This window comes from Platichthys flesus, chromosome 11, assembly GCF_949316205.1.
Source record: "Platichthys flesus chromosome 11, fPlaFle2.1, whole genome shotgun sequence".
In the NCBI taxonomy this organism is placed as follows: Eukaryota; Metazoa; Chordata; class Actinopteri; order Pleuronectiformes; family Pleuronectidae; genus Platichthys; species Platichthys flesus.
This window is the reverse complement of record NC_084955.1, coordinates 3,679,786-3,820,037: the sequence shown is the minus strand read 5'-3', so window position 1 is coordinate 3,820,037 and position 140,252 is coordinate 3,679,786. Positions and strand designations below refer to the sequence as shown.

The following is a 140,252-nucleotide window of genomic DNA, read 5'->3' as shown; positions in this document are numbered from 1 at the left end:
ATGTGTGTGTGAGTGGTCATCCAGACTTGAAAAGCACTATATGAATACAGACCTTTTACCATTTACCATTGAAGTGGATAAATATGTAGGTGAGGGACAACAAGTTGTGGCCGGAAGCCTTCTGGTTTCTGTTTCTAGTTTCAAAAATCATGTTTTAGCTGGCTTTGGTTTGATCGGAGGTAAACTGTCCATGTGGAGAGCAACCTATTGACCAAAATGCACAATGGCGATCTGCTATTTCATTTATCTGCACACGTATGAAGATAAATAGAAGATAGCACAGATTAGCCAAAATGTTGTCTGGACGTTCAACACGTACAAAATGTATCGTTGTCTGTGTTCTCCACAGAGAATGTTGTTATAATAGAAACTAGTCTGACTGAAAACATCTGGCAAACGCACGATGGAGTCTTGGCCTGGAAGTCCACTGTTTATACCAGAAGCCCAAAAATATTGGCCATTGCCTTCAACTAAATATTCATCCGTTTTAGCAGGGTGCATCTATATATCCGTTCAAGCATTTTTTTATTTAAGTTGTGCAGCTAAAATTCGTATTTTCAACTTTATAGACATAAGTTTAGCCACACAACATTTCACACTACATTATTGGTAACAATATCTTTGTGTCCAACTACGGTGCATCATGGCACCACTATTACCAGTACTATTACCAGTAATAGTGGTGCTCATTGTCTATAGTTTGAGCCTTTGCTTACCAGAATCTTTTCTGCTGGTTTTTATTGACCCATGCAACATCTATTTTGCGCCACTTCCACATTCGAGAGTAAAGTTACAACATAATCAGCACAGAGACTCTAATAAATTTTAATGCAGGCCAGATTTATAGTAATTATTTAATAAAAGAGTAAAAGCTAAATGGTTGTTCAATGTCAAAATTAAATAAAATATTTCAGGATTTCCATGTCATGAAAACAGACACCATACTGTATATTTTTCTTACGAAGGATATGTCAGCAACATGATTTATCAGTAAAGCTCTTGTGTAGTCTTGTATGAGAGAACAAATAGAAAAAAAAAACTGTTGACATCAAACAGCACCTCAGCTGCTGACAGCATCTTATATAAATCTGCTGCTTTGGTCCAAAACTTTTTGTCCTCAGTCGATTAATTTGCACTTTCCCTGAGTAGCTGCATCCGCTCCGTCTGCACAGAGATTTATGCCTGAGAGAAGGGAAGACAGAAAGAGAAACACTCTCTGATTTCAACCTTCTCTTTTTTCTTTCTTCCTTTCTTCTTCCTCTTCTTAGACCGACCGACCTCTTCTGCAGCCTCCGACCGCCTCCCATAACAGCACTGACCTAAGAAAACATACAAACATGACACTGAGCCTATGATAAACACCAGGTCTGTATTTGGGAGGAGAGGAAATCAACTCCAGTTCAGGATGTGACCACTACCTCTGCCCAGATCAATCATACTCCAGCAGACCTGCATGTGGGGGGCAACCATATCAGCACCAGTGGGGGTGGCCGGCACATTGGAACGCACATACAAACAAAACCCCAAGTATACAAGTCTCTGTGCAGCACAATGCACTCATGGACACAGTACACACAAAGTTAACAAGTCTCCCAGGCAGCCAGGTAAAGAATGAGCCCGCTGCAACTGGATTCCAAGGCCGCGGTGCTGGGTTTACACTTTCAACTCCCCCTTCCTTATCTCCCAGATTAGCCCGATAAGAGAATTATGAAGCCAGACGGACATCTAAAGCTTCCTGGGGGGTCAACGCCGTGATGAGAGACAGCCCGGGAGGGGAGACCGCCGCCTCTGAAACGCTTAACCCTCCCACAACATACATGCACACACATATGTGCGCTCATATGCACAGACCTCCACCCTGGGGCCCTATACTTATTCCTTTTGCTCCATCATCCCTTCTCTCCTTTATCAGGAAGAGAAGGAGCGGGAAACAAAAGAGGTGGGAAGTAGAGGAAGGGGGCGAGTACAGATAGCCTTGCTTCTGTGACTTCCTTCCTGTGCATTCCTGGTTTTGTGACCCTCTTTCAAGGACAAAGAGCTGAAACACACGCTCCTTCTTTGCAAAATTTAGGGGAAAGGGGTAAAAAAAAAAATTTGACCGTGAATAATGGTGTTCAGGAAATCACCTGGTCACAGGAGCGAGTCAGCACCGTGCAGGTACAAACATCTTGAGATATTTGCAACTCTGAGTGTAAAATATAGTTGTTGTACAACAGGGAGGTAGAAAAGTAACAGCCCAATAGCATGACAAATTTTTTAACAGTTTTCTTTTTACAACATGAATGTTTACAACAAAATAACTCTCCAATGCCTTTCAACAGCCAATATGTCAGACGTTAGGATGTCCAAGGTTCCACCAAGGATAGTTCTTCAATGTGGCTCGGCTTTCCTGCTGCATTACCATTCAGTGATACAGAAAACCTTGAGAAAGAAAAAAAGTTCAAAACTGCATGTGCAATCACTGTTAACAGGTTAAAATATCAGGTTCTGCTCTATGTATGTGTATGTGCGTATGTTCTCTTACTACATATAATTTGCAATTAAAGTTGAAGTACTAAAAGGGATTGAAGGGTAAGTTGTGGTTGTAGCAAAAAACTAAGCTGGTGCATTGTTGTAGTGAAAGTAGTTAAATTCATTTGACCATAATGTCAGTATCTATCCAGTTAAACGTTGACAAAATTATTTTTTTGTGTTGGATGAAAAGTAGGAAAGACTGGAACTGTAAAGAATGAAATGTGATTAAATTGAATGTTCACAAGTCTGTGGGTTGTCAATGCTTGAAGTTTGGAAGACAACATCAATGCAGAGTGAATTGCGATTGGTTAGTTCATAAGCAATTACAAGTTATTTTTTATAGCAAACTAAAACGTATCAAAGATTCCTTGTCTTCAAAGTAGACATTTTAACTAAGGGTTGGTATTCCTGGAGAAGGGGAGGAAGCAGGCTACACTTGGAAAATATGCAACTGATACATCCGACCCCTCTAGTCGAAGCTAAGCATCCAACACATATGACCATGCATTTTTTTTTTTAAATACTTTATTTATTGATGCTATTAGAAGATGAGGAGAGGAAGAGGTGAATAGGATTTCAACAAATAAGATGAAAACTGTTTCAGAACCAGATAACCCTAACACTAACCCCCATCTACTTTTTCCTTATGAAGCCTCAAATTCCTCCTGACCACACCCTAACCCGGGTGCATGTAAAGAAGTGTTTTCTCTACCACACAGCACTAAAACTCATCTCCTGCAGGCTTAACTGTTGGCAGTAGGAATGAGTAGGAACCTCACCCATCACACATCCTCCCTTTTGGCGAACACCTACTTGCTGCCAGACCCTAAGACTTTGAAAGAGGCTTTAAAGGGACAACATGTTCGTTCCCACCCATACCCTGACTAACCCTAACCTTGTTTCCCCCTGCACCTCACAACCAGCAAGTCTCGGCGTCCTTCCATCCCATGATTCATCCTCCGGCTCTGTCATCTGTGACGGTGACGCACCCTGTTTTGCCCGGGGCAATATTAAACCACTCACAGAGATTGCAGCTGCACCTACACCTCCATCATCGGAGCCCCGGCTCTGGTGTCATCTTTACCTATTGACTGGGCAGAGGTACCCCCCTGGTACCTTCACTCAAAACTTCTTTGCACTTGTGCCCTCACCCCTATAGGCCAGACCAGCCAACCTCTCATGCCCTGTTAATTTAATCCAAATACTTCCTATAGCAGCCTGTTAATGTCAAAGTAGATTTCCTCTGCGTTCTCTGTGACCCAGAAAAGAGCACCACCCTGCCACTTTGCCAGCAACCTTCCTCGGTTTAGTGTTTCTCAACAAACGGCAAATATGCTTCAAAACCAATAAACCTACCTCTTATTAGGCTGTTATTCAAGTATTCCCTCCCCTCTCAGCCGAATGCAGACACGCACGCATGCACGTAACTGTATGCACACATTTATACGAACAACTAGACAGTCACACACCTTTCGTCAGCCACAGACATATTAGAAATTGTAATGAGCAGCAGAAGATTAAAGAGCTGTGTTGTCTTGGGTGTTATAGTACACGTCTCGCTTTACTGCGAGGACCAGAGGTCAAGAAGAGGAACACGGAGGGAGGATATTGAAAACTTTTCTTGATTAAAGGCCTCTGGAATATCTAACCTTTGACTGCACACTGTTCTGACAGGCATATGCTGCCTGGCCCGGGTCTTCTCAGCTTGGTTGTGACTTCCAATAGCACCTGGAAGGAAAAGAGGACTTACATTGACATCTGGGGACAAACTGGTAAAAACAGCAGCCAGCTTGGCAGCAGTGGTTATTGCTTGGCCCATGTAACAGTGGAGAATGACATTGGCATCTAATGGCTGCTGTATTTCTGTATGGAAATAACAGGCACACATTGAACATTACCTTCTCCTCCATATTTTCCAGTTGACACTCAGGTGTTTTTAATCAGAATGCAGTCAAGTGTTTTTAAAGTCTGATTAATAGGAAGAGCAGCACAAAATAATTGCATTGCATAGATAATAACAAAAAGCGAACACATTAACTTTTTAATGTTAGATCTCAGGCTTTTAGCTGACCAAGGAGTGAAAAACAAACAATATCCACAAACTTTATGGTGCACATCTCCACTTTTTCCTCTCATTCAGTACAGCCACTGTGTCCTGATGTCCTCTGACCCCACAACCTATAAACCCCCCCACCCACGCAGCGGTCTGCTTATCAAACCTCGGTCAGCTCTGTCATCAATCTCTCAGTTAAAATCTCCTTGTTTCTGCCAGTTGTTTCCTCGACTGCCAGCTTGTTTGCTGAGACCCTGCAATAGCTCCCCCCTTTCCTGCCAGGTTGGTCGGAGGCCAATAAAACTGTCGTGGTCAGTCATAAGAAACCCTGGGAGAGTGGGAGAAAGGGGAGCTGGGGGGTTGAACGAAGGTGGGGAGGGGTAGCCTGGTCACTGCTCAAAGCAGGCTCAGCTGGGCCTGACTGGCTCGGCTCAGGGGAGGGTTTCGCTTGTTGGACCTCCAAAAAACTTGGAGGATAATGAATGGCATTTAAAGGAGACAGTTAAACACAACTATTGCATAAAGTTAATTACAGAATATATGGGGGTTCGATTGAATGGATCTCTGGGGTGTGATCAGGAGGATAAGCTGCAGGCCAGTCGTAGAGAGTTGTCCGATGAGCAGCAATGACTCACGCACATTCCTTAAACTGGGACCTGGTCTTTGTAAAGGACTTCAGTCACTGGGGATGATTCATCCTGGGCCGCCATGGAAGCACATGTCGAGAGCGAACGTTGGTTACTACCATACTCGAGTCTGAAAACAGCCAGCGATTAAAAGCTGTTATAGGCAAGATTTGTTGGCTAATTACAATAGTGATATTCTACACTTGTTCCTCAACATAGGTTCAAGGCGTTAGGGTCTTTCTTCAATACGTTTTCCAGTAAGTATATTTTTCCAATTGCCACTATAGAGAGACAATGAAATACTGCAGCTATATGTTTCAATGCAATACAGACTCAGTCAAATCCCTTGGCTTATACTGAAGAAAAACTGTTAGTCACAATTATCAGTTTCCTCTAAAAAAAAATGTTGCACCTTTTGTAACACATGGAGCAAACAGGCAAATATGTTTGATCGAAAAATCACAAGTCTTAACTTACAAACAATTAGGGAAAGGATTTTGTACTAAATGTAGATTTTGGTGCCTGAGCTCCGTACTGAAATAGTAACACTGCTAACAGGCAACATAAAGATGCATGTGCCTAGTAAACATTACACTAACTCGGGTGGCAACACACTCTCTACACGGTCCTGGCAACAATTAACGTTAACTTAGAGTTTGCAAGTAGCTACCTCAAACTCGATTCGACAGAACAGCAAAATGCCCAAATTTAAATGGTTGAAAGTGTGGCTGTATCTAACGAAAAGTATTATCCTGTAATATTGTTTGTGTCAATTTGGCAATTTCTAATGCTGCTTATTATTATTATGAGTTTAAATCTAAATGAATGAGTAAATTAGTTTTTCCTTATTGCAGGTGGTCAAAAGCATGTTTCCCCTCCTTCCTTTCCTTGATGGAAAAGACTGCTACATGGATGTCCGTCACTTTATCACAGTATCATAAGCATCTTGTTAGCCCATGATGGACTGTGGATAACAATGGTGTAGAGGTTTGCATGTGTGTGTGTGGGGGGGGGGGGGGGATTTAGAGGGTTCTGTTACGTTTCAGACAGAGGCCTTTGTTACTGCTTGTGAGTGTTGGGGTGCAGCCGCGCATGCAATCAGTCTGTGTTCCTTTATAATTTTCAATAACTCGTTTTTTTGCCTCTTAAAACTCAGCGCCAACTCACCAACACAATCACACATTCTCCCACACACACACATAAACATTCAGACACATCTACCAAAAAAAAATGATTTAAGCCAGTTCTTCATGACATGACATGTGTTTCTGATGTTGCTCTGACAGTCCCTTTACATGAGATTTTCATGTTTTATATCAGAGTAAAAGGGACAGAAAGTCTAATCTGTGTGTATCATGTTATAGAGTACAAATCGCATTGAGGGAAAAGGCCAGAAAGAGAAGAATGAAAGGTTTGGGGGGGAGTAGGTGCAGAAGCGGTGGTGTATAAATCTTCATGGGGTTTGCAGGGAAGGAAACTCTAATGCTGAGGAACAAGAAGCACATGTAGCGAGCAAGCTACCAGGAAATTGGTATAGTCTTGTATGATTTTATAGGGATCTTGGGCATGCCCGTCACATTAATTAGGATGTGGAGTGCGGAGGTATTTTTTACAGGAAACTAAGTATAGAACCCCTGCTGTCTGCCTCAGGGCTCCGGCTCCTGAGTCAAAAAAAAAACCTTAGAAGACTCTGTAACCAAAGTAAAGCAGGATAATGCAGGTCATATGCACACAAACACGCTGACACACACCAAGTGGCATGAAGGCACGCATAAGCAGACACACTGTATTCACATATGAAGGAAAGGTTACATGTTGAGGACAAACAAATGAGAAAAAGTTTTTGCAGAGGTCTGAGTGCAGGTACTTAGTTAATGTGGACTTTTAGCTTGATTATGGTTTTACCGCTTTTGATTTTAGGAGTGATGTTTGGCAACATCTCCTCCTTTGTAACAAAAGAAAACCTTAAATTAGATGAAGGCTACATCCATACTATTACATTTTTAATTGAAAACTCTGCTGGACCCGTTTCGGCTCCTGTCACATGACCCTCCTCTTAAGCAAAAACTAGCAGCATCAGCCTGAGCTACCAGTGTAGAAGACAACATGGATGAGAAATCACGTTGTTGACCCTGTTGTATTTGCTAACAACTGTTGTGCTGTTAAATTCTGCCTTTTAAAATGATACAATTGTTTTCAGTCGTAGGTGATAAACAATCTTTCAAGCAATCTGCAAAAATTCCATGAACATGATCCCTGCCAGCTAAATATGGTTTGTAAAGCCGAAAAACTTGCATTCTTACCTCAGAGAAGCATTCCTGCTTCGGTCCACATTTCTTCTGTGAAATGTGCACACTCACACACACACTCATGTGTTGTGAGTGTGTGTGTGTGTATGTATGTGTGTATGTGTGTGTGTTTGTATGTGTGTGTGTTTGTATGTGTGGGTGAATGTTAACTGCTCATTTGCAAACTCCTCTCCTTTCTGCCCACCCAGGTAGTTCTTCAAAAGTACACGGCGGTAACTTCATCCTCTGTCTACTTAAATATGGCACTGCTGAAAGGCCTGTGTTCAGTCCCCAAACTTAATGGAGACCACAAGAACCCCCAAAAAGTTAAGGAACAATGCCACAAAGCGAAGTCAACATCACACACCAGTAGGAATGTGTGAATCTCTCTGTGTACACTGCTGAAAAATCTTTTAATTCTGTGTTTTATTTCTGTAACCATAGTCTTTACTATTAAATTTTTTCATGAAATCAACCCCATTTTTTGCTACTATTTATTTCCACTGGCCAATTAATGAATTTTCATTCCTTAATTAGTTTTCGCCAGTATAGTAGCTTTCATTGTTAGCGGTGGAGCCGGCCATTCCATGTAGGTAATCCAGCGTTACTGTTTGTAATTTTATCTTGCTGGTATCAGCCTGAACTGTTCAGCTCTGTTCATTCTCTCTACAATATAACATTTCCTTCTGCTGAAAAAGTGTTCAAATGGCAAAATATGTATATTTATTGTGATGCAGCGATAAAACAAAATAATTCATTGTTATTGTGAATAAGGTTATTATTGACACCTCCAATTTATTAGCAAGGAAACCAACTTTTTGGTCCTTTGTTGCATGAGACAAAAAACATGTGTTGTGTGCAGCATAAAATCAGTCAATTACAAAGATCATTTGCCTTAATTAAATCAATGTGAGTTTGTTTGAGGGCAGTGTAATTAAATAACCCCGGCGACCATTTGCTGTTTTTTCAAACCACAAACGAAAAAACATAAAAACAAGTACAAATATCTAGCATTATTTGTAACAGAAGTTTTCTGTTCTAGCCTTATTTAAACTACTAATTATTTAAAGTTTATGGTTCAGAAATGAAAGCTGTAATTCTGCTTACTTATAAAGCAATTGATACAAAACAAACATTTTGAATGTTGTTGCAATGAAGAAGATCAGGACCCGTCATGTGTCTTTCTGTGTCAGTCCGAAGTGGTGCAATTAAAAAAATCAAACCATCATAATGCTCTGGCTGCGATTTAGACCTGGGGTTGGATCCAGTTGCCGTCTACTGCTGTTGTTTATTAGATGACGTGGAAGAGCTCGGTCTGCCCTATTGGCTGCTACTGGGTGCTAGTCGCCTGTTTATTACATTTTTATTAATATCTAATATATTTTGTGTCCCACTGAGCTCTACACTGCACCACACAGAAAGACAGTCTGAATTTGTGGAATTAGTAGTTATGTACAGGTGGTAAGAGGTAAAAATAATAATAATTCGCCTGGATTTCTGCTCATTTTTTTACTTTTTTGTTGTGCTTCAAAAACAATTATCCCTTTTGGGATGAAATTATCAAACTTACATAATTTGCAATCAGTGACACGTCTGCATTTTTCTCTTATTCCTGAACCTTTGTGGTCCCGCACAGAGAAACCAGAGGGAAGATCTGCCGTTGCTGAGGAGGAAGAGTCATCGGAGTGTGTAGCACAGTGTCAGGACAAGCTGTGTCTAAACGTCTCTATGTATGTTTAGACAATCTAATGCACAAGTTCAAAGGTGAAGGGGAAAAGGGCTTTTAATGTTTCCGGGTTTATTTATTCAGCCTAGTGTCTGGCTAAGAACTAACTCCCACCCGCCCCATCCCTCACCAACCCTCCCCACCCTGCCTCAGTCCAGGCCCTCCTACGGAGGTTCCCACCTCAAATGACATCGCAAAGCCTGCACTGTGATTGGTGAAGAGCACAATGTGGTCTATGTGAAGGGGGCGCGCTGTAACTTCTATCCACATGTTTTCCAAGGCGAGTTAAGTACACACAGTAGTATATAAGGGCAATAAATCAGCAAACAGTCGACCACAACAGTCCCACTCATTTCTGTGGAGGGGGGGGCTCTGTTATCGATTTCAAATAGCTCATGTAATTTTCTTTACAAGCGCAGATCTCAACTGTTTTAATGATAAGTTAAGAGAACAGAAGTGAAATCTAAATTATGTGTGGAAACTTGTGGCATCTGTGTTGCATGTGCACTAAAAACTAAATCTGTGTTGCTCTCATTCCGAGCAGATGTTCCAAAAATGTGAATGTGCGCACGCACAAACACACACAAACATTAGCGCACACACACACACACACACACAAACACGCACACACACACACTATAAAATTTGCTCTAGGTAGGCAGGCACAATATGCCAAACTTTAACTGTTGTTCCTGTGAGCACAGTCAATCATAAAGAGTTGAGCCATTTTATGTGGCCAACTTGCTGTTAGTGGATGGTGTTGGCACTTCGGCCAGAGACTCGTAAAATTGACATGTCTGTAAATTCATGCATTTATTGACACAGATGAATGGATGCAAAGTCTGTCTCTGCTATTTCATTCTGTTATGTTCTCTACATTCTCAACCATTTTGAGGGTTTTCCCCCGGTTTAAAGGAAGTAATTTTCTTTCTTTCCTTAGTTCTTTCTTTATTTCATTCCTTCTTTCTTTCCTTCTTTCGTCCTTTCCTTCTTTCTTTCTTTCTTTTTTTTCAAGAGTTAAGTTTAAAAAAAAGTAGAATTTCATAGTCCAGACTAAACAGAAAACAGAAAGTTTACAGTTCACAGATGCACTCATGTTCAGTTTGGGTCCAGGAACTCAAGCCAGAGAGTCATGGCTGACTGTATATTATGGCTATCAGGGGGGCTCTCGTCTTCAGACAAGGACAAACCATTACATTATGCAGTGGAGAGAATATTTTTGAAGGGACAAAAAACATAGCGCTGCTCCGTTCTGTGTGGAATCTCCACGTTTGTGTAGGTCTGTTATCTGGTTTCTTCCCACAGTCCAGACACATGTTGCTTAGGTGCACTCAGTAGGTGTAAGTCTGTGAGTGTTTCATTGAATTGTTTTCATTCATCCCGTCTTTTGCCTGGCATAGTAATAGGCTGGGCAAGGAAATAGATAGATTGAAAATAAGATATAAATCAGTCGTAGAACATTGTGTATCTGCTGTATATTCAAGTTCCAAAATATCGAACAAAAAGCCTGTGGAGCAAATGTTGTGCTTGGGGTTCTTTGTGGTTCTGTCTTTAACAGCTAAAAAACTAACTAAACCTTGAATCGTATAATTTTTTTTCTCCAAATTTTATGGTAATTGTTTACAGCAGCAATGATTTGAAGGTCATGACATGTTTCAAAAATCAATAAAGGAAACAGCGTGCATTACATCTGTTCAGAGTCAGAGAAACCTCAGTTGTAGAACATGGTTAAACAGGATGGGTTTTCATATGTTCTATATCAGTGACGGGTGTAGAAAGTATTTTTATGCTGCACTTACCCTCCCTTAAACTCACAAAAGTCTATAAAGTTTTGCTATTGGAGTCATGGCAGACGTCTATCTATCTATCTATCTATCTATCTATCTATCTATCTATCTATCTATCTATCTATCTATCTATCTATCTATCTATCTATCTATCTATCTATCTATCTATCTATCTATCTATCTATCTTTCTATCTTTCTATCTATCTATCTATCATATATTAACATCTGTTTTTTGCAATGGGAGTGGATCCAATCAGCATTCCACTCCCAGGTTTTTATCTGCAACGCTGACACTGCATTTTCTCCGGCTAGACGTGATGAACTTCAGGCGTTGGCGTGTTTTACATCTTGGGACCAACATACAACAACAATTTTTCTTCATATCTGGCAAGATGCAACATTGCCAACATTTCCGAGACATTGGTTTTCGTGCAAGTAGGTTTTTGGCACGTTTGAGACATCAAGTATGACTCACCAGGAAGAAAACAACAGAAAGGCAAACTCCTCCACTGGCTACTCGTGTTTAAAAAAAACTGCATATACCCATGTTGGTACTAATTTTGGTGTAAAAAAGGGATTTAAGGCCTTTCCAAAGAAAGTGGCGTCGCTTTTGTTTTGTTTACTCAGCTGTCCAGGAACACAGCAAAGACCTTCAGCTTTCTGATCCGCCAGTGATCCATCGGTGATCCAACAGCTACAGGATGCACTGTACATCTGTACATTATGGGTTAAATATGCCATGAATTATGGATAGGGTTTTCCTCCAGTATAATCTTTTCATGTCCCAAATTTCTTGGCATTGAGGGAAGGAACAGCCTTTGTTGATGAGTTATGGTTATTTAGTCATTTTGCTTCGTTAGATGCATCAACATTTTTTTAACTAATGTCAACAAAAGCAAACCGGCTTCAGGCTTGACAGCAAACTAACTCTGCTTTCCCAGTCTTATTTTTTCAATTTAACCCTCAACCTCCCTGTGCTAACGAGATGTGCCAGTCACCGCACACCCTGCTGGCTGCAGAGAGCATTGCCTCTGTGGGGCAGATGAGGAGCAGGCCTTTGCCGATCAGCCTGGCTGGAAATCAGGAATGCCCTCCTTTCTCCACCTCCTCATCCTCTGCCAACTCCTCCTCCTCCTTCCTTTGCTAATGGCTCATACCAAACTCACCAGGAGATCTGTGACCGCACCATCCTCAAACCATGAGAAGACTGCCACCAACTTCCCTAGGGGAGGAGGATTACGAGCACAAATGCTTTGCATCTGTGTCTTTTCTATCTGTGCATGCCAGAGTCTTATTTCTACATATGCTACATGTAATGGGAGGCGGCCTCATGTCCCCAGAGGATAAAGTTTCAAGCAGGGAGCATCAGTAAGAAAAGACTCTCAGTCAGTTTATCAATGTCTCTTATCACTGCTGAAGATTTCTTTCATAAGCTATTGATTACAGCCTGTGGGAAGCCAGCGGTGCACTTTAAATCTAGTCATGGACAAGTGAATGTCATGAAACTGTTTCCATCGATACTCATGCTTGTTAAGAGATTTTATTCAACAAAAATGCTGAAAAGATGTTTCACTACTGTTCTGGTATTTTTATTATTTTATTTTTATGAGATCATAATTTGTTCCCCTCTCTTTCCGTTTTATTTCTTTGCCTGAGTTTACATTCTCTTTACTGCCCCTTCTCCGGAGTTCAGCTGGAAGTGCTCTGTTTTCTCCACAAGAATTTTACGACTCTCTAACAGAGTGTTGAGACACAAAACACTTAAGCGGCGCTGGAAAAGACGGCGGGACAGGACGGACAAACACGGACACAAAACCTTGGAGGAATGAGGAGGGAGATGGAGACCGACAGGACGAGAGTTGGAGAGAGAAAGATAGAAAGCCAACATATTTCAGCGTGATGACCAGGCATTTATTTTCCCCATTTAAAGCAATTTCCAAATCTCACAGGAAGTGTATGTTTGGCTGTCAGAGGACATGTGGTGTTGAATGTACCTGCTCTGCCCAGTTCTGCTCTGATTTGACGGTGATGAGCTGCGTCTCACATGCTTTACGGTTCACAGCAGCCCTGCAGCATCTGTTCAATGTCTGTCCGAGGGTGGATATGCATTTATAGAGCCAATAAGTGCACAAGTGACAGGGGTGGGTGGAATAGTTCGCCCCAGATTAATCAGATTCACTGCAATAACCCTGCAATCCTAGAAGTCTGAGCAGAAACCCTAGGATCTTAATTTAGACTTGTCTAACCCCTCTGAAGTAGACAAAGAGGTAATTTGCAAAAGCATCTGGATCCGGTGGCGAAGCGGGCCAAGCGTTATAAGAGTACATTCCCATCCGCAGCCCCACTACCAAAACCCCCTCCACCCAGTTCCCTTTCCCCTCCAACCACCACCCTCGTCTGTTTATCATAGGATCTCCAACACACAATCAAACATGAAAGGATGAGTGCTCGCAAAAGCCTTTTTAGATTTTGTTGAAATGTGACATCTCTGGAAACATTTAGCCTGTCATAGCTGCTGCTGCTCTTCAAAGAGTGCCGAGAGGAATAGATTAATGTTGCTTCTGTAACAAACCTTCTTCCTGTCTGTCCTGTTTTATAACTGAACACTCTGGCTCCCTATATCTACTGTAACGATACGCAGAGATTACTGACAGTATAAATTATTTTAAGATGTGAATGTGTATAAACGTGGCAATGATTTCTGACTAATAAAGACATTTGAGCCCAATTTTAATGTCTTTATCTCATTATGCAATCTGGATTTAAACAAATTTTTATGTCTTTGAGTTATACTGACGAAATAGGGAGGTGTCTGAATGCAAAGGAGGGTACTGTGCATTATACGGAACACAATGCGGTATGAAGTCAGTAGAAATACACCAGAGGGCATAGATAGACGTTTTCTCAGCACAAACTGAAATGAAAACATCGTTGAACATTGTCTGAGATCAAAGGCAATGCGAATAATGCTAGATGGCTACTGTAGCTAAGTAACTATACAGTCAATATATTGGCTGCAGTCTTCAGGTTAGGTTGAAACATACTTTGCAGACTGTCTGAAGACAGCTTTAGATCATATTATGGTATAAGATTCAAGAAATTGCAAAAAAGAAATGCTGAGTGTTACTCTGCCCAATTAACAAACTGGGCTTCATGAGTAAAATGAGTAACAATGTTTTGAGCAAGGCACTGACAAGATGGAGAACTGGTGTTGCAGCTGTCCCTATTTGACCTGTCAGGATATAAGGTAAACTTAAGAGACTTCCCTTGTTTTATACACTTTTGGGCAAACTGGTCTATGGGCTGAGTACTTTACACATTACATTTCAAATCATAGATTGCCTCTGTAACATTGCTCCTCTTTCACATGGTTTGATTCCACTGTGAATGCTGGTGAATGTGGGTCTGGGGAGCTGTGTTGCATCAAACACTTTAAGCTGCTGTGGATAGCCACAACTGTTGGGGCACTTTCACCTCATTAGGGAGAGATACTGTCCCACCTGGAGTCTCTCCCCCATACCCAATCAATGGCAATAAATAAAAGAGCTAAGAGGTTCCAAGCCTATCCAGTTTGAACCTCAGCTTTGTTCATGCCTCATTCATCTGAGGCCAGGGCTGGACTTGTAGGCGCAGAGTCCACAGAGGTCCAGCAGAGGACTGGAGATGGCAGGGTTCAGAAGGTCGCAGGTGCTTTGTCACTTTTGAGAGAGGACCATAGAAATCAGCTGAACAGACTTTTCCGTTTTGAGCAACAATTTCTCATTAATATTATTATATATACTATTAAGAACCTTCTTTCAGATGAAAAGTAAAACTGTAGCGTAGAGTGACCATGTCAGAAGGAGATGACAATTTATCTAAACGTGGAGATAAATAGTGAGAGCTTTTTTCTTTTTTATCAATCAGCACATTATGCACTACTAGTGGTTATATATTAAGTGAATGTTATATATTCATATAATCATATATGTTTTTATAAATACATATAATATATTTAGTTGTTATATATAAAATGGCTCTCACCATCTTTTAAGGTCACTTGACCTGGTGACGTTTTGCAGTGCTATATGAAGCCAGACAAAAGTTTTAACCAGCAGTTGTGTTAGGACCAGCATGCATCACGTTAAGTCAGCGCTGCACAAGTCGAACGCACTGATTGACAGTATATGGAGATGGATAAGTCTGCAAAGTAGCGATAGTGGATACTTTACTCGTTAGTCTCAGCTGTCAGTCATGATCCTGTTGTTTCAACATTAAATAACGAATTCACACCAAACTTACCAGAAAAAACATGAACATAGACCATGGACATAAATCAGTGCTATAAGAACTATCTGAGATTATTCAACTTGCAATTTAGTTTGATCCAGCTCTAATCCATTAATATGAAGAAGGTGAGATTTATAACCAGGTGGCGATGGAGAAAATTTGGCTTCACTTTTGGATTTCATCCATCTCTATGTAGAAATCTCTGAAACACATGGTTGTCCTAGTTCTTCTCATTCTGTTGAGAATTTTAGTTATTTTTCGAATGTTTTAGAATACATAAATATGGCACCTTTACTTGAAATCTCCCAGAAATATATAGATTTTTATGAAGATAATAATATTTAAAGAAAGGTCAATTTCACTGAATAGCCCTATTGTGTTTTTTTATTTTGGTTTTTCTTTCGCTGTCTTATGGTCGGATAGAGGTCAGAGGAAAGTATCTCTATAGCTCCTCAGACAGCATTAACAAACTATAGGAGGCAAAGTGTTTTACTAGTACAGACGGACTATAAGACAGACGAGAAAAGAAAGACCGAAATAGAGAGACAAGAGCGGGTCAGACAGGGGGAGAGGAATGCTGTTTACTTATTGCACTCATCCATAAGAGGGCTCCATCTCAACAGTCAGTTGGCCGGACTCTGCCTTGAGTTCAGCACCGCATCCAGCCAACAGCAACCCCCCCCCCACCCCCCTATTCTCCTCCCCCAAACCCCCGACCCTAAACTGCCACCACTTTACGAACACAAAAAGATGCAGCACGGCACTTTCCTTTTCACCCTAGCATGCAACACCCCCCCCCCACACACACTCACCAACCCATCGACACACACTACGGACACACACACACACACACACACACCCCTGGCCTCCCCCCTTCCCACCTTTGTATCAGTTGAAAGGCATATGGTTACAGCCATCCGATTCCTCCTGGCTGAAAGTGCCTTTCACTTTACCGCAGTTCACAAAGAGGTCAGACTGCGGCAAACAGAAATATTGTGTGAGAGCGCACTTTTTTTTGTAGCTGAGCTAAGAGATGTTAGAATAGCAGTGGTAGAGAGAGTCCCTGATAAAGTTACATCTGGTCAAACAAACCTCACTCGTTCCTCATGCCAGAGCGGGACAATTTATGTTGCAGTGAATAAAGAGCAGCATATGAGAGAATTGACAGAACCTAACCTCAGTCAGCGAAACATCGTTCATTCAAGCCCATATCCATGCACCAACTTTTCAAAAGCAGGTTTCCTGATGAAGTTCAAACAGCTGCAGAAGAAGCTTTGCTGTTTGGATTCAAAATGATCAGTGAAGTCGAGCTGCAACGGGTTCAGGAAGAAGACAACGGGGGTGGGCTGTCTGAGGTGAACGCCACAATGAGAAAATCAATCAACGGCAAACGGCAGGCAGGTAGGGTTGATAGGAGCGAGGTGTCCGAAATGATGAGGCAGTGTCTCAGTCACATGCCCCTGGGTCCCTGGGCTATCTAGTCTCTCTCCCTTTCTTTGTGCTACTCTAGTAAATGATTAATAATGAGGGTTCCTCTGTTGACCTTGTTTGTTAAGAGACTTGTACCTGACAACTTTCCACAGTTTGTTCACCAAAGGAAAGCCATTTCTGACACAGATAAGGACCTGCTCCAATTTCTGAACATCTCCCTGCGCCACTTAACAACTCATAAAAAAGTTGAGCCCTTTGAAGCTTTGCGAACGCTACCCCAGTCTCCCTATTGTTAACCTAATAAATGTAGCTGTGAGTTTCAGGGTAAATTTTCAGTTTGCAGCCCTGTAATTAGACTGACTATTCAGGCACCAATTTATGACCATTAGTTTTCTTGGCATAAAAGCTAGTGAGCTGAAGATTTGATTTCCAAATGAGGACTCTGGGGAACCACACCAAAACAGCCTCTGGAAAGAAACCACACAGCCAAACAGTGGTTCAGCACTTCAAACACTTCACTTCAAGCTAAAAGAGATTAATTCTGAAAAGCTAACTGCTGTTTGCTTTGCCCTTTATGATGGTTCCTTTTAGTAGGATAACATTTGGTGAGAAAGTGTCAGACTTGGTTTAACTCGAGGCCGGCTGCTTCCCTAAGGACCAGGGAGTCTTCGAGGAGGTCTTCCCCTAGAAACCTCCCTCCAAACCCACCAGCCCACCCCACCCCTGAGGAACGGACTGACGACTGGCCTGGAAGTGTGCCTTGTTCCACAGGGCCATCAAACATTTATTCATCTCATAAGTTGCTGCCAAAAGCCTCACTTGCAGCCTTGGGCACAGCAGAAAGCTGGGTGAAGCGATGGCAGGTCAGACTCTATGTTATGTCAGTAATAAAAAACCAAGATAATGCAGTGAATTTAAATGTATTTCTGTTTTGGTGTGTGGAAACACTAGCAAGTGTGTGTGTTTGTGTATTAGGGAATGCTGTGGTGAGGGTTTTTTACCCCTGAACGCAAGACTGCCTCGCACCATAAATCCATCCCTCATTGGGATGACAAAATGAAAATGGCCCCATCATAAAACATCTGTAATGGCTCCATCTACCACCAACACATAATGGGGCAATTACCAAGACGGGGGCTGGGACGGTATAAAGCCTTTAGCTCTCTTTGGTACACCACACAATGCTTTGGTGTGTGCGTTTGTGTCTCACATGTATGCAGTGTCTGTGCGTACGCACATGTTTGTGACTCCTCTCAGCTTAGGACATCACATATGTGAAGACCTTGAGAGAGTGAACAATGTGACAAAGAGCTCTCATCATTAGTTGATTGACCCTGTTCCCAGAGAAACCATTCTGTCAATTCCACAAATTGACAGACCTGCACATCTAATCTGAAATTGCATTATTGATGCCTGATCTTTTGCACGGCCCCGGCCTGGGTGCTGCGTCTTCCACACCTCGTAATCAAGCATAATTGAGGTTAACTGTACGGCACCGCTGAAACGCTAGACAGGTAGGCCGCAGCCTCTCATGATTAATGTAGTGTGTTAGTGTTCTGGGCTCTGACCTTTTGAGATAGGCCAGGCACCATTTTTAAGTGAAAGCTCTGCCTCTGCCGAGTTGTAGAGTTGTCCATCAAGTCCTCCTGCAACCCGCCACCCTCCTCCTTCCACCTACCACCACCCCCACTCTTCCAAAGTCAGATCCTTGTCTTGCTGCCTCATTGCCCCTGACCCATGTTTGTTTGCCTACATGTCTCGTTTTACATTGCAGAACCAAAACCCCTTGCTTTTACCACCCAGGTCTTTTTCTAATTCGGGTGTGTCTTGTGTAGAGAAAAAGTTAATGGTCATTGATTGAGCATGGATGATGAGAGAAAGAGTTGTTCTCTGATGTTCTGGATTTTTCCTACATTTTTAGTCGTGAAACATATTCCAGTCTACTCTTGAGCAGCTTTGGAGTCTAATTCTTGTCTTTTCCTTTGACATTACGAGTCAAAGCATGGATTTAAGACCTAATTTGTCCTTTAACTGGGCAACTGTCCAGACCAGTGAATGCCATTGTCCGGCCACAATTGGTCAACGGCCCTCCCTCTCCTCTCCACAAGCTGCGGCGGATGTGAATTGGCAGCGAGGTCATGTCCTTGCCTTGCTCCCAAACATGAGCATTGTCAGAGTTAACTGAGTAAATTTACTTTTGACTCTAGCTCATTCAGACCCTCGCACAAACACACAGATACACTCGAAAAAAACATATAACGATGGACTGCAAGAATACAAAAAGGACATTCTTCCTTAGTGCAGAGGTTTGCAGGAGAATTTGAAGGTGTGCTTGTTAATCAGGGATGGCAAGGACCCGGGTCCAGTAAATGGATGAGGAGGGGGTGAAAGGGCACTCTCAGACATTCCTTTAGAAAATAAACAGAAGAAAAACAGGCTTCTATGAACAGGTATTCCTGAGCAGATATATGAAGTTGACTTCAGTCTATTGTTTTTTTCCGAGTTTCTAAATGAATTTGCTTCTGAGATACAAAAACCGTGAATGATTCTCTGGGGCAAAAAAATTTGTAGCTGTGTTCGCTACCTACGTCGGAATAAGCCAATCATCCTCACGTTTCAAAGTGCACTTGGGAGTGAGTTTAATGCAATTAGCTGGTTATCTGTGGTGAAGTGGAGGTGTCTGCTGTCCTCCTGTTACCTAATGGTCCGACAGGAGGGAGGGATGGCTCTGTCAGGCCACAGAGGAAGAAGCAGAGGAATCGACAGGCAGATGCCCCCTCAGAGGAAAACACCCTGCTCTTTTGTTACACTACCTCTGCTCTGTCTGAGGTTTATTATCCGTCTGTGCATCGACACTAGCACCAAGTGAAACCCCCGTTTTTAGAAATCGTGCATTTCGTTTGGCAAGTGATTTAAATAGGTTCTCCTTTTTGTGCTTTCCCTTGACGGACTTCAAGTAAATGAATTCCGGGGGCGAGAGAAAAAGGTAGTGACCTCTGGCATTAAGGCACAAGCAAGTGTATTTAATGTTTGGGGCCGCCCCTGCCTTTGTTTTGAAGCCAGTCGTTCAATGAAAGGCAGCAGTAGGGGTCACTTCAGGCATCTGCTGCTCTCCTGCACCGATCATCTGTCCATCTGTGTGTGCTGCTGCCCTTCTGTCCACTGATAACACACTCACAGACACAAAAATACATACAGCAACACACACTCTCTGTATAACGTTGCATGCAAATTCACTCATTGCATGCTTTATATTCTGGACAAGTGTTTTTACTCTGTGTCTGCTTCAGCGTTGAGAAGCACCACCTTGCCCTGGCCCGTACTCTTGGCTGCAGAAAGGTGTCAAGCTTTATTGTGGAGGGAATCACAATATCTGCAATGCATAACGGTGGGAACTCAAAGAAACCAGAGAAGGTGGGAACCCCTCAAGAGGCAAAACAAAATCTGTGAGCCGAGAAAGGCTCATTGACAAATGGATAATAAGTTCTTGCTGGATTTTATCAGTATAGGCTCGCAGTTTAAAAGTCAGACCTTGGCAGTGACCAGCCTCCCCCCTTTTCTTTCCCCCTCTCTACGTTTAAATTGCATCCATTCAACAGCTCAAAGCACGAGACCTAATTCCTCAAGATACATTTTCTAATGCTCTGTAACAAATTTCTGCTTTCTCAGAAGTCTCTGCTGTCTGAAAGATCAGTGTAATTTATGCCTTTCCTGTCACTGATGAGGACACTGCCGATAACAGAGAGGTTAAGTATGAAGAACATTTATGTCTTCATGCAAGTAAGAAGTTTTGGGGGTTTTTTATCTTGGAGACGCTCCCGGGCTTTCCACTCACAGAATCACGTTGTAGATCTTCATTTTTTCAGCCTTTTCGAATCTCTGAAGAGGAGCCTCCACACACAGATGTGGGGTGTCAAGACTATTTGTGTTATACATTCTCCACATTTCTGATGAAAAGGACCCGTCTCTTTGCCATTTTCAGTTTGCTTAGACTAATATATTAGGACCAAGTTTCAAATAAACACAACTCGTTTTTTTTCTCTCTCCTGGTCTCTCTGCCTCGGTGTGGACTGGAGGGACAATAAGGTGGTTGTGATGAAGAAGTTTATTGGAACATTTAACTTAAGAATGAGGGATTGGAGCTGGTAAACAAAGCATTCCTTTCCCTTTCATCACCGTTTAACTGTTCCCTTAACAGTCAGTCTCACCTCTAGGCCTGTGCCCACCAGACCGGGGGAACTTGTCAAATAAATATAAATCAAAAAGTACAGCTTTATCTCACGAGGTACCGTTCGTTCGCTCTTCTAATCCGTAATCAGCTGCAAAGCCCTCATCTCTGGCACTGAATAAAGACTTAGGCTGGTGTCACAGTATCTCCAAAGGTGCACTTGTGAGCAGGCTATAGCGCGGCTTGTATAGTAGCACCCCAGCGATGGTGTTCCAGACGTATAGCCTGGAGGGCCATTTGGTTATACTCAAGGGAATGGTTGTTGTGTCAGTCATTTGCAGCGACTGCTAAAGAGTGCACTTAGCATCCTCTGTTTCCCCCTAGCAAACATGTGGGGAGTGACATGATACTGTACAAGAGCCTGGACAACATATAACATTTCAAAGCAATTTCCTAATAGTTTCCAGGCCAAGGTCGATCACCTATATGGAAGCAATCCCTTCTTTCAAACTTCTTCTTTTTTTCATCCACAGATTGGGAAACATTAAAGTGTTAAGTAAACTTGACCCAGAAGGGGCTAATTCATTGGGAAATAGCTGGGGTCCGTACATTACGTGCCATATCAGTGACAGTCAGTCGGTGGGTTTACTCCTGCTGGGATGGTCACCATATGTTTATAAAGATTTTAGTGGTGCAGTCCTGAGCAGGCCAGTCACCTTATAGTGACATGCGTTGTCTATATGATCAGAGACTGTTTACATAGAGGGAGAACTAACAGATAAGCTTGAATACCTGAAGCCAAAGGTGTATGTGCTTCATTTGCACTGTATATTGTACATACAAATCAAATTGAAGTTTAGAAAGTCTCTTTAAATACAGTTGGCTGTTATTGCCAAAATATAGTCTCCTATTTTTCCTTTATTTTCTTCATTCTACATCATTTTACACCAACAGGCCATGTGTTATCTGTGGGTGTAATTTCTCTACATCTAATTCAAGGTAAAGAGGAAAACATTTTGTTAATGACCACTTGTTTCCTTTAATAAAAAAAAAAAAAATGAGATCATTATTTCAGTCAGAAAGAAACGCCATACAAATGTTCCATTAGATTTTTATGTTTTTCAGAGAAATCACATGACACTTGAAAAAATAATCATCAGAAGTTCCAGGCTGGTGCGCTTTGTTTTGAATTTTATTTGTACAGTAATGGTGTGGAATATTATATAGGTAAATAAATGATCTTATATATCATTGTAAAAGCTCTTTACACTCTAACTGAATGCACCTCAAAACTCAGATCCTATATGTAATTATGAGGTAGACATTAATTATGGTATTTTCCACCCTCTGCAAAAAAAACGAATACACCTTAAATTACTCTTATCAATGTAAGAAATATATGATTATCATGAAACTCTGTACATCACAAATAATAAAATAATATAGAATAGAAATTATACCGATTTGAGTGCATTTTGTATATTTACAAAGAAATGGCGTTTTCTCACTTCTTCATTCGTTACACTTTGTAAAGTTTTCCACTGTACAAATATTTACAGCTCAAAAAATAATAATGAACAGCAGTGCATTGAAAGCTAATGTGCATTTAAATATCGTCTCGTTTGCGAGTCTCTGTTTTTTCCATATCTTCGTAATCGGAGAGGACAAACTTTCTTGCTGACCGCGTGTCCTTGGCGCAGTCAGTTGTGGAAGTGCATTGCGTAAAGATGCAGACTATTGAGCAAAAAGTTCGCCTCAGTAATTTTGAGTTCTTTCTTTTATTCGTTCTTTTTTCCTTGCTTCCTTCCTTCCTTTTTTTTTTACAACTGGGCCCCACTCAGGCACAAGTCCGGTTTTGTGTCCTTCTCTGTGCTCAAAAAGGCGCACGACGCATCTCCAAGCGCCTCCACACGGGTCTCCAGTATAAGGTAAAAAAAAAGAAATCTCTTGAAGGCATCACCATCTCTCATCAGACCAGTGTGTGTGTATGTGAGTGTGCGTGTTGTAGATTAGACATTCATTGATATCTTTATTATTTAACTTATTTTTATTCTCTCATTCATTTATTTGGAGAACAGGCACTAGTTGCTCGGGTCTGCAATGGCTGACTCCAGCTGGACACTGGCAATTACAGCCTGCTGGATGCACATACCCAAAAGAATCCGGCCTGGCAGGCGGGATCACACGGCAGAGCTGCAACAAAGCGCTTACAGGCAAAGCCCACTGTCCTCTGGCCTCGGCACGAACAGGTGCAGCACGGGCTTCCATCCCGCCTTCAGTCACATCACACACCATGTTCCCAGACCCTGTGCCACATGGACACGTCTCGCTCTTGGGAAACAAAAGCCTGTTTGATGCGTGATAACTAGGTTTGGGTGGATGGGAGTACACTGTATGTACGTAACACTTTTTTAAGGCAGAGAGTGTGAATTAATGTGGCTGTTACTGCGTCTGAATAAATAGCAGATATTCGCCTCTTGTGCGCATCCCTTTTGAATAAAATACAAAGGCGCGTCATGCGTCAAAGCATTCCAGACCTGCAGTGAGGACTTTACATCTTCAACCTGGGACCCCTCGAGACGTATCTTTCCTCTGTCTTTTTTTAATGTTCGAACAAAATAATGGCCACTACCTGCACCCGCACTGCTCCACCACCATGTCCTCGTACTGTTTGTACACCACGTTGTTGCCTGAGTCTATGTACAGGATGCTGATGGGGCTGAGTTTGGTGGGGACGCAGCAGCTGGGCGGGGTACTGTTGGGGTCCATGGAGTTCATGAGCGTCTGTATGATGGCGTGGTTGGTGGGCTCTAGGTGCGACCGGAGCGGGAAGTCGCACACCCCCTCGCAGTGGTACGCCTCGTAATCCAGGGGCGCGATGATCCAGTCGTCCCAGCCCAGCTCCTTGAAATTCACGTGCAGCCCCTTTTTGCTGCAGCGGGATCTCGACTTCTTCCCGTGCCTCTTCCCGTGCCGGTTGCTCAGCGCGGTCCTGCGCCGACGCCGAGGCCCATCTCCTCTTACGCCCCTCGGCGGCGCCCCCTCCTTCCCTGCGGCCCTCACCGCCGCCGCCTCATCCTTCTCGCCCACCGACCTCCGCGACTTGATCTTCTCCTTCATCTCGTTGAACAGGTTCTCCCTCTTCTTGGAGCGGGTGTAGGCCACCAGAATGGCCTTCTCCTGCTGGGACCGGCTGCTCCTGTCCAGCCCCAGCTGCCTCAGGTCCACCTCTGTGTCGGATTTGCTGAGAGTTACCCTGAGCTGGAGGCAAAGCTGGTTTGCTTGCTGGTAGTGATGGTGATGATGGTGGTGGGGATGATGATGAGGGTGGTGATAATGATGCTGGTGCGCTTTAAACGTTTCCCACACGTCCAAAACCTCCCAGCCGGCTTTGGTGGAGTCGACCGGGTCCAGGGACCGGGAGTCCAGCAGCTTGTCCGAGCGGCAGGGGTAGACCTGGACATCGTAGAGGCCCGTCGTCTGCAGGGAGGCCTGCAAATCCCCGGGCGCCCTCCTGAATATCCTTAATTCCGCCCCGACCAGCTCCTCTTGGTCTGAAAGGGTTGAGACATCAAACAGATACTTTTGTCTTCTCAGAGGAGAGTGCAAAAGATCGTCTGCAGGGATAAAAGAAAGAAATAATTGCAGTCAGATTCACTTAGGGTGTACAGTGTTCAGAGGGATGGAGGGAGGAGGAGGAGGAGGGGGGGTACACACATTCTCCCACAGAGGCCTTCCACCCACTCCCATCCCCCCAGCCGCCGCCCCCCGTTCTCTCTCTCTCTCTCTCTCTCTCTCTCTCTCTCTCTCTCTCTCTCTCTCTCTCTCTCTCTCTCTCTCTCTCTCTCTCTCTCTCTCTCTCTTGTTTTTCAAATGTCCACCCGGAACCTGCCTGAAACAAACCGCAGCTGACATGTCCCTCGGTTTGGATGAGAATGAAAAAAAAAAAAAACAGTAAACTAGCAGTTACCACCAGGTTTACTGCTGGTGAGAAATGTTGGTCATCCCACCTTATGAACCCATGATGACCCCTTTCCTTCTCCCTGGTCCACTTTGATTGGTTTCCACTCGATAAAAATTGTTTTTTTATACCGACAACAGGAATGATGAGGGTTCCTTTTACAAAAACCTTCTTTGAGGCTTCATCCATCAAATTCCCTGCAATATATATATATATATATATTTTATCATAAATATAACTTGAATTCCTGTCATGACGCAAAGCAAACCAACTTGTATGACAATTATATAATCTCACACATGTGGATCTTTTACCCATCTGTCACATGGTCAGAGGTTTCCTTTTTGACACTGCAGCAACAGTAATCTAATAAATCCATGGCGATATTTTAATTCCACGCCACTTTTAATCAAATCCAGTGTGTTTTAATGAAAAGAGCCCTGCTTTCATTTTACTTGCTGACAGATTGATTCTTAATTTCCACCACTTTGGCAGAGTGGAAGTCAACTTTTTCCTCCTCTGCGGCCTCACTAAGTCTTAAATCTCAGCAGCAGAGATGTGGTTACTTTTCTTTTTCTTTTTTTGAGAGACAGAGTAGTGAGGCACAGAGAGATTTAAAAAAAGAAAAGACACAAAGCAGAGGTATACTGTACACTCAACTGAACAATGCACAATTAATGCATTATTCCCTGCCGGAGAGCCAGTAGGCCTGCAAAGATTTCATTAAGGCGAACCAATGAGGCTTGGAATATAACGCTGAGAGACAATGCACGATTAGCGTCAATCACACATGTTTTAACACAGAGTAGAATGCTCTATGTTCAACTTTATCACGAATATCAGGCTGCAATTCACAGTATTGTAATGTTTGGATGCAAATGAGCTTTGTTCTTTTACTGCGTAAAAAGGCCTTAAAATAGAAAAAAAAATCGTGAACAAAACAAAATAATTCTGTGTATAAGGGTGATATTTTTCTTTTGTTTTTGTGGTTTTCCTTTTTTTGAAGATATTCCCAAAAACTATCGTCAGTAGTATGAGTGCAGGCATATTTAACAAGAAAAGTACATTTCATTCATGAAAATTCAAGAGAAAAGGATATTTACATTAGAAACAAGTAATGTATTTCCCTATAAATGTGACAAATTCTACTTATTGTTAAAAGAATTGAATTTTTAAAATTGAATTGAATTGCTGATTGTCAAGGAGGATTTTTGATGTTTCTTTAAAAATAAAAGCACATTGTCAAGGTAGATTGTCTCTATTTCCGGCTGAAAATGTCTTACCTTTTATTTGTCAATAAAAAGTGACATGTTTGTATGTAAACTTCGCTGTTATAAGACTTTTAAAAACTTGTTAAAATCTCTTGAGGTTATATTTTGCGTCTCGTCAGTTTCCCTCCGTGAACCCTGCCCAGTCAAACAGTAAAAACAGAATGAAACTTGTGCTCGTTGTAGAAACTTTCCGCGTATGGTCCACATTAGGTTTCTTTTTTTAAGACCTCAAACAAATCGAATACATGTTCACCAAATAATTAACAGTTCTCAATTCCCATCTTCCTCATTAAAACACTTCCCCTCTTATATTTCACCCCATCCTGCCAACGACAACATTCCCCTCAAGTGCGCCTGCACGGAGCGAGCTCACTGTGGATTATTACCGCGAGACACGATCCGTGTTGACAGTTAAAAATGTACAAAGTTCTTCTTAATTTCAATATTATGTAAAAGGCCTTTTTCCATTACACTGCCATGCTCCACAGCGGATAATTGGTGGAGAACACAATTAACCTTTTTTTTGTTGTCTGGTTAATAAAGAAGCATCCTGTGCACTTTGGTTTGACCTTGTTGGTTGTGTTTGAAGAAACGCAAAACATGTTTTTGTCATCCATGCTTCTGTTTAGAGGAGGGGGAGAGAGACACACACACAGAGAGAAAGAGAGGGAGAGAGCTTCAACATCTGCGCTTTAATGAGTTAACCCAAGTGCCAAAAGTAATTTCGGGATTCGGGTTATTCTTTTTTTCTGATCTCGCCTTTTTTGACCTCCAGGAAACACCCCGCTTTGTTTTATAAGCAAATTTAATTCACCTACAGTGTGAAAGCACAATGAAGCCGTAGATCACAGATGAGAGCATCTAGCCGTGCGTAAAAAGACGCAAAACCTGTGGCTTTACGCGCCAAACGTAGCCACCCCTGTGTGTATTTCTTTCCTGACGGACGCGACTTAAATTATAGGAAAACTCCCAGCTGAGATTCATTCAGCAGGTCAATGCAGTGCAACCCTAAAGGGATGCTGAGAGGAATCCCGAGAGAGAGCGAAGGCGCTTGAGCTGATGAGACAACGGGAATAAAAAGTATTGTCCGTAATTAAAGTGGCGGTCGCAAAGGGAGGTTTCGCATAAACAATAATAATAAGAACAATAAATTATAATAAGAACAAAAATAATAATAAGAAGAAGAACAATAATAATAATAATAATTGGTATGATGAACCACTTCACAGCAGAGGAGGTGTTCGCGGATTTTGTTTCATCACTCCGTCTTTTGCTGGTGATGTGCCCATCGTGGCCCGGTCGGGCCATTATGGTAGAATAGACAGTGTTTGATATGTTATGACATGAACACTCAATTAGATCACCGAGTTCAAATACTCCAATCAGCCGTTCGATGCCAAGCAGCTCTCAGAGGGTCCAGCTCGGGGTCAGAGCCAGTGACACATCACATCAAAATCACAGGAGAGAGTGAGGCGTATTTCAAATCGGATCTGTTCACACTGCAAGAAATGGCCGCACGGATGAGGCAGTTTTTTTTAAAGTCTTTCTTTTTATGCTGGAAACGAGTAAATGTGTGAGGGAATGTCACGTGGGTTGTTTTCAGCACAGCTCAGATTATAATTTTTCTTAAATTACACTTTATCGAATTTGCATCTTTAGGGAAAGGGCTGATGTGCGCCGGAGGTTTGCGGCTGCATCTCTAGAATCGTTGGCCTATAACAGCAGGTTCCAGCCAACCAGCCGCACTCTGGACTAAACCACTTTTTGCCATGGTCACTTTTTGCAGCGCGCAGTCATGCGTCCGAGCGCCTCGAAGTGTTTGAGACAGGAGGGGACTCAAACAAAGATAGCTTTTATTTCTCCTGCAAAGATTAACTCGGCTTGTGTCCCCCTGTGTGTGCCGAACGTGTTTGTGTTTATTAGATTGTGTTTGTCCTCGCAGGCCGGTCAAACCGCCTGGTTACACACGTTAACTGACCCAAACACCTGCTTCTCACACCGAGCGGCTCTGCCCCATGGCCCCCACAGCTCCCTTTGTCAGCACAGGCTGGATACACTGGGAACCACAACTCAAAAGATTTAACGGAGTGTCGGACCTGGCATTCAACTCCGTTTCATAGTTTTAAAATGCACTGGCTTATTTCAGTGTTTGAATTTAGCGACAAATACAAGAACCGAGAAGGAAACAAGCAGCAAGTGCTTTAATAACCAGGGGAAAAAAACGTTCCTCCCCATTCACGTGGAGTTTGGGTGAACATCATGCTGCAGCCTGTGCAGATTTACAGCCTTCATTAAGCGAGCCTCAAATAGTGTTTTACTGTCGTGTTACCCGGGGGTTCATTTAAGCGTAATATAACTTATTCCGAGAAAAATATTATATGATCCGGCGACGGTGCGGCAAACAGCCCGGTGAAACCTGAACCGTTGCACACAGCTTACTCTGCAGCATCCAAAATTCAGCGATCACAACTTACGATATATGATTTATTGATGTGTTGTGCTCGTAAAAGTGTGTTTGCATATTTATTTTTTCTGATTTAAAGCGTGCGTAAAAGTATCCGCTGCGATCCTAAAGCACTTTTGCCGTTTTACGCGTCACTGTTGTCTGCGAGCATTTCTAACAATATCTAAGAGGATAATACTTGGTCAGTCAGATGAGGGGAAAATAAATGTGCTACAGAATTATGCAAGACTGAGCTGATGGAGGTGAAGCAGCGGACAGAAACCAACCTGTTCCTCTGTCCACAAAACTTGTTATGGTGTTGGCGGATTTCGAGGAGCGGAAAAAGCTTGCGTTTAGTCCGAGCTTCTCTGCAGCCGAGTATGTCCTGTATATGGAGAGCATGTATTCATGCGGCACAATAGAGTCCTTTGGGTCTTCTTTGTGGAGCTCCACGATAGGATGCGACGACGCGAAGATGTCTTTTAAGAATTTGGATGACCTCTGTCCGTCCTGATGAAGGATCCTCGCTCCCCTGTTCCTCCTCGGCGCAGAGGGAGAGATGATAGCAGCCGATTGGAAACACGGTATATTCCCAAGGAAAGCAAGGAGCAGGCCCAGATATAGCGTTACCACTCGTGATGCGTCCATGGCTGGAAGAGTGAGCGGGAGATGTTGGGGGAAACTCTTCTTTCTCGTCCCCCTTCTTGGTGAGGTTGGATACGGGGGAAGCCGCCGGGAGCCGGAGATGATGTTGCGCCTTCAGCGTCGGAGAGCTGCTACTTTTGCGCTCTCTGGTCGCACCAGAAGAAGTGCGTTTTGCGCTCTGAACTCCGCACAACAGCGGAGACTGTTGGGCCGAGAGAGAAACACGCCCACATGGTCGCTCAGTGCGCGGCTCCCCCAAACAATCCCATGTCACAGACCTGCAAACAAGACGCGCACTCGATCCAGCGAACCGCCACTGCAGGATGAAGATATGAGAGGACATGTGGAATTTGCAGAGATGTTGCTGTTGATGTTTTCTTTCAGCAGCCAGTTTCTGACATGTCCACATTATCCACAGAAGTTGACTTTATGGATGTCACTACATTTATTATGATATTAATTCCTGAATTAAGTTACAATGAAACTGCTCTATGGTCAATTTAGCTCACTCTAACTTTACCATGTTGATGTTGGTGCCTTTCTACACAGGTCCCTAGGTGTCTATGTGTGTGGGGGGGTGGGGGGGGGGTGGGGGGGGACTACATAAGAGTTGTTATGCTCCTTATCAGAGTATCTGACAGCCTGAATTCTTCCAAGGACGATTTGGATCAGATTAGATTAGATTTTACGCACAGACACACCGCACTACACAAGGTGACCATAAAGTTGTAATTTTTTGAAGCAACATGATGGATTTGGAAGCTTTATTTCACACTCTGTAAGGTGAAGGTTTCAGTGGATGACACTTAAATTCAGTTTTGGCAAAGAGACTATTAGGAGAGGGTAACGTGGTTCAGTAAACTGGGGTCAGAGGTCTGGCCTTGAAATTCAACCTTAGAGGTGTGAACACAGCAAAGGTTCAACATAGTCAGGATGTGGTCTTGGTCAAAAGTGTCAGACCCACTTCTAAATAGCACTACTGACCTCAAGTGGCCGCCGCTATTTATTACAACGTGATGTCTTGCCATATATATATATAAAAAACGAAGACACATGCTGCGTTCAAGTCATCAGGGAAAATCTGATTTCATGGCTGTGTTTAAAAGCTCCCACTGAGCAGTATGAGCCAGTGCTTCAACCCTTGTCCAACGTCATAACAGATTTTTGAAATGGCCCATAAGTCCAAAGGAGGGATGTAAGCAGTTATAAATGTAGACACTTAAAGCTTGGGTTGTAAATTCTAAACGGAGGCAATAAATGGTATTGTACTCAACGGCACAATAAATTACAGTGCAATATAGTTTGGTGCTGGTCCGACCCAACAGGTTGAGGCAGATGGTCTACTCTAGTTAATTCGTTTTTTCTCTCCACAGTCACCAACATTTGTCTTCGACTTTACCATGTAAAGTGAGTTGAGATAATGCGTATTGTGATTTAGCATTATACAAATAAAATACAATTGAATAGTACAATATAATACAAAGGGGTATACTGTGTCAATACGTCGTTGCTCCAGCAGAGGGCGTCAGTGACAAGAGAAAAAACTGCTGCTCATGGGTCACATGCTGTTTGAGTCAGTTCCACCCGGTGTCTGCTGCTGCCTCACAGCCCCGTTTGACGCACTTGGAAATGAGGAGCATGTTCGAGGCGAGGAGAGAGCAAACATTACGCACCGAGATTTCGTAGAGGCGCATGACGCTGCGGTTTAAATGTGATTGTCAGTCTATCTTCTGCTTTTGAATCTGATCGATCAGGCGATCTCTTCAGTTAAAAACTGTGTTGGTAGGTTGCTTTCATAAAGAATCTGTAAATGCTACAGTGAGAAACTGAAATTTAAAGGGATTATGAATCTAAACAAATATCTACATACACCTGAATATGGCCAAGAGCAGCGACCTGGACGTCCCCTGATTTCAGCACCATGGAGAGCCATCTCTGCAGTGACCAGAGCCATTTGACAGACATGGCTTGTTAACTGCATGCACACGCTCATAGTGTCAGACCCACATGTCATAGTGTTTACTGTAGGTGCCATGAATCTGTTATGGAAGCGTGACGCAGCATGGATTTGGATAGATGGACTAAAATGAAACAAATTTAGTCTGGGGATGAGCACCCAATTCGTATGTGTTATACGTGTGTCTATGAATAATAAAGCATGTGTCATGTGTTGAAAGTCGATATGGCCATGCAGCACATCATACCTTGACATTCACATACATGAAGAACATTTTCCGGATTTTCACAGTTGGTGTTTCCGAACGTGTCCAGGCGATATAGGCTGCCCGTCATGTCTGCAGCTTATATCCTGATGGAGATAGCTGGGGTGGGGGGGTGGGATCCGTGGTTAAGTAATGCCTCACGCGTTATGTAACCGACTTGGGCTGGTCGTCATAGTGTGTGTGTGCTTTCGGCGGTCTCGCCTTTTGCCATGTCATGTGTGCGTGTGTCCTCAGCCAGCACGCAGCTCACACACACATACACCCACAATGTGTGCGTGTGTCCTCAGCCAGCACGCAGCTCACACACACATACACCCACCCACACAAACACACACAAACACACACACACACCCCTCCTCCATCCTCCACCAGCAGCAGAGGCTGAGCAGAGCGGAGACTGGCACAGGCGGAGGAGCATCAGCAGCGGAGCGACCCTTTGTGCTTCACCCATAAACGCGCATCCTTCTGAGAGGACTCACCATCTTGTCATCCAGGTAAACATTTTATTTATTTCATAAAGACAATATTAACAATAATACTTCAAGCTTTGGGGTTAAATAATTAAAAATAACTATACTCACAGGAGGAGAGCAGGTGTCTGACGAAGAGCTGTTTACAAGTTGAGGAACGACTCTTTTTAAACGCACGTCATCAATGATTTGGATGGTGCTGGGTGAAATCTGGCCACATCTGGCTCCAAGTGGATGTTTACATCGCTGCTGGTTAAACCCTGTATCTACTATGTCTTTATTCTAGAGGCATCTCTTTGTTTCAGAAAAGAACAAAAACTATCACGTTGCCAGTATTACTGCGGGGGAGTCAGAGGAAATAAAATCCCTCTGCTGGATACAAACCCAGAAAATAAGCTGTTTGATACTCAATGGAAATGGTTTTGAAGTGAGATGGTAAACAAAGGGAGGGATGTAAACATGTGGACATCTTAGGTCCCAGAACAGCAGATGAATTTAATGACTAAAATTAGTTGACAACAATTGATGAGACATTCAGGCATTTATGTATTTAATCTTCTAATTTAATTTAATCATAATCATCAAGTTAATTTTTATTTAAGTGGTTCATACCCCATCTAGAGCAGAAACAACAAGAAAGACTTATGCCTAATCACCCTAGAATGATTCCTGGAAGTGAAAGAGATTATCCATGCAGTAATGACATCATGCAGTGATGATGCACTTTGTTTGAGGGCCAGTGAGCTCAGAGCAAGTGCTGTGATTGGCGTGCTGCTCAGAAAAGAAGGACATTGTTCTATTTTCGGAGGGTTATTATTATCTGCATGGGTTTCATAGGCCTGCCTCCTCATATGAAATTAGAACAAAAAGGCTGAGAGCATCCTGGAGTTAAATATGAAAACAGATTAAAGAGCCGCACATTAGTCCATGTGCATGATCAACGTTAGAGAGCACTGTGGGATGGATTAAGGGAATCCATGCTGTTTCAAAAGTTGACCATCTGGATAAGAGGAATAGTTCAACTGGAGGCCTGATGACTTGTTGACCAGTCATGTGCACATTCTCTCAGTCTCCCACTGACAGCGCTTTTTCCCCACTGCTTTTGTTTTCTGAATCTATGCTCCCACTAGGCTCATGTATGTTTGAATGGCTTTTCACAGGGACTGTGGATCACAGGCAGTTTATAATGCCCAGGAGACCCGGAAAATCTGTGATTGCAGCTTAGATAATGGTTAGCCGGTTGCTCAGTAGGGAGCCAATCAACATTGTCTAGAGTAAAGTGGATAAGCACATTCATGATGCTGCTTTAAAGGGTCTACAGCTCAGGACAATTAAACTAATAGCCCGCACTATGGTTGCTTGCCTCCACCAACCAGTTCAGGTCTTTATTACATAAAAAAATGTATTCCAGATCCATATAAGTTTCATGTGACAAGCTCCTTAGAGACCATTGGTCCAGCACTAGAGCAAATAACAGGAGATGATTCCGAAATGCATTTGAGGCATTTGTCTGTAGGATGCTACATTTCTATACAGATTGTACAACTCGTCACGTTCCAGGTTTTACAATCCTCCACGGCTACTTGTGGCTAAATTAATTTATTAATTTCACTTCCTGCTTTGTCATTATTATTGTATGTTATTTATTTAACTATTTCTCTCCCATTCATCCCCATTAGCTTCTACATCTTTTTTTCCGCACAATATTAATGTATATCAATCATCATGGATTTATCATACCTTTTTTTTTATGATTAACACTTCGGTTCAACAGTTATTTGATAAATCCATAATAACAGCCCGGGCAACGGTAGAAAAATAAAGAGTAACTTTAGCATAATAATGCATAAAATTACATTAAATGAAACAGAGAAAATAAATTGATGAATAAATATAGGATTCATTTTGGCTTTATGGCATTATACCCTTGCTGCTACCATTAGATTGTACTATTTGAAAGAAAATGATTTTCCAAGAAGAAAATGATTATAAAGTGCCAAATATACCACAGCCCTAAAAGAAACGACTGAAATGTAAGTCAGTAGTGCTTGGATAAGTACACAGATGTTCCTGTAGGCCACACGTGCCTGCACAGGGACAGAACGCTCAGTCGCTCCGAGAAAAAGACTCACACATCACATCACATCACCTCGGCACACTCTCTCTCGCATATTCTCTCAGTAATGGACAGAATCTCAGCAGCAAGCTATACTCCAGAGTTTCACATAATTGGTTCCACCTTGCTGGAGTTATCCGTACAGCGCCTCCTCCCAATGGTTGCTAAGACTGTTGCTACGGTACAGCTTTTGATGCCTATATAATCTGATTTAGCCAAAGCCAGTGCACCAGGCAGCTCTGCATTGCTACAGTAAAGTGATGCTGTTGGAATGCATCAGCTCTAAATAAAAACCGAAACAGTAAGAAAGGTGGTGCAGACCACCTGGAGCTCAGATCTAATTTGGACTCTGAAAACAGGAGGTGGAGCTTGATTCCTCTCTGTTCTATTTTTACAAACCTCTGTGGTCCTGTGCTCCTCTGTTGTTTGAATGAAGAGGATTTTTGCAAAAGTTGGAACTGCTAAAACAGGGATGTGGCTTACTTTAGGTCATGAATTGGGGATTTAATTAAAATAATTTTAAAATTGACGATCTGGAGGGGAATCTAGGTCATCAAGTTTGAGACTGACGTGTTTAAAAAAAATCTGGATGAAGCTACAGGGAAGACCGACGACAGCAGTGCACAGGCCTTACGGTCAATTACATCATTCCTGAGGTAAAAAAAATAGAAACACACATTATGCTCTTATGCAACTGAACCTCTTGGCGATGACGCTTGGAGGCAATCAGCAGGAGAAGGGAAGTGAAGTGATTGTATCAAGTTTATTCAAGCATGAGAGGGAATCTGCATTATTTAGCATTAAGGCATCAATAAGAAATGTCTCTTTCTTGTTTAGATGTGGGAATGAAAATGTAAGTTTGAAAAGTTGATTTAGGATTGCTCCCTTTCTCACTGACAGAAGCACTCTGTAGCTTTTGGGAGGCAAAGTTTTGACTGGAGGTTTACATTAACAGAGGGAAGTTAAGACACCACTCTTCTATTACTGTGCTTCATATCTGATTGTCTCAATCAGGAATGACTTTAATGAAAATCCAAAGTATGAAAACAATATTTCTGATCTGTCCTCTTCAGAGCTGTGTCTCAGCAGACTTTGGGTCATTTAAAAAATATCTTTTCATACTGAAGATTTAATTTTGTCAACTGTTTTTAGTCACGGTAGCAGCATGTCTACTGTGGTAATTTCAGTCTGGAGGTCAGTACGTCACTTTAGTCCAGACTGAAGGATTTCAATAGCAGGGACGGACACAGGGGGCCACTGATCCTCTAACCCTTTTTATATATATATACATATATTCAATGATGTGTTGCTTTGTTCAAAACTATAGACAGTGTAACGGTAAGCAAGGAATGACTTGAATGTGCACATTACTGAATCAGAATGCGGATCATATCATTGCCCCCTCTGTGTAAATTGTGGCTTCTTTATGGTCCCTGATTTAGAAAAATCCTAGATCAACTACTGCTCCTCTAGCCCCACCATGAGGTCAGCATTTGTATCTCAAATAACTATTTTATGGATTGTTATTAAATTCAGTAAAGACAGTCAGGATACGTAAAGTATGCAATGATATATCTCAGTATTTTTTTGATGAATTGCCATGACATATTAGACCAATTACCCCTGAAGACGTACACTGATGACTTTGGGGATTAAAGTAGTGATTTTTAATTGGCCTATTTAACAAATTATAACTTCAAATAAATGTAAATGGTTGTTTATTTTCAGCTGTGACACATATATTTAGTTTCATAAGGTCTTAAAGACAGTGTGTGCTGCTTTTGGGCTTGTGCCATCTGCATCAGGCAGGGTGTGTGTGTGTTTGTGTTTGTGTGGCAGTGGCTGGGATTAAGTGGTTTAACACTGTTCAGACAGAGGACACTTGATTCTAATAGGGTTCAAGGACAGCGTCTAAATGCTGCCACATACTCAGTTCACAGAAAAATAACTGCTGATTTTTCTCTTTTTTAACTTCATCAGAGGAAAACGCTTTGTGAAGCACAATGGGACCGTTCCAAGAATATGAGGTGAGTCTTACTATTGCTACTGTGTGTTGAATCTAAAAAGTAATTTCACATGATTAAGAAAAAGATGGAAATAAAACTAAGTGGGGGTGTGCTTCCTGAAAACAATAGTATGTCCCTGCCTGTAGCTCTGACAGATGTTACTCTGAACAGGAAAAGAAGTCGCCCGAGAAGGGAAGCCCTCGCAGTCGCATCCCACGCTTGGTCCTCCACCCTTCTCCCCCAAAGGACAAAGGATCACCTCAGTCCGATTCACTGTTTTCAGAGGAGGACGGCAAGGAGTGTGACATCAGCACCGACCACTCCAAGAGAACCATCAGCAACAACAGCTTTTGCTCTGGTAAGACAGTCAAGTCCAGTTCAAGGACAGCTAAGTTCATACCTGATCAGAAAAAACAGGAGTAATTTATTTATAGGTTCCCTTAGGTGAAGGATTGTATTGCAGTGCTCTAGGTTAAAACATCAAACTCTATTCACTAGCAAGGACCACACCACAACAATAAGGGATTTAAAGGTTTGAATGGGAAATGTAACATTGCTTGTTGTAGGAGCTATTTCATTAGGGATGATATATTAATATTTGTTGTTTTTGCATTTACATTTTTTTAAACTAGGCGGCACTAGGGTCTAGACCAGGTAGGATTCAGCAGGTGTGTTAATAAGGAAGGGCACAAGTATATCTCTTCTTTTAAAAGGGAAAATGAATTTACCCAACGGTGAATTCAGTGTGGACAATGGACTTCTTTAATTGCATGAGTACAACCCAACTATACTGGTGCCTCGGTGGCTTTTCGATAGCTTTATTTTGACAGGAACATACTTTGTTCAAATAGCCACTACATATGTCGGGGAAAAGTGAATAGACATCGAGTAAAGGGGTTGAGATGCAGATACGTATAGAATATGCACCAAACTGAATACTAATTTGGATGAGGGTAAGGATGAGGGAGAAGGATAAAGGGAGGAGGGACGAAGTAAGGGAAGGAGACTGACAGGATGGTGAAAGGATGAAAAAGGGATCTTGGTAAGGGTGAGCAGGAGTATAGGGATGAGGTACAATGGTGAATGGATGAAGGGAAGGGAAAAGGTTGGTTGAAGAATCTGATAAAAATAGAGCTGGATTGGTTGACTGGGTAAATTTCGTCTTAACAGGTGAATTGTTGAGGTGTGGCCCTGCTCTTGAGCCAAAGTTAACATCATATGTGATGAAAACAGATCCTTTGATTAATTTTTTAAAGCAAAGCATGCAGGAATAAGCTCTACCAGAAATATGTGTATATGTTTATGTATGTTAACCGAAAAGTTACAAATAGAGCAAATATTACAACTGAAAGTTTGTACCAGTGTGTGCACTGTGTGTGTGCATGTGCATGTGTGTGTGAGTACACAGCTCAAATCACACTAAAGGCACCACTTGATAACCACTTTCTGAAAGTGGCGAGCCTTTGTGAAAGCGGTGGTGCTATCTGTCAGATGCATCCCGGGCTGAACCTTGAGCTCTGACTGACTTCCTGCCTGCTTGTGTCCACTGCCTGCCCTGCACTGCCTGTTCGTACGCTATTACTGTCTGTATACCTGTCTACAATAGATGACACCGGCTGCCCCACTAGTCAGTCTGTGTCCCCCTCCAAAACCCCGTCAGGCTCCGAGCAGAGTGCCCACAGCTCGCCCACACTACCCGAGCGCAAGGCCAAAGTGAAACGTGTGAGGGTGATGGCCGAGGGGAGCGGTGACCCACGAAGCGCATACAGGCACAAGAGGGAGATGAGGTCAGCCATGAAAGCCAGAGGTAAGCAGGAACACAGAGATAAAGATAAATGAGAAGAAAATGGTGAAACACATAATAAGAGATAAAGACAATGAACAGCATTTGAAATCTTCACTTAGTTAATATTGATCCTGGGAATAATCTGCATTTGTGTATTTTGTGTTTAGTTCATGTGCTGTTATTTCATGTGCACACTTATATACAACATACTACATTTATATACACTCCTGCATGCCAGTGTTTCCTTTAAGACCAAAGTTCAATTACAGTGTACATATCCGCAGCAGTCCGATTCCCAGGCACGTTGACTTGAGCAAGCAGAGACTCTGAAGGAGAATAAATAACTGTACTGTATCTGTGCTCTGTTAACATTCATCAGAAACAGTTCATTCTGCTCCTTAACGCCAAAATTTAATTTCCTCCCTCTTCTAATCTGTCTCATTCTGGGTGGCTTGAGAGAAAACTGCTTGATCCGGAGTCAAAATTAGGCCGAAAGCTGATTGGTGGAGGAAAAGGTTTGGGCTCAGGCAATTAGGCTGATTAGCAGGAGGTCCCCACACTGACTGTTTGTGCACAGGCAGCTCAGTTGATTCACCAAGTGGTGGAAGATAGCTTAGTTCTCTACAGGTTTTTTTTCTCACAATTGTCACTGTACACATTACTATGGTTTTGTTTGATGGGAAGAGATGCTGCTCAGGTATGCCTTTGGATTCAACCTTCAATGATGTCAAACAAATATTGTTATATATTAATATATTAGCTTTTCTTCTGTTTTGTTGAGTTATCAGGTTCAAGGCTTGAGTACTGTGCAGAGGTCCTTTGTGTAAAAAGTGCTTGTGTTGCAGCATGTGAGCAGATTGTGTTGACATATAACTACTAGATGTGATTGGCTAATTGAAGTGGTTTATTCCTACCTCAGTCCGTCACACAGGGGTGTATATCAAGTGAGAGTATCTGTCTGAGAATCTAGAAAAAGGGTTTATATGTGTTCATGTCACAGTTAATGTAGAGGTGTGGAGCTTAATTTAAATGAGAAAATAACTGTTCACAAATGACAATGTGAATGAGGGAAACTGGTCCAAAAAATGCATTTGTTGGACCAGTTAGTCAAGCTGTGTCACTCTTAAATTTGGTGTACCATTTGTGCATAAGAATCATAAAGTAAAAAAGTCCAACGTTTTTTAGGCCTGGCCGCCACTGAAGTAATTGAAAGCTGCTTTTAGACATGCATTGATCTCCTCTGGACGGATCATGTCCGAAAATGTCAAACCACACCAAGTGCAGGCTTTAGCATAAAACCCCTGAGAGTATTGAATTGGGGAAGACTCCTTATGTGTCTAATTTCACCTATTCATTCAAAGAGGATGTATGTTAAATCCTCTTCACTTCAGACTATGAACACGTTGATGCGTTTCTCTGCAGGTAGTGAGGCAGACTTCAGCTCCTCCAGCAGCACAGGCAGCCTGAAGACCAGGGAAGGCCTCATTTCAAACTCCGTTGGAAAGAAAACTCTTTCACGAAGGTATGAAATTCAAAATTATAATCATCCTGATGGTTTACGTTATTTTATTTAAATAAATACCTAAAAGTGGTTTAATTTATAATTTACAAAAAATATAATCAAATGACATATTGTTAACCTAAACTAAGAGGATTCATTAGATCCATTTACACAAAAAGGATTTCTCACTCCTCCTACTCTGCTTCTACTTCAGTTGATCAGCACAAGTTGCTGAGATGAATTTATCAAGAATATTCTATATAAGAATATTATTTTACAAATGTGACCAAACTAACATTCACATTCACAAAATCTGGGTTGTTTTTTGTGAGGGGGGGGACTGCTGTCAACTGGAGTTTATAATGTCTTCTATAATGAAATGGACCAATCTAGTGGCAGCAGTCTTGGTAAACCAGCCAATCAAAGGGGCCCCACCTGTCTCAGCACTCACACACAGAGGTATGTGAGATATGACAGTTTACAAGGACATGGGTTCACAAATTAACTTAGGGTCAGAACATGCATATAGCCTATTTCATTTTTTGGTATATTTGGAATTAACACTTGAATTATTTTTTGTGGATGTTTTTGTTTTGAATTTAATTCAATCAAGTCGTTGTGGCCACATCAGACCGCTCCCAGTCTTCAAACCAGCCGGAAGCTTGACCAATCGTGATGCAGAGCTGTACGCTCCCTACAGGACTCCGCCCAGGCCTGCCTCCTCAACCAACAGCAGCAGCAGCAACTCCAGCCCCACCGCCAGGTACCAAACATTGTTTTCAGTCACTGCAACCTCCTGGAAGTGTCTAAACCCTCCACGTTTCTCCACTTGGATTCTTTACAAACCCAACAGTCTCTGCCTGAGGGAGAAGGTAGTCGATTTTGGAGACTGGGAGATTTTGGATAGTGGCTCAGTGAAATGTGCAGCATAATGCAAATTGAGTGAGTGGGTGGCTGGATTAGGCTCAGATTTTTTTTTATCATTTCCCCTCTTGCATCTGGCTGGGATTATATCAGTCATGTTTTGGCTGTGGCCAGGATTAATGGGGGCTTGAATAATTTTTTTTTCTGAATATGGTACCCAGAGAGCGACCATACTGGCTGCAGCCAACTCGTAACTGGATTAGAGTGAATGCACCTCGGTTTGGAGGAGAGAAGATGGTCATAAATATTTCAGACTAACAAAGCCTGGAGCTTGTAAGTGTGGACCACCATGAATTTCGTACATGGTGCTCCAGGCTCCGAGTTACCAGGAGAGTTTATTTTATAGGTTTTATTTCTGTTGGCTTGCTTAGCCCTGTATATGGGTTCACCTACAAATCCTCTGTCCGCAATATGAATAAGAAAGCCTTTTGAGTTGCAGAAACTGCCCCCTTCATCCCATCATGCATCCAGAACCCCCACTCCTGTCACTTTAAGACATTCTGTTGTCAGCCTTCCTCTCCCTTGCTTGGTTAAGCGTCATGTGACAATCTTTCAGTTTCACATGCTACCTTCTCCTGGGCTGTTTCTATTTCTGGCAGGGATGCATTGCACTCTCTCATCAAAGCCTCGAGTATCCCAGGTTGCTAGGATGCAGTGCGACAGGAAGAGAGGGGGCGCTTACATGCTGCTTTGCATATTGTCCAAATCCACCCAGTCGTCCTCTACAGATAAAAAAAAAAGAAGATAAATCCTTACTCACTCGGAGCATAAAACCCTGATCATAGAACATGCAAAGAACATTTGAATGCTAATGTAATTAGCCAGCAGATTAACGATTTGTTTTCGGTAAGGTGATTTCCGTCCTTGCTAACTTTGCTCTGATAAAGCAGCATTTCAGAGTTTTTTGCCCTCTAGTCTGCTTGCTAGTAATCCTGTGTCAGACAGTAATTCCAGGCTTCAGAGAGCATCTGCCCAAACAGCACTCTCGGCCAGACTAATTACCCTCTGCTGGGAGCAATTTCTACTCTGAAATGTCAATTTGGTTTGTTTTCTGCTGTTGGCTTCAAAATGTCTACTTGGGCATCTGATGGATATGGTCTTTCTAGAGGCCATGAACGAGACCTTTTGACTAACAGTATAATTGTATATGTGCCAAACAGAAGAGCCAACCTGGGCCACTACCACTCCTGTGGAGACAACCACGGCATCAGACCCCCGAATCCTGAGCAGTACCTCACCCCTCTGCAGCAGAAGGAAGTGGCCATCAGACACCTGAAGACCAACCTGTTGGATTCTGAGAACAGAGTCCATGACAGGTCAGTTAAGATTCAGCAGCATGGTAGCTCCCATGATCATATCTGTAGGGTTTAATGGTTTAAAGGCAGGATGATAGCAGTCATATCAACACTTAATATAACATTAAAAACAAACAACAGCCTGATGGTTCTAAAGGGAATTTGATCAAATAGTAGGGTTTAGTAGGGCTAGAAAAGAGAGAATAATCTGAGTAAATTTATACCAAGTGCAATGTTTAAAAATAAAGCCACAGGCCAGTTGGTTTAGGATTAAGAATGAAAAGTTTAATCTTAACTGGGACGGAGTCAACCCACAGCTGGAAATCTTTACGTCCTTATCTACAGAAGAGATGGGGAGAAAAAAAACACAGACTTGATTTATGATACTCGGATGTTGCTAGCCAAGCTAGCAGGTTTCCAATATTTCAAGGCTTTGTGCCAAGATAAGCTAGCCTGATGCTAGCTGTAGCTTCATATTGCATAGAAATGAGAATAATATTGCCCTTCTTATATCTCAAAAAAATACTTTCCAAAATGTTAAATATCTACATTAACTCTGTACATGTTCTTCGCTTTATTAGAGAGACAGAGGTTGAGGAGCTTAAGGGCCAGCTTGACAGAATGAGGGAAGACTGGATTGAAGAGGAGTGTCACCGGGTTGAGGCTCAGCTGTCCCTCAAAGAGGCTCGCAAAGAAATCAAACAGCTACGTCAAGTGGTGGAGACCATGAAGAGCAGCCTTATGGAGAAGGACAAGGGAATACAGAAGTACTTCATTGATATCAATATCCAAAACAGGAAGCTGGAGTCTTTGCTGCAAAGCATGGAGCTGGCCCAGAGTGGTACCAGCCTTCAAGATGAGACCACCTTGGATTTTATCTGTGACAGCCCTGAGAGTGATGGGAAGAAGATGGAAGAGGAGGTTGGGTTAGGGGAACTCGGGCACCAAGGTGATGAGGCAATGGCAGACAGCGGGCTGCTGTTTAATGATGAGATGGCGAACAGAGCAGACATTTTGGAGCAGGTTTTCATGTCCACAGCGGTGTTCAGTCAGGACTCTATTGAAAATCTGAGAGCTGAGGCAGAGGCTGGGCCTGAGGTGTCTACATTGATAGAAGAGGAGCAGTTGTTTGAGGAATCTACCGCACCAGCTCCACCAAATGCAGTTTCAACCACAATCGACATCTCTTCAATCAGACCCTCCCAGCAGACCACAGAAGACAAAATAATCCAGACCGACACAACGCCCATGTCTCCAGACCTGCAGTCTCTCCTGCTCCAGCTGCTGAAGTTCCACGGGTCCACAGCAGGCAACGCCGCTCTATCAGCCTCAAGCAGCATTCAGGGCCTCACAAACCTTCCTAATCCCACTCCAAACACTGATCTCCCTGACTTCTCTCTTCACTCACCCGGCGTGCCCAACCCTGTTGACCCGGAGAGTCCTGACACCTCCACCGATTCCGGCATGTGCTGCTCAGAGCCTGTACAGAGCCGACGGTTCATGGAGGAGCTGGACTTCGCAGTCGATGACAAGGAACCTTGCCTGTCACCGGGACTGGACGTGGTTGGCAAACGTTACTGGAGCAACAGCTTCCTGGTGGATCTGGTGGCAGTCGCAGCTCCTGTGTTGCCCACGGTGGCCTGGCTGTACTCCAGACATGGTGTAGATGGAAGTTCTCCGGTATACAACATCGCTGCTCTTATCAGGGGCTGTTGTATCATGGGACTGCACTCTCTTCGTCACGTCACTCACAGGCCCAGTGCATAGTGGCTTCCAACCTGCATGCACGCGCCTAACCTTGAAGTAAAAGCACTTAAGCATCTTTTTCAAGAATTTGTTTTTCGATTATTTCTTTTTTACACCGGATATCAGTTATTTTGGTTTAAACACTGTTACTTTGCACTCTAAAGTTACCAACTGGTGACATTTAAGGGATTATTTATGAAGGGGGTTATATATTTATTTATTTATTATCATATACATATATAAGCTGATCATCTGGGTAGATGGTTTTGTGTTATCATTGTCCTGGTGTGTCCCTAGTTTTCCTTGTGTATGTAAAAAAAAAAATTGTTTTAAGGGATGGGAATTTTGAAAGGTGAAAGACTGAATGTTAGTTTGTGTTTGACAGGTTCTGAAATTGCAACAGTTTTGAGGTATTGTTGAAAAAGAGATCTTAAACCTTTAGCCAAAGCTTTAATGTAAGTTCACTGTTGATGTTTTGTGAAAAATTATTTTTACGTATTTTCTTTCCACCCTGGGAGTAGAGCTTTATTCAGTACAGCCTGTGTATAGTCCATAGAAACAAGTTGATGCTTCAAAGCAACTGACACTTGTTATGTGCCTGAGCTATGTGCAATATTGGTGGTTTATATCAAATGTCCTTGTATCTTTATTATTAAAGCATGATAATTCTAGCCACACGTTTGGACTCCTTATTTGTTTTAACCTTTCGGTTATATCTAGGGTTGAGAAGGTTGTCATAGTTTCACTTATGTAAGCAGCCTGTGTAAAATTATTGCAGGAGACACTTTAACAAGATGTAAACATTAATTAATTAATGAAATGGGGGGGCATCTAGCCTGACCCCTAACACAGCTAAGAACTGTCCTCATGATTGCTCATCTTACGTAAAAGCTTTCTCGGCCGGTAGTTTCAGATGTCCCTTGGGTTGTGAAGCTGACAATGTAAAATGCATTAGCTCCATTTCACTGGGATCTCTCAGAAGCTGTAAAGCACTGCCTGTGCCCTTACACCAGTAGCAGCTGTATGAGTCTGCCTGTTGTAGTCATTGCATAACATCAACGGTCATTAAATGAAAATGAAAGAACAAGCTGTTTTAATTCTAAATGAAGTAGCACTCGGCCTCCTTGCTTTCATTACTTTTTCCACTCTGCCATATGGTGATGTATCTTAAGTTGCATAACCACCATCTCTTGACTTTATAAAACCGACCAATGAGTCATCAGATGCTGTAATCCACACACAATTTAGTGGATTCTAGATTAATATGAGTGGGCAGCAGTGGCATTAAGTCTGTTAACACACCAGTCTCGTAAAGTAAGTATGTACTGTGTCCTTTCAGGGCAGCTATTTGGCCTCTTTTCCTGTTCCCTCTCCAAAACACTGAGGACATGCTTTCTGCTTTTTGAAACTGGGTCGGCCTCTCAGAGGATTAAGCAGGCATCTGTGTCCCCAGGCAGACTGAGAGTGACATCATTGTGTTGAGGGTCAGAGAGAGATGACAGCGTCCCTCAATCCAGGTTTAAAGACATCAGAGATTATGGTGAGGCGAGACATTTAGTCGATGCCAACAGTGACCCCAACTAAATGCTAACATAAGCATGCTAACATGATCACAATAACAAAGCTAAGCTAGCCCAAGCCGGGCAACATCCATGAAACAAAGTTTTGTATATCATCCACCACCTTAGTTAGCATGGTGGTACAGTGCCTTGCATAAGTATTCACCCCCTTTGGACTTTTCTACATTTTGTCATGGTATAACCACAGATTAAAATTTATTTCATCGTGAGTCTATGTAATGGACCAACACAAAATAGTGCATCATTTGGAAGTGGGGGGAAATATTACATGGATTTCACAGTTATTTACAAATAAAAATCTGAAAAGTGTTGAGTGCATATGTATTCACCCCCTTTACTGTGAAACCCCTAACAAAGATCTGGTGCGACCAATTGCATTCACAAGTCACATTTGCAAGTCACATAATTAGTAAATAGGGTCCACCTGCAATTTAATCTCAGTATAAATACACCTGTTCTGTGACGGACTCAAAGTTTGTTGGAGATCATTACTGAACAAACAGCATCATGAAGACCAAGGAGCTCACCAAACAGGTCAGGGATAAAGTTGTGGAGAAATATGAAGCAGGGTTAGGTTATTAAAAAGTATCCAGAGCTTTGAACATCTCTCTGAGCACCATAAAATCCATCATAAGAAAATGGAAAGAATATGGCACAACCGCAAACCTACCAAGAGGAGGCCGTCCACCCAAACTGAAGAGTCGGACAAGGAGAAAATTAATCAGAGAAGCAACCAGGAGGCCCATGGTTACTCTGGAGGAGTTGCAGAGATCCACAGCTGAGGTGGGAGAATCTGTCCACAGGACAACTATTAGTCGTCTACTCCACAAATCTGGCCTTTATGGAAGAGTGGCAAGAAGAAAGCCATTGTTGAAAGGGATCCATAAAAAATCCCGTTTGGAGTTTGCCAGAAGCCATGTGGGAGACACAGCAAACATGTGGAGGAAGGTGCTCTGGTCAGATGAGACCAAAATTGAACTTTTTGGCCTCAATGCAAAACGCTATGTGTGGCGAAAACCCAACACTGCCCATCACCCTGAGCACACCATCCCAACAGTGAAACATGGTGGTGGTAGCATCATGCTGTGGGGATGCTTCTCTTCAGCAGGTACAGGGAAACTGGTCAGAATAGAGGGAAAGATGGATGGAGCCAAATACAGGGAAATCCTTGAAGAAAATCTGATGCAGTCTGCAAAAGACTTGAGACTGGGGCGGAGGTTCATCTTCCAGCAGGACAATGACCCTAAACATACAGCCAGAGCTACAAAGGAATGGTTTGGATTAAAGAATGTTAATGTCGTAAAATGGCCCAGTCAAAGCCCAGACCTCAATCCAATAGAGAATCTATGGCAAGACTTGAAGATTGCGGTTCACAGACGGTCTCAATCCAATCTCAATACTTGTGCAAGGCACTGTATGTGCTACTTAGCATTATATCCTATAATATGTTTGGCTAATGAACAGTTTAGCAGGTTTGAGAGAATGTTGATAATTTTTTTTATTTAAATCCCATTATCCCAGTTGTGCTGTTCCACAGTAAAGGCAGATGTAGTCAACGTGCAGACAGCCCAGCTAGCCTATGGGAAATCCTGAAGTATGCAAATATTTCTACTTTACAATAATGTATATGAAAAGTTCCAGTCTGGTTTTACACCTCGTCATAAGTAAGAGTTCACTGCAGCCCCAGTTACCTAAAGTTGAATAATGGATGAACTTAAGACAACAAAGAAAAAGAGACCATATGACACCTGTGTTGAAGTCCTTCCAACGGCTTCCTATTCATCACAGGATTGTTTTAAAAATGTTCTTGTTAACCTTTAAAACTCTTAATGGGCTGGTGCCTCCTAACCTAGCTGAACTCCTTCATATTCACTCTCCAGTTAGTCACTGAGATATGCCAATCTAAAATGAGGCTCATTACCACAGGCGAACAAGCCTTTGCAGTAGCAGCCCGAAACTTCTGGAACAGCTTACCATTCAATATTAGTTCCGCCCCATCTCTTGCACACTTCAAATCATTGTTAAAAACACATCTCTTCTCTTTGGCCTTCTATTCGAGTTGAGAAAGTTTTTATCCCAGCAGATTTTATTTTATTTTATTTTATCTTATCTTTCTTCACTAAGTGAAGCACTTTGGTCAGCAAGGTCTTTTTAATTGTGCTTTATGAGTAAATTTGATATTAACATTGACAAGCAGGATTGGCTGCAAAATGTCACGTGAGAAGAGATGCGCAAACAGATGTGATCCATATTTTACTATCCAGATTAAACGGTGTCAAAAACGATTACAATTATTGTACATCATTGAAATGTAGGTGTCATTTGTTGTACAGAAGGAAAAATGATAGTACAAATACAATAATTATCATACCTCTGGTAACACTGCAGCAGCAGTGTATAGCCTATTTACTAATGTAAATTTCCAAAAGTATTTCAAATTCTTGCACCTCCTAGTATTTTTCTCAAATTCATAAACTTTGAATTACCTCAAGTACTGTTTGAAGTGGGAACCATGAAAGATAATTTTTTAATATGGTCTGATATCAGAATGGGACTGCAGCTTGACAAATTATTTCTTAAACCACAGATCAGAAAACAGTCATGACCACAATTACGCACCTCAAGAGGTATGAACCAAATTATCCTTATTAAAAACCTGTGTAGGACGAACACAGCAGGTACACAATCTGCCAGACCTTCTTGATTGAGCTGGCAGAATCATTGCTTCAGAGTATGTGTCCTGAACCATTACTGTTTTTTAATAACACAAAGTCATACATAATGGAAAAAGGGAGATGAGGCAAAAAGTTCTGTGTAATTCATTTTTGGAAAAATTCAAAGTGCAAATGGACAAAACAGAACAGCTGCTTTTGGAAATTGTTGGAAAAGGAACATTTTTAAAGTTAACACTAATCCACGGTTGGTCAAATTCCCGTAAAACAAACCCTTTTATTAAAGTCTTCAACCTGATCATGCACTAATCGGCCCTGTTCTCCAAGAATCAGCAGCTTAAAGCAGGTCAATAAATCCTTTGATAGATTAACTCAGTGTCTTGTTAGAAGTGTGACATCACACTGCTTCCAAAGCTTCCGTCAGTGGAACATTAGGAAAGAGATATGTCTTCCTCCACCTATTCAAAGGCATGGACCGCAGGCACACTCCATCATGTATGCACATTTCAAATTATAAAGGCCTTTCTCCATACTTTGTTGTTGTTTCCATGACAACAGCATCCACAGCAGCAGAAGTAATTTTTTCAACACTGTTTTCAATTCATATTGAACACGGTAACTGGTCTGAGATATAACTGAGAGGGTAAGACATGTTTTATTAAGAGTGTATTTAAGAATAATGTTCCCTTCACCGAGGAAAAACATATCAATAAATGATCAGGTGATACTTTCCGATATCCATAGCTGACAGAGGAGAATTAGTCCTTAATGTCAGAAGCCATGAGATTACCATAGGAACCTACAGCGTAACATGGGCTAGATTCAAGTCTATATTCATTTATCCACTTGTATTGCAAATCTTCAGCCTTCAGTTCAATGCAGATTTTCATTGTAGTAATGGCTGCACAGCATATCAAGCAACATTCATTAGGGGGGGAAATAATCAGTTTTTAGTCAATGACAGACATAAGTATAAAAACACATTAATCAAGCAAACAAAGGGTTGTCACTGGTATACAGTGATGCTTAAAAGTAATAACACTCCTTTGTCTTTTTAGGTTATAATTAAGACAAAGAAAAATAATTTTAATTGAGGTTGAAAAGGTAGCATAGGTACCAGTTTATTTACAGATGTTCCAGGGGGAAAAAACAGAATATAACAGTTTTCTATGCTACTAAACAATTGTAATCAGAATTTTAATGTTGCCTTCTAATGCTGCATCTATCCTTTTAAGCTATAATGTACGGGATCGTATAAAAACAAATCTCGCTTGAAGTCCAGAGTAACCTCGACCTTATCTGCCCTGGAGAATGAGGAATGCAATGTACATGTCTGCGGACTAAAATGGCTGCTGGTGGAAACAGGGTGGAGGGGAATGCTTTGCTAACAGATGAGTAGTGACGGTGATAATCCTGGTCTGTTTGATGACTTCAGAGATAAATTAACAGTCTTTTTTTCACTCCTTCTCACTCTGGCTCAAACCTGAGCATCACTAAAATGTTACGAGAGCTTGACGGCAATCTTCTGATCCTTTTTCATCATCCTCTGAGCATCTTTCTCGATCTTCTTCCTTTGCTGCTCCATGGACCGCTTTTCTCTCTCAGCCATCTTCTGTTGTCTGTGAAATGAAGGCAGAAAAAAAATCCATGATTAGAGGCTGTAACGTTAGAGCACATTAACAGAAGCAAGGTCAGCTGAAAGAAGGAAAATCTTGTTCCTAGTGGTGCTGGTGCAGTAAAATTGTGCACACACTGTCACCTGCTGGCCATGTTGTGAACCTACACTACTCAAAGAGAAACGTTCCATTGAGAGCAGCAAAGTTCCAGTTTTTTGTCTGTCTGTTAGGGATGTTGTATGTTTTAGGATGCATGGGTGTTGCATACTGGAGGTATAAGGAACTTTACCAATTACATTATCCTGATTAACAGGTGCAGTGCACCTCTATCTTGTTCATATAGGCCAGGGGTCTGCGAGCCGCATGCAGCTCTTCAGCCCCTCTGCAGTGGCTCCCTATACAGTGTTGTTGGGGTTCATTGATCACGTTCATATTTTCCGTGAACGGCTAACGAATCAGTTTTCATTGTGAAACTGAATGTGTCATGAAAAATGACTCGTCAACATGTGCTCAGTACAACACGACATGTGACAGCAGGACTCTGAGTGACACGCAGACATGATCCGACACCGTTGATAAAGAACTAAACATATGCTCGTAAGTTCGACACCTAAATCCTCCAAAGAAAATGGAACAAATGAACGTGAACTAGTTCATTGTGGGAACCGTGACATTATTTCAAAATAAAAAAAATGAACTGTGAACTAGATCATGTTAATCTGTATGAACTGTGCTTCGAACTAGTTCATTTTAAGTGTACACTTGCACAACACTGAGTATAACCTATATAAAACTTTATAACCTGTCTTATCAAATATTTATTGCGGCTCCAGAAGAGTTTTATTTTGCAGAAGAGGGGGCAAAATGGTTCTTTTGATAGTAAAGGTTGCCGACCCCTGATCTAGTTGCAGGTGGATTTTTGACATATTACCTGAGCACCTCCTCTGCTTCCCAGGCAGCATCGGACTCTTCCTCCCAGGCGTTTGTGTTCTCCTGCCAATTGTCCATTTCTCCAAGCTCGCCCTGTAAAGTGTTCAAAGTTATCCCTGAAGATGTGACAGGAAAAAAATATTTCTGTTGCAAGAGCTTTTTATTCCTGAATAAGAACACAGTGTAAACAAGTTAATTATATTTTGGATATCCCAAACCATACGCAAGACCTGTTCTGTCCACACTGTTGAATTTCTACTAGTAAGTATTTGGCTTTCTAGCAGCAAAAGTTTCTCTGGAAATATATAATTGACATGGCTGCTACTGTATTTTCTAATTAATTCTAACTAAAATGAATTAGATATGTGGTTAAAACCTAATTCTCTGATAGTTTGAATGTTTTTCATTTGCAGACCAATATCCACCAATGAAACCACCAGAGTTTATTTTAACTGATATGATGATCACACAGATCAGATGGCTCACAGGCATTTAGACTGATGAAGGGTGTGTACTGCAAACATTTAGATGTTGCCTCCTGTAGCTTTAAAAAAACCTGTGTACAGGCCTAACAAGTTAGCCGACATGTTTTACATTTCCTTTTAAGATCTTGTATTTTAAACAGAAATCTATTAAATCTAAGCAGCCTACAGAGGATATAACCTGTATAAACTTAATAACCGGATATGTTTATAAATCTTTTACTATTTCCTCATCCTTCAATCTGTTTGTTTCTGTTTTTTCATACACTAATATGAGAAATTATTATTATATTTATCTGCCCAGTCTTAAAGGGATAGCTCACCGAGAAATTAACAGTGTCTCACTGTCCACCACTATGCTGTGGAAAGTGTTTGAATCTACAACAAACTTTAGGAGCATCAGGGGTAAACAGTGTTGCAGAAGAATCCAATACAATTAAAGAAATTAGTGACCAAAATTTCAAACGTAATTAAAAAAAAGAAGAAATAACATGACTCCATACTGCTCCTTTGATGTCCTCCAAGTGTCCGCAAGAACTGATATTCATATTCGACTCTGTAATTTTTACTGGCTTTAAGCCTATATGTCCACCAAAAGTGGCTAAGCTGGTGGGCGTTAACATTTCCAACGGTCCCTGAATGCACCTCGTCGGGAATATATCAGAGGATTTGGGTTTGAAACTGTGTAAATCACCTCGTTTAGACTCAAATATAAATGTCGGGGCTTGCAGTCACTTAATGACACCACTCGAGCAGTATGGAGGCACGTTTTGTTTTAGGTATATTTATTACTTATGAAGTTTTTTCACTTATTTTTTTCCCAATTGTATTGGATTCTGCTGCAACACTGTTTACCACTGAGACTCCTAAAGTGTTTTGTGGACTCAAACCCCCTCCATCGGCATAGTGAGTGACAAGATAATTAGTGAATCTTCATTACTTGTTGAACTCTCCCTTTTAACTTTTGAATGACCAAATGGTAAATGGATTGTATTTACATTGCAATAAATATAGTGCTTTTTTACCTCTAGTGGAGCTTTACAGAAGAAGCCATTCACACACCACTATAACATGCTGGGATGTTCCTATCACAGATCATTCACATACTGTCGGCACAACCATCAGGGGCAATAAGGGGTTAAGTGTTCTTGCCTAAGGACAGTTCAGAATGCAGACTGGAGGAGCCAGGGATCAAACTACTGATCTTCTAGTTAGTTTTTACCTGCTGGTTCACGGCCAACCAAATATGACAAAAGTGCTGGGTGTGTGAGGAACAGAAGCTTCAGGCGTTGTAAACAGTAACTCACAGAGGGTGGACTGAAGTTCATCATATCCTGAGAGGCTGCCAGTCTGCTGGAGAATCCTGCTGAGCCATCAGGCACCAGGTAGTTCAGAGGCTCCCGTTTCTTCAGCAGGATCTACAGCGTGAAACCGTAGAGACAGGAGTGATGCGTCAACATTGATTAAGATATTTTGTGATGCACTGGAGTACTATAAAATGCACAGATGTAGTCATTTTTATTTTCAAAACTGGCAAAATTCAAGGTAATTACAGCGACATTTTTTATTAACTATAATGAAGCAATATTCTGTGCATGATGCCAAGCTTTCGTGTATTATAACATCTAAATAAATTATAAGAATCGCAAGGCAAACTATGCCCGGAACATCAAAGTAAATCTTGATGAATTCAGTATTAAGGCAGTTGATGTCAGATTTGCTGATTTATTTCTTGCTTGATATTTCAATCGAGGTTTGATAAAGAGGAAATGCAAGTGAAGGGCATTAGATTGAAAAGCATACGATAATATACTGTGTCCTGGTGGATTAAGATCTGTACATTAGGGTTGGGCGATTGGACAAATATATTGTCTACAATTGGCTAAGAACACAGTAAGTTGTTTCTTTGGGCAATTGAGCAATTTGTCATTTTATTTTGCCAATATAATGGTCTGCCTCTGATAACTATCTTATTCAACTGTCACTCAGATGACGTCTCTGACACACTATAGTTTAAACGTTGATTTGTTTGTAGCCACCACCACATTTTCAACAATGATCCCCTCATAATGATCGATACTTTCCTTAAAGGGAAAATCCTTCTTCATGGCTGCGTGTACTCATTTACACTGGTGTGCAACCCTTTGCACTCTGGTAAATATATCATCACTCAGCGCTCCTTGGACTGACAGCGGACGATTGGAAAATACAAGCATATCACCCTACTGTATATGATTTTTTTCGCAAAGAAAGAAGACGAGACCTTGAATCACTAGATGACCAGCGCTCACTGTCTGTAGACGCACCTTCTGTGTTTTCCTGATGGTAGGGGCCATGTCTTTGAAGAAGTCGGGCTCTTCGTCACCATCGTTGAGCGGAGGGGAAACACTTCCGTTACCACCTTCAATCTTAATACTAGTGGGAGCGTCTTCATCCCAAGAGCTCCATTCTTCAATCTCTGGCTGTGCAGAGTGGAACACAAAATCCAATTTACAGTTCAATTGTTCTTTGGAATTCAAGAGCAGGAGGTTGTGAGTGCAAGTAAGTATATGTATATTTTTAAATTGTGTCCAGTGATAACATTATTTCCAAACACTGAACCTTATGCTCTGAATTGCTTGAAGTTGCTGCTGTTGATTGATGCATCACTGACCTGTTTTGGTCCTGATGATGAAAAATCCACTGTTGTTGGGAGAGTTATTTGATCACCACTGAGCTTGCGCCCCCTTCCACTCCTTATACAATAAATGTAAAAAAGAAAATAACTCAACATTGTACAAAGAAACAACTGACAGAACATTGTTATTGTTTGTTTAGAGAACACTGGGCGGACAATATATGTAAACTGCATATTTCTGCAATGAGAAAAACTGAATATGGAACAAACAACAATGTAATATATAATCTGATGGAAAGGCAAAAATCTGTGTCCAGTGGACATTGGGTACTTTAGCATTGACTGTGGAAATAGATGATATATTTAGAAGAAAAAGTGAGCCTGTCCAAAGTGCTTTCTAAATTATGTGATTTTGTAACTGTGGCTTTTCTGTTTTGTAATGATAAAAAAAGAGATTGATTTTGCAAATATAAATGACGTGCAAAGATTCAGATGACTGTTTGTGTATGAAACTTATAAATGATCTAGTTATCTGGTAAAAAAAAAAGAAGGTCCCTATTGAGTTAATGTATAAATATGCAGTAGTTCTGTAAATGTGAAATCATTTGGAATTTGTTTTGGGGAAATTTAATTTCTTACTTTTTGGTGTATGTCTCCTCTCTTTTCCATTTGTTTTGCATACGCAAGATGTATGTGTTTATAAATTCAGCTGCTCTTAGACATGCACTGAACTCTGGATAATCTCCTGACATTCTCCACTGGTGGTGTATGTGAGAACGTAAATGTCCAAGTGAAAGGCTCTGGAGTTTCTCTGGAGTTTATTTTGCAAGTCCCAGAGGATGACGCGTGCCAAATGCAAAAGTTACAAGAAAGAAAAAAAACTAAGATCTTTAGGTGATAAGGGCTGACGATAGTTGTAATGTTCTGTAAAAAACTACAGTGATGAATCGCCCATCCTCTACACCAACCCTAACCAGAACGCTCTACAGATTTCAGTGTTATTGTGAATTAGTCTCTGGGGAAATCTCTGCTACATTGTTCATATGTGACTGGCAATCTCAGGAGAGAGTCCAGTAGCATGTGTGTGGACAGGAGTTCATGTCCAAAAAGGGACGTTAGGGCCTTTTATGTTTCCAATATAGGAAAGTATAATTCCATTGGAACGACTCCCATAGAAGTAACAGCATGTATCAGGAGAACTGCCCAAGGTATTTAGGAAGCTTTCAGCTGTGCTCACCTGCATATTAACCTCTTAAAGAAAGCCAGCAAACTGGCTAGACATGTGCAGATCTTGAAGAGACGGAACTGAGTGATGGCCATGATGAAACTGGACTGGAAGGAGAGAAAAGAGATACAATTTAACATTGCTGGTTACAATGATGAACACCTAGGTCTTGTTTTGCCTGCAAGTACCAGGATGTGTATTAAAGAAAGTCTCGAGTGGATAAATATTTATGCAACCAATAAGCTAGAACAGATGACCAGGAATAAATGCTAAAGAAACGTGTTGTTCACACGCATTATGTGACAAGCTGTCCTGTAGTTTATTTGGAGATCCATGACATTAACATCTTATTAAATTGTTACTATGCTTGTGTGTAAACAGATGCTATGATCACAGATAAACTACATTACATGCAACTATACAAGCAGCAAAAACACGACCTCAGGCTAACGGGAAATACAAAACGAGCACTGCTATTATTTAAGCTAAATGAAGGAAGCAAAATGATTTCTTATTAAAACTTCTGCACGTCTTTTCTATGTTATAAATAGGCAACGTTACTCACTGTGCAAGATGTCGATAGACCGTCACTGCTTTCTTCTCGTGTGATAGAAGAGACACGTTAATTTATTTGCTAATCGTTACTCGCTAGCTTAGCCCCATGGGGAACATGGTATTTCTGAAGCCTGTGATTGTCTTCGTCGTACGAAACATTGGACGTGACAAACAATATCACCGTCCTGTCAAAACCACGCATTTAACGGCTGCACATCCGCGTCCGCTTTCAGGACAGAACATGTACAATGTTGTCTTCGCTCATCTCCGTCCCTACACTGCCATCTTTGAGCTGGGAGCAGCAGGAACAAGGAAGTGGTTGCGTGCAGGTGGCTCTTCTTCTCTCATTTGATTGGTGCTTGGTAAACCTGCTGCATTCAGGTTTTTTTTAGGAAATCGGAGGAATAAAAGATACAGTTTTGTTCGCTCCCGTATTATTTTGTCATTGTAAATAATAAATCAATCAAGTAATTAATAACTCGTACTCAAGTATTTCATTGCTATTATTTATTTATATTTATATTAAATGGGTGATCATGATTAATATATTTGTTATGAAGTACATGTATAGTTATTCGCTTTGGTCTGCTTTCTCCTCCTGTGTATAATAATATTAATACATATTATATATATGAATTATTAATGATATTATATATATATATATATATATATATATATATATATATATATATATATAAAATATATTACCCCAGCCAAACAGAAAGTGTTTCTGCCGTCACATTTCTATACAAAATTAAATCCGTTAATAGAAATCTGAATTCTAACTAACCAAACCAACCCTTTGAATAATCACAAATGAAGAAAATACATTATGAAAAATAAATTATTTATGTCGGACTAGACCGTCATTCATTTGAAACGATGACTGCATATACACTCGTGCTCGTGACGCGAACGCACCATGTCATCGCCACGGAGTACCCAATGAAAACTGGACGTGGACGGAAGTGGCATATTTGAAAACTGCCAGTTGAAGTCGAATCTCTTTCGTTTCTCCTCAGTGAAAAATAAGCGAATGACAGCGTAAACACGGTGAGGCGTCTCTATCGGAAATACGATGTTTTAATCTTATCGATGATACACTTATATACACATGTTTGAATTCACCGAGTTTTTGCGGGGCCCACATGGGATACTGTCCTCCTTAACAACAGATTTACGTGTTGGCTAACTAGCTAGCTGAGCTAAGTCACTTTGTCAACACTTTGGCAAAGGAAGACCGCTGGGCAAGTATCGACCTTATTATATGAAGTTGAGCTTTGTGCATCCATTTTGCTTTGTCATTAAAACAACATGTCAGATACTGTCAGGGAAATTTATATTTAGAGTTAAGTAGTAGCAAATATATCGAGAAGCTGATATGACGAACAAGCGGCCAATAAAGCTGCATTGAATTGAACGGTACAATCAATGTACAATGATTTTCTTGACGTATAAACAATGATCTTTAAGTCTCTTTTGATGGTGAGATATTTATCATACTGTCATACGCAGGAGCTTAAAGTCCAGCGTATGACGGATCCCCATTTTACACATGTAAAGATTCATTCGATTCCCATTGATTTGAACGATGTTTATGTCATCTGCGATCATTGTCTTACAAGAGTGCATACAGGTCTTTAACTGGGTTACATGGTGTATACACTCACTCTTCGCTTTCAGATGGAGGAAGAGGAGCTGACTTATGACAAAAAGCAGCCGCTGGCCATGCTCTATGAAAAGCTCAACAAAATGAAGAAGTACCTTAATGAAGGTAATAATATTCCACACAGTCCTTACACTGTAACATCCTTCAGTATCCACACTTTGTGTCTGCACTGCATTGACTCCTGACCCTTTGCTCTCGCCACAGATGACACAGACAATATCAATCAGGTGATTGGCTCAAACTCGCCTGAGTCATGTCTCTCATATTTGATGGACCTGGAGAAGAAAGGGGACCTTCACCTAAATGAAAACCATCTCACTAGACTCGTTGACTTTTATACAAGAGTATTTTCCAATATGCCGCTGGGAAAACACTGTCAGAATGAGAGCTATGCCAGGATGCTGGTCAGATTTGCAGAGCTAAAAGCGTAAGTATTTAAATCTCCTTTCCACTTTTATGTAAGATGGACAAGATTTTATCATAGCAATAATGACTTTGGAAATTTGGACTCATTTTTAAACACATTGTGTAAGTATTATATTGTGTTTATAACTGTTTTGTAGTCACGTCGAGACACTTATTTACTAAGTCCCATTGTTTTTATAAAAACAACCTAGGATGGGCCTTTTAATCTGCATTTTGCATCTATTTCTCTTTTTATTAGGATTCAAGATGTCAGTGATGCAGAAGCCAACTTCAATGTAGCAAGATCTCACAGTCAGAACTTTGCATTTGTTCACATTGCTCATGCAAACTTTGAGCATTCTCAAGGTAAAAAGATTCCTCTTTTTGTCCTTCTTCTGCAAGTAAATATATTTCCATGACCACTGGGTTATTACAGTGTCTGCTGATTCATTTCACCAGGCAACACAAAGAGAGGCATTTACATACTGCAGAATGCTATTGAAGTGGGTGCCAAACCAAAGGAACTGCTGGAGGCTGCCTTGCAAAGCTTGCAGTCAGGCAAAACACAAGTCCTGTGTTCAGAGGAGAAGGAAAATGTACCACGTGGGTATTAATTTAATTTAGTTTTATTTCATGACATAGGGTTTGATCATTTCACTGGTCTGTAGCCATTCAGAGGTTCAGTTTGCAGTAATGATTTAGAACTATGACATAATGTATTGACTTTCCAACTTTTTTGTGCTTTTCCAATCAGATTTTCATATTTTGCTGTGTTTTTCTTTCCGTTAGTATTGCCCAACTCTAATGTTTCTGATTCTGACAATACAGGCTCAGAATTCCCAAAAGTAAGCAGAATATCAGATGGGACAGGCGACTTGCAGCTCTCCAGTATTTTTGGTTCAGGGTAAGAACTAAAACCCTAGCTATCTGTGTATGGAAAGGTTTCTGCTTGATTTAGGAAATGTGACATCAAAAGTTGTTCTCTGCACTTCAGATCCGAGTCCCTTGGGGGATCATCAGATGAACATCTACCAGGCTGGAGATCTGGATATCAACACAAGAGAGCAGTTGGCATGGTAATAGTCACATCTCTTATTACTTGTATAATTACAAACTTTACTGTGCATTTTTTTCCAAAGAAACAATAACCAAATAGTCCTTGAAATTTGTATATTTTGTTCTCCCTTCTGTGTGCAGCCAGGGAGAGTTCCTGTGGTACCATTCTCTATCCCAGAAAACGATGACTATGATGATGACTCTATATATGAGAAACCCTCAAAGCGAAGTGATGCATCCATCCCCAATAGTTTGTCCAGGTACATTTTTTATAATATTTTCATACAGGTTTAGTTTGGCTCTAATGGAGAAAACAAACCATTTTGTAGGTTTTAAGTCATTTAATTAGTTGAATAAAACCCCAAATATTTTTAAAACATCTGTGAAAAGTGATGTATAAAATAAAAAGTTGTATATCTTTTCAACTGTTTTATGTGCTTCTGATATCTAATGAAAATGTAATTTTGTCCTAGGCAAACATCTGGTTCCAAGATGAGCTCAGTGTTTGGGTTGTCATCATCAAAGAGAAATGCTGTTGATGGAGATTTAGTCAATCATCAAGTGAGTATAAACATGCTGCAGTAGTTTTGATTTATGTAATGTCAGAATCAACTGTTGGCACTTGATATATTATCAGTGCTCTGCTCAGCAGAAGTGCTCAATTAAAGCTGGAGAAAGAAGTGTAATATCTGTTATTCCTGTTCTTAGCCACCAGCTGCCAGTCCAGAATATTGCCCGTGGGTGGACCAGGCAGCTGTGGACTCCACCACCTCACTCCTTCACACACACAACACTCAGGACATTTCGAGAATGGAAGGTACATAATAACCTTGCAAATCTGTCACACGGAATGCCATGCTGATTGTAGTAGTCACTGAAACCTTTAAAGCTGTGTGTGTAATAATGTGTGTATATAGTATTTTTGCTGTTTTGTTAATGTGTTGTTTTTCTCTGACAGATGTTACTTACAGTTTTGACCAAGTCGTGAAAACAAATAGCCCTGAGTCCTGTTGGACATATCTAAAGAATCTTGAGAAAAGGGGGAATCCGCACACAGACATCAGCCTCCTCAACAAACTCAAGGACTGTTACTCTAAAGTCTTCTCCAGGCTGCCGATCAGACAATACAACAAAAATGCCTGCTACGCCAGAATACTGGTCAGATATGCACAACTAAAAGAGTAGGTGATTGAATACTTTTGATCTGCATTAGAGATTTGTTTTGACATTTACTGGGGACATTTCACTAGTCTGTGAGCAGGAAATTGTTTTCACAACATTACCTGATTGTGATAGATGCAGTGTATGCATGCAGGGAATGCATCGCACCTCTAATGCTTTTCCTTGCAAGTGTGGTTAGGGTTGTAATGCATGGAATATACATACTGTAGTGTATACACACTATAATCCCAATACGCCACGGTCAAATCCCCCAAAATGACCATAGTTGCTGAAATGTGTAACAAATACCAGAAGCATCAATACCCTTTTCCTTCCCCATTAATGATTTCAATACCCAGCTGAAACAGCAGTTGATCTGTTTTAGCTGATACAACAGCCGTTGTACTTTGCTGCCAGTGGCAGCAAAAAAGAAAATGGCAATTTTATGGGAGTGAAACTAATATTTCAAAAATGATGTTCCTGGCATTTTATGCAGTATCAAATGTCCAATGCTGGTACCCCTCTAAAATTAAATATATCAATGCATGTGCCAATTATCTGAAATTACATTTCTTTTTTTCTGTAGGATTGAAGACCCAGATGAAGCACAGGACCACTTCATAGTTGCAAGATCCAACTGCAAAGGCTTTGCCTTTGTCCATACAGCACATGCCCAGTTTGAGGTCTCTCAAGGTATGATCAATTATCACAAATGTTTACTTTCCAAAACTCTGAGACATGGGACAGAAAATGCACTCATTTGAAGTAAATGGAATACATGTAAAACACTACAACTGATGGCAAGTTGCTGAAGGTTTGCTGGAATCACAAGGCTCAGCACAATAGTAAACGTGGTCACACTTGGCTTGTTAAATGAAGTGAGTTCTTGTGAAGACATCCTATTTGCAAATAAGTTTAATTCCCACTGTCTTCTCCTCCCTTTATTTTAAGGTAATGTGATCAAAGCGTCCTCAATTCTGCATAAAGCCCAGGTGTTAAATGCCAGGCCTGCTGAACTCCTGCAGGTGGCCATGCGTAACCTTAAAGCTGGGGAGAAACAGCTAGTGCCCACCGAGGAGGAGGAACAACTCACAGGTAAAAACTCTTTGGAAAGGAAAAAGCGCTGCAATGGACATGGCTTCCAAATGAGTGTTTCTAAATTGTACTGTTTTATTTTTTAGATTTGCAAACAGTTGTTCCAGTAAGCATTTCTACACAAGGTGGAAACCAGGACCTTCAGCTTCCGGCTCGGGTCCCTGTGAACCGCTCAGTTGAATGGGTTAAACCTGCCAGCAAAGAGCCCTTATCAGAGTGGAAGCTGCCAACCCTCATCAACCGGCATGTTTCTCCAGAGGTCTGATAACGTTCTATTTTTTTTAATATATATATTATTTATTTATTTGACATTTGTATACAAAAATTGACATCAGCCCAAGGGCAATTTTCTTTCTTCTGCTGTCAACCTTCTTCAGAATTGGGAACCTTTGTACATTTTGGGAGAGGTACAGTGCGCACATGTAGACAATAATCACAGATCAATAGAGAAAAACAAATAAATGCATAAAAACAAGCCGAATAAAAAAACAACAACACATTAGAGGGTGACTTGAGAGAGAATGGGATAGAGGTCGGTGAGGCTCACTAAATCAAGACAACATTACAGGGTCATTCATTCAATACTTCCACAAATTCTGGTCTTGGGGGTTTTACATATCTCACCCATTTGCTCCATAATTGGATGAACACAGTTTTCCTAAGACGAAGGGAGAAAGTAATCCTTTCCATAGCATAAATGTAATTTACTATATCCATTCCTCTATCGTGGGGGGCTCAGGAAGCAGCCAGCTGATTTTGAATCTTTATTATTTTCATTAGTCCTTAATCAATCTCACTCTTGCACTAATCTAATCATTCTCATTTTTTTCATTGTTAGGATAAACGTACAACCCCACCTGACCCCAGACCTGTTCCTCGAGCACTGGAGTCGTTTCCCACTCCCTCCCTCCAGCTTCCAACTAGACTGAACCCCCAGACAGTCTGCCAGACTCCGAACAGCTACAGAAACCCCTCTGCTAGCAGGTACCATTTTTACCATTGGTGCCTGTCTGCCCAAAGTATCATCATTAACACTCCATATGTTTTAATTGTCCAAGATATTTGTGACTGTCTTCTGTCACACTTATTCCATGGTTCTTCCCCTCAGCTTTATTACTCCAGTGGTAAGGAGAGGTCCTGAGGTGTTCTCCTCTGCAGCGGCAGCACACAGAGGCGGACCTGTTCAGCAGCCATGCACACCTCTAAACCAAACAACCTGTTTCCAAACTCCACAGGTGAGAAATTTCCCTGCCCCAACTGTTACCTGTTATTTCTATTATTACATGTTTTAGACCTGGAATATCACATTTCACCACCAACAGTTGCTACCCGGGTAATTGTTCTGGGCTGTAATGTCATATCTACATCTCATTTTAGGCTTCCTTTAATATGCTGTCAAATGAAACCATTACCATAAAGGACAAACAGTACTTCATCCTCAAGATGATTGGACGTGGTGGATCAAGCAAGGTGAAACATTCACTGAATTAATGTTGGGAAAGAAAATGATTGAATTACTGGAATATTTTTTTTCTATTGATGTTTTACAATATTTTATGTACTTTATTGACACTTTAATTTCTTGTTTTTCCAGGTGTACCAGGTCCTCGATCACAAGAAGCAGCTGTTTGCTGTAAAATATGTTGACCTGGAGGAGGCTGATGCTCAGACTATAGAGAGTTATAAAAATGAGATTCAACATCTGAACCACTTGCAGCAGTACAGTGATCAAATTATCAAGCTCTATGACTAGTGAGTACATTTCTAATCCAAAAATGAATATAATCCATGCATTTTACAGAAATCAGCATGAAGACCTAAACTATCAGCCTGGATGCCAGACGAACTTAGCCCCGCCCACAACATTTGAGGTCGGGAAGTTCGGTCTGGCATTGCTCCGTTGGGGAGAAACTATGCCCGAGCAGAAGCTGTTCGGACCAATCCGATTGTCAGGGCGGGCTTTATACGATGATGGACAGATGATCAACATTAATCAACCACGTCTTAAAAGTGCGCTTGGGTTGAATTCGTTTTCCACAAACATTCCTGCCGCTGGAGAGCTGAGATGTGTAGATGCTGCCATTGAGTCTGTTTTAGAAGACATCGACAGCGCATTCATTTTGAAAGAGGAACGTGGAGGCAACACCAAATCATTTTTCAGTGTGTTTCCTGGCGCGATACGCTCACGTCAAGCGCAAAAAATAGACTACGCCGAAATGATCGCTGCACGGCACGAGGCAGCCTTGGCACAGCGCGGAGCTTCAGCCTCTGGTGTGACCCCCACAAAGGTTTAACATGGGAGTGGATGGGAGCCAGCTGTTATTTAAGGCTTGGCGCTGCACTTCAGCATCGCTTTGGCATCGCTTTGGCATCGCTTCAGCGTCCGATGTGAACCTGGCGTTGGTAAATAACTCACAATGCGTCGCTTAACATACGTCACATACTACGTTGCTCTGACTGGTTGTAGGTCTATCCAATTGAGAAAAGTGGCATTTTTTTCTGGTTCGGTTGAAACACCCCCCGTAATCACAGCCCAATGCAGTCTGACTAGAATTGTGAGTATGACAATGTCAGGCTACTAAACTATAGGACAGCAATGACCAATTATCTTTGTGATCATCCCCAATCATATTCAGATTACTACAATGTATGTCAAACACAAGCATCAAATCTTCAGAATTGACAAGCTGGAAATGTCTTATAATTAATCTACCAAAAAAATAATTGGCAATTAACTTTCTGTTGAATTATCAAATGAGTGTTGCAGCTCAATTTAACTTTTTAAAAGTTGTGTTGGATACCAATGTGTGTTGGATACCAATGTGAAGCAATTCATGAATGTATCATATGATAACTATGATAGATAAATAATCTATCAATAGACAAACACCATTAATGAAATTAGGTCCTGGTAAAATGACGTCAGAAATATGTAGGTTTTCAATAGATGCACAGTAGAGGATGTGAATAATATTTTGTCATTAATGTAAAGTTGTCAATAACACTGCTGCCATCGGACCTGATTTAATGTTGATGTCAGTTCTTCAGAGTCAGTGATTATCTCTGCCATGGTTGTCCTAATGAATTGTATGTGCTTTTGCAGTGAAATGACCAACAGCTACATCTACATGCTGATGGAATGTGGAAACTTGGATCTGAACACGTGGTTGCGAAACCGCAAGACTGTGAATCCCTTGGAAAGGAAGTTTTATTGGAAGAACATGCTGGAGGCTGTCCATACTATTCACAAGCACGGTTTGTATTTGTAAAGCTTTGAGAGAAGTGATTCAGAAATTACCTTGATTCCTAACTATTCCAAATATCTGTATCTTCTTTGCAGGAATAGTTCACAGTGATTTGAAACCAGCCAACTTTGTCATAGTGAACGCGTCATTGAAGCTGATTGACTTTGGCATCGCAAACAGTATCCAGCCTGATGTTACAAGCATCATGAAGGAATCACAAGTAAGATTTGATTTAATGATGCGTTATACACAGTGAATCCAGTTTAAAGGGATAGTTCACTGAAGAAGTGCAGTTTTAGGTGTAAACAGTGTTGCAGCCAAATCCAAAACAGTTGAAGTCATTGGTGACTCCATCTTCAAACGTGAATAAACAGGGGAAAAAACACAAGATGCCTCCATACTGTTCAAGTTGTGTAAACCAAATGTCTGTAAGCTCCGACATTCAAATTCCTCTCAAAACAGAGTAATTTACCTCGTGTTTTTGCCTTAATGTCCTCTGATATCCTCCGTTGGACGACTATATTGATGCGTGTGTGCATGTGCGTGAACATGGCACCAGGCAGGAGAATAACATTGGACACCGAGGTGGTGGTCCAACCTGTGTAGCCCTGTATGCATTTGTGTTCACATAGTAAAAAAAATGTGAACACATGTGTCCAACACCACCGCCAAATGTCGTTGGAGTGATCAGATCTCAAGATTGTGTTCAAATCTGTATTAAACGCTGACCCTCTGGGATTTCGTCACTCTTGACGGATATCAGTACCAGGTCTGAACGGTGTCTTGCATCTTAGCGCTACTATACAGCCCGGGTGATCAGACTCTGTGTAACTAATGTTTGTTTGTTAAATACAGGTAGGCACTTTGAACTATATGCCTCCTGAAGCCATTAAAGACACATCATCCCAGCCAGGAAAAGCACGCTCAAAGGTATTTTTTTACTCATTTTTGCCAATCTTTGAAATAACCTACGATAACCATGGATGAATATAAAACTTGGTCTGTTTTTGTGTCACAGATCAGCCCGAAAGGTGATGTGTGGTCCCTAGGGTGTATCCTGTACTGTATGACTTATGGGAAGACTCCATTCCAAAGCATCACCAATCAGATTACCAAGCTGCACGCCATCATTGACCCCACCCATAAGATCGAGTTCCCTGACATCTCAGAGAAGGATTTGCTGGATGTGTTGAAGGTGAGAGACCATACACTGCACTGTTTAAGTGGGATGTGAAAATGTGTTTTTAGCAACAATTAGCAAATAGTACCTAAAGATATGCTGTATATATTTCTCTAAAGTGTGTGGAACTTGGGCTGTGGGAAATACTATGGATACTTACTCTCTCTGAACAACAGCTTTTTTAGGGTTATTTTTAACCAGGCTACTTCACATTATCTTCAAATATGGGGAGTGTAAGTAATTATGTGACTGTGTAACCGGCCACACCAGCTGCACGTTACTTGCATGAGCAGTGTGTCTCAGGCACGTCTCCTGCGGGAGACGCGCTGCTCTTCCAGAGACGGAGTCTATAGTCCGTTGGCAGTTCACAGCAAAATCAACAGTGAAAATGACATTACACCCCAGTTTCAATGTCAACATTTTACAAACATAAATATTCGCAATTCTAAATGTTTCAAAGTAAAATCACTTGTTTCTGTTTATCCGTTCATTAGTTTTAACAAGGTTTTTATTGATATTGCAGGACTGGAAGATGCACAGCTTAATTGTGTACAGTCCTGGCATTTAGTTGTGTACATAGACCTACTTTAATTCGAAGAAATACAGTTGTTCCGACAGTTTAACGAAGCTGCTCAGCTCGAACACATGCAGCAGACTAGATCCCTGTGTGAACAACACAAACCTGCGAGACGCAGCAGATCAGCAGGCGTGCATTGCATACACACACACACTGTTTGGCCCCGACATTATATTGCTTCATATCTATCATGTTTTACCATTTGTCTTGAATTGAAGATGTTTGGTCTCAGTAGATTTTTAAGTTGTTGAAATCTGCAGGGACTTTGTTTGTGACTGGTGTCAGATCTTATTGTTGCTGATGTGACGTAAAAGTCATTAAACTGTCTTTGTTTTCTGCTTGTTTCAGAGGTGCTTGGTACGAAATCCTAGAGAACGAATCTCAATTGCAGAGCTGTTGGAGCATCAGTACCTTCAGTTGAAGCCACAAGCATCCTCTGAATCAGGTAAACCCTCACTTATAAACAAAAGCACAGTATTTGTACTTGCTGTTTACTACATGACACTGACCTGTATTTAACGGGCCTGTTTCAGAAGTCACATGTAACAGTGATCTGAAGAAGATCCTAACGGACCTTGCAGCCCTCCAGTCTCCAAACAGCATTATAAGAGCTGCAAATGTGAGCTTCACTAAGAACTTCTAATTATGCTCTACATATTTTGGCTTCTTTAATGATAATTGAGCTCTCTTCTTTTCACAGAATTTGGCCAAGATGTGCAACAGCGGCAGAAGGTTGGATGTTGCAGAGTGTGCAAAGTCAACAACCTAATTATCCTGGCAAATGTGATGTGGAGATTTACATTTCCTTACTCCATTTTTCGTTTTTGTTTACCACTAGCTTCTGTATATATTCTGTTATTTTGTAGGAATTGACTAATCCATTTTTGAATGTTTCCAAAAATATATATAGCTTCATTTTTATTTTCTTCATTTTTACATAAGTTCCCTGACAATAAATGTCAGCATGCAGCAGATAAATATACTGTTACCTTCAGAGTTGTTGGTTAATTTGTCTCAGCTGATATAAGGGGTTGGTGACCGACAACATGTAAAGCAATCTAAAATATGTGGGAAAGACCTGGATATGTTGAATTGATCAAAAATATTCTCTGAATCTAATTGCCAGCCTTAAAACAACAAAATAAACATTACAAGAAGTTTTCTTTCTTTAAGCTAGAAGCATTTTATGAATTGTCAGTAAGTAAATAAACATGTTGCCTTTTTTAGATTTAAATCTTCCAAGTTATATAAACAAGTGTAAGAGCTGATTAGAAATCACCTTCAGTGATGATAACACAAAAAGAAGATGAAACCGAAATTGTATCTGCTTCCCTGAATTCTTTCTCTATTTCGTCTACCTACTATTTCCACACACATCCCTCCGTCTGTATCTAGAATGCATATTGACTGTATATTCATCTAATCAGCTTCACACTTCGTGTGTCGTGTTGATTATTCTTAATGGCCAGAGGAAGCGCAGCACCAGGTTTGGTGCAATTTAGAGACCCAACATGCTGTGTGCGCGCAGTGTTGCTTCAGTCAGCAGACAAGAATAGACAATTGTAATTGAGCTACAGCAGGTTTATTTATAAGGGATGTTTAAAACGGCCAGAGTCGACGGTGGTGCTGTACAATGAAAACTATGGAGATCCATAGATGACGTATGTATAAATAAACAAATATATGAATAAATACAGAGATAAATAAGTAAATCCATAAATAAAAAAGAAAATAGATGAATACAGAATTGTATAAATAAATGTCTTAAATTTATTTCCACATTTCTGTGTCCGTATGCTAATAAGAAAGGCGGGCCTAACCGCAGTCTCATGCAGGATTGGTCACATGAGTGTAATGATTCAGCCCTACTTGTTCTGCCTCTCAATGATGACTCGTGTCCAGAAGCTGTTTGCAGTGTTGAGCCAGTTCACACTTAAAATTAACTACTGCAAGTTCAGAGGGTTAGTTAAGGTTGTTTTTTATTGGGATGATTTAGGTGTCGGTAGTTCTGACTGTGAGCGTCACGTCTGGTGTTCTGAGCACAAGGAGAGAGCAGAGAGGAGGAGGAAACAGAAACTCCAGGGGATCTCTTACAACAAATGAAGAAACTTTCCAAATAATCCTCGATGCTCTAAATGGATAAATACTGCCGTGAAGTTTCACCTCCTCTTCACATCGCTTGATGCCATTTCACCATCAGGACTCATGTTGGAACCCCATTGGTCAGCTTCATAATTTAATATTTGTGTTTTTTGTGTAACGGGTCAATTCTTAATAAAGTTGTATTATTTTAGCAGTGTCATTTTCCCGTTCTGAATGTGTTAATTAACCTGACAGGACGGGAACTCCTATAGTGTGCGCAGCAAGTGTGGTCGAAATTGTTTGTCGCGGTAAGTTGCTGGAAGTTATGTAATGTTAACGGAGATCACAAAGAAAAGGTCTGCAAATATTAACTGAAGTTGTCCCTAGAGCCCAGTGTGGAGCTGTGTCTGTGTGCGTATGTGTGCGACGGTGTCGGCGTCGCCTTGGATGCGCTCTGTCCCTGCTTTATTTTAATGAATTAAAGGTATGAGATAAGGATGTGTTTTATGTCTGTAAATGTTTTTAAATATTATAATAACCGTTTTTAAATTATGTGACCTATATATAACATGTTTTTCTTATAGGGCTGCCTCCAGCAAAATACTTAGGGTCACCGTTTTTTCCCACTTTAGATTTCATTTAGATTATTGGGTTTGATTATTTGTTTCTTTGTTTTATTTGATTTTGTTATGTTTTGTTATGGCAAGGTGCAATATATATGGATGACTGGGACTGTGCAATTCGGTGGTAGTGACTTGAATGGTGGTGAATTATTGGCTCCATAAAGTAGAGGCCCACTTTTGTCATTTTGTTGTTGTATATCGCTGGCAGTGATTTTCTTTGAGTGTGTTGTGTTGTGTTTTTAATGCATGATATTTTAGCATTGTACAAATGGGTCTGGAGCCTCTAATTTTTCTCTTTGTAAGCTGTCATTTATATCAAGTTCAGGCCAGCCTTTCAACCTTTGTACATGTCACTTTGCTGTTGGAGCAGTCTGTTTTAAATCATTTGCATCTATTAAATACATTATATATTTCTGATATCTCAGTCTCCCCGTCTTATTCTGGATACGTGTTGAACCAAATTGACATTAACTGTCATCTCTGAACCATGTTGGGCCACAGTCCAGAGGCTGAACACCAGACACTGGAGCCGACGGTGAGGACAAAGGGTTGTAAAACTTTTGGAGGGAAAACATTCTCCAGCAGGCCTGAGAATCTCCCCCTGGTGGTTGGAAAATGTCCTGAAGAGCCTCCAGGACCCCGCTGAGTTCCAAGCCCCGCCCACTGAGGTCCAACTCTGACACTCAATTGGCTTAAAGCCAGCATCATCCTATGACCAGCACCTCAAGGAGGCAGAACCTCTCAGGTAGAATAAAACCACTGAGACATCAATAATCGCTGCCATTTTCCCTGCTCTGAAGACGTCAACAGACCCCTCCGGGTCTTTCCAGATGATTTAGTTGCTAAAGGGGGCAACCAGAGTTATTTTCTTTCATTTCTTTCATTTTCTTTTATCTTAAGTTTGATCTTACTTTGATAGAGACTCTTTTTGTTTTTAACTTGAAAAGGCCGTGCACAGGAACTCACTCGCTCGCTGGCCGAGCTCAGATATTTTCTTTCCAAATCCACAGCGGCGTTACCGCTGCTCATCCCTGCAGAAGAGACGAAGCCGAATTCCGTTCCAAGAGCAAGAGACTTCGCTCTTTTCGGTCCAGCGCTGACCTCCGTTGCAACCACGAGACCTACCGGAGCACCGCTTAAGAGACCAGGACACTGATTTGTTTTCCAGGAATCCGCCCGTTCGCACGCATCCAGAGGTTTAACGACAGATTCACTGGACTTCCGGGAAATCCGCGCCCCACGCGCAAGCAACACCGCGGAGGTCACAGTAAGAGGCTTTATTGTCTGGGCAGAGACTAGTTTAAATACTTAGCGTGTCATTTGTTTGATTGTATGTTTGTTTGTAGATCGCTGATCTGTTTTTAGCCGTGCTACATGGCGGGCCGAGACGACACATCCGGTTCCTTTGTTTACTGTGTTTTTGAGAACAGCGCGGTACAGAGCCGGTGCTTCCTTTTTGCGTGTTACCGTCAGAGATATTGTGCGGAGATTTACATCTGTTAAAAGATAAATCTCACGTAACTGGACTGCCTGCTTTGCTAGTAGTTGTCTCTGACGATGTTTCCTGATCTCTCTCTCTCTCTCTCTCTCTCTCTCTCTCTCTCTCTCTCTCTCTCTCTCTCTCTCTCCTCCTAAACCTGTTTTTACACATGTCCCGACCTACATTTATACATTTCATGTTACATGGAGAAATCTAGATTTAACGAGCATTTATACATCTCGACGCCATTCGGCGCCAAAACCACGAGATAAGAAATCTCTTTGTCTTAAAGATCCCCTTTGTTAAGGTCAGTGACCAGCAGCCATTTTGCTTTTCGCAACGTGGCTTCACTAAGGTAACCTCCATCTTGGAAGTACGTGAATGTAACATCACCTTGAATTCGGCCAGAGGACGTCACCACGTCATTACGCCATAGCCACTCCCCTTTCTCTTTCTTACACACACACACACACACAGACAGGCAGACACACACGACCACACACACACACATAGATACTCCGTATTACATGTGTGACAATTGTGATAAGTGCTGCTGCTGTTGTTACCATCTTTGAAATATTGGAGTTTGTTAAATGAAGAATCATTGAAATAACATTAACTTTATTTCCCCATTTTAATAAATACTTTTGTAATTAAAGTATTTCTATTTCTGTGATTATTTGTGCATATGTATGTGTATACAGCTGGATTACTATAGCCTGTGTTCGAACTTAAAACCCTTCATTGTTTATTATATAATCATTAATACTAAATATTGAGATTATTAATATAACCTATATCATTGAGACTGATATTTAAAGATTGAATTGTTGGTCCCTGTAACCAGGGTGGTGCCCCGCGACAATAAGCAATGATTACAGATTTGTATTATTCTTAATTGATAATTTTATTGTTTTCATTAATTATTTTAACTATTATTAATGGATAACCGTATCATTTCTAATTAAATGTGTTACTATTCTTAATTAATAGCTTTATCATTTTTGATTATTTTTAAGAAATAATTGTTATTTTAATAATCATATTTCATGATTATTAATAATTAGCCAACGTCAATTCTACTCCTACTATTGCACAACAACCACTTAAAATTACTACATAAATATAAATTGGGCGAGCAGTGCGCTATACACGAATTCTATAGCAGAATACAGACCATCATCCAGAGATACTCAGAAAGAGACATTACCATCTTAATGGGAGACATTAATGCAAAAATAGGAAGTAACAACAGAGGCTATGAGAGGATAATGGGGCAGCATGGTCTAGGCGAGATGAACGAAAATGGAGAGAGATTCGCAGAACTATGTGCAAATAACAACCTTGTCATAGGAGGAAGTGTCTTCCCCCACAGGCGAGTACACAAAGCCACATGGGTATCACCGGACCTCTCCACTGAGAACCAAATAGACCATGTATGTGTCACAAAAAAGTTTAGGAGGTCCCTCTTAGATGTACGAGTCAGAAGAGGAGCTGACGTAGCATCAGACCATCATCTTCTCGTTGCTAAAGTCCAATTAAAGTTGAGGAGAAACTGGACAGGTGAGAAGAACCAGAGAAAGAAATTTAACACAGCACTTTTCTTTTCTTTTTTTTTTTTTTTTTTTTTTTTCTTTTTTTTTTTAACTTTTTATTTTGAATTTTGAACAGAAAGAAATAGAGGGAAAAAAGAAAAAAAAGACAAAAAACAAAACAAACATACAACATACTCATGGGTGTAACAGTATATGGTCACATTCTTCTCAATACATCGAAGTACAGTGTCACACTATTCCAGGCACAGTGCATACATAATCCATTTTTCCCAACGTTCAACACATTTCTCCAATTCCAATCCTAAAATATAAGTCAGTCTCTCCATACAGTAAACTTCTTTCACTATCCCCCTCCACTGGTGCAATGTTGGGGGGTCAGTTTGGAGCCATCTTCGGGTTATAGCCTTTCTACCACATGCCAAGAGAATCCTTAGCAAGTATTTGTATTTGTGAGGGACAAATTCTGGTATTTTACCTAGATACAAAGTAGTAAAAGAGTAGTCTAATTTAATTCCCATCATCTTACATATTTCATTAGTTACCTCCCTCCAATATGGTTGAATTCTTTGACAAGCCCAAAAGATATGAAAATGATTGGCCATAATGGCTCCACATTGTCTCCAACAAAGCCCCGGATTCTGAGAGCCTGATTGCAAAGCCGTTATTTTAGGAGTGATAAAAAACCTCACAACATTCTTCCAACCAAACTCTCTTAATGATCTTGAGTTTGCAGTGGTTGCTTGTGTCTCACATATCTCCATCCAGGACTCATCTGATATTTCTGTACCAGACTCCTTTTCCCATTTTTGTTTGATGTATAACGTAGAGTGATTTTTGGAGGTTTGTATACTTTCATATATTCGTGAGATCAGTTTTTTAATGTTGTTTTTTTCATATGCTTCATGGAATATAGAGATCAGGTTATATTCTTTCCCCGTTTTGATTTGTGATATTTTATTAAAGTAGTCTCTGGCTTGTAGGTATCTAAAAAAATTGCATTTTTCCAATCCAAATGAGTCAGAAACTGCCTTATAACTCTGAAATTTACCGTTAGAAGTGAGTGAACAAAAGGATGTGATGCCTCTCCTAATCCACTGTTTAAAGCTCCCGTCCAGTCTCACAGGTTCAAACTCTGGATCATATGCTACCCAACTCAAGACCCTGGCCTGTTTCTCTAGCTGCAATTTCCTCAACACCCTAAACCACAGTTTAACCGTGAATAGGGTCCATTGATTCAAGCTGTTATAATTATTTTCTGCTTGGCTTTTGTTTCCTAATATTGATTGTATTGGAATATCTGTCTGTGTAATTTCCAAAGACTTCCATTTAGATTCATAATTTGGTGTACACCAGTAAACTAAGGGTTTCAATTGTGCAGCATGATAGTAGGCCTGTAAGCATGGTAGAGCTCTCCCTCCCCTCTCCTTCTTCAGCTGCAGTGTCTTGAACTGTACCCTCGGTCTTTTACCGTTCCAAATAAACCTTGATATCCACCCGTCCCATTCATCAAATTGTTTGGGTGGTATCTCCAGGGGTAAGGACTGGAAGAGATAAAGAAATCGTGGCAACACATTCATTTTGATTATTTCTATTCTATTGCTCATATCCAGCGGGAGCATCGTCCATCTAGAGATGTCTGATTTTACCGCTTTGTTGATGGGGCCATAATTAATTTCAGAAAGCTTCGACATATCCTTTGGTAGATTTATTCCTAGATATTTTATTGTGGAAGAGTCCCATTTAAAGTTGTACTTCTTTTTTATATCTGGATGGGGAGTATAATTAAATGTAAGGGTTTGAGTTTTTGAAGTATTTAGCTTATATCCAGAGTACGAGTTGTAAGTCTTTAATAGACACATCAATCTGGGGATGCTCGAGTCAGGGGTTGTGATAAAGAGCAGGACATCATCCGCAAACATACAAATTTTATGTTCCTCTCCTCTAATAGTAATCCCCTTTATCTCAGGGTCCTCTCTAATTGCTTGGGCCAAAGGTTCAATAAATAAGGCAAACAAGGTCGGGCTCAGGGGACATCCCTGGCGTGTCCCTCTTTCTAGGCAAATAGTTTGTGACAGGTTTCCATTTATCCTAATCCTGGCTGTTGGAGAGGAGTATAACGATTTAATACATGTGATGAAGCATTTCTTAAAGCCAAATCTTGCAAGTACCCTATACAAATATTCCCAACCTACTGAGTCGAAAGCCTTTTCGGCATCTAGGCTAACCAACATTGCACCAATTTTGGCCGAAGTAACATGACTCATCACCTGTAATGTTCTCCTTAAATTATCCTGTGTCTGTCTATTTAGTACAAAGCCTGTTTGGTCCAAATCTATTAGCTCCGGGATAATAGCTTCCAGCCTTTTAGATAGGACTGAGGCAAATAGTTTATAGTCTACATTGAGTACTGATATTGGTCTGTATGAGCTGCATTCCTTTTTATCTTTACCTTCTTTTGGGATGACAGAAATGACTGCTTCCTTCCATGACTGCGGGGCTTCTCCTGTTCTCAAAGTGTGGTTAAAGCAGTTAAGCAGCATAGGGGTTATTTGTGTTCTAAATGTTTTGTACCATTCAGACGAATATCCATCTGCACCCGGAGCTTTATTAGTTTTCAATCTTGAGATGGCTTTATCCAGATCCTCTAGCTTTATCTCAGCCATAATTTCTTTATTCTGTTTTTCTCCTATGGATGGTAGGTCCAGCGAACTTAGAAACGTCTCTATTATTGTGGTATCGGCTCTGGTTGGTTGAGTGTACAAGTCCTTATAATATAGTTCAAAAGAGCGTTGGATGTCTTCTAGATTACCGCTCATATTTTTTGTCATAGGGTTCCTAATTTTATATATCGTATTCTTTTCCTGTTGTTTTCGTATCCTCCAAGAAAGGAGTTTCATAGACCTCGATCCTGTCTCATAGTACTTTTGTTTGGTAAATTTAAGTTGTTTTTCAATTTCCTCATCATATATACCATTTATATCTTGTTTGATTTTATTTATTTTAATTAATATTTGAGGATCTTTTTGTTCTGTATGTCTAATCTCTAGTGACTTAAGTTCCTCTTGTAAGTCGTTAAGTCTTTTCTGTTTTTCTTTTTTCCGTGAGGCCGTAAGGGCAATTATTTTACCTCGAATTACAGCCTTTGCTGCATCCCACAAAGTATTAGGAGACACTTCTCCATTATCATTATACTGTAGGTATGTTTCAAATTCCTGCTGGATCTGTTTCTGTACTGCTTTGTCATTTAAAATGCTTGTGTTAAGCCTCCAAAGTGTATTTTTCCGTTGGTTGTTTAAATATAAGGTTAAATATATGCCTGAATGATCAGATACGTCTCTAATCCCTATCTCACAATCTCTGACCCTATGCCAGTCTGATTTATACATAAATAAGTAATCAATCCGTGAGTAAACAGAGTGACAAGGGGAGTAATATGTAAATTGTTTTTCTATGGGATGGGACTCTCTCCACACATCAATCAGGCCCAGTTGTGTAAGCATTTGCTGAACCAAGATGGCATTTGGGCTTTTCTTTTGGCGTTGGTTAGATGTATCTAATTTTGGTTTAAGTTGGATGTTGAAGTCACCACCAAGAATCAGGGTTCCCTGTGTTTCCTTTACCATCAATTCGAATATTTTCTTAAAAAAAGATTTGTTACTCCCTGGGGGAGCATACACATTAAATAAAGTTACTGCTTCATTATCTAATTTGCCTTTTACTAAGACAAATCTCCCTTCATTATCTTTCACCTGAGAAATAAATTCAAAATTTACTGCATTGGGGATCAGTATGGCCACACCTCTCCTCCGGCCTGATTTATGAAAAGAATAATAGGTATTTTGAAACCCAAGCTTTTTTAATTTTTCATGTTCAGAAGAAGAGAGATGTGTCTCCTGCCAATATATTATCTGCTGCTTTTCTCGCTTCATTTTTGCAATAATTTTACTCCTTTTTATCGGATTATGCAGCCCATTGACGTTCAGTGTGACTACTTTATACTCCTGACGATGCATATCTTTTTCCAAACTGTGTTAACTTGTGTGACATTACCCATGATAACAAGAACAACGAACAGTGAACAATGAACTAGAAAAACAGAAAAAAAAGACTTCCAAGTCCGAAGTTCCAATAAAGCTTCAAAGTGAGAGGAAATCCTCGCGTCCATCGAGGGCCTCTCTGTGTCAGAGATGGTACTCTGCACCGGTAACATTTAGAACAGCTCCCAACTATCGGTAAAAAGTTCAAACCTGTCCAGCTCTGTGAGAGACGATAGTCAGTGTCTTAGTAGCTCACCCATAGACGCTTCACTCTGCAGCGTCAGATGTTCCCGGAGTGGCGCGCTGAAAGCTCCGTAGTTTCTCCCTTATCCGTCCGCGATCCACCGCCCGTCCGGATCGATTTGCACCCGCTTTCTCCCACGTAGATAATCTCCGTTGTTTCTCCCCGGTAGGGTCTGGCTCTATCTCATTTTCCAGAGTGATTCCCCTCTTCTTCAGGTCCTTAGCAGCCTCCGCCGCGCTCTCGTAGATCCGGGTGCCGCTGTCAAAAAACACCCTCAATTTAGCTGGATGTGGCGTCTGGAAGCGGATACCCTTGGCTTTGAGCTCTCTCAGCATTCCCGCGTATGCCTTTCTCTTTTTCAAGATCTCGGGAGGGTAAATCTTGGTCGAAATAGATCCTTTTCCCCTCATATCGAACGACTTTTTTCTTCCATGCTGTGTGCAGCACCTGCTCTTTCACTCTGAACTCGAGGAAGCAAATCACCAGTGATCTTGGCGGAGCGCCTTGGGGAGGTTTTGGAGCCAGTGCCCGGTGGCAGCGCTGTATGCCGAGGTCCATGTCCGCTACCGGCATGCCGACTTCTGATTTTATTAGCTTGGTCACAAACGCCGACAGATCGGGCCCCTCAGACTTTTCCGGTATTCCATGTATACGGAGGTTGTTTCGGCGTGAGCGTGCTTCTAATTCGGTTTATTTAGCCTGCAAAGTCTCTTGGGTCTCTAATGCCTGGATGAGAGCCTCCCTCGCAGCTTCATCCCTGTCTTCGATATCAGCTATACGTTGTTCTACCTCCGCAACTTTGGCTACAGTAGCATTTAGCTCGCTAGTAGCTTCTTCAAGTTTCTGGTTGATTTCTCCTTTAAACTCGTTCAGTTCCTTCTTCATGTCGTTGCGAAGAGAGCGTCGGAATTCACTCATTTCACATTTTAGATCTGACCTGAGTGCCCGAATCTCGTTGTAGATAGCCTGCATGTTCGGGTTAGCTACTTCTTTATCAGCGCCGCCATTGTCCTCATTGCCGTCTTCGTCTTCATATGTTTCGTCGGATGTCGCCGATTTATCACGTTTTGAGCTTGGTTTAAGTTTAGCCTTTCTTTGCTTCTCCCCTTCCATGGTAAATATCAGTACTTTTTTTTTTATCAGTAGGGTTTTTCTAAGGGGATTATATCACACCGGGTGGGAGCGAGATTTTCAAGCAGCCATCAGGTTCAGCGCCACCGGAAGTCCTAACACAGCACTTTTAAGAGATCCAGCAGCAGCAGAAACAGGTCAAACTAAAGAACAAGTTTCATGCCCTGCAAGAGCTAGATGAAGAAGGTGAGGAAAGAAACATAGATGGGATGTGGAAGGTAGTAAAGGAAGCCGTAAGTACAACCTGCAATGTAGCACTGGGACCACAGAAAGATAACCACAAGGCTTGGATATCAGCAGAGTCAATTAAGAAGGTGAAGGAGAGGAAAGAAAAGAAGGCAGCTCTAAACAGCAGTCGTACAAGAGCAGAGAAAGTAAAGGCACAAACAGAGTACAGGGAAGCAAATAAGAACGTGAAAAAAAGCTTGAAGACCGACAAGAGGAACTATATAGAAGCCCTTGCATTAGAAGCAGAAGAAGCAGCCAGACATGGGAATCTGAAGGACCTGTATGACACCACCAAAAACCTGGCAGGAAAGACCAGTAAACCTCAAGACCAGTAAAGGACAAAGAGGGAAAGCCAATAATGGGGGAGGAAGGACAGAAGAAAAGATGGTTGGAGCATTTCAAGGAACTTCTCAATAGACCAGCCCAACAAGACCCACCACACATCCAACAAGCAGAAAGGGATCTGTCAATAGACCTCAGCGTACCAAGAAGGGAGGAAATCAGGAAAGCCATTAAAAAACTTAGAAACGGCAAGGCTGCAGGACCAGATAGCATCCCGGCCGAGGCACTGAAGACGAACGCAGAGACCATGGGAGAGATGCTCCACCCTCTCTTCAAGAAGATGTGGGAAGAGGAAAACATCCCATGCAAATGGAAGGAGGGCTATCTTGTGAAGATGCCAAAGAAAGGGGACCTGAGCAACTGTGGAAATTATAGGGGGATCATGCTACTCTCAATCCCAGGAAAGGTCTTCTACAGGATCTTACTGGACAGGATGAAGGATGTGATTGACCCCCAGCTTAGAGACCAGCAGGCTGGCTTCCGCAAAGACAGATCGTGTACAGACCAGATTGCTACACTGCGCATCATCCTGGAACAGTCACTCGAGTGGAATTCACAGCTATTCATCAACTTCAGAGAAATTAACTAACATCATCAGAAACACCTATGAGGGAACGACCTGCAGAGTGATCCACGAGGGACAACCTACCGATGCCTTCAGTGTACAAACTGTAGTGAGACAGGGGTGCCTACTATCGCCATTCCTGTTCCTGCTGGCAATGGATTGGGTAACGAAGCAATCCACAGCAGGAAGAAAAAACGGCATACAGTGGACAATGTGGGCGCAGCTCGATGACCTGGACTTTGCAGATGACTTGGCCCTTCTCTCTCATACCCAGCAGCAGATGCAGGAAAAGACCAGCACCATCGCAACCAACTCCGCTCGCCTTGGTCTCAACATCCACAGAGGGAAGAGCAAAGTCATGAGAGTCAACTCTGCCAACACTGCATCCATCATGCTGGAAGGCGAAGCTCTGGAGGAGATTGAGGAGTTCACCTAACTTGGCAGCATTGTCAACAAGCAGGGTGGAACAGATGCAGATGTGAGAGTCAGGATTGGCAAGGCCAGAGTTGCGTACCTCCAACTAAAAAACATCTGGAGCGCAAAAGACCTGGCCATCACAACAAAGATCAAGATCTTTAACAGCAATGTGAAGTCAGTCCTACTCTACGGTGCTGAGACATGGAGGACTACGGTGAATACAACAAATAAAATCCAGTCATTCATCAATACCTGTCTGCAACGAATCCTCCAGATCCACTGGCCTAACACCATCAGCAACAAAGAACTGTGGGAACGTACCAGCCAAAAGCCAGCGGACAAAGAGATCCTCCAACGACATTGAAGATGGATAGGCCATACTCTCCGTAAACCAGCCACAAACACCACAAGACAGTCCCTCAAGTGGAATCCCCAAGGGAAAAGAAAGAGAGGTCGGCCGCGAAACAGGCTACACCTGGGGACAGCTTGAGATGTTGGCCCAGGACCGGGATGCATGGAGAACTCTTGTTTGCGGCCTAAGCCCCAGAAGGGGTAGTAGGCGATGATGATGAGTGCGCGCAGAGCGCAGAGGTTTCCAGGAGTGTGTTGTGTTTTGTTTTCAATGCATGATATTTCAGCATTGTACATTTGGGTCTGGATCCTCTAATTTCTCTCTTTTTAAGCTGTCATTTATATCAAGTCCAGGCCAGCCTTTCAACCTTTGCCTGAACTTGGAGAGGCGGTGGTCTAGTGGTAGAAACTTGTAGCTTGACGTTGTCAGACTCACAATTCTAGTCAGAATGTGAGTCTGAGACCGCTCCATTGGGCTGGGATTATGGGGCGTGTTTCAACTGACCAGGAAATAAAATTTCTCTCCGCTCAATTGGATAGACCTACAACCAATCAGAGCAACGAAGTATGTGACGAATGCTAAGCAACACATTGTGAGTTATTTACTAACGCCGGGTTCACACCGGACGCTGAAGCGTAGCGCCAAGCCTTAAATTACAGCTGGCTCCCATCCACTCCCATGTTAAAACTTTGTGCCGGTCACACCGGAGGCTGAAGCACCGCAAGGGAGCCTTGGCGCAGCTCGGGGTGACCGGCACAAAGCCGTGCAGCGATTGTTTCGGCGTCGAGTCTATTTTTTGCGCTTGACGCGAGTGTATCGCACCAGGAAACACACTGAAAAACGATTTTAAACGATATTGATGACATATTTTATATGATATAAATGATCAAATATGCATCGCATACTTTGAAGTCCCCTTCTGTTGTCCTGGAGTTTTAATTTGACCAATTACATTATTAAATGTCCCCCTCTGCCCATCCACTACAGCCACACAAGCAGTGAGACAGATAAAAAGAGAGAGAGAGGGGGCTACGTATTCTCCACATAGGCCTGAGTGGAGAATACGTAAATTACCCTCGACACCCGACATTTAACGGAGCAAACAGCGGAGAGGTTCTTCAACATGGATGATATTAAATTAATAATTGAAGTGGAGAAGTACAGTGAGTTGTATGATCCTCGGAACATGTTATATAAAGACACCAAGGAGGACACATGTTGGGACGCTGTTGCTTAATGTTGGAGCAACAAGTAAGTATATGCTTTTAATCTACTGGATCAACGGGTGATATTAGCGCTGCCTGGCGGTTCAGCGTCGCTTCAGTGTCCGGTGTGAACAGCCAAGCGCCGGCGCCATAAGGATTAGCGCGGTGCTTTGGCGCAGCCTCCACGTTCTCTGTTCCTCTTTCAAAATGAATGCGCTGTCGATGTCTTCTAAAAAAGACTCAATGGCAGCATCTACACATCTCAGCTCTCCAGTGGCAGGCATGTTTGTTGAAAACGAATTCAACCCAAGGGCACTCTGATGACGTGGTTGATTACGTTACCGTTGATCATCTGTCCATCATCGTATAAAGCCCGCCCTGACAATCTGATTGGCCCGGTCGGGCATAATTTCTCCTCAACGGAGCGACTACAGACCGAACTTCCCGACCTAAAATGTTGTGGGCGGGGCTAAATTCGTCTGCCATCCAGGCTAAGAAACTTGGACTATGGGCAGAAAGGTCTCTGGTTCGTCTCTGGTTCGACGCCCAATCGGGTGAGATGCTCCTTTAGTCTAAAGGCAATGCACCTTTAGTCTAAAGGCCCAATCGGGTGCGTTGCTCCTTTAGTCTAAAGGCCCAATCGGGTGCGTTGCTCCTTTAGTCTTAAGGCCCAATCAGGTGCGATGCTCCTTTAGTCTAAAGGCCCAATCAGCGCGATAATCCTTTAATGTAAAGGCCCAATCGGGTGTGATGCTCCTGTAGTCTAAAGGCCCATTCGGGGGCGATAATCCTTTTATGTAAAGGCCCAATCGGGGGCGATAATCCTTTAAGGTAAAGGCTCAATCGGGTGCGTTGCTCCTTTAGTCTAAAGTTCCAATCGGGTGCGATGCTCCTTTAGTCTAAAGGCCCAATCGGGGGCGATAATCCTTTAATGTAAATGCTCAATCGGTGTGATGCACCTTTAGTCTAAAGGCCCAATCGGGTGCGATGATCCTGTAGTCTAAAGGCCCAATCGGGTGCGATGCTCCTTTAGTCAAAAGATTCAGTCGGGTGCGATGCTCCTTTAGTCTAAAGGCCCAATTTGGCGCGTTGCTCCTTTAGTCTAAAGGCCCAATCGGGTGCGTTGCTCCTTTAGTCTAAAGGCCCAATCGGGTGCGATGCTCCTTTAGTCTAAAGGCCCAATCGGGGGCGATAATCCTTTAGTCTAAAGGCCCAATCGGGTGCGATGCTCCTGTAGTCTAAAGGCCCAATCGGGTGAAATGCTCCTGTAGTCTAAAGGCCCAATCGGGTGCGATGCTCCTTTAGTCAAAAGGTTCAGTCTGGTGCGACGCTCCTTTAGTCTAAAGGCGATGCACCTTTAGTCTAAAGGCCCAATCGGGTTCGATGCTCCTTTACTCTAAAGGCCCAATCGGGTGCGATGCTCCTTTGGTCTAAAGGCCAAATCGGGCGCAATGCTCCTTTAGTCTAAAGGCGATGCACCTTTAGTGTAAAGGCCCAATCGGGTGCGATGCTCCTTTAGTCTAAAGGCGTTGCTCCTTTGGTCTAAAGGCCCAATCGGGTGCGATGCTCCTTTGGTCTAAAGGCCAAATCGGGCGCGATGCTCCTTTAGTCTTAAGGCGATGCACCTTTAGTGTAAAGAACCAATCGGGTGCAATGCTTCTTTAGTCTAAAGGCCCAATCGGGTGCGATGCTCCTTCAGTCTAAAGGCGATGCACCATTAGTCTAAAGACCAAATCGGGTGCGATGCTCCTTTAGCCTAAAGGCGATGCACCTTTAGTCTAAAGGCCTAATCGGGTGCGACGCTACTTTATTCTAAAGGCGATGCGCCATTAGTCTAAAGGCCCAATCCGGTGCGATGCTCCTTTAGTTTAAAGGCCAAAACGGGTGCGACGCTCCTTTAGTCTAAAGGCGATGCACCTTTAGTCTAAAGGCCCAATCGGGTGAGATGCTCCTTTAGTCTAAAGGCCCAATCGGGTGAGATGCTCCTTTGGTCTAAAGGCCCAATCGGGTCTAAAGGCCCAATCGGGTGAGATGCTCCTTTAGTCTAAAGGCAATGCACCTTTAGTCTAAAGGCCCAATCGGGTGCGACGCTCCTTTAGTCTAAAGGCCCATTCGGGTGCGATGTTGTCTAAAGGCTTTAGTCTAAAGGCGATGCAATTTTAGTGTAAAGGCCCAATCGGATGTGATGCTCCTGTAGTCTAAATGTTCAGTCGGGTGTGATGCTCCTTTAGTCTAAAGGCCATGCACCTTTCGTGTAAAGGCCCAATCGGGTTCCAAGCTCCTTTAGTCTAAAGGCCCAATCGGGTGAGATGCTCCTTTAGTCTAAAGGCCCATTCGGGTGCGATGCTGTCTAAAGGCTTTAGTCTAAAGGCGATGCACCTTTAGTCTAAAGGCCCAATCGGGTTTGATGCTCCTTTACACTAAAGGCCCAATCGGGTGCGATGCTCCTTTGGTCTAAAGGCCAAATCGGTCGCAATGCTCCTTTAGTCTAAAGGCGATACACCTTTAGTGTAAAGGCCTAATCGTGTGCGATGCTCCTTTAGTCTAAAGGCGTTGCTCCTTTGGTCTAAAGGCCCAATCGGGTGCGATGCTCCTTTAGTCTAAAGGCCCAATCGGGTGCCATGCTCCTTTAGTCTAAAGGCGATGGACCTTTACTCTAAAGGCCCAATCGGGTGCGATGCTCCTTTAGTCTGAAGGCGATGCACCTTTACTCTAAAGGCCCAATCGGGTGCGATGCTCCTTTAGTCTAACGGCGATGCAATTTTAGTGTAAAGGCCCAATCGGGTGCGATGCTCCTGTAGTCTAAAGTCCCAATCTGGTGCGATGCTCCTTTAGTCTAAAGGCCCAATCGGGTGTGATGCTCCTTTAGTCTAAAGGCAATGCACCTTTAGTCTAAAGGCCCAATCGGGTGCGATGCTCCTGTTGTCTAAAGGCCCAATCGGGTGCGATGCTCCTTTAGTCTAAAGGCCATGCACCTTTAGTGTAAGGCCTAATCGTGTGCGATGCTCCTTTAGTCTAAAGGCGTTGTTCCTTTGGTCTAAAGGCCCAATCGGGTGCGATGCTCCTTTAGTCTAAAGGCCCAATCGGGTGCCATGCTCCTTTAGTCTAAAGGCGATGGACCTTTACTATAAAGGCCCAATCGGGTGTGATGCTCCTTTAGTCTAAAGGCAACGCACCTTTAGTCTAAAGGCCCAATCGGGTGCGATGCTCCTGTAGTCTAAAGGCCCAATCGGGTGAGATGCTCCTTTAGTCTAAAGGCCATGCACCTTTCGTGTAAAGGCCCAATTACGTGAGATGCTCCTTTAGTCTAAAGGCGATGCACCTTAAGTCTAAAGGCCCAATCGGGTGCGATGCTCCTTTAGTCTAAAGGCGATGCTCCTTTAGTGTAAAGGCCCAATCGGGTGCGATGTTCCTTTAGTCTAAGGGTGATGCAACTTAAGTCTAAAGGCCCAATCGGGTGCCATGCTCCTTTAGTCTAAAGGCGATGGACCTTTACTCTAAAGGCCCAATCGGGTGCGATGCTCCTTTAGTCTGAAGGCGATGCACCTTTACTCTAAAGGCCCAATCGGGTGCGATGCTCCTTTAGTCTAACGGCGATGCAATTTTAGTGTAAAGGCCCAATCGGGTGCGATGCTCCTGTAGTCTAAAGTCCCAATCTGGTGCGATGCTCCTTTAGTCTAAAGGCCCAATCGGGTGTGATGCTCCTTTAGTCTAAAGGCAATGCACCTTTAGTCTAAAGGCCCAATCGGGTGCGATGCTCCTGTTGTCTAAAGGCCCAATCGGGTGCGATGCTCCTTTAGTCTAAAGGCCATGCACCTTTCGTGTAAGGCCTAATCGTGTGCGATGCTCCTTTAGTCTAAAGGCGTTGTTCCTTTGGTCTAAAGGCCCAATCGGGTGCGATGCTCCTTTAGTCTAAAGGCCAAATCGGGTGCCATGCTCCTTTAGTCTAAAGGCGATGGACCTTTACTATAAAGGCCCAATCGGGTGTGATGCTCCTTTAGTCTAAAGGCAACGCACCTTTAGTCTAAAGGCCCAATCGGGTGCGATGCTCCTGTAGTCTAAAGGCCCAATCGGGTGCGATGCTCCTTTAGTCTAAAGGCCATGCACCTTTCGTATAAAGGCCCAATTACGTGAGATGCTCCTTTAGTCTAAAGGCGATGCACCTTAAGTCTAAAGGCCCAATCGGGTGCGATGCTCCTTTAGTCTAAAGGCGATGCTCCTTTAGTGTAAAGGCCCAATCGGGTGCGATGTTCCTTTAGTCTAAGGGTGATGCAACTTAAGTCTAAAGGCCCATCGGGTGCCATGCTCCTTTAGTCTAAAGGCGATGGACCTTTACTCTAAAGGCCCAATCGGGTGCGATGCTCCTTTAGTCTGAAGGCGATGCACCTTTACTCTAAAGGCCCAATCGGGTGCGATGCTCCTTTAGTCTAACGGCGATGCAATTTTAGTGTAAAGGCCCAATCGGGTGCGATGCTCCTGTAGTCTAAAGTCCCAATCTGGTGCGATGCTCCTTTAGTCTAAAGGCCCAATCGGGTGTGATGCTCCTTTAGTCTAAAGGCAATGCACCTTTAGTCTAAAGGCCCAATCGGGTGCGATTCTCCTGTTGTCTAAAGGCCCAATCGGGTGCGATGCTCCTTTAGTCTAAAGGCCATGCACCTTTCGTGTAAAGGCCCAATTACGTGAGATGCTCCTTTAGTCTAAAGGCAATGCACCTTTAGTCTAAAGGCCCAATCGGGTGCGATGCTCCTGTAGTCTAAAGGCCCAATCGGGTACGATGCTCCTTTAGTCTAAAGGCCATGCACCTTTCGTGTAAAGGCCCAATTACGTGAGATGCTCCTTTAGTCTAAAGGCGATGCACCTTAAGTCTAAAGGCCCAATCATGTGCGATGCTCCTTTAGTCTAAAGGCGATGCTCCTTTAGTGTAAAGGCCCAATCGGGTGCGATGTTCCTTTAGTCTAAAGGTGATGCAACTTAAGTCTAAAGGCCCATTCGGGTGCGATGCTGTCTAAAGGCTTTAGTCTAAACGCGATGCAATTTTAGGGTAAAGGCCCAATTGGGTGCGACGCTCCTGTAGTCTAAAGGCCCAATCGGGTGCGATGCTCCTTTACTCTAAAGGCGATGCACCTTTAGTCTAAAGGTAAAGTCGGGTGCGATGCTCCTTTAGTCTAAAGGCGATGCTCCTTTAGTGTAAAGGCCCAATCGGGTGCGATGCTCCTTTGGTCTAAAGGCCAAATCGGGCGCGATGCTCCTTTAGTCTAAAGGCGATGCATCTTTAGTGTAAAGGCCCTATAGGGTGCGATGCTCCTTTAGTCTAAAGGCCCAATCGGGTGCGATGCTCCTTTAGTCTAAAGGCGATGCACCATTAGTCGAAAGGCCCAATCGGGTGCGATGCTCCTTTAGTCTAAAGGCGATGCGCCTTTAGTCTAAAGGCCTAATCGGGTGCGATGCTACTTTAGTCTAAAGGCGATTCAACTTTGGTCTAAAGGCCCAATCGGGTTCCATGCTCCTATAGTCTAAAGGCCCAATCGGGTGAGATGCTCCTTTGGTCTAAAGGCCTAATCGGGTTCGATGCTCCTTTGGTCTAAAGGCCTAATCGGGTGCGACGCTACTTTAGTCTAAAGGCGATTCACCTTTAGTCTAAAGGCCCAATCGGGTTCCATGCTCCTTTAGTCTAAAGGCCCAATCGGGTGCGATGCTCCTTTGGTCTAAAGGCCCAATCGGGTGCGATGCTCCTTTGGTTTAAAGGCCAAATCGGGCGCGACGCTCCTTTAGTCTAAAGGCGATGCACCTTTTGTGTAAAGGCCCAATCGGGTGCGATGCTCCTTTAGTCTAAAGGCCCAATCGGGTGCGATGCTCCTTTAGTCTAAAGGCGATGCACGGTTAGTCTAAAGGCCCAATCGGGTGCGATGTTCCTTTAGTCTAAAGGCCAAATCGGGCGCGATGCTCCTTTAGTCTAAAGGCGATGCACCTTTAGTGTAAAGGCCCAATAGGGTGCGATGCTCCTTTAGTCTAAAGGCCCAATCGGGTGCGATGCTCCTTTAGTCTAAAGGCGATGCACCATTAGTCGAAAGGCCCAATCGGGTGCGATGCTCCTTTAGTCTAAAGGCGATGCACCTTTAGTCTAAAGGCCTAATCGGGTGCGATGCTACTTTAGTCTAAAGGCGATTCAACTTTGGTCTAAAGGCCCAATCGGGTTCCATGCTCCTATAGTCTAAAGGCCCAATCGGGTGAGATGCTCCTTTGGTCTAGCCAATCGGGTTCGATGCTCCTTTGGTCTAAAGGCCTAATCGGGTGCGATGCTACTTTAGTCTAAAGGCGATTCACCTTTAGTCTAAAGGCCCAATCGGGTTCCATGCTCCTTTAGTCTAAAGGCCCAATCGGGTGCGATGCTCCTTTGGTCTAAAGGCCCAATCGGGTGCGATGCTCCTTTGGTTTAAAGGCCAAATCGGGCGCGACGCTCCTTTAGTCTAAAGGCGATGCACCTTTTGTGTAAAGGCCCAATCGGGTGCGATGCTCCTTTCGTCTAAAGGCCCAATCGGGTGCGATGCTCCTTTAGTCTAAAGGTGATGCACCGTTAGTCTAAAGACCCAATCGGGTGCGATGTTCCTTTAGTCTAAAGGTGATGCAACTTTAGTCTAAAGGCCCATTCGGGTGCGATGCTGTTTAAAGGCTTTACTCTAAAGGCGATGCAATTTTAGCGTAAAGGCCCAATCGGGTGCGATGCTTCTTTGGTCTAAAGGCCAAATCGGTCGCAATGCTCCTTTAGTCTAAAGGCGATGCACCTTCAGTGTAAAGGCCTAATCGTGTGCGATGCTCCTTTAGTCTAAAGGCGTTGCTCCTTTGGTCTAAAGGCCCAATCGGGTGCGATGCTCCTTTAGTCTAAAGGCCCAATCGGGTGCCATGCTCATTTAGTCTAAAGGCGATGCACCTTTAGTCTAAAGGCCCAATCGGGTGCGATGCTCCTTTAGTCTAAAGGCCCATTCGGTTGCGATGCTGTCTAAAGGCGATGCACCTTTAGTCTAAAGGCCCAATCGGGCGTGATGCTCCTGTAGTCTAAAGGCACAATCGGGTGCGATGCTCCTTTAGTCTAAAGGCCATGCACTTTTCGTGTAAAGGCCCAATTGGGTGCGATGCTCCTTTAGTCTAAAGGCGATGCACCTTAAGTCCAAAGGCCCAATCGGGTGCGATGCTCCTTAAGTCTAAAGGCGATGCACCTTTAGTCTAAAGGTTCAGTCGGGTGCGATGCTCCTTTAGTCTAAAGGCGATTCACCTTTAGTCTAAAGGCCCAATCGGGTGAGATGCTCCTTTGGTCTAAAGTTCCAATCGGGTGCGATGCTCCTTTGGTCTAAAGGCCAAATCGGGCGCGATGCTCCTTTAGTCTAAAGGCGATGCACCTTTAGTGTAAAGGCCCAATCAGGTGCGATGCTCCTTTAGTCTAAAGGCCCAATCGGGTGCGATGCTCCTTTAGTCTAAAGGCGATGCACCATTAGTCTAAAGGCCCAATCGGGTGCGATGCTCCTTTAGTCTAAAGGGGATGCACCTTTACTCTAAAGGCCCAATCGGGTGCGATGCTCCTTTAGTCTAATGGCGATGCAATTTTAGTGTAAAGGCCCAATCGGGTGCAATGCTCCTGTAGTCTAAAGGCTCAATCTGGTGCGATGCTCCCCAGGCTTCGAGTTCTACAACCGTTCGATGAAAGATTGAACATAAGTCCAAATTCCATTTACTTACATATACAGGACTTCCAACAACAACAAATTACCACTTCTTACAATTGGGTTAATGAAGGGCATGTATGGCAAAGAAAAACAAGTACTTCTGGGGAGTTTTGGTACAACAGGCCCACAATCCAAGGTGCGTGTAAATCAAAGGAAAAATCTATACTGGCAGGATTATTGACTTGATTCAAGGATTCCTGTGATGACATACACTTTTCAGAGGATACAGATCCAGCGTGAAAAATGACTCAACTCACCTATAAACCTCCATCTTGGATAACTTTCAGGGTATATAAGCATCCAAAGACATGACAGTGGTACAGAACTTGTTTTTTTAATACCCTACCTAATAGTATTGTCCATATAAGTCCAATAAGAGGAATATATCGCCTGAACAGGGACTTGAACCCTGGACCCTCAGATTAAAAGTCTGATGCTCTACCTGAGCTATCCAGGCTTCGAGTGCTACACCCGTTCGATGAAACATTGAACAAAAGTCCAAATTCCATTTTCTTATATATACAGGACTTCCAACAACAACAAATTACCACTTCTTACAATTGGGTTAATGAAGGGCATGTATGGCAAAGAAAAACAAGTACTTCTGGGGAGTTTTGCTACAACAGGCCCACAATCCAAGGTGAGTCTAAATCAAAGGAAAAATCTATACTGGCAGGATTATTGACTTGATTCAAGGATTCGTGTGATGACATACACTCTTCAGAGGATACAGATCCAGCGTGAAAAATGCCTCAACTCACCTATAAACCTCCATCTTGGATAACTTTGAGGGTATATAAGCATCCAAAGACATGACAGTGGTACAGAACTTGTTTTTTAATACCGTACCTAACAGTATTGTCCATATAAGTCCGATAAGAGGAATATATCACCTGAACAGGGACTTGAACCCTGGACCCTCAGATTAAAAGTCTGATGCTCTACCGTCTGAGCTATCCAGACCTTGAGTGCTACAACCGTTCGATGAAAGATTGAACAAAAGTCCAAATTCCATTTACTTACATATACAGGACTTCCAACAACAACAAATTACCACTTCTTACAATTGGGTTAATGAAGGGCATGTATGGCAAAGATAAACAAGGCCTCGAGTGCTACAACCGTTCGATGAAAGATTGAACAAAAGTCCAAATTCCATTTACTTACATATACAGGACTTCCAACAACAACAAATTACCACTTCTTACAATTGGGTTAATGAAGGGCATGTATGGCAAAGATAAACAAGTACTTCTGGGTAGTTGAAGTACAACAGGCCCACAGCCCAAGTTGAGTCTAAATCAAAGGAAAAATCTATACTGGCAGGATTATTGACTTGATTCAAGGATTCCTGTGATGACATACATTCTTCGGAGGATATAGATCCAGCGTGAAGAGTGCCTCAACTCACCTATAAACCTCCATCTTGGATAACTTTGAGGGTATATAAGCATCCAAAGACATGACAGTGGTAGAGATCTTGTTTTTTAATACCCTGCCTAATAGTATTGTCCATATAAGTCCGATGAGAGGAATATATAGCCTGAACAGGGACTTGAACCCTGGACCCTCAGATTAAAAGTCTGATGCTGTACCGTCTGAGCTATCCAGGCTTCGAGTTCCACAACCGTTCGAGGAAAGATTGAACATAAATCCAAATTCCATTTACTTACATATACAGGACTTCCAACAACAACAAATTACCACTTCTTACAATTGGGTTAATGAAGGGAATGTATGGCAAAGAAAAACAAGTACTTCTGGGGAGTTTTGGTACAACAGGCCCACAATCCAAGGTGAGTCTAAATCAAAGGAAAAATCTATACTGGCAGGATTATTGACTTGATTCAAGGATTCCTGTGATGACATACACTCTTCAGAGGATACAGATCCAGCGTGAAAAATGCCTCAACTCACCTATAAACCTCCATCTTGGATAACTTTGAGGGTATATAAGCATCCAAAGACATGACAGTGGTACAGAACTTGTTTTTCAATACCCTACCTACTAGTATTGTCCATATAAGTCCAATAAGAGGAATATATCGCCTGAACAGGGACTTGAACCCTGGACCCTCAGATTAAAAGTCTGATGCTCTACCTGAGCTCTCCAGGCTTCGAGTGCTACACCCGTTCGATGAAACATTGAACAAAAGTCCAAATTCCATTTACTTATATATACAGGACTTCCAACAACAACAAATTACCACTTCTTACAATTGGGTTAATGAAGGGCATGTATGGCAAAGAAAAACAAGTACTTCTGGGGAGTTTTGCTACAACAGGCCCACAATCCAAGGTGAGTCTAAATCAAAGGAAAAATCTATACTGGCAGGATTATTGACTGGATTCAAGGATTCGTGTGATGACATACACTCTTCAGAGGATACAGATCCAGCGTGAAAAAATGCCTCAACTCACCTATAAACCTCCATCTTGGATAACTTTGAGGGTATATAAGCATCCAAAGACATGACAGTGGTACAGAACTTGTTTTTCAATACCCTACCTAATAGTATTGTCCATATAAGTCCAATAAGAGGAATATATCGCCTGAACAGGGACTTGAACCCTGGACCCTCAGATTAAATGTCTGATGCTCTACCGTCTGAGCTATCCAGGCCACGAGTTCTACAACCGTTCGATGAAAGATTGAACAAAAGTCCAAATTCCATTTACTTATATATACAGGACTTCCAACAACAACAAATTACCACTTCTTACAGTTGGGTTAATGAAGGGCATGTATGGCAAAGAAAAACAAGTACTTCTGGGGAGTTTTGGTACAACAGGCCCACAATCCAAGGTGAGTCTAAATCAAAGGAAAAATCTATACTGGCAGGATTATTGACTTGATTCAAGGATTCCTGTGATGACATACACTCTTCAGAGGATACAGATACAGCGTGAAAAATGCCTCAACTCACCTATAAACCTCCATCTTGGATAACTTTGAGGGTATATAAGCATCCAAAGACATGACAGTGGTACAGAACTTGTTTTTTAATACCGTACCTAACAGTGTTGTCCATATAAGTCCGATAAGAGGAATATATAGCCTGAACAGGGACTTGAACCCTGGACCCTCAGATTAAAAGTCTGATGGTCTACCGTCTGAGCTATCCAGGCTTCGAGTTCCAAAACCGTTCGATGAAAGATTGAACAAAAGTCCAAATTCCATTTACTTACATATACAGGACTTCCAACAACAACAAATTACCACTTCTTACAATTGGGTTAATGAAGGGCATGTATGGCAAAGAAAAACAAGTACTTCTGGGGAGTTTTGGTACAACAGGCCCACAATCCAAGGTGAGTCTAAATCAAAGGAAAAATCTATACTGGCAGGATTATTGACTTGATTCAAGGATTCCTGTGATGACATACACTTTTCAGAGGATACAGATCCAGCGTGAAAAATGACTCAACTCACCTATAAACCTCCATCTTGGATAACTTTCAGGGTATATAAGCATCCAAAGACATGACAGTGGTACAGAACTTGTTTTTTTAATACCCTACCTAATAGTATTGTCCATATAAGTCCAATAAGAGGAATATATCGCCTGAACAGGGACTTGAACCCTGGACCCTCAGATTAAAAGACTGATGCTCTACCTGAGCTAGCCAGGCTTCGAGTGCTTCACCCGTTCGATGAAACATTGAACAAAAGTCCAAATTCCATTTTCTTTTATATACAGGACTTCCAACAACAACAAATTACCACTTCTTACAGTTGGGTTAATGAAGGGCATGTATGGCAAAGAAAAACAAGTACTTCTGGGTAGTTGTGGTAAAACAGGCCCACAGCCCAAGTTGAGTCTAAATCAAAGGAAAAATCTATTCTGGCAGGATTATTGACTTGATTCAAGGATTCCTGTGATGACATACACTCTTCAGAGGATACAGATCCAGCGTGAAAAATGACTCAACTCACCTATAAACCTACAACTTGGATAACTTTGAGGGTATATAAGCATCCAAAGACATGACAGTGGTACAGAACTTGTTTTTTTAATACCCTACCTAATAGTATTGTCCATATAAGTCCAATAAGAGGAATATATCGCCTGAACAGGGACTTGAACCCTGGATCCTCAGATTAAAAGTCTGATGCTCTACCGTCTGAGCTATCCAGACCTCGAGTGCTACAACCGTTCGATGAAAGATTGAACAAAAGTCCAAATTCCATTTACTTACATATACAGGACTTCCAACAACAACAAATTACCACTTCTTACAATTGGGTTAATGAAGGGCATGTATGGCAAAGATAAACAAGTACTTCTGGGTAGTTGAAGTACAACAGGCCCACAGCCCAAGTTGAGTCTAAATCAAAGGAAAAATCTATACTGGCAGGATTATTGACTTGATTCAAGGATTCCTGTGATGACATACATTCTTCAGAGGATATAGATCCAGCGTGAAGAGTGCCTCAACTCACCTATAAACCTCCATCTTGGATAACTTTGAGGGTATATAAGCATCCAAAGACATGACAGTGGTAGAGATCTTGTTTTTTAATACCCTGCCTAATAGTATTGTCCATATAAGTCCAATAAGAGGAATATATCGCCTGAACAGGGACTTGAACCCTGGACCCTCAGATTAAAAGTCTGATGCTCTACCTGAGCTCTCCAGGCTTCGAGTGCTACACCCGTTCGATGAAACATTGAACAAAAGTCCAAATTCCATTTACTTATATATACAGGACTTCCAACAACAACAAATTACCACTTCTTACAATTGGGTTAATGAAGGGCATGTATGGCAAAGAAAAACAAGTACTTCTGGGGAGTTTTGCTACAACAGGCCCACAATCCAAGGTGAGTCTAAATCAAAGGAAAAATCTATACTGGCAGGATTATTGACTGGATTCAAGGATTCGTGTGATGACATACACTCTTCAGAGGATACAGATCCAGCGTGAAAAATGCCTCAACTCACCTATAAACCTCCATCTTGGATAACTTTGAGGGTATATAAGCATCCAAAGACATGACAGTGGTACAGAACTTGTTTTTCAATACCCTACCTAATAGTATTGTCCATATAAGTCCAATAAGAGGAATATATCGCCTGAACAGGGACTTGAACCCTGGACCCTCAGATTAAAAGTCTGATGCTCTACCGTCTGAGCTATCCAGGCCACGAGTTCTACAACCGTTCGATGAAAGATTGAACAAAAGTCCAAATTCCATTTACTTATATATACAGGACTTCCAACAACAACAAATTACCACTTCTTACAATTGGGTTAATGAAGGGCATGTATGGCAAAGAAAAACAAGTACTTCTGGGGAGTTTTGGTACAACAGGCCCACAATCCAAGGTGAGTCTAAATCAAAGGAAAAATCTATACTGGCAGGATTATTGACTTGATTCAAGGATTCGTGTGATGACATACACTCTTCAGAGGATACAGATACAGCGTGAAAAATGCCTCAACTCACCTATAAACCTCCATCTTGGATAACTTTGAGGGTATATAAGCATCCAAAGACATGACAGTGGTACAGAACTTGTTTTTTAATACCGTACCTAACAGTGTTGTCCATATAAGTCCGATAAGAGGAATATATAGCCTGAACAGGGACTTGAACCCTGGACCCTCAGATTAAAAGTCTGATGGTCTACCGTCTGAGCTATCCAGGCTTCGAGTTCGAAAACCGTTCGATGAAAGATTGAACAAAAGTCCAAATTCCATTTACTTACATATACAGGACTTCCAACAACAACAAATTACCACTTCTTACAATTGGGTTAATGAAGGGCATGTATGGCAAAGAAAAACAAGTTCTTCTGGGAGGTTTTGGTACAACAGGCCCACAATCCAAGGTGAGTCTAAATCAAAGGAAAAATCTATACTGGCAGGATTATTGACTTGATTCAAGGATTCTTGTGATGACATACACTCTTCAGAGGATACAGATCCAGCGTGAAAAATGCCTCAACTCACCTATAAACCTCCATCTTGGATAACTTTGAGGGTATATAAGCATCCAAAGACATGACAGTGGTACAGAACTTGTTTTTCAATACCCTACCTAATAGTATTGTCCATATAAGTCCAATAAGAGGAATATATCGCCTGAACAGGGACTTGAACCCTGGACCCTCAGATTAAAAGTCTGATGCTCTACCGTCTGAGCTATCCAGGCTTCGAGTTCCAAAACCGTTCGATGAAAGATTGAACAAAAGTCCAAATTCCATTTACTTACATATACAGGACTTCCAACAACAACAAATTACCACTTCTTACAATTGGGTTAATGAAGGGCATGTATGGCAAAGAAAAACAAGTACTTCTGGGGAGTTTTGGTACAACAGGCCCACAATCCAAGGTGCGTGTAAATCAAAGGAAAAATCTATACTGGCAGGATTATTGACTTGATTCAAGGATTCCTGTGATGACATACACTTTTCAGAGGAAACAGATCCAGCGTGAAAAATGACTCAACTCACCTATAAACCTCCATCTTGGATAACTTTCAGGGTATATAAGCATCCAAAGACATGACAGTGGTACAGAACTTGTTTTTTTAATACCCTACCTAATAGTATTGTCCATATAAGTCCAATAAGAGGAATATATCGCCTGAACAGGGACTTGAACCCTGGACCCTCAGATTAAAAGACTGATGCTCTACCTGAGCTATCCAGGCTTCGAGTGCTTCACCCGTTCGATGAAACATTGAACAAAAGTCCAAATTCCATTTTCTTTTATATACAGGACTTCCAACAACAACAAATTACCACTTCTTACAGTTGGGTTAATGAAGGGCATGTATGGCAAAGAAAAACAAGTACTTCTGGGTAGTTGTGGTAAAACAGGCCCACAGCCCAAGTTGAGTCTAAATCAAAGGAAAAATCTATTCTGGCAGGATTATTGACTTGATTCAAGGATTCCTGTGATGACATACACTCTTCAGAGCGGTGATTCTCAAATGGGGGTACGCGTACCCCTGGGGGTACTTGAAGGTACTCCAGGGGGTACTTGAGATTTTGTTTTTATATATTTAAAATTAGCATCCATTCAAAAATCCTTGAAAAATTGTTATTTAACAAACATTCAATAAAATATAAGTGTAAGTTCATGAACTAAATTTTATATTCAGTAGGCTTTTCAATTTAATTATCCTAAAAAAACAGAATCTCCCCCATACCGTAGTTTGACCCAACCTGGCACACGCCACCTGTCGTCACCTGTCATCACCTGCCTTGAAAACAGCAATGCTGCTGAAACACGGAGGGACAAGTACCAAAGAAAGCGAAACCAGAGCAGAGAGCCTTCCCTAAACAACACCGTGAGAGCTTGTGCATCTTCGGAGCCTTGCTAAAACGTAAAAGTTTTCCGTTGTGAAGTTAATCATTCATAACAAGTCCGCGTCTCTACCGGTACCCTTTCAAAATAAAAGCATGTAATACAAAACCGGAAATGAAATTGTATGACCTTAAAGCGAGCAAATATTTCACAATAAAATAACAGAAAGACACTTCAACAATATTAACAATAACATAGATTGGGTTATTTACACTTTTTGTTTTTTCTGTGGGGAGAGATTAGCCAACAGTGGCATTAAGCCACCACATCTTCAGCGGTATCTCCAGACAAAACATGAAAGTCATGTTGGTAAGCCACCTGAGTTTTTTAAGAGGAAACTTTCTGAATTCAGGTCATCTCAAGACACGATGCGAAAAGCCTCCCCGAAGCAGAGGGAAACAAGCTACCTGTCAGTATTTTTTTCGATCCTTAAAGAAGATATTTTAAGATGATAAATATTGAAAAAATGTTTTGAGCTAATCTTTTATTTAAAACTAAGTTAATGATTTATTTTTTGGGAAGAAGTGTTTAGCTATAATTAAGTTCATGAGTTCAGTTTGAGAACATATATTTATTATGATCCCAAAAGAGGTCACTTTAAGTTGATAATTATTTTGATGTGCACAAATCTTTATTTATATTGAGATAATAATAGTTATTTTTTATATCTTTTTATTTCGAAATAGTTCAAGAGAGACCACTAAAAATGAGCAATGTTATGGACATTGATGGAGTTTTAAAATGCTTTGCGCTGGTTAGGGGGTACTCTGCAAAATTTTCTCTTCGAAGGGGGTACGTCACTGAAAAAAGGTTGAGAACCACTGCTTCAGAGGATACAGATCCAGCGTGAAAAATGACTCAACTCACCTATAAACCTACAACTTGGATAACTTTGAGGGTATATAAGCATTCAAAGACATGACAGTGGTACAGAACTTGTTTTTTTAATACCCTACCTAATAGTATTGTCCATATAAGTCCAATAAGAGGAATATATCGCCTGAACAGGGACTTGAACCCTGGATCCTCAGATTAAAAGTCTGATGCTCTACCGTCTGAGCTATCCAGACCTCGAGTGCTACAACCGTTCGATGAAAGATTGAACAAAAGTCCAAATTCCATTTACTTACATATACAGGACTTCCAACAACAACAAATTACCACTTCTTACAATTGGGTTAATGAAGGGCATGTATGGCAAAGATAAACAAGTACTTCTGGGTAGTTGAAGTACAACAGGCCCACAGCCCAAGTTGAGTCTAAATCAAAGGAAAAATCTATACTGGCAGGATTATTGACTTGATTCAAGGATTCCTGTGATGACATACATTCTTCAGAGGATATAGATCCAGCGTGAAGAGTGCCTCAACTCACCTATAAACCTCCATCTTGGATAACTTTGAGGGTATATAAGCATCCAAAGACATGACAGTGGTAGAGATCTTGTTTTTTAATACCCTGCCTAATAGTATTGTCCATATAAGTCCGATGAGAGGAATATATAGCCTGAACAGGGACTTGAACCCTGGACCCTCAGATTAAAAGTCTGATGCTGTACCGTCTGAGCTATCCAGGCTTCGAGTTCCACAACCGTTCGATGAAAGATTGAACATAAATCCAAATTCCATTTACTTACATATACAGGACTTCCAACAACAACAAATTACCACTTCTTACAATTGGGTTAATGAAGGGCATGTATGGCAAAGAAAAACAAGTACTTCTGGGGAGTTTTGGTACAACAGGCCCACAATCCAAGGTGAGTCTAAATCAAAGGAAAAATCTATACTGGCAGGATTATTGACTTGATTCAAGGATTCCTGTGATGACATACACTCTTCAGAGGATACAGATCCAGCGTGAAAAATGCCTCAACTCACCTATAAACCTCCATCTTGGATAACTTTGAGGGTATATAAGCATCCAAAGACATGACAGTGGTACAGAACTTGTTTTTCAATACCCTACCTACTAGTATTGTCCATATAAGTCCAATAAGAGGAATATATCGCCTGAACAGGGACTTGAACCCTGGACCCTCAGATTAAAAGTCTGATGCTCTACCTGAGCTCTCCAGGCTTCGAGTGCTACACCCGTTCGATGAAACATTGAACAAAAGTCCAAATTCCATTTACTTATATATACAGGACTTCCAACAACAACAAATTACCACTTCTTACAATTGGGTTAATGAAGGGCATGTATGGCAAAGAAAAACAAGTACTTCTGGGGAGTTTTGCTACAACAGGCCCACAATCCAAGGTGAGTCTAAATCAAAGGAAAAATCTATACTGGCAGGATTATTGACTGGATTCAAGGATTCGTGTGATGACATACACTCTTCAGAGGATACAGATCCAGCGTGAAAAATGCCTCAACTCACCTATAAACCTCCATCTTGGATAACTTTGAGGGTATATAAGCATCCAAAGACATGACAGTGGTACAGAACTTGTTTTTTAATACCGTACCTAACAGTATTGTCCATATAAGTCCGATAAGAGGAATATATAGCCTGAACAGGAACTTGAACCCTGGACCCTCAGATTAAAAGTCTGATGGTCTACCGTCTGAGCTATCCAGGCTTCGAGTTCCAAAACCGTTCGATGAAAGATTGAACAAAAGTCCAAATTCCATTTACTTACATATACAGGACTTCCAACAACAACAAATTACCACTTCTTACAATTGGGTTAATGAAGGGCATGTATGGCAAAGATAAACAAGTACTTCTGGGTAGTTGAAGTACAACAGGCCCACAGTCCAAGTTGAGTCTAAATCAAAGGAAAAATCTATACTGGCAGGATTATTGACTTGATTCAAGGATTCCTGTGATGACATACACTCTTCAGAGGATACAGATCCAGCGTGAAAAATGCCTCAACTCACCTATAAACCTCCATCTTGGATAACTTTGAGGGTATATAAGCATCCAAAGACATGACAGTGGTACAGAACTTGTTTTTCAATACCCTACCTACTAGTATTGTCCATATAAGTCCAATAAGAGGAATATATCGCCTGAACAGGGACTTGAACCCTGGACCCTCAGATTAAAAGTCTGATGCTCTACCTGAGCTCTCCAGGCTTCGAGTGCTACACCCGTTCGATGAAACATTGAACAAAAGTCCAAATTCAATTTACTTATATATACAGGACTTCCAACAACAACAAATTACCACTTCTTACAATTGGGTTAATGAAGGGCATGTATGGCAAAGAAAAACAAGTACTTCTGGGGAGTTTTGCTACAACAGGCCCACAATCCAAGGTGAGTCTAAATCAAAGGAAAAATCTATACTGGCAGGATTATTGACTGGATTCAAGGATTCGTGTGATGACATACACTCTTCAGAGGATACAGATCCAGCGTGAAAAATGCCTCAACTCACCTATAAACCTCCATCTTGGATAACTTTGAGGGTATATAAGCATCCAAAGACATGACAGTGGTACAGAACTTGTTTTTTAATACCGTACCTAACAGTATTGTCCATATAAGTCCGATAAGAGGAATATATAGCCTGAACAGGAACTTGAACCCTGGACCCTCAGATTAAAAGTCTGATGGTCTACCGTCTGAGCTATCCAGGCTTCGAGTTCCAAAACCGTTCGATGAAAGATTGAACAAAAGTCCAAATTCCATTTACTTACATATACAGGACTTCCAACAACAACAAATTACCACTTCTTACAATTGGGTTAATGAAGGGCATGTATGGCAAAGATAAACAAGTACTTCTGGGTAGTTGAAGTACAACAGGCCCACAGTCCAAGTTGAGTCTAAATCAAAGGAAAAATCTATACTGGCAGGATTATTGACTTGATTCAAGGATTCCTGTGATGACATACACTCTTCAGAGGATACAGATCCAGCGTGAAAAATGCCTCAACTCACCTATAAACCTCCATCTTGGATAACTTTGAGGGTATATAAGCATCCAAAGACATGACAGTGGTACAGAACTTGTTTTTCAATACCCTACCTAATAGTATTGTCCATATAAGTCCGATAAGAGGAATATATCGCCTGAACAGGGACTTGAACCCTGGACCCTCAGATTAAAAGTCTGATGCTCTACCGTCTGAGCTATCCAGGCCTCGAGTTCTACAACCGTTCAATGAAAGATTGAACAAAAGTCCTAATTCCATTTACTTACATATACAGGACTACCAACAACAACAAATTACCACTTCTTACAATTGGGTTAATGAAGGGCATGTATGGCAAAGATAAACAAGTACTTCTGGGTAGTTGAAGTACAACAGGCCCACAGCCCAAGTTGAGTCTAAATCAATGGAAAACCTATACTGGCAGGATTATTGACTTGATTCAAGGATTCTTGTGATGACATACACTCTTCAGAGGATACAGATCCAGCGTGAAAAATGCCTCAACTCACCTAAAAACCTCCATCTTGGATAACTTTGCGGGTATGTAAGCATCCAAAGACATGCAAGTGGTACAGAACTTGTTTTTTAATAACCTACCTAATAGTATTGTCCATATAAGTCCAATAAGAGGAATATATCGCCTGAACAGGGACTTGAACCCTGGACCCTCAGATTAAAAGTCTGATGCTCTACCGTCGAGGACTGTCTATTCGCGTCCAATCATGTCTCCGGATCTCCTGCTTCTAACGGTCAATCAGTAAGCGCTATCTCCCGAAATCGTCGCGCCGTCGAATCACTTCGCTCAGTCTCTGCAATTCGACAGCAAATCAGTGGGTCCGTTCTCCCAGTTTTATCTGACGTTGCCCCAAAAGAGACGCGTTCAGTTCAGCCAATGACAATGGGCGTCTTCACCGAGCGGCGCATCCATCGGTGCCCTCCCCCCACCTTCCGCCACTTGACTTTTTATTTGACACCTTCTGAACTCCGACACTGTGAGGATTTACACTCGAAAGGTAAGATGTCGCCACTGCCATTTCACTTAGTCAGACTGCTTGTAAGCTTATTTATTACACCGAGAAACGGCTATTACACCGTGTATAACACGCCGTTCATTCATTCATTCATTCATTCGCTGTTGATATCGCTATAGTCATTTCACTTAGTCAGACTGCTAACTTGTTAGCTCATTTACACGACAAAGGGGTATGACGCTGGGTTTAACAATCGCGCTTGTAAAAGCACCGTTCAAACTTGCCGCTTTTCATACCCCACTGTACGCTATAGGAAATCTGTATGAGCGGCACATTTGGCGCTTTTCATACCGCTGTACATTATTATAATCTTTATGAGAGTAGTGTATAACATCATTATAATGTAACACAAGGTTACACTTTGCATGTCGATCAAGTAGTAATAACGCTGTATAAACATGTATGTATCCACACTGTAATACAAGCAGTAATGGAATACTACTATATTATACAATGAGCTGAAATGTGTTACAATTTGCTGTAGAGTATGCTGATTCTTTAGTTTTTCTCTCACATGCATATAGGGGAGAGCAGGGTAATGTGAGACATTTGATATATCAGTAAAATGTACACATTTCCCATTAATTCAGGATGTTTCCTAGCAATGGACATGATCAGAATGTCTTCAGGACAAAGGGCAGTGAAAATATGATTGCTTTTTAATAAGTGGTCTTGTGTCTCACTCTACCCCAGGTTAGGGGTAAAGTGAGACAGACCAGAGAAATCAAGGGGGTAAAGTGATCCACTTACTTTTTCCACTTTAAAACTACCATAACAACACATGTTGTAATAGTTAAAATCCTGGCAGCTAGATTGACAACCACACATTCCAAAACTTATATCAGACTAGTAACAGAATCATGGGGATTGCTCAATTAAGCACATTTATGATTATTATGATGTGATCTCTTGCACACCCTAGCTTTCCTGCACATTGTTGCTCTCTACAATTGGCAGGGACAGGGATATTGTTTTCTCTGCGCATTCAAATGCCAGTTCACAGCACTTAACTGGAGCAAGGCTGGTAACGTGAGACATTACCCGATGTCTCACATTACCCCGCTCTCCCCTACTTGTATCAACTGAATGTGTCTATTCTTGTCAGATGGCTTCCAAAGACAAAAAACACAGAGCTATGGGTGATGAGGAGTGGATGTCCCGTCTGCGAAGGTTTGCTGCTGTCGGGGTCTGGCCTGCTGATGCAGGAAACCGGCCGGCACCACGCCAGAAAAAGTGGCATGATCTGTTTCTGAAGGTAAACTTGGAGGAAGTGATATGTGTACAATCATTGCATTTAAAGCAAAGTAGTAATAATACAAATCAATATCATTATTACAGATTGAGAAATGCCCAATGCAGCTCAGGGGTCAAAGGTCGCTGTTTGGAGGGACACAGACATGTAACTGTGGCTTCCATATAAAGAAGGTATCAGAGGTCCTACATAATATTACGCTTTCTTGGTGTTGTATTACATATTATTGAATTTCATTTTCATTTCCTGGAACCTGTAGCCATCAGTCTCTGTGTCCTCTTCGGTGACACCACAACCAGGACCCTCGTCTGGATCCCCCTCCATCACACCTGGGCAACCACCACGCAAGCCCACTTTGACTTTGGCCTCAGTATGTATTGAGGGTGTATTTATCTTTAGCATATATTTATATTTTAAACGGCTACACATAAGGTTACTCTTTCTTCTCGTCAGTTCACAAAACCACGGTTCGGTGGATCGCATGGTGCCCATGCAAAGCCAAACTTGGCTTCAGCTGGGCAGTGTGGAATCAAGGTAATATAAGGACAACATCTTAGTAAACATAGTATCCTTTTATTTTGTTACAGATATGAAGAAATGGTCTGGTCTTCTAATATCCGTGTTGTTAAAACTAATTATGACACAATACTTTATTTATTTTTGTGTAAACTGTCCTCTTCCTCAATTAGACCACAACTGACACCCCGTCACCTGGCCACAGTCCCAGGCACTATATTCAGAGTCTCTCCTCTGTCTCTTCCACCCTCTACCGTGTCGACAACCACCTCAGCTTCCTGTGTCACATCGGCTGCTACTGGAGCTGTGAGACAAACTCCTCATTTAAGTTGTTTTCCTCACAACAATATTTTATTAAACTTGAAACAAGTCTCCTTCATGAGTAGCTTATGAACATACCTTTTGTGATTTATTAATTAGACAGTGTCAACTGCCATATCCTTGGAAACCTCCTCTGCTCCTCCGGCCCCTGTGGACTCTGTGTCCTATGCCTGTGTTTCCTCTGCTGCAACCTCTGTGGCTGGTCCCTCAGCACATCCTACCCCTGATGCTGAGCCATTGGCGGCGCATATGATGTCTGCTGCTGCTGTTGCTGCTTCACAGCCTGGCTGGCTGCCTGCAAAGCTGAGGACAACTATACCACCTCAGGACCAGAAATGGATAGCAGCAGCTCTGTGGAAGAACAAACGTTTGCGCTCTGACCTGATGCTGTGGTATAATCCACCATTGAGACACTGTGGTGAGACACTGTGGTGCAATGCATGCAAGATCGCCTGCATTTCCAGCAGCAAAACAATATTGGACCAGCTGGATATGCCGACCAGGATGGAGTTCACACCGATCCTGACTCAAAGGTTATTATACTGAGATTACTTTGCTTATGCAGCGTCTTTGTTTGTCATTCCATCACACTTCAAAGTTGCTGCTTTTATATTTGTCTCCCTTTTCCTGCAAAGTATGCTTGTGACATAAGCTTGTGATATGCTTGTGACATAAGGGTCATTGTCTCTCCGAGGGATAGGACCCAGGGTAACAGCCCCTCCCGATTGGTCAGGCAGCTGAGGGAGAACCACAGTCGGGAGTGGATTCGATATCTCATCCGGTACTGTTCTAAATGCATACACTTTGCAGACCGGCAATCCCTGCTCCCTGTCTTGTTCCAGGAGGTGCCAGAGCCGTCAGTTATCCCCTCTCACAGGTGGATGCTTACTGTGTATGGCAGAGACATTTTGAACAGGCTGGACCACATCAAAGCGAGCATTACTTGCACTTTTGGAAGTGTCCTAAAAATGGACTCCACCAAAAAGGTAAATATTTTGGACTGTAAACAATGTAATATTCTACATTATAACCTCACTTTGTCGAAATTATAACATTAGTAGTAAAGACGTGAAATATAACTATGCTTTGTTCAATAAACGAAACCTAATTATATTATAATAGCCTCACACATATACAAGATATTTTATTACTCACTTTTCTTTTATTTGCATCACAGATCACCAAGAAGCTGTCAGGCTTTGCTAAGGGGACTGCCTTGTGGCTAACATCTGCTAGCAATGAGGTGGGCCAAATCCTTATCAGTGTCCTGACTGCTCAGGAGGGTCCAGCTCTGGACAACATGGCAGCTGGTCTCATCCACAGATACAGCACTGCTGGTGTGGCCCCTCCAAAGCTACTGTACGTTGACACTGAATGTTGTCGGGAGGGCTTGGTACAGACCAAATTAAAACAGCGATTTGGAGGGTGGCCAGACCTCATTGTGAGGCTGGACATTTACCACTTTATGAGGCGGCTGGCATCTGGCTGTACGAAGGATGCTCATCCCCTCTACCCCACCTTCATGGCCAAATTGTCCAGCTGCATCTTTGAGTGGGACAGCAGAGACGTTGCATTGCTGCGGCGAGCCAAGCGTGCCGAGCTGGTACAGGAAGGTGTACCGGGCATTACCGACCGAATGGTAGACCTCCACATCACCAAGGCCGAACTGTCCAAGCACTGCAGAAGGCAGACAAGGGGAGAGCAGACGACAATCACCTTGCTTGAAAGCCTGCTCGATGAGCTGATGGGGCTGAAGGGCAGCGACAATCTTGGTGTCCCTCTGCTGGACATGGAGAGGATGAAGCACATATGGCGTGTCCAGAGAAAGCATGTAAAGTGCATTCAGGATGTATCGGTTGTGCTTCTCTATACCCAGACGGGCACTACCACCAAAGAGGGCATTGTTCTGCCTAACTACAGGTGTGCTCGAGGGTCCACATCCCTTGAGTCCTTCCACTTACATGTGAACAGGTTCATTCCAGGTCTGTATGAGTCCATATTCATTGATGAGATTAAATATATAGGGTTCAACGTTTTATTATTATTATGATTAGTATTAATACTGCTAACCTGTTCAGTATTAACACTGACAAAACTCTACTTAACATTATTTGTCACATTGTCTCTCTCTTAAGGGACGAGTGCAAACAGCCTTAACTTCCAGCTGTACCTCCTGGAAGGACTTAATCGATGGAACCAGGACCGTCAAACTGCATCCCTGGCAGCCAATCCTTCCAGCCTGCTCAGTTACTCAGGGGACCTTGTTCACTGTGCCAACACCATGTGTCTCAAGGTGCTTGGAAGGAAAGCTGTGCCCTCTTTTCAGCCCCCTGCTGTTTACACTGGTGAGTTTAACCTTTCCACAAGGATGTGGTGATATTTCATATCCATGAAATATAATAACCTCTTCAGTTAAATTTCTGAAAGCTAATTTTCCTCTTCCTATTCTTTTGTCTGTCCCAGGGGAGCTAATAGGTATTGATTACCTCTTCCGTCAGACTGGAAGGCCCCTGCAGGATATACAGCCTGACTCAGAGGAGACCGAGCAGATGCTGGAGGATGTCTGCACTGAGGAACAGGGAGATGAGGGCTTTGAGGATGCTGTGTATGACCAAACCGTTGAGCGGCTGGACCTGTCCTCAGATCCGTCACCTACCAGCTCTTCAACTCCCTCTTCTCTCCACTCTACTGCTTCTCCTCCAAGGCCTGGATGTAGCTCCACTGCAGCAGCATCTGAGCATCATGTGGTAATATTCTCATCACATTTCTTTCACCGTACAATGTCTGTAGATAATTGTGGCTGTGTTGTGATTACACTTACAGTAATATATGTAGCAGTGCTATCAAGAAACCAACAAAAATAACATGCAATAAATACAAATCTGGAGAATGAACAAATTTATAAAAGCATAACACACTCTACTTAAATTACATTTTATTTCCAGATTGAGTATGAGGACACAGACATGCCCCCTGTCCCATCCGCCCCTCCTGCTGGTTCTCTTATTTTAAGTTCCACCAGCCTTTCTGCGACTACTTCTCCTGCTGCAAGAAATACTTCTGTAGCGCGACGGGTGAGTGTTTCTTTGGTACGATTAACCACAGAACCATTTATACTTGTGGTATGCTATGGATTTGTATTTCTATTCAATTTCCCTTTTTTTCCCAGGCTTTGGATTTTCTGCCCAGGGAGTTGCCTGGCCCATCAGCCGTCACCGCCAGCTCAGCCTCCATGCTTCCTCTTCCCACCACCCTCTCGACCACTGTCCCTACAGCCACAGTTTCCTCTGCATCACAGCACACCACCCCAGCAGCACCTGCGCAACATCTGGTGAGTCTTTTGCTAAAGAATTACACTGAGACAGTAATGTTCCTTTTCTGTATTTGCTACTATGTATTTTTTTTTGTGCTCATTTTGATGTACTCTTATTTTTACCAGGCAGTGGATGAGCGTTGTATTCCTGGAATGGACCTCGTGGATTGCCTGGCTGACTACTTGGTGGGGCTAAGACTTGAAACTGGCCTAACCCTCACAAACCTGCAGGCCAGTACAATTATAGCCCTGTGGCAGAACCTCCTGCCATATGATCGCCAGCGGGTGGAGTATGCTGCACGGCACAAGACTCGCCTGATAACAGGACGCTTCAGGTGCTCCAAACAGAGGGCTGAATTCACACCAGGTGTGGAGAGCAAGACACGCTGTGTCTTAGGGTCAAAAGGATCCCCTGCACAGTGGCCAGACTGTTGTCGCCTGGTAGAGTCCATCTTTATCAAACTGTGCCGCCTCTATAAGAGCCCTAAAAAACAGGGCTCTCAGGTTCTGACAAGATGGACTCTCATCATGAACGATTATATATAAATCAGGGAGCTGTTCCTGGGTAATGGTGTGGTGATGCAGGCTACTACACTGCAATTGTTTGAGGTCAATCAAACAACCCTCATTCAGTGGCACAACAAGCGCCTGAAGAGGCAGGATTGTAGTATTCTGCTGCAAGGGGTTAATTTGCCTCCCGCTATCCCCATTGCTCCGGTGCCTCTGCCACCTATGCAGTCACGCCCCACTGCTGCACCCCCACATCCTGGCCCCTACCATCAATACCACTTGCCCGAGAGTACAGTAGGAAAGGCAGTGGACAAGAGGAAATCTGTTCGTCCAGCCCCACCAGTCTACTTGCCTCCAGCTATTCATGTTGCTCCTGTGCCTCTCCCACCAGTGCAGTCACGCCCCACTGCTGCACCCCCACAGCTTGGCCCCCAGCATTGATTCCACTTGCCACACACTTCAGCAAGAAAGGCAGCGGACAAGAGAATGTCTGCTCTTCCAGCCGAACACCCTCATCCTCCAAAGGCTGTCTGCCCAGGATTGCCTTCTCTTGTCACACAGCAGACACATCCGCATAGCTCTGCCCCTATGCCTGTTGTACCCCCACCCATCCCACCCTGTGGTACATTCGTTTTTTTGCCCCCACAAGTCCCTGCACTGAGGTTGCTTGCTCCCGCTGGCCCCCTCCCGCCCCCATCTCCTGCCCGAAGAAAGTACATTCGGACAACAGAAACAATAAAATGCGGTCAGTGTCATCAGCCCCGGGTTCAGGAAAATGGCCATCGCCAATATTATGGCTCTGTATACTGTCCTGTTACAACTGGCATGCCACATGACCAGTGGCTGGAGGACATGCGGAGGAAGAGGGAGGCAAAGAAATTATGCCATTCTGTAAATAGTGTAAATACTGTATGTATGTAGTTTTAAAAGACAGTGTTATTGCGACAGTCCAGTATTTTTTTTCCTCTATTGCTTATTGGTTTTCTTTTTTTTGTATGTTTATTAGCCAATACATGAGGATCTCTTTCATTCTTTGTATTTTCATTGTGTTTTTATTACCTCCATTTATTTCATTCATTCAATCGTTGTTACTGTTGTTTGTGGTTCTCTTTATAAAGATATGCTGTATTTTTTTAATAAATGTATATACTTTTTCTACAAAACTATCTTGTTTATTTTTCCCAATGCACTATGCAAGCATTATAAATATTACCAGCATTACAAGCAGTACAAACCCGCTGTTTGAACATTTCACCAATATAAAGTAACTAAGTGACATTTAAGAGATTCATAACAATAGGTAACAGTTTGGGTAAATAGACAATTGCTGCTGCCGGGAATCGAACCAGGTACCCTTGGATCCACAGCTGCTTATGCCATACTCAAACAAAGTCTATTTTTGGTCATATTACTCTAATTAATACAATAACCTACGCATCCTACAACATCTGACAGGAAAAAGGTTCAGTTTCAATCCCCTGTTCTTTCCATTTCCTCTCTTTTTCCTCTCTCTTTTCTTCCCCTCTTCTTCTTTTCTTCCCCCACCTAAACAGACTATTGTTCCCCAGTAGTCTGTTTAGGTGGGGGAACAGACTGCTGGGGAACAATAGTTCTCCCTTAACAAGATCTCTACCACTGTCATGTCTTTGGATGCTTATATACCCTCAAAGTTATCCAAGATGGAGGTTTATAGGTGAGTTGAGGCACTCTTCACGCTGGATCTATATCCTCTGAAAAGTGTATGTCATCACAGGAATCCTTGAATCAAGTCAATAATCCTGCCAGTATAGATTTTTCCTTTGATTAAGCTCACCTTGGATTGTGGGCCTGTTGTACCAAAACTCCCCAGAAGTACTTGTTTTTCTTTGCCATACATGCCCTTCATTAACCCAACTGTAAGAAGTGGTAATTTGTTGTTGTTGGAAGTCCTGTATATATAAGTAAATGGAATTTGGACTTTTGTTCAATGTTTCATCGAACGGGTGTAGCACTCGAAGCCTGGATAGCTCAGGTAGAGCATCAGACTTTTAATCTGAGGGTCCAGGGTTCAAGTCCCTGTTCAGGCGATATATTCCTCTTATCGGACTTATATGGACAATACTATTAGGCAGGCTATTAAAAAACAAGATCTCTACCACTGTCATGTCTTTGGATGCTTATATACCCTCAAAGTTATCCAAGATGGAGGTTTATAGGTGAGTTGAGGCACTCTTCACGCTGGATCTATATCCTCTGAAAAGTGTATGTCATCACAGGAATCCTTGAATCAAGTCAATAATCCTGCCAGTATAGATTTTTCCTTTGATTTAGACTCACCTTGGATTGTGGGCCTGTTGTACCAAAACTCCCCAGAAGTACTTGTTTTTCTTTGCCATACATGCCCTTCATTAACCCAACTGTAAGAAGTGGTAATTTGTTGTTGTTGGAAGTCCTGTATATGTAAGTAAATGGAATTTGGACTTTTGTTCAATGTTTCATCGAACGGGTGTAGCACTCGAAGCCTGGATAGCTCAGGTAGAGCATCAGACTTTTAATCTGAGGGTCCAGGGTTCAAGTCCCTGTTCAGGCGATATATTCCTCTTATTGGACTTATATGGACAATACTATTAGGTAGGGTATTGAAAAACAAGTTCTGTACCACTGTCATGTCTTTGGATGCTTATATACCCTCAAAGTTATCCAAGATGGAGATTAATAGGTGAGTTGAGGCATTTTTCACTCTGTATCTGTATCCTCTGAAGAGTGTATGTCATCACAGGAATCCTTGAATCAAGTCAATAATCCTGCCAGTATAGATTTTTCCTTTGATTTAGACTCACCTTGGATTGTGGGCCTGTTGTACCAAAACTCCCCAGAAGTACTTGTTTTTCTTTGCCATACATGCCCTTCATTAACCCAACTGTAAGAAGTGGTAATTTGTTGTTGTTGGAAGTCCTGTATATATAAGTAAATGGAATTTGGACTTTTGTTCAATCTTTCATCGAACTGTTTTGGAACTCGAAGCCTGGATAGCTCAGACGGTAGAGCATCAGACTTTTAATCTGAGGGTCCAGGGTTCAAGTCCCTGTTCAGGCGATATATTCCTCTTATCGGACTTATATGGACAATACTGTTAGGTAGGGTATTAAAAAACAAGTTCTCTACCACTGTCATGTCTTTGGATGCTTATACACCCTCAAAGTTATCCAAGATGGAGGTTTATAGGTGAGTTGAGGCATTTTTCACGCTGGATCTATATCCTCTGAAAAGTGTATGTCATCACAGGAATCCTTGAATCAAGTCAATAATCCTGCCAGTATAGATTTTTCCTTTGATTTAGACTCACCTTGGATTGTGGGCCTGTTGTACCAAAACTCCCCAGAAGTACTTGTTTTTCTTTGCCATACATGCCCTTCATTAACCCAACTGTAAGAAGTGGTAATTTGTTGTTGTTGGAAGTCCTGTATATGTAAGTAAATGTAATTTGGACTTTTGTTCAATCTTTCATCGAACAGTTTTGGAATTCGAAGCCTGGATAGCTCAGCCGGTAGAGCATCAGACTTTTAATCTGAGGGTCCAGGGTTCAAGTCCCTGTTCAGGCGATACATTCCTCTTATCGGACTTATATGGACAATACTGTTAGGTAGGGTATTAAAAAACAAGTTCTCTACCACTGTCATGTCTTTGGATGCTCATATACCCTCAAAGTTATCCAAGATGGAGGTTTAAAGGTGAGTTGAGGCATTTTTCACGCTGGATCTATATCCTCTGAAAAGTGTATGTCATCACAGGAATCCTTGAATCAAGTCAATAATCCTGCAAGTATAGATTTTTCCTTTGATTTAGACTCACCTTGGATTGTGGGCCTGTTGTACCAAAACTCCCCAGAAGTACTTGTTTTTCTTTGCCATACATGCCCTTCATTAACCCAACTGTAAGAAGTGGTAATTTGTTGTTGTTGGAAGTCCTGTATATATAAGTAAATGGAATTTGGACTTTTGTTCAATTTTTCATCGAACGGTTGTAGAACTCGTGGCCTGGATAGCTCAGACGGTAGAGCATCAGACTTTTAATCTGAGGGTCCAGGGTTCAAGTCCCTGTTCAGGCGATATATTCCTCTTATTGGACTTATATGGACAATACTATTAGGTAGGGTATTAAAAAACAAGTTCTCTACCACTGTCATGTCTTTGGATGCTTATATACCCTCAAAGTTATCCAAGATGGAGGTTTATAGGTGAGTTGAGGCATTTTTCACGCTGGATCTATATCCTCTGAAAAGTGTATGTCATCACAGGAATCCTTGAATCAAGTCAATAATCCTGCCAGTATAGATTTTTCCTTTGATTTAGACTCACCTTGGATTGTGGGCCTGTTGTACCAAAACTCCCCAGAAGTACTTGTTTTTCTTTGCCATACATGCCCTTCATTAACCCAACTGTAAGAAGTGGTAATTTGTTGTTGTTGGAAGTCCTGTATATATAAGTAAATGGAATTTGGACTTTTGTTCAATTTTTCATCGAACGGTTGTAGAACTCGTGGCCTGGATAGCTCAGACGGTAGAGCATCAGACTTTTAATCTGAGGGTCCAGGGTTCAAGTCCCTTTTCAGGCGATATATTCCTCTTATTGGACTTATATGGACAATACTATTAGGTAGGGTATTGAAAAACAAGTTCTGTACCACTGTCATGTCTTTGGATGCTTATATACCCTCAAAGTTATCCAAGATGGAGGTTTATAGGTGAGTTGAGGCATTTTTCACGCTGGATCTGTATCCTCTGAAGAGTGTATGTCATCACAGGAATCCTTGAATCAAGTCAATAATCCTGCCAGTATAGATTTTTCCTTTGATTTAGACTCACCTTGGATTGTGGGCCTGTTGTACCAAAACTTCCCAGAAGTACTTGTTTTTCTTTGCCATACATGCCCTTCATTAACCCAATTGTAAGAAGTGGTAATTTGTTGTTGTTGGAAGTCCTGTATATGTAAGTAAATGGAATTTGGACTTTTGTTCAATCTTTCATAGAACGGTTGTAGAACTCGTGGCCTGGATAGCTCAGACGGTAGAGCATCAGACTTTTAATCTGAGGGTCCAGGGTTCAAGTCCCTGTTCAGGCGATATATTCCTCTTATCGGACTTATATGGACAATACTGTTAGGTAGGGTATTAAAAAACAAGTTCTCTACCACTGTCATGTCTTTGGATGCTTATATACCCTCAAAGTTATCCAAGATGGAGGTTTATAGGTGAGTTGAGGCATTTTTCACGCTGGATCTATATCCTCTGAAAAGTGTATGTCATCACAGGAATCCTTGAATCAAGTCAATAATCCTGCCAGTATAGATTTTTCCTTTGATTTAGACTCACCTTGGATTGTGGGCCTGTTGTACCAAAACTCCCCAGAAGTACTTGTTTTTCTTTGCCATACATGCCCTTCATTAACCCAACTGTAAGAAGTGGTAATTTGTTGTTGTTGGAAGTCCTGTATATGTAAGTAAATGTAATTTGGACTTTTGTTCAATCTTTCATCGAACAGTTTTGGAATTCGAAGCCTGGATAGCTCAGACGGTAGAGCATCAGACTTTTAATCTGAGGGTCCAGGGTTCAAGTCCCTGTTCAGGCGATATATTCCTCTTATTGGACTTATATGGACAATACTATTAGGTAGGGTATTGAAAAACAAGTTCTGTACCACTGTCATGTCTTCGGATGCTTATATACCCTCAAAGTTATCCAAGATGGAGATTTATAGGTGAGTTGAGGAATTTTTCACTCTGTATCTGTATCCTCTGAAGAGTGTATGTCATCACAGGAATCCTTGAATCAAGTCAATAATCCTGCCAGTATAGATTTTTCCTTTGATTTAGACTCACCTTGGATTGTGGGCCTGTTGTACCACAACTACCCAGAAGTACTTGTTTTTCTTTGCCATACATGCCCTTCATTAACCCAATTGTAAGAAGTGGTAATTTGTTGTTGTTGGTAGTCCTGTATATGTAAGTAAATGGAATTTGGACTTTTGTTCAATGTTTCATCGAACGGTTGTAGCACTCGAAGCCTGGAGACGGTAGAGCATCAGTCTTTTAATCTGAGGGTCCAGGGTTCAAGTCCCTGTTCAGGCGATATATTCCTCTTATTGGACTTATATGGACAATACTATTAGGTAGGGTATTGAAAAACAAGTTCTGTACCACTGTCATGTCTTTGGATGCTTATATACCCTCAAAGTTATCCAAGATGGAGGTTTATAGGTGAGTTGAGGCATTTTTCACGCTGGATCTGTATCCTCTGAAGAGTGTATGTCATCACACGAATCCTTGAATCCAGTCAATAATCCTGCCAGTATAGATTTTTCCTTTGATTTAGACTCACCTTGGATTGTGGGCCTGTTGTAGCAAAACTCCCCAGAAGTACTTGTTTTTCTTTGCCATACATGCCCTTCATTAACCCAATTGTAAGAAGTGGTAATTTGTTGTTGTTGGAAGTCCTGTATATATAAGTAAATGGAATTTGGACTTTTGTTCAATGTTTCATCGAACGGGTGTAGCACTCGAAGCCTGGAGAGCTCAGGTAGAGCATCAGACTTTTAATCTGAGGGTCCAGGGTTCAAGTCCCTGTTCAGGCGATATATTCCTCTTATTGGACTTATATGGACAATACTATTAGGCAGGGTATTAAAAAACAAGATCTCTACCACTGTCATGTCTTTGGATGCTTATATACCCTCAAAGTTATCCAAGATGGAGGTTTATAGGTGAGTTGAGGCACTCTTCACGCTGGATCTATATCCTCTGAAGAATGTATGTCATCACAGGAATCCTTGAATCAAGTCAATAATCCTGCCAGTATAGATTTTTCCTTTGATTTAGACTCAACTTGGGCTGTGGGCCTGTTGTACTTCAACTACCCAGAAGTACTTGTTTATCTTTGCCATACATGCCCTTCATTAACCCAATTGTAAGAAGTGGTAATTTGTTGTTGTTGGAAGTCCTGTATATGTAAGTAAATGGAATTTGGACTTTTGTTCAATCTTTCATCGAACGGTTGTAGCACTCGAGGTCTGGATAGCTCAGACGGTAGAGCATCAGACTTTTAATCTGAGGATCCAGGGTTCAAGTCCCTGTTCAGGCGATATATTCCTCTTATTGGACTTATATGGACAATACTATTAGGTAGGGTATTAAAAAAACAAGTTCTGTACCACTGTCATGTCTTTGGATGCTTATATACCCTCAAAGTTATCCAAGTTGTAGGTTTATAGGTGAGTTGAGTCATTTTTCACGCTGGATCTGTATCCTCTGAAGAGTGTATGTCATCACAGGAATCCTTGAATCAAGTCAATAATCCTGCCAGAATAGATTTTTCCTTTGATTTAGACTCAACTTGGGCTGTGGGCCTGTTTTACCACAACTACCCAGAAGTACTTGTTTTTCTTTGCCATACATGCCCTTCATTAACCCAACTGTAAGAAGTGGTAATTTGTTGTTGTTGGAAGTCCTGTATATAAAAGAAAATGGAATTTGGACTTTTGTTCAATGTTTCATCGAACGGGTGAAGCACTCGAAGCCTGGCTAGCTCAGGTAGAGCATCAGTCTTTTAATCTGAGGGTCCAGGGTTCAAGTCCCTGTTCAGGCGATATATTCCTCTTATTGGACTTATATGGACAATACTATTAGGTAGGGTATTAAAAAAACAAGTTCTGTACCACTGTCATGTCTTTGGATGCTTATATACCCTGAAAGTTATCCAAGATGGAGGTTTATAGGTGAGTTGAGTCATTTTTCACGCTGGATCTGTATCCTCTGAAAAGTGTATGTCATCACAGGAATCCTTGAATCAAGTCAATAATCCTGCCAGTATAGATTTTTCCTTTGATTTAGACTCACCTTGGATTGTGGGCCTGTTGTACCAAAACTCCCCAGAAGTACTTGTTTTTCTTTGCCATACATGCCCTTCATTAACCCAATTGTAAGAAGTGGTAATTTGTTGTTGTTGGAAGTCCTGTATATGTAAGTAAATGGAATTTGGACTTTTGTTCAATCTTTCATCGAACGGTTTTGGAACTCGAAGCCTGGATAGCTCAGACGGTAGACCATCAGACTTTTAATCTGAGGGTCCAGGGTTCAAGTCCCTGTTCAGGCTATATATTCCTCTTACCGGACTTATATGGACAACACTGTTAGGTACGGTATTAAAAAACAAGTTCTGTACCACTGTCATGTCTTTGGATGCTTATATACCCTCAAAGTTATCCAAGATGGAGGTTTATAGGTGAGTTGAGGCATTTTTCACGCTGTATCTGTATCCTCTGAAGAGTGTATGTCATCACACGAATCCTTGAATCAAGTCAATAATCCTGCCAGTATAGATTTTTCCTTTGATTTAGACTCACCTTGGATTGTGGGCCTGTTGTACCAAAACTCCCCAGAAGTACTTGTTTTTCTTTGCCATACATGCCCTTCATTAACCCAACTGTAAGAAGTGGTAATTTGTTGTTGTTGGAAGTCCTGTATATATAAGTAAATGGAATTTGGACTTTTGTTCAATCTTTCATCGAACGGTTGTAGAACTCGTGGCCTGGATAGCTCAGACGGTAGAGCATCAGACTTTTAATCTGAGGGTCCAGGGTTCAAGTCCCTGTTCAGGCGATATATTCCTCTTATTGGACTTATATGGACAATACTATTAGGTAGGGTATTGAAAAACAAGTTCTGTACCACTGTCATGTCTTTGGATGCTTATATACCCTCAAAGTTATCCAAGATGGAGGTTTATAGGTGAGTTGAGGCATTTTTTCACGCTGGATCTGTATCCTCTGAAGAGTGTATGTCATCACACGAATCCTTGAATCCAGTCAATAATCCTGCCAGTATAGATTTTTCCTTTGATTTAGACTCACCTTGGATTGTGGGCCTGTTGTAGCAAAACTCCCCAGAAGTACTTGTTTTTCTTTGCCATACATGCCCTTCATTAACCCAATTGTAAGAAGTGGTAATTTGTTGTTGTTGGAAGTCCTGTATATATAATTAAATGGAATTTGGACTTTTGTTCAATGTTTCATCGAACGGGTGTAGCACTCGAAGCCTGGAGAGCTCAGGTAGAGCATCAGACTTTTAATCTGAGGGTCCAGGGTTCAAGTCCCTGTTCAGGCGATATATTCCTCTTATTGGACTTATATGGACAATACTAGTAGGTAGGGTATTGAAAAACAAGTTCTGTACCACTGTCATGTCTTTGGATGCTTATATACCCTCAAAGTTATCCAAGATGGAGGTTTATAGGTGAGTTGAGGCATTTTTCACGCTGGATCTGTATCCTCTGAAGAGTGTATGTCATCACAGGAATCCTTGAATCAAGTCAATAATCCTGCCAGTATAGATTTTTCCTTTGATTTAGACTCACCTTGGATTGTGGGCCTGTTGTACCAAAACTCCCCAGAAGTACTTGTTTTTCTTTGCCATACATGCCCTTCATTAACCCAATTGTAAGAAGTGGTAATTTGTTGTTGTTGGAAGTCCTGTATATGTAAGTAAATGGAATTTGGATTTATGTTCAATCTTTCATCGAACGGTTGTGGAACTCGAAGCCTGGATAGCTCAGACGGTACAGCATCAGACTTTTAATCTGAGGGTCCAGGGTTCAAGTCCCTGTTCAGGCTATATATTCCTCTCATCGGACTTATATGGACAATACTATTAGGCAGGGTATTAAAAAACAAGATCTCTACCACTGTCATGTCTTTGGATGCTTATATACCCTCAAAGTTATCCAAGATGGAGGTTTATAGGTGAGTTGAGGCACTCTTCACGCTGGATCTATATCCTCTGAAGAATGTATGTCATCACAGGAATCCTTGAATCAAGTCAATAATCCTGCCAGTATAGATTTTTCCTTTGATTTAGACTCAACTTGGGCTGTGGGCCTGTTGTACTTCAACTACCCAGAAGTACTTGTTTATCTTTGCCATACATGCCCTTCATTAACCCAATTGTAAGAAGTGGTAATTTGTTGTTGTTGGAAGTCCTGTATATGTAAGTAAATGGAATTTGGACTTTTGTTCAATCTTTCATCGAACGGTTGTAGCACTCGAGGCCTTGTTTATCTTTGCCATACATGCCCTTCATTAACCCAATTGTAAGAAGTGGTAATTTGTTGTTGTTGGAAGTCCTGTATATGTAAGTAAATGGAATTTGGACTTTTGTTCAATCTTTCATCGAACGGTTGTAGCACTCGAGGTCTGGATAGCTCAGACGGTAGAGCATCAGACTTTTAATCTGAGGATCCAGGGTTCAAGTCCCTGTTCAGGCGATATATTCCTCTTATTGGACTTATATGGACAATACTATTAGGTAGGGTATTGAAAAAACAAGTTCTGTACCACTGTCATGTCTTTGGATGCTTATATACCCTCAAAGTTATCCAAGTTGTAGGTTTATAGGTGAGTTGAGTCATTTTTCACGCTGGATATGTATCCTCTGAAGAGTGTATGTCATCACAGGAATCCTTGAATCAAGTCAATAATCCTGCCAGAATAGATTTTTCCTTTGATTTAGACTCAACTTGGGCTGTGGGCCTGTTTTACCACAACTACCCAGAAGTACTTGTTTTTCTTTGCCATACATGCCCTTCATTAACCCAACTGTAAGAAGTGGTAATTTGTGGTTGTTGGAAGTCCTGTATATAAAAGAAAATGGAATTTGGACTTTTGTTCAATGTTTCATCGAACGGGTGAAGCACTCGAAGCCTGGATAGCTCAGGTAGAGCATCAGTCTTTTAATCTGAGGGTCCAGGGTTCAAGTCCCTGTTCAGGCGATATATTCCTCTTATTGGACTTATATGGACAATACTATTAGGTAGGGTATTAAAAAAACAAGTTCTGTACCACTGTCATGTCTTTGGATGCTTATATACCCTGAAAGTTATCCAAGATGGAGGTTTATAGGTGAGTTGAGTCATTTTTCACGCTGGATCTGTATCCTCTGAAAAGTGTATGTCATCACAGGAATCCTTGAATCAAGTCAATAATCCTGCCAGTATAGATTTTTCCTTTGATTTACACGCACCTTGGATTGTGGGCCTGTTGTACCAAAACTCCCCAGAAGTACTTGTTTTTCTTTGCCATACATGCCCTTCATTAACCCAATTGTAAGAAGTGGTAATTTGTTGTTGTTGGAAGTCCTGTATATGTAAGTAAATGGAATTTGGACTTTTGTTCAATCTTTCATCGAACGGTTTTGGAACTCGAAGCCTGGATAGCGGTGCCGGGAGAGTGGAGGACTGTCTATTCGCGTCCAATCACGTCTCCGGATCTCCAGCTTCTAACGGTCAATCAGTAAGCGCTATCTCCCGAAATCGTCGCGCCGTCGAATCACTTCGCGCAGTCTCTGCAATTCGACAGCAAATCAGTGGGTCCGTTCTCCCAGTTTTATCTGACGTCGCCCCAAAAGAGACGCGTTCAGTTCAGCCAATGACAATGGGCGTCTTCACCGAGCAGCGCATCCACCGGTGCCCTCCCCCCACCTTCCGCCGCTTGACTTTTTATTTGACACCTTCTGAACTCCGACACTCTGAGGATTTACACTCGAAAGGTAAGATGTCGCCACTGCCATTTCACTTAGTCAGACTGCTTGTAAGCTTATTTATTACACCGAGAAACGGCTATTACACCGTGTATAACACGCCGTTCATTCATTCATTCGCTGTTGATATCGCTATAGTCATTTCACTTAGTCAGACTGCTAACTTGTTAGCACATTTACACGACAAAGGGGTATGACGCTGGGTTTGACTTTTTATTTGACACCTTCTGAACTCCGACACTCTGAGGATTTACACTCGAAAGGTAAGATGTCGCCACTGCCATTTCACTTAGTCAGACTGCTTGTAAGCTTATTTATTACACCGAGAAACGGCTATTACACCGTGTATAACACGCCGTTCATTCATTCATTCGCTGTTGATATCGCTATAGTCATTTCACTTAGTCAGCCTGCTAACTTGTTAGCTCATTTAAACGACAAAGGGGTATGACGCTGGGTTTAACAATCGCGCTTGTAAAAGCACCGTTCAAACTTGCCGCTTTTCATACCCCACTGTACGCTATAGGAAACCTGTATGAGCGGCACATTTGGCGCTTTTCATACCGCTGTACATTATTATAATCTTTATGAGAGTAGTGTATAACATCATTATGATGTAACACAAGGTTACACTTTGCATGTCGATCAAGTAATAATAACGTTGTATAAACATGTATGTATCCACACTGTAATACAAGCAGTAATGGAATACTACTATATTATACAATGAGCTGAAATGTGTTACAATTTGCTGTAGAGTATGCTGATTCTTTAGTTTTTCTCTCACATGCATATAGGGGAGAGCAGGGTAATGTGAGACATTTGATATATCAGTAAAATGTACACATTTCCCATTAATTCAGGATGTTTCCTAGCAATGGAAATGATCAGAATGTCTTCAGGACAAAGGGCAGTGAAAATATGATTGCTTTTTAATAAGTGGTCTTGTGTCTCACTCTACCCCAGCTTAGGGGTAAAGTGAGACAGACCAGAGAAATCAAGGGGGTAAAGTGATCCACTTACTTTTTCCACTGTAAAACTACCATAACAACACATGTTGTAATAGTTAAAATCCTGCCAGCTAGATTGACAACCACACATTCCAAAACTTATATCAGACTAGTAACAGAATCATGGGGATTGCTCAATTAAGCACATTTATGATTATTATGATGTGATCTCTTGCACACCCTAGCTTTCCTGCACATTGTTGCTCTCTACAATTGGCAGGGACAGGGATATTGTTTTCTCTGCGCATTCAAATGCCAGTTCACAGCACTTAACTGGAGCAAGGCTGGTAACGTGAGACATTGCCCGATGTCTCACATTACCCCGCTCTCCCCTACTTGTATCAACTGAATGTGTCTATTCTTGTCAGATGGCTTCCAAAGACAAAAAAACACAGAGCTATGGGTGATGAGGAGTGGATGTCCCGTCTGCGAAGGTTTGCTGCTGTCGGGGTCTGGCCTGCTGATGCAGGAAACCGGCCGGCACCACGCCAGAAAAAGTGGCACGATCTGTTTCTGAAGGTAAACTTGGAGGAAGTGATATGTGTACAATCATTGCATTTAAAGCAAAGTAGTAATAATACAAATCAATATCATTATTACAGATTGAGAAATGCCCAATGCAGCTCAGGGGTCAAAGGTCGCTGTTTGGAGGGACACAGACATGTAACTGTGGCTTCCATATAAAGAAGGTATCAGAGGTCCTACATAATATTACGCTTTCTTGGTGTTGTATTACATATTATTGAATTTAATTTTCTTTTCCTGGAACCTGTAGCCATCAGTCTCTGTGTCCTCTTCGGTGACACCACAACCAGGACCCTCGTCTGGATCCCCCTCCATCACACCTGGGCAACCACCACGCAAGCCCACTTTGACTTTGGCCTCAGTATGTATTGAGGGTGTATTTATATTTAGCATATGTTTATATTTTAAACGGCTACACATAAGGTTACTCTTTCTTCTCGTCAGTTCACAAAACCACGGTTCGGTGGATCGCATGGTGCCCATGCAAAGCCAAACTTGGCTTCAGCTGGGCAGCGTCGAATCAAGGTAATATAAGGACAACATCATAGTAAACATAGTATCCTTTTATTTTGTTACAGATATGAAGAAATGGTCTGGTCTTCTAATATCCGTGTTGTTAAAACTAATTATGACACAATACTTTATTTATTTTTGTGTAAACTGTCCTCTTCCTCAATTAGACCACAACTGACACCCTGTCACCTGGCCACAGTCCCAGGCACTATATTCAGACTGTCTCTCCTCTGTCTCTTCCACCCTCTACCGTGTCGACAACCACCTCAGCTTCCTGTGTCACATCGGCTGCTACTGGAGCTGTGAGACAAACTCCTCATTTAAGTTGTTTCCTCGCAACAATATTTTATTAAACTTGAAACAAGTCTCCTTCATGAGTAGCTTATGAACATACCTTTTGTGATTTATTAATTAGACAGTGTCAACTGCCATATCCTTGGAAACCTCCTCTGCTCCTCCGGCCCCTGTGGACTCTGTGTCCTATGCCTGTGTTTCCTCTGCTGCAACCTCTGTGGCTGGTCCCTCGGCACATCCTACCCCTGATGCTGAGCCATTGGCGGCGCATATGATGTCTGCTGCTGCTGTTGCTGCTTCACAGCCTGGCTGGCTGCCTGCAAAGCTGAGGACAACTATACCACCTCAGGACCAGAAATGGATAGCAGCAGCTCTGTGGAAGAACAAACGTTTGCGCTCCGACCTGATGCTGTGGTATAATCCACCATTACCAGCCATCATTTATCACCAGGTCCCCGCTCCAGAGCGCTTTTTTACCCACCGGCTTCTCGTATGGATGCCGTACCACCTGTGGAAGGTGAGGCTGTCCTGTCCTGCCTGTCACAAACAACTCACAGGCTATGGAGCCCACAAGAGAGCCCGCAGGGTTCTGGATGTGGACAATTACTACCTTATGATTACTGAGACACTGTGGTGCAATGCATGCAAGATCGCCTACATTTCCAGCAGCAAAACAATATTGGACCAGCTGGATATGCCGATCAGGATGGAGTTCACACCGATCCTGACTCAAAGGTTATTATACTGAGATTACTTTGCTTATGCAGCGTCTTTGTTTGTCATTCCATCACACTTCAAAGTTGCTGCTTTTATATTTGTCTCCCTTTTCCCCTTTTTTCTTTACAGATATGCGTGTGACATAAGGGTCATTGTCTCTCTGAGGGATAGGACCCAGGGTAACAGCCCCTCCCGATTGGTCAGGCAGCTGAGGGAGAACCACAGTCGGGAGTGGATTCGATATCTCATCCGGTACTGTTCTAAATGCATACACTTTGCAGACCGGCAATCCCTGCTCCCTGTCTTGTTCCAGGAGGTGCCAGAGCCGTCAGTTATCCCCTCTCACAGGTGGATGCTTACTGTTTATGGCAGAGACATTTTGAACAGGCTGGACCACATCAAAGCGAGCATTACTTGCACTTTTGGAAGTGTCCTAAAAATGGACTCCACCAAAAAGGTAAATATTTTGGACTGTAGACAATGTCATATTCTACATTATAACCTCACTTTGTCGAAATTATAACATTAGTAGTAAAGACGTGAAATATAACTATGCTTTGTTCAATAAAAGAAACCTAATTAAATTATAATAGCATCACACATATACAAGATATTGTATTACTCACTGTCCTTTATTTGCATCACAGATCACCAAGAAGCTGTCAGGCTTTGCTAAGGGGACTGCCTTGTGGCTAACATCTGTTAGCAATGAGGTGGGCCAAATCCTTATCAGTGTCCTGACTGCTCAGGAGGGTCCAGCTCTGGACAACATGGCAGCTGGTCTCATCCACAGATACAGCACTGCTGGTGTGGCCCCTCCAAAGCTACTGTACGTTGACACTGAATGTTGTCGGGAGGGCTTGGTACAGACCAAATTAAAACTGCGATTTGGAGGGTGGCCAGACCTCATTGTGAGGCTGGACATTTACCACTTTATGAGGCGGCTGGCATCTGGCTGTACGAAGGATGCTCATCCCCTCTACCCCACCTTCATGGCCAAATTGTCCAGCTGCATCTTTGAGTGGGACAGCAGAGACGTTGCATTGCTGCGGCGAGCCAAGCGTGCCGAGCTGGTACAGGAAGGTGTACCGGGCATTACCGACCGAATGGTAGACCTCCACATCACCAAGGCCGAACTGTCCAAGCACTGCAGAAGGCAGACAAGGGGAGAGCAGACGACAATCACCTTGCTGGAAAGCCTGCTCGATGAGCTGATGGGGCCGAAGGGCAGCGACAATCTTGGTGTCCCTCTGCTGGACATGGAGAGGATGAAGCACATCTGGCGTGTCCAGAGGAAGCATGTAAAGTGCATTCAGGATGTACCGGGTGTGCTTCTCTATACCCAGACGGGCACCACCACCAAAGAGGGCATTGTTCTGCCTAACTACAGGTGTGCTCGAGGGTCCACATCCCTTGAGTCCTTCCACTTACATGTGAACAGGTTCATTCCAGGTCTGTATGAGTCCATATACATTGATGAGATTAAATATATAGGGTTCAACGTTTTATTATTATTATGATTAGTATTAATACTGCTAACCTGTTCAGTATTAACACTGACAAAACTCTACTTAACATTATTTGTCACATTGTCTCTCTCTTAAGGGACGAGTGCAAACAGCCTTAACTTCCAGCTGTACCTCCTGGAAGGACTTAATCGATGGAACCAGGACCGTCAAACTGCATCCCTGGCAGCCAATCCTTCCAGCCTGCTCAGTTACTCAGGGGACCTTGTTCACTGTGCCAACACCATGTGTCTCAAGGTGCTTGGAAGGAAAGCTGTGCCCTCTTTTCAGCCCCCTGCTGTTTACACTGGTGAGTTTAACCTTTCCACAAGGATGAGGTGATATTTCATATCCATGAAATATAATAACCTCTTCAGTTAAATTTCTGAAAGCTAATTTTCCTCTTCCTATTCTTTTGTCTGTCCCAGGGGAGCTAATAGGTATTGATTACCTCTTCCGTCAGACTGGAAGGCCCCTGCAGGATATACAGCCTGACTCAGAGGAGGCCGAGCAGATGCTGGAGGATGTCTGCACTGAGGAACAGGGAGATGAGGGCTTTGAGGATGCTGTGTATGACCCAACCGTTGAGCGGCTGGACCTGTCCTCAGATCCGTCACCTACCAGCTCTTCAACTCCCTCTTCTCTCCACTCTACTGCTTCTCCTCCAAGGCCTGGATGTAGCTCCACTGCAGCAGCATCTGAGCATCATGTGGTAATATTCTCATCACATTTCTTTCACCGTACAATGTCTGTAGATAATTGTGGCTGTGTTGTGATTACACTTACAGTAATATATGTAGCAGTGCTATCAAGAAACCAACAAAAATTACATGCAATAAATACAAATCTGGAGAATGAACAAATTTATAAAAGCATAACACACTCTACTTAAATTACATTTTATTTCTAGATTGAGTATGAGGACACAGACATGCCCCCTGTCCCATCCGCCCCTCCTGCTGGTTCTCTTCTTTTAAGTTCCACCAGCCTTTCTGCGACTACTTCTCCTGCTGCAAGAAATACTTCTGTAGCGCGACGGGTGAGTGTTTCTTTGGTACGATTAACCACAGAACCATTTATACTTGTGGTATGCTATGGATTTGTATTTCTATTCAATTTCCATTTTTTTCCCAGGCTTTGGATTTTCTGCCCAGGGAGTTGCCTGGCCCATCAGCCGTCACCGCCAGCTCAGCCTCCATGCTTCCTCTTCCCACCACCCTCTCGACCTCTGTCCCTACAGCCACAGTTTCCTCTGCATCACAGCACACCACCCCAGCAGCACCTGCGCAACATCTGGTGAGTCTTTTGCTAAAGAATTACACTGAGACAGTAATGTTCCTTTCCTGTATTTGCTACTATGTATTTTTTTTGTGCTCATTTTGATGTACTCTTATTTTTACCAGGCAGTGGATGAGCGTTGTATTCCTGGAATGGACCTCGTGGATTGCCTGGCTGACTACTTGGTGGGGCTAAGACTTGAAACTGGCCTAACCCTCACCAACCTGCAGGCCAGTACAATTATAGCCCTGTGGCAGAACCTCCTGCCATATGATCGCCAGCGGGTGGAGTATGCTGCACGGCACAAGACTCGCCTGATAACAGGACGCTTCAGGTGCTCCAAACAGAGGGTTGAATTCACACCAGGTGTGGAGAGCACGACACGCTGTGTCTTAGGGTCAACAGGATCCCCTGCACAGTGGCCAGACTGTTGTCGCCTGGTAGAGTCCATCTTTATCAAACTGTGCCGCCTCTATAAGAGCCCTAAAAAACAGGGCTCTCAGGTTCTGACAAGATGGACTCTCATCATGAACGATTATATAAAAATCAGGGAGCTGGTCCTAGGTAATGGTGTGGTGATGCAGGCTACTACACTGCAATTGTTTGAGGTCAATCAAACAACCCTCATTCAGTGGCACAACAAGCGCCTGAAGAGGCAGGATTGTAGTATTCTGCTGCAAGGGGTTAATTTGCCTCCCGCTATCCCCATTGCTCCGGTGCCTCTGCCACCTATGCAGTCACGCCCCACTGCTGCACCCCCACATCCTGGCCCCTACCATCAATACCACTTGCCAGAGAGTACAGTAGGAAAGGCAGTGGACAAGAGAAAATCTGTTCGTCCAGCCCCACCAGTCTACTTGCCTCCAGCTATTCATGTTGCTCCTGTGCCTCTCCCACCAGTGCAGTCACGCCCCACTGCTGCACCCCCACAGCTTGGCCCCCAGCATCGATTCCACTTGCCACACACTTCTGCAAGAAAGGCAGCGGACAAGAGAACGTCTGCTCTTCCAGCCGAACACCCTCATCCGCCAAAGGCTGTCTGCCCAGGATTGCCTTCTCTTGTCACACAGCAGACACATCCGCATAGCTCTGCCCCTATGCCTGTTGTACCCCCACCCATCCCACCCTGTGGTACATTCGTTTTTTTGCCCCCACAAGTCCCTGCACTGAGGTTGCTTGCTCCCGCTGGCCCCCTCCCGCCCCCATCTCCTGCCCGAAGAAAGTACATTCGGACAACAGAAACAATAAAATGCGGTCAGTGTCATCAGCCCCGGGTTCAGGAAAATGGCCATCGCCAATATTATGGCTCTGTATACTGTCCTGTTACAACTGGCATGCCACATGACCAGTGGCTGGAGGACATGCGGAGGAAGAGGGGGGCAAAGAAATGATGCCATTCTGTAAATAGTGTAAATAATGTATGTATATAGTTTTAAAAGACAGTGTTATTGCGACAGTCCAGTATTTTTTATCCTCTATTGCTTATTGGTTTTCTCTTTTTTTGTATGTTTATTAGCCAATACATGAGGATCTCTTTCATTCTTTGTATTTTCATTGTGTTTTTATTACCTCCAACAAAGACGTAATTTTTCACTCTTGTCTGTATCTTGGTCCATTTATTTCATTCATTCAATCGTTGTTACTGTTGTTTGTGGTTCTCTTTATAAAGATATCCTGTATTTTTTTAATAAATGTATATACTTTTTCTACAAAACTATCTTGTTTATTTTTCCCAATGCACTATGCAAGCATTATAAATATTACCAGCATTACAAGCAGTACAAACCCGCTGTTTGAACATTTCACCATATAAAGTAACTAAGTGACATTTAAGAGATTCATACCAATAGGTAACAGTTTGGGTAAATAGACACATGCTGCTGCCGGGAATCGAACCAGGTACCCTTGGATCCACAGCTGCTTATGCCATACTCAAACAAAGTCTATTTTTGGTCATATTACTATTAATTAATACGATAACCTACGCATCCTACAACATCTGACAGGCAACAGGTTCAGTTTCAATTCCCTGTTCTTTCCATTTCCTCTCTTTTTCCTCTCTCTTTTCTTCCCCCCCCTCTTCCCCCCCCTCTTCCCCCTCTTCCCCTCCTTTTCTTTTCTTCCCCCACCTAAACAGACTCTGTGCATCCTAAACAGGGAGCATCGCACCCGATTGGGCCTTTACACTAAAATTGTATCGCCGTTAGACTAAAGGAGCATCGCGCCCGATTGGGCCTTTAGAGTAAAGGTGCATCGCCTTTAGACTAAAGGAGCATCACACCCGGTTGGGCCTTTAGACTAAAGGAGCATCGCACCCGATTGGGCCTTTAGACCAAAGGAGCAACGCCTTTAGACTAAAGGAGCGTCGCACACGATTGGGCCTTTACACTAAAGGTGCATCGCCTTTAGACTAAAGGAGCATTGCGACCGATTTGGCCTTTAGACCAAAGGAGCATCGCACCCGATTGGGCCTTTAGAGCAAAGGAGCATCAAACCCGATTGGGCCTTTAGATTAAAGGTGCATCGCCTTTAGACTAAAGCCTTTAGACAGCATCGCACCCGAATTGGCCTTTAGACCAAAGGAGCATCACACCCGATTGGGCCTTTAGACTGAAGGAGCATGGAACCCGATTGGGCCTTTACACGAAAGGTGCATGGCCTTTAGACTAAAGGAGCATCGCGCCCGACTGAACATTTAGACTACAGGAGCATCACACCCAATTGGGCCTTTACACTAAAATTGCATCGCCTTTAGACTAAAGCCTTTAGACAGCATCGCACCCGAATGGGCCTTTAGACTAAAGGAGCATCGCACCCGATTGGGCCTTTAGACTAAAGGTGCATTGCCTTTAGACTAAAGGAGCATCACACCCGATTGGGCCTTTAGACTAAAGGAGCATCGCACCCGATTGGGCCTTTACACTAAAGGTGCATCGCCTTTAGACTAAAGGAGCATCGCACCCGTTTTGGCCTTTAAATTAAAGGAGCGTCGCACAGGATTGGTTCTTTAGACTAATGGTGCATCGCCTTTAGACTAAAGTAGCATCGCACCCGATTGGGCCTTTAGACTTATGGTGCATCGCCTTTAGACTAAAGGAGCATCGCGCCCGATTTGGCCTTCAGACCAAAGGAGCATCGCACCCGATTGGGCCTTTAGACCAAAGGAGCATCACACCCGATTGGGCCTTTACACTAAAATTGCATCGCCGTTAGACTAAAGGAGCATCGCACCCGATTGGGCCTTTAGAGTAAAGGTGCATCGCCTTCAGACTAAAGGAGAATCGCACCAGATTGGGCCTTTAGACTAAAGGAGCATCGCACCCGATTGGGCCTTTAGACTAAAGGAGCATCGATTGGGCCTTTAGACTACAGGAGCATCACACCCGATTGGGCCTTTACACTAAAATTGCATCGCCTTTAGACTAAAGCCTTTAGACAGCCTCACCTTTAGGTGCATCACCTGCATCACCAAGGTGCATCACCTTTAGACTAAAATAGCATCGCACCTGATTGCGCCTTTAGACTTAAGGAGCATCTCACCCAATTGGGCCTTTAGATTAAAGGTGCATCGCCTTTAGACTAAAGGAGCATCGTACCCGATTGGGCCTTTAGACTAAAGGAGCATCGCACCCGATTGGGCCTTTACACTAAAGGTGCATCGCCTTTAGACTAAAGGAGCATCGCGCCCGATTTGGCCTTTAGTCTAAAGGAGCGTCGCACCCGATTGGGCCTCTAGACTAAAGGAGCATCGCACCTGATTGGGCCTTTCGACTAAAGGAGCATCGCACCCGATTGGGCCTTTACACTAAAGGTGCATAGCCTTTAGACTAAAGGAGCATCGCGCCCGATTTGGCCTTTAGACTTAAGGTGCATCGCCTTTAGACTAAAGGAGCATCGCACCCAATTGGGCCTTTACAGGAAAGGTGCATGGCCTTTACACTAAAGGAGCATCACGCTCGATTGGGCCTTTAGACTAAAGGAGCATCGCACCAGATTGGGCCTTTAGACTACAGGAGCACCGCACCCGATTGGGCCTTTACATAAAAATTGCATTGCCTTTAGACTAAAGGAGCATCGCACCCGTTTTGGCCATTAAACTAAAGGAGCATCGCACCCGATTGGGCCTTTAGACTAATGGTGCACCGCCTTTAGACTAAAGTAGCATCGCAGCCGATTGGGCCTTTAGACTAAAATTGCATAGCCTTTAGACTAAAGCCTTTAGACAGCATCACCTTTAGGTGCATCACCTGCATCACCAAGGTGCATCACCTTTAGACTAAAATAGCATCGCACCTGATTGGGCCTTTAGACTTAAGGAGCATCTCACCCAATTGGGCCTTTAGATTAAAGGTGCATCGCTTTTAGACTAAAGGAGCATCGCACCCGATTGGGCCTTTAGACTAAAGGAGCATCGCACCCGATTGGGCCTTTACACTAAAGGTGCATCGCCTTTAGACTAAAGGAGCATCGCGCCCGATTTGGCCTTTAGTCTAAAGGAGCGTCGCACCCGATTGGGCCTCTAGACTAAAGGAGCATCGCACCTGATTGGGCCTTTCCACTAAAGGATCATCGCACCCGATTGGGCCTTTACACTAAAGGTGCATAGCCTTTAGACTAAAGGAGCATCGCGCCCGATTTGGCCTTTAGACTAAAGGTGCATCGCCTTTAGACTAAAGGAGCATCGCACCCAATTGGGCCTTTAGACTTAAGGTGCATCGCCTTTAGACTAAAGGAGCATCGCACCCAATTGGGCCTTTACAGGAAAGGTGCATGGCCTTTACACTAAAGGAGCATCACGCTCGATTGGGCCTTTAGACTAAAGGAGCATCGCACCAGATTGGGCCTTTAGACTACAGGAGCATCGCACCCGATTGGGCCTTTACATAAAAATTGCATTGCCTTTAGACTAAAGGAGCATCGCACCGGTTTTGGCCATTAAACTAAAGGAGCATCGCACCCGATTGGGCCTTTAGACTAATGGTGCACCGCCTTTAGACTAAAGTAGCATCGCACCCGATTGGGCCTTTAGACTAAAGGTGCATCGCCTTTAGACTAAAGGAGCATCGCACCCGATTTGGCCTTTAGACTAATAGTGCATCGCCTTTAGACTAAAGGAGCGTAGCACCCGATTGGTCCTTTAGACTAAAGAAGCATTGCACCCGATTGGGCCTTTAGACTAAAGGAGCATAGCACCCGATTGGGCCTTTTCCACTAAAGGTGCATCGCCTTTAGACTAAAGGAGCATCGCGCCCGATTTGGCCTTCAGACTAAAGGAGCATCGCACCCGATTGGGCCTTTAGACTAAAGGAGCATCGCACCCGATTGGGCCTTTAGACTAAAGGAGCATCGCACCCGATTGGGCCTTTACACTAAAGGTGCATCGCCTTTAGACTAAAGGAGCATCGCGCCCGATTGGGCCTTTACACAAAAACTGCATCGCCTTTAGACTAAAGGAGCATCGCACCCGTTTTGGCCATTAAACTAAAGGAGCATCGCACCCGATTGGGCCTTTACACTAAAATTGCATCGCCTTTAGACTAAAGGAGCATCGCTTCCGATTTGGCCTTTAGACAAAAGGAGCATCGCACCCGATTGGGCCTTTAGACCAAAGGAGCATCTCACCCGATTGGGCCTTTAGACTAAAGGAGCATCGCACCCGATTGGGCCTTTAGACCAAAGGAGCAACGCCTTTAGACTAAAGGAGCGTCGCACACGATTGGGCCTTTACACTAAAGGTGCATCGCCTTTAGACTAAAGGAGCATTGCGACCGATTTGGCCTTTAGTCTAAAGGAGCATCGCTTCCGATTTGGCCTTTAGACAAAAGGAGCATCGCACCCGATTGGGCCTTTAGACCAAAGGAGCATCTCACCCGATTGGGCCTTTAGACTAAAGGAGCATGGAACCCGATTGGGCCTTTACACGAAAGGTGCATTGCCTTTAGACTAAAGGAGCATCACACCCGACTGAACATTTAGACTACAGGAGCATCACACCCGATTGGGCCTTTACACTAAAATTGCATCGCCTTTAGACTAAAGCCCTTAGACAGCATCGCACCCGAATGGGCCTTTAGACTAAAGGAGCATCGCACCCGATTGGGCCTTTAGACTGAAGGAGCATCGCGCCAGATCTGGCCTTTAGACTAAAGGAGCATTGCGACCGATTTGGCCTTTAGTCTAAAGGAGCATCGCTTCCGATTTGGCCTTTAGACAAAAGGAGCATCGCACCCGATTGGGCCTTTAGACCAAAGGAGCATCTCACCCGATTGGGCCTTTAGACTAAAGGAGCATGGAACCCGATTGGGCCTTTACAAAAAAGGTGCATTGCCTTTAGACTAAAGGAGCATCACACCCGACTGAACATTTAGACTACAGGAGCATCACACCCGATTGGGCCTTTACACTAAAATTGCATCGCCTTTAGACTAAAGCCCTTAGACAGCATCGCACCCGAATGGGCCTTTAGACTAAAGGAGCATCGCACCCGATTGGGCCTTTAGACTGAAGGAGCATCGCGCCAGATCTGGCCTTTAGACTACAGGAGCATCGCACCCGATTGGGCCTTTACACTATAATTGTATCGCCGTTAGACTAAAGGAGCATCGCGCCCGATTGGGCCTTTAGAGCAAAGGAGCATCAAACCCGATTGGGCCTTTAGATTAAAGGTGCATCGCCTTTAGACTAAAGCCTTTAGACAGCATCGCACCCGAATTGGCCTTTAGACCAAAGGAGCATCACACCCGATTGGGCCTTTAGACTGAAGGAGCATGGAACCCGATTGGGCCTTTACACGAAAGGTGCATGGCCTTTAGACTAAAGGAGCATCGCGCCCGACTGAACATTTAGACTACAGGAGCATCACACCCAATTGGGCCTTTACACTAAAATTGCATCGCCTTTAGACTAAAGCCTTTAGACAGCATCGCACCCGAATGGGCCTTTAGACTAAAGGAGCATCGCACCCGATTGGGCCTTTAGACTAAAGGTGCATTGCCTTTAGACTAAAGGAGCATCACACCCGATTGGGCCTTTAGACTAAAGGAGCATCGCACCCGATTGGGCCTTTACACTAAAGGTGCATCGCCTTTAGACTAAAGGAGCATCGCACCCGTTTTGGCCTTTAAATTAAAGGAGCGTCGCACAGGATTGGTTCTTTAGACTAATGGTGCATCGCCTTTAGACTAAAGTAGCATCGCACCCGATTGGGCCTTTAGACTTATGGTGCATCGCCTTTAGACTAAAGGAGCATCGCGCCCGATTTGGCCTTCAGACCAAAGGAGCATCGCACCCGATTGGGCCTTTAGACCAAAGGAGCATCACACCCGATTGGGCCTTTACACTAAAATTGCATCGCCGTTAGACTAAAGGAGCATCGCACCCGATTGGGCCTTTAGAGTAAAGGTGCATCGCCTTCAGACTAAAGGAGAATCGCACCAGATTGGGCCTTTAGACTAAAGGAGCATCGCACCCGATTGGGCCTTTAGACTAAAGGAGCATCGATTGGGCCTTAAGACTACAGGAGCATCACACCCGATTGGGCCTTTACACTAAAATTGCATCGCCTTTAGACTAAAGCCTTTAGACAGCCTCACCTTTAGGTGCATCACCTGCATCACCAAGGTGCATCACCTTTAGACTAAAATAGCATCGCACCTGATTGCGCCTTTAGACTTAAGGAGCATCTCACCCAATTGGGCCTTTAGATTAAAGGTGCATCGCCTTTAGACTAAAGGAGCATCGCACCCGATTGGGCCTTTAGACTAAAGGAGCATCGCACCCGATTGGGCCTTTACACTAAAGGTGCATCGCCTTTAGACTAAAGGAGCATCGCGCCCGATTTGGCCTTTAGTCTAAAGGAGCGTCGCACCCGATTGGGCCTCTAGACTAAAGGAGCATCGCACCTGATTGGGCCTTTCGACTAAAGGAGCATCGCACCCGATTGGGCCTTTACACTAAAGGTGCATAGCCTTTAGACTAAAGGAGCATCGCGCCTGATTTGGCCTTTAGACTTAAGGTGCATCGCCTTTAGACTAAAGGAGCATCGCACCCAATTGGGCCTTTACAGGAAAGGTGCATGGCCTTTACACTAAAGGAGCATCACGCTCGATTGGGCCTTTAGACTAAAGGAGCATCGCACCAGATTGGGCCTTTAGACTACAGGAGCACCGCACCCGATTGGGCCTTTACATAAAAATTGCATTGCCTTTAGACTAAAGGAGCATCGCACCCGTTTTGGCCATTAAACTAAAGGAGCATCGCACCCGATTGGGCCTTTAGACTAATGGTGCACCGCCTTTAGACTAAAGTAGCATCGCAGCCGATTGGGCCTTTAGACTAAAATTGCATAGCCTTTAGACTAAAGCCTTTAGACAGCATCACCTTTAGGTGCATCACCTGCATCACCAAGGTGCATCACCTTTAGACTAAAACAGCATCGCACCTGATTGGGCCTTTAGACTTAAGGAGCATCTCACCCAATTGGGCCTTTAGATTAAAGGTGCATCGCTTTTAGACTAAAGGAGCATCGCACCCGATTGGGCCTTTAGACTAAAGGAGCATCGCACCCGATTGGGCCTTTACACTAAAGGTGCATCGCCTTTAGACTAAAGGAGCATCGCGCCCGATTTGGCCTTTAGTCTAAAGGAGCGTCGCACCCGATTGGGCCTCTAGACTAAAGGAGCATCGCACCTGATTGGGCCTTTCCACTAAAGGATCATCGCACCCGATTGGGCCTTTACACTAAAGGTGCATAGCCTTTAGACTAAAGGAGCATCGCGCCCGATTTGGCCTTTAGACTAAAGGTGCATCGCCATTAGACTAAAGGAGCATCGCACCCAATTGGGCCTTTAGACTTAAGGTGCATCGCCTTTAGACTAAAGGAGCATCGCACCCAATTGGGCCTTTACAGGAAAGGTGCATGGCCTTTACACTAAAGGAGCATCACGCTCGATTGGGCCTTTAGACTAAAGGAGCATCGCACCAGATTGGGCCTTCAGACTACAGGAGCATCGCACCCGATTGGGCCTTTACATAAAAATTGCATTGCCTTTAGACTAAAGGAGCATCGCACCGGTTTTGGCCATTAAACTAAAGGAGCATCGCACCCGATTGGGCCTTTAGACTAATGGTGCACCGCCTTTAGACTAAAGTAGCATCGCACCCGATTGGGCCTTTAGACTAAAGGTGCATCGCCTTTAGACTAAAGGAGCATCGCACCCGATTTGGCCTTTAGACTAATGGTGCATCGCCTTTAGACTAAAGGAGCGTAGCACCCGATTGGTCCTTTAGACTAAAGAAGCATTGCACCCGATTGGGCCTTTAGACTAAAGGAGCATCGCACCCGATTGGGCCTTTTCCACTAAAGGTGCATCGCCTTTAGACTAAAGGAGCATCGCGCCCGATTTGGCCTTCAGACTAAAGGAGCATCGCACCCGATTGGGCCTTTAGACTAAAGGAGCATCGCACCCGATTGGGCCTTTAGACTAAAGGAGCATCGCACCCGATTGGGCCTTTACACTAAAGGTGCATCGCCTTTAGACTAAAGGAGCATCGCGCCCGATAGGGCCTTTAGACTAAAGGAGCGTGGAACCAGATTGGGCCTTTAGACTAAAGGTGAATCGCCTTTAGACTAAAGGAGCATCGCACCCGACTGAACCTTTAGACTAAAGGCGCATCGCCTTTAGACTAAAGGAGCATCGCGCCTGATTGGGCCTTTAGACTAAAGGAGCATCGCACCCGATTGGGACTTTAGACTAAAGAAGCATCGCACCCGATTGGCCCGTTAGACTAAAGGTGCATCGCCTTTACACTAAAGGAGCATCACGACCGCTTGGGCATTTACACTAAAGGTGCATCACCTTTAGACTAAAGGAACATCGCACCAGATTGGGCCTTTACACTAAAGGGGCATCGCCTTTAGACTAAAGGAGCATCGCACCCATTTGGGCCTTTAGACTTAAAGTGCATCGCCTTTAGACTAAAGGAGCATCGCACCCAATTGGGCCTTTACATGAAAGGTGCATGGCCTTTACACTAAAGGAGCATCGCACCTGATTGGGACTTTAGACTAAAGGAGCATCGCACCCGATTGGGCCTTTAGACTACAGGAGCATCATACCCGATTGGGCTTTACACTAAAATTGCATCGCCTTTAGACTACAGGAGCATCGCACCCGATTGGCCCTTAACACTAAAATTGCATCGCCTTTAGACTAAAGCATTTAGACAGCGTCGCACCCGAATGGGCCTTTACACTACAGGAGCATCACACCCGATTGGGCCTTTACACTAAAAATGCATCGCCTTCAGACTAAAGCCTTTAGACAGCATCGCACCCGAATGGGCCTTTAGACTAAAGGAGCATCACACCCGATTGGGCCTTTAGACTAAAAGAGAATCGCACCAGATTGGGCCTTTAGACTACAGGAGCATCGCACCCGATTGGGCCTTTACACAAAAACTGCATCGCCTTTAGCCTAAAGGAGCATCGCACCCGTTTTGGCCATTAAACTAAAGGAGCATCGCACCCGATTGGGCCTTTACACTAAAATTGCATCGCCTTTAGACTAAAGGAGCATCGCTTCCGATTTGGCCTTTAGACAAAAGGAGCATCGCACCCGATTGGGCCTTTAGACCAAAGGAGCATCTCACCCGATTGGGCCTTTAGACTAAAGGAGCATCGCACCCGATTGGGCCTTTAGACCAAAGGAGCAACGCCTTTAGACTAAAGGAGCGTCGCACACGATTGGGTCTTTACACTAAAGGTGCATCGCCTTTAGACTAAAGGAGCATTGCGACCGATTTGGCCTTTAGTCTAAAGGAGCATCGCTTCCGATTTGGCCTTTAGACAAAAGGAGCATCGCACCCGATTGGGCCTTTAGACCAAAGGAGCATCTCACCCGATTGGGCCTTTAGACTAAAGGAGCATGGAACCCGATTGGGCCTTTACACGAAAGGTGCATTGCCTTTAGACTAAAGGAGCATCACACCCGACTGAACATTTAGACTACAGGAGCATCACACCCGATTGGGCCTTTACACTAAAATTGCATCGCCTTTAGACTAAAGCCCTTAGACAGCATCGCACCCGAATGGGCCTTTAGACTAAAGGAGCATCGCACCCGATTGGGCCTTTAGACTGAAGGAGCATCGCGCCAGATCTGGCCTTTAGACTACAGGAGCATCGCACCCGATTGGGCCTTTACACTAAAATTGTATCGCCGTTAGACTAAAGGAGCATCGCGCCCGATTGGGCCTTTAGAGTAAAGGTGCATCGCCTTTAGACTAAAGGAGCATCACACCCGATTGGGCCTTTAGACTAAAGGAGCATCGCACCCGATTGGGCCTTTAGACCAAAGGAGCAACGCCTTTAGACTAAAGGAGCGTCGCACACGATTGGGCCTTTACACTAAAGGTGCATCGCCTTTAGACTAAAGGAGCATTGCGACCGATTTGGCCTTTAGACCAAAGGAGCATCGCACCCCATTGGGCCTTTAGAGTAAAGGAGCATCAAACCCGATTGGGCCTTTAGATTAAAGGTGCATCGCCTTTAGACTAAAGCCTTTAGACAGCATCGCACCCGAATTGGCCTTTAGACCAAAGGAGCATCTCACCCGATTGGGCCTTTAGACAAAAGGAGCATGGAACCCGATTGGGCCTTTACACGAAAGGTGCATGGCCTTTAGACTAAAGGAGCATCGCGCCCGACTGAACATTTAGACTACAGGAGCATCACACCCGATTGGGCCTTTACACTAAAATTGCATCGCCTTTAGACTAAAGCCTATAGACAGCATCGCACCCGAATGGGCCTTTAGACTAAAGGAGCATCGCACCCGATTGGGCCTTTAGACTAAAGGTGCATTGCCTTTAGACTAAAGGAGCATCACACCCGATTGGGCCTTTAGACTAAAGGAGCATTGCACCCGATTGGGCCTTTACACTAAAGGTGCATCGCCTTTAGACTAAAGGAGCATCGCACCCGATTGGGCCTTTAGACTTATGGTGCATCGCCTTTAGACTAAAGGGGCATCGCGCCCGATTTGGCCTTCAGACCAAAGGAGCATCGCACCCGATTGGGCCTTTAGACCAAAGGAGCATCTCACCCGATTGGGCCTTTAGACTAAAGGAGCATCACACCCGATTGGGCCTTTACACTAAAATTGCATCGCCGTTAGACTAAAGGAGCGTCGCACCCGATTGGGCCTTTAGAGTAAAGGTGCATCGCCTTCAGACTAAAGGAGAATCGCACCCGATTGGGCCTTTAGACTAAAGGAGCATCGCACCCGATTGGATCTTTACACTAAAGGTGCATCGCCTTTAGACTAAAGGAGCATCGCACCCGATTGGGCCTTTAGACTACAGGAGCATCACACCCGATTGGGCCTTTACACTAAAATTGCATCGCCTTTAGACTAAAGCCTTTAGACAGCATCGCACCCGAATGGGCCTTTAGACTAAAGGAGCATTGCACCCGATTGGGCCTTTACACTAAAGGTGCATCGCCTTTAGACTAAAGGAGCATCGCACCCGTTTTGGCCTTTAAATTAAAGGAGCGTCGCAAAGGATTGGTTCTTTAGACTAATGGTGCATCGCCTTTAGACTAAAGTAGCATCGCACCCGATTGGGCCTTTAGACTTATGGTGCATCGCCTTTAGACTAAAGGAGCATCGCGCCCGATTTGGCCTTCAGACCAAAGGAGCATCGCACCCGATTGGGCCTTTAGACCAAAGGAGCATCTCACCCGATTGGGCCTTTAGACTAAAGGAGCATCACACCCGATTGGGCCTTTACACTAAAATTGCATCGCCGTTAGACTAAAGGAGCGTCGCACCCGATTGGGCCTTTAGAGTAAAGGTGCATCGCCTTCAGACTAAAGGAGAATCGCACCCGATTGGGCCTTTTGACTACAGGAGCATCACACCCGATTGGGCCTTTACACTAAAATTGCATCGCCTTTAGACTAAAGCCTTTAGAAAGCATCGCACCCGAATGGGCCTTTAGACTAAAGGAGCATTGCACCCGATTGGGCGTTTAGACTAAAGGTGTATTGCGCCCGATTTGGCCTTAAGACCAAAGGAGCATCGCACCCGATTGGGCCTTTAGACTAAAGGAGCATCGCGCCCGATTGGGCCTTTAGACTAAACGAGCATCGCACCCGATTGGGCCTTTACACTAAAATTGTATCGCCGTTAGACTAAAGGAGCATCGCGCCCGATTGGGCCTTTAGAGTAAAGGTGCATCGCCTTTAGACTACAGGAGCATCACACCCGATTGGGCTTTACACTAAAATTGCATCGACTTTAGACTAAAGCCTTTAGACAGCATCGCACCCGAATGGGCCTTTAGACTAAAGGAGGATCGCACCCGTTTTGGGCCTTTAGACTAAAGGTGCATCGCCTTTAAACTTAAGGAGCATCGCACCGGATTGGGCCGTTAGACTAAAGGAGCATCGCACCCGACTGAACCTTTAGACTAAAGGTGCATCGACTTTAGACTAAAGCCTTTAGACAGCATCGCACCCGAATGGGCCTTTAAACTAAAGGAGCATCGCACAAGATTGGGCCTTTAGACTAAAGGAGCATCGCACCCAATTGGGCCTTTACACGAAAAGTGCATGGCCTTTACACTAAAGGAGCATCGCACCAGATTGGGCCTTTAGACTACAGGAGCATCACACCCGATTGGGCTTTACACTAAAATTGCATCGACTTTAGACTAAAGCCTTTAGACAGCATCGCACCCGAATGGGCCTTTAGACTAAAGGAGAATCGCACCCGTTTTGGGCCTTTAGACTAAAGGTGCATCGCCTTTAGACTTAAGGAGCAGCGCACCGGATTGGGCCGTTAGACTAAAGGTGCATCGCCTTTAGACTACAGGAGCATCGCACCTGATTGGCCCTTAACACTAAAATTGCATCGCCTTTAGACTAAAGCCTTTAGACAGCATCGCACCCGAATGGGCCTTTACACTACAGGAGCCTCACACCCGATTGGGCCTTTACACTAAAATTGTATCGCCATTAGACTAAAGGAGCATCGCACCCGATTGGGCCTTTAGAGTAAAGGTGCATCGACTTTAGACTAAAGGAGCATCGCACCCGTTGGGCCTTTAGACTAAAGGAGCATCGCACACGATTGGGCCTTTACACTAAAGGTGTATCGCCTTTAGACTAAAGGAGCATTGCGACCGATTTGGCCTTTAGACCAAAGGAGCATCGCACCCGATTGGGCCTTTAGAGTAAAGGAGCATCAAACCCGATTGGGCCTTTAGACTAAAGGTGCATCGCCTTTAGACTAAAGCCTTTAGACAGCATCGCACCCGAATGGGCCTTTAGACCAAAGGAGCATCTCACCCGATTGGGCCTTTAGACTAAAGGAGCTTGGAAACCGATTGGGCCTTTACACGAAAGGTGAGTGGCCTTTAGACTAAAGGAGCATCACACCCGACTGAACATTTAGACTACAGGAGCATCACACCCGATTGGGCCTTTACACTAAAATTGCATCGCCTTTAGACTAATGCCTTTAGACAGCATCGCACCCAAATGGGCCTTTAGACTAAAGGAGCGTCGCACCCGATTGGGCCTTTAGACTAAAGGTGCATTGCCTTTAGACTAAAGGAGCATCACACCCGATTGGGCCTTTAGACTAATGGAGCATCGCACCCGATTAGGCCTTTAGACTAAAGGTGCATCGCCTTTAGGCTAAAGGAGCATTGCACCCGATTTGGCCTTTAGACTAATGGTGCATCGCCTTTAGACTAAAGGAGAATCGCACCCAATTGGGCCTTTAGACTAAAGGAGCATCGCACCCGATTGGGCCTTTAGACTAAAGGAGCATCGCACCCGATTGGGCCTTTACACTAAAGGTGCATCGCCTTTAGACTAAAGGAGCATCACACCCGATTGGGCTCTACCGTCAGAGCTAACTCAGGCTTCGAGTTCTACAACCGTTCGATGAAAGATTGAACAAAAGTCCAAATTCCATTTACTTACATATACAGGACTTCCACCAACATCAAATTACCACTTCTTACAATTGGGTTAATGAAGGGCATGTATGGCAAAGAAAAACAAGTACTTCTGGGTAGTTGTGGTACAACAGGCCCACAGCCCAAGTTGAGTCTAAATCAAAGGAAAAATCTATACTGGCAGGATTATTGACTTGATTCAAGGATTCCTGTGATGACATACACTCTTCAGAGGATACAGATCCAGCGTGAAAAATGCTTCAACTCACCTATAAATCTCCATCGTGGATAACTTTGAGGGTATATAAGCATCCAAAGACATTACAGTGGTACAGAACTTGTTTTTTAATTCCCTGCCTAATAGTATTGTCCATATAAGTCCGATAAGAGGAATATATAGCCTGAACAGGGACTTGAACCCTGGACCCTCAGATTAAAAGTCTGATGCTCCACCGGGTGCGATGCTCCTTTAGTCTAAAGGCCCAATCGGGTGCGATGCTCCTTTGGTCTGAAGGCCAAATCGGGCGCAATACACCTTTAGTCTAAACGCCCAATTGGGTGCAATGCTCCTTTAGTCTAAAGGCCCATTCGGGTGCGATGCTGTCTAAAGGCTTTAGTCTAAAGGCGATGCAATTTTAGTGTAAAGGCCCAATCGGGTGTGATGCTCCTGTAGTCTAAAGGCCCAATCGGGTGCGATGCTCCTTTAGTCCAAAGGCGATGCACCTTTAGTGTAAAGATCCAATCGGGTGCGATGCTCCTTTAGTCTAAAGGCCCAATCGGGTGCGATTCTCCTTTAGTCTGAAGGCGATGCACCTTTACTCTAAAGGCCCAATCGGGTGCGACGCTCCTTTAGTCTAACGGCGATGCAATTTTAGTGTAAAGGCCCAATCGGGTGTGATGCTCCTTTAGTCTAAAGGCCCAATCGGGTGAGATGCTCCTTTGGTCTAAAGGCCCGATCGGGTGCGATGCTCCTTTGGTCTGAAGGCCAAATCGGGCGCGATGCTCCTTTAGTCTAAAGGCGATGCACCATAAGTCTAAAGGCCCAATCGGGTGCGATGCTACTTTAGTCTAAAGGCGATGCACCATTAGTCTAAAGAACCAATCCTTTGCGACGCTCCTTTAATTTAAAGGCCAAAACTTTAGTCTAAAGACGATGCACCTTTAGTGTAAAGGCCCAATCGTGTGCGACGCTCCTTTAGTCTAAAGGCGTTGCTCCTTTGGTCTAAAGGCCCAATCGGGTGCGATGCTCCTTTGGTCTAAAGGCCAAATCGGGTGTGATGCTCCTGTAGTCTAAATGTTCAGTCGGGCGCGATGCTCCTTTAGTCTAAAGGCCATGCACCTTTCGTGTAAAGGCCCAATCGGGTTCCATGCTCCTTTAGCCTAAAGGCCCAATCGGGTGAGATGCTCCTTTGGTCCAAAGGCCAATTCGGGTGCGATGCTGTCTAAAGGCTTTAGTCTAAAGGCGATGCACCTTTAATCTAAAGGCCCAATCGGGTTTGATGCTCCTTTACTCTAAAGGCCCAATCGGGTGCGATGCTCCTTTGGTCTAAAGGCCAAATCGGTCGCAATGCTCCTTTAGTCTAAAGGCGATGCACCTTTAGTGTAAAGGCCCAATCGTGTGCGACGCTCCTTTAGTCTAACGGCGATGCAATTTTAGTGTAAAGGCCCAATCGGATGTGATGCTCCTTTAGTCTAAAGGCCCAATCGGGTGAGATGCTCCTTTGGTCTAAAGGCCCAATCGGGTGCGATGCTCCTTTGGTCTGAAGGCCAAATCGGGCGCGATGCTCCTTTAGTCTAAAGGCGATGCACCATAAGTCTAAAGGCCCAATCGGGTGCGATGCTACTTTAGTCTAAAGGCGATGCACCATTAGTCTAAAGAACCAATCCTTTGCGACGCTCCTTTAATTTAAAGGCCAAAACTTTAGTCTAAAGACGATGCACCTTTAGTGTAAAGGCCCAATCGTGTGCGACGCTCCTTTAGTCTAAAGGCGTTGCTCCTTTGGTCTAAAGGCCCAATCGGGTGCGATGCTCCTTTGGTCTAAAGGCCAAATCGGGTGTGATGCTCCTGTAGTCTAAATGTTCAGTCGGGCGCGATGCTCCTTTAGTCTAAAGGCCATGCACCTTTCGTGTAAAGGCCCAATCGGGTTCCATGCTCCTTTAGCCTAAAGGCCCAATCGGGTGAGATGCTCCTTTGGTCCAAAGGCCAATTCGGGTGCGATGCTGTCTAAAGGCTTTAGTCTAAAGGCGATGCACCTTTAATCTAAAGGCCCAATCGGGTTTGATGCTCCTTTACTCTAAAGGCCCAATCGGGTGCGATGCTCCTTTGGTCTAAAGGCCAAATCGGTCGCAATGCTCCTTTAGTCTAAAGGCGATGCACCTTTAGTGTAAAGGCCCAATCGTGTGCGACGCTCCTTTAGTCTAACG

At 42.9% G+C, this 140,252-nt stretch overlaps 6 protein-coding genes, 1 long non-coding RNA gene and 29 other non-coding genes across 41 annotated transcripts; 19 read left to right on the top strand and 17 right to left on the bottom strand.

Moving 5' to 3' along the window:
- Positions 1–21,962: 21,962 nt before the first annotated feature.
- Positions 21,963–29,329, bottom strand: gdf6a (growth differentiation factor 6a). The gene is made up of 2 exons (XM_062398428.1): positions 28,826–29,329; positions 21,963–24,480 (listed from the first exon to the last, which is right to left on the bottom strand). The coding sequence occupies exons 1-2, from the start codon at positions 29,184–29,186 to the stop codon at positions 23,492–23,494; spliced, it is 1,350 nt and encodes a 449-aa protein (XP_062254412.1). The 5' UTR covers positions 29,187–29,329; the 3' UTR covers positions 21,963–23,491.
- Positions 29,330–31,785: 2,456 nt separating this feature from the next.
- On the top strand, positions 31,786–43,920 carry sybu (syntabulin (syntaxin-interacting)). Of its 6 annotated transcripts, none has more exons than XM_062400233.1 (8): positions 31,786–31,899; positions 35,972–36,018; positions 36,169–36,355; positions 37,658–37,804; positions 39,206–39,305; positions 39,916–40,047; positions 41,369–41,524; positions 42,085–43,920. In XM_062400233.1, the coding sequence occupies exons 2-8, from the start codon at positions 35,995–35,997 to the stop codon at positions 43,268–43,270; spliced, it is 1,932 nt and encodes a 643-aa protein (XP_062256217.1). In that variant the 5' UTR covers positions 31,786–31,899; positions 35,972–35,994; the 3' UTR covers positions 43,271–43,920. The 6 variants fall into 6 exon arrangements, with proteins under 6 accessions (XP_062256217.1, XP_062256216.1, XP_062256215.1 ...); XM_062400232.1 differs by having other exon boundaries at positions 39,898–40,047; XM_062400231.1 differs by having other exon boundaries at positions 37,604–37,804.
- Positions 43,921–47,445: 3,525 nt separating this feature from the next.
- Positions 47,446–55,249, bottom strand: ebag9 (estrogen receptor binding site associated antigen 9). The gene is made up of 7 exons (XM_062399346.1): positions 54,937–55,249; positions 54,384–54,478; positions 53,183–53,264; positions 52,836–52,991; positions 51,837–51,947; positions 50,049–50,140; positions 47,446–49,120 (listed from the first exon to the last, which is right to left on the bottom strand). Exons 2-7 carry the CDS (start codon positions 54,464–54,466, stop codon positions 49,003–49,005), a joined length of 642 nt encoding a protein of 213 aa, XP_062255330.1. The 5' UTR covers positions 54,467–54,478; positions 54,937–55,249; the 3' UTR covers positions 47,446–49,002.
- Positions 55,250–55,916: 667 nt separating this feature from the next.
- Positions 55,917–66,474, top strand: ttk (ttk protein kinase). The gene is made up of 25 exons (XM_062398403.1): positions 55,917–55,979; positions 56,610–56,700; positions 56,800–57,022; positions 57,260–57,366; positions 57,460–57,603; positions 57,829–57,904; positions 57,995–58,076; positions 58,198–58,316; positions 58,530–58,617; positions 58,765–58,873; positions 59,015–59,237; positions 59,804–59,910; positions 60,169–60,312; positions 60,399–60,571; positions 61,151–61,296; positions 61,421–61,547; positions 61,690–61,782; positions 61,907–62,064; positions 63,416–63,567; positions 63,653–63,777; positions 64,413–64,487; positions 64,576–64,752; positions 65,663–65,759; positions 65,848–65,933; positions 66,015–66,474. Exons 2-25 carry the CDS (start codon positions 56,610–56,612, stop codon positions 66,081–66,083), a joined length of 2,991 nt encoding a protein of 996 aa, XP_062254387.1. The 5' UTR covers positions 55,917–55,979; the 3' UTR covers positions 66,084–66,474.
- A 21,207-nt stretch (positions 66,475–87,681) lies between these two features.
- trnak-uuu (transfer RNA lysine (anticodon UUU)) lies at positions 87,682–87,751 on the bottom strand. The gene has a single exon. It is a non-coding gene; the product is annotated as a tRNA-Lys (tRNA).
- Positions 87,752–88,184: 433 nt separating this feature from the next.
- Positions 88,185–88,257, bottom strand: trnak-uuu (transfer RNA lysine (anticodon UUU)). Its single transcript has one exon. It is a non-coding gene; the product is annotated as a tRNA-Lys (tRNA).
- A 577-nt stretch (positions 88,258–88,834) lies between these two features.
- trnak-uuu (transfer RNA lysine (anticodon UUU)) lies at positions 88,835–88,907 on the bottom strand. The gene has a single exon. It is a non-coding gene; the product is annotated as a tRNA-Lys (tRNA).
- A 937-nt stretch (positions 88,908–89,844) lies between these two features.
- On the bottom strand, positions 89,845–89,917 carry trnak-uuu (transfer RNA lysine (anticodon UUU)). The gene has a single exon. It is a non-coding gene; the product is annotated as a tRNA-Lys (tRNA).
- Positions 89,918–90,350: 433 nt separating this feature from the next.
- On the bottom strand, positions 90,351–90,423 carry trnak-uuu (transfer RNA lysine (anticodon UUU)). Its single transcript has one exon. It is a non-coding gene; the product is annotated as a tRNA-Lys (tRNA).
- A 938-nt stretch (positions 90,424–91,361) lies between these two features.
- Positions 91,362–91,434, bottom strand: trnak-uuu (transfer RNA lysine (anticodon UUU)). Its single transcript has one exon. It is a non-coding gene; the product is annotated as a tRNA-Lys (tRNA).
- Positions 91,435–92,370: 936 nt separating this feature from the next.
- Positions 92,371–92,443, bottom strand: trnak-uuu (transfer RNA lysine (anticodon UUU)). The gene has a single exon. It is a non-coding gene; the product is annotated as a tRNA-Lys (tRNA).
- Positions 92,444–92,876: 433 nt separating this feature from the next.
- On the bottom strand, positions 92,877–92,949 carry trnak-uuu (transfer RNA lysine (anticodon UUU)). The gene has a single exon. It is a non-coding gene; the product is annotated as a tRNA-Lys (tRNA).
- Positions 92,950–93,382: 433 nt separating this feature from the next.
- On the bottom strand, positions 93,383–93,455 carry trnak-uuu (transfer RNA lysine (anticodon UUU)). The gene has a single exon. It is a non-coding gene; the product is annotated as a tRNA-Lys (tRNA).
- Positions 93,456–93,889: 434 nt separating this feature from the next.
- Positions 93,890–93,959, bottom strand: trnak-uuu (transfer RNA lysine (anticodon UUU)). Its single transcript has one exon. It is a non-coding gene; the product is annotated as a tRNA-Lys (tRNA).
- Positions 93,960–95,615: 1,656 nt separating this feature from the next.
- Positions 95,616–95,688, bottom strand: trnak-uuu (transfer RNA lysine (anticodon UUU)). Its single transcript has one exon. It is a non-coding gene; the product is annotated as a tRNA-Lys (tRNA).
- A 433-nt stretch (positions 95,689–96,121) lies between these two features.
- Positions 96,122–96,194, bottom strand: trnak-uuu (transfer RNA lysine (anticodon UUU)). The gene has a single exon. It is a non-coding gene; the product is annotated as a tRNA-Lys (tRNA).
- Positions 96,195–97,130: 936 nt separating this feature from the next.
- trnak-uuu (transfer RNA lysine (anticodon UUU)) lies at positions 97,131–97,203 on the bottom strand. Its single transcript has one exon. It is a non-coding gene; the product is annotated as a tRNA-Lys (tRNA).
- Positions 97,204–98,139: 936 nt separating this feature from the next.
- Positions 98,140–98,212, bottom strand: trnak-uuu (transfer RNA lysine (anticodon UUU)). Its single transcript has one exon. It is a non-coding gene; the product is annotated as a tRNA-Lys (tRNA).
- Positions 98,213–98,645: 433 nt separating this feature from the next.
- Positions 98,646–98,718, bottom strand: trnak-uuu (transfer RNA lysine (anticodon UUU)). The gene has a single exon. It is a non-coding gene; the product is annotated as a tRNA-Lys (tRNA).
- Positions 98,719–100,882: 2,164 nt separating this feature from the next.
- LOC133964605 (uncharacterized) lies at positions 100,883–101,317 on the top strand. The gene is made up of 3 exons (XR_009923808.1): positions 100,883–100,968; positions 101,055–101,165; positions 101,249–101,317. It is a non-coding gene; the product is annotated as an uncharacterized LOC133964605 (long non-coding RNA).
- Positions 101,318–102,124: 807 nt separating this feature from the next.
- LOC133964696 (uncharacterized) lies at positions 102,125–106,397 on the top strand. The gene is made up of 8 exons (XM_062398923.1): positions 102,125–102,165; positions 102,309–102,618; positions 102,810–103,614; positions 103,768–103,977; positions 104,096–104,379; positions 104,578–104,706; positions 104,802–104,963; positions 105,072–106,397. Exons 1-8 carry the CDS (start codon positions 102,125–102,127, stop codon positions 105,489–105,491), a joined length of 2,361 nt encoding a protein of 786 aa, XP_062254907.1. The 3' UTR covers positions 105,492–106,397.
- Positions 106,398–107,451: 1,054 nt separating this feature from the next.
- trnak-uuu (transfer RNA lysine (anticodon UUU)) lies at positions 107,452–107,521 on the top strand. The gene has a single exon. It is a non-coding gene; the product is annotated as a tRNA-Lys (tRNA).
- Positions 107,522–107,954: 433 nt separating this feature from the next.
- Positions 107,955–108,024, top strand: trnak-uuu (transfer RNA lysine (anticodon UUU)). Its single transcript has one exon. It is a non-coding gene; the product is annotated as a tRNA-Lys (tRNA).
- Positions 108,025–108,457: 433 nt separating this feature from the next.
- Positions 108,458–108,530, top strand: trnak-uuu (transfer RNA lysine (anticodon UUU)). The gene has a single exon. It is a non-coding gene; the product is annotated as a tRNA-Lys (tRNA).
- A 433-nt stretch (positions 108,531–108,963) lies between these two features.
- On the top strand, positions 108,964–109,036 carry trnak-uuu (transfer RNA lysine (anticodon UUU)). Its single transcript has one exon. It is a non-coding gene; the product is annotated as a tRNA-Lys (tRNA).
- Positions 109,037–109,469: 433 nt separating this feature from the next.
- trnak-uuu (transfer RNA lysine (anticodon UUU)) lies at positions 109,470–109,542 on the top strand. Its single transcript has one exon. It is a non-coding gene; the product is annotated as a tRNA-Lys (tRNA).
- A 433-nt stretch (positions 109,543–109,975) lies between these two features.
- On the top strand, positions 109,976–110,048 carry trnak-uuu (transfer RNA lysine (anticodon UUU)). The gene has a single exon. It is a non-coding gene; the product is annotated as a tRNA-Lys (tRNA).
- Positions 110,049–110,481: 433 nt separating this feature from the next.
- Positions 110,482–110,554, top strand: trnak-uuu (transfer RNA lysine (anticodon UUU)). The gene has a single exon. It is a non-coding gene; the product is annotated as a tRNA-Lys (tRNA).
- A 433-nt stretch (positions 110,555–110,987) lies between these two features.
- On the top strand, positions 110,988–111,060 carry trnak-uuu (transfer RNA lysine (anticodon UUU)). Its single transcript has one exon. It is a non-coding gene; the product is annotated as a tRNA-Lys (tRNA).
- Positions 111,061–112,495: 1,435 nt separating this feature from the next.
- On the top strand, positions 112,496–112,568 carry trnak-uuu (transfer RNA lysine (anticodon UUU)). The gene has a single exon. It is a non-coding gene; the product is annotated as a tRNA-Lys (tRNA).
- Positions 112,569–113,506: 938 nt separating this feature from the next.
- trnak-uuu (transfer RNA lysine (anticodon UUU)) lies at positions 113,507–113,579 on the top strand. The gene has a single exon. It is a non-coding gene; the product is annotated as a tRNA-Lys (tRNA).
- Positions 113,580–114,012: 433 nt separating this feature from the next.
- trnak-uuu (transfer RNA lysine (anticodon UUU)) lies at positions 114,013–114,085 on the top strand. Its single transcript has one exon. It is a non-coding gene; the product is annotated as a tRNA-Lys (tRNA).
- A 937-nt stretch (positions 114,086–115,022) lies between these two features.
- trnak-uuu (transfer RNA lysine (anticodon UUU)) lies at positions 115,023–115,095 on the top strand. Its single transcript has one exon. It is a non-coding gene; the product is annotated as a tRNA-Lys (tRNA).
- Positions 115,096–115,672: 577 nt separating this feature from the next.
- On the top strand, positions 115,673–115,745 carry trnak-uuu (transfer RNA lysine (anticodon UUU)). Its single transcript has one exon. It is a non-coding gene; the product is annotated as a tRNA-Lys (tRNA).
- A 434-nt stretch (positions 115,746–116,179) lies between these two features.
- trnak-uuu (transfer RNA lysine (anticodon UUU)) lies at positions 116,180–116,249 on the top strand. The gene has a single exon. It is a non-coding gene; the product is annotated as a tRNA-Lys (tRNA).
- Positions 116,250–120,055: 3,806 nt separating this feature from the next.
- LOC133965223 (uncharacterized) lies at positions 120,056–124,550 on the top strand. The gene is made up of 8 exons (XM_062399671.1): positions 120,056–120,093; positions 120,205–120,532; positions 120,723–121,527; positions 121,681–121,890; positions 122,009–122,292; positions 122,491–122,619; positions 122,715–122,876; positions 122,984–124,550. Exons 1-8 carry the CDS (start codon positions 120,065–120,067, stop codon positions 124,247–124,249), a joined length of 3,213 nt encoding a protein of 1,070 aa, XP_062255655.1. The 5' UTR covers positions 120,056–120,064; the 3' UTR covers positions 124,250–124,550.
- Positions 124,551–140,252: the final 15,702 nt, after the last annotated feature.

Excerpts from the sequence above, each read along its gene's own strand:
- ttk (XM_062398403.1), top strand. The coding sequence starts at position 56,610 with ATGGAGGAAGAGGAGCTGACTTATGACAAAAAGCAGCCGCTGGCCATG. Across the intron at positions 65,760-65,847 it reads ACAAGCATCCTCTGAATCAG|AAGTCACATGTAACAGTGAT; the intron begins GTAAACCCTCAC and ends GGCCTGTTTCAG. Across the intron at positions 65,934-66,014 it reads GCATTATAAGAGCTGCAAAT|AATTTGGCCAAGATGTGCAA; the intron begins GTGAGCTTCACT and ends TTCTTTTCACAG.
- gdf6a (XM_062398428.1), bottom strand. The coding sequence starts at position 29,186 with ATGGACGCATCACGAGTGGTAACGCTATATCTGGGCCTGCTCCTTGCT. Across the intron at positions 24,481-28,825 it reads TTTTGTGGACAGAGGAACAG|ACGATCTTTTGCACTCTCCT; the intron begins GTTGGTTTCTGT and ends TTATCCCTGCAG.
- LOC133964696 (XM_062398923.1), top strand. The coding sequence starts at position 102,125 with ATGCCGACCAGGATGGAGTTCACACCGATCCTGACTCAAAG. Across the intron at positions 102,166-102,308 it reads ACACCGATCCTGACTCAAAG|GGTCATTGTCTCTCCGAGGG; the intron begins GTTATTATACTG and ends TTGTGACATAAG. Across the intron at positions 103,615-103,767 it reads TGTGAACAGGTTCATTCCAG|GGACGAGTGCAAACAGCCTT; the intron begins GTCTGTATGAGT and ends CTCTCTCTTAAG.
- LOC133965223 (XM_062399671.1), top strand. The coding sequence starts at position 120,065 with ATGGAGTTCACACCGATCCTGACTCAAAG. Across the intron at positions 120,533-120,722 it reads AAATGGACTCCACCAAAAAG|ATCACCAAGAAGCTGTCAGG; the intron begins GTAAATATTTTG and ends TTTGCATCACAG. Across the intron at positions 121,528-121,680 it reads TGTGAACAGGTTCATTCCAG|GGACGAGTGCAAACAGCCTT; the intron begins GTCTGTATGAGT and ends CTCTCTCTTAAG.
- ebag9 (XM_062399346.1), bottom strand. The coding sequence starts at position 54,466 with ATGGCCATCACTCAGTTCCGTCTCTTCAAGATCTGCACATGTCTAGCC. Across the intron at positions 52,992-53,182 it reads CATCATCAGGACCAAAACAG|CCAGAGATTGAAGAATGGAG; the intron begins GTCAGTGATGCA and ends CACTCTGCACAG. Across the intron at positions 50,141-51,836 it reads TGAACTTCAGTCCACCCTCT|GGCGAGCTTGGAGAAATGGA; the intron begins GTGAGTTACTGT and ends AACACTTTACAG.
- sybu (XM_062400230.1), top strand. The coding sequence starts at position 35,995 with ATGGGACCGTTCCAAGAATATGAG. Across the intron at positions 36,356-37,603 it reads CAACAACAGCTTTTGCTCTG|ATGACACCGGCTGCCCCACT; the intron begins GTAAGACAGTCA and ends TGTCTACAATAG. Across the intron at positions 41,525-42,084 it reads GAGAACAGAGTCCATGACAG|AGAGACAGAGGTTGAGGAGC; the intron begins GTCAGTTAAGAT and ends TCGCTTTATTAG.